General features: G+C 47.8%; 2 protein-coding genes across 2 annotated transcripts; one reads left to right on the plus strand and one right to left on the minus strand.

Annotated features, from left to right (window-relative positions):
- The first annotated feature begins 1,426 nt into the window (after positions 1-1,426).
- Positions 1,427-95,258, plus strand: LOC119445334 (urease accessory protein UreD-like). Its single transcript, XM_037709643.2, is given in 9 exon segments — positions 1,427-1,569; positions 27,420-27,564; positions 29,900-30,058; positions 32,074-32,294; positions 59,354-59,448; positions 59,451-59,552; positions 74,072-74,178; positions 90,932-91,017; positions 95,081-95,258. Coding segments are annotated over 8 exon segments (912 nt in total). The 5' UTR covers positions 1,427-1,564; the 3' UTR covers positions 91,010-91,017; positions 95,081-95,258.
- Positions 95,100-115,963, minus strand: LOC119445335 (uncharacterized). Its single transcript, XM_037709644.2, has 4 exons — positions 115,740-115,963; positions 111,962-112,330; positions 96,788-96,950; positions 95,100-95,225 (listed from the first exon to the last, which is right to left on the minus strand). The coding sequence occupies exons 1-3, from the start codon at positions 115,875-115,877 to the stop codon at positions 96,852-96,854; spliced, it is 606 nt and encodes a 201-aa protein (XP_037565572.1). The 5' UTR covers positions 115,878-115,963; the 3' UTR covers positions 95,100-95,225; positions 96,788-96,851.
- Positions 115,964-144,179: the final 28,216 nt, after the last annotated feature.

The raw sequence follows: 144,179 nt of genomic DNA on the forward strand, positions 1-144,179 counted from the left end.
CCACCATGGTTGCCCGTGATGATGTGATTTTTAACGAAACTCGCGCAATGACGTATTGGTGCAAGAGAATTTTTACTGTAATGGACAGCTCTAGGATATTATAATAATTACAATAAACACCTCAGTAGTATAATTTCGCGAGGAATATGCTTTCAATTTGGCACACCTTTCTCAAAATTTGGGGCTCCTAAAGCGCTTTTTCTGGCCAAAATTGCCTATAACGACAACTATATATTAAAGGCAACTCTTTCTAGGTTCAGTAGGCAAAGTTGTCAAGTTATGACTCTGTCAAATGACTTTTTTTTTCCATCTTCTCGGAAAACCATTTTTCACGTACTTGAGCAAACTTTAGAAGCACATCACCTGACAACGCAATTTTTTTTTTGTCATCAAAAGTACTCTGCTGGGAATTATCTTTGGGCAAGGTAGTAAATAGCTTTCATTCTTTATTTGAGGTGGCCAAGCAACACGTCTGTACATTTGGTGTGGGGTGACCTAGCTACGATAAATGAATGCACGCCATTCACTAAAGGTCTGTAGCGAAAACCCTCTGGAGCCCACGCGACGAAGCCAGCAGGTCGGTTCTTGCCAGTCCTCCTAAGAAAGATCTCCCGGGTGTATTGCGCCTATACAGGGTGTTTCACTTAACTTGGGCCAAACTTTGAAATTATGCTAATCCTACGTAGCTGGACCGAACAAAGGTAATGTTTTGCCGTCGCTTGGCGATACGCAGATTATTTTTTGCATTCCGCCTAGTTAGAAAATTAGTCCTAATTAATTAATCAACTTCTTGGTGATTACAATTAGGTGTAAACTGTCAATGAGAAAATTGTAGAGCAACATGAAACAGCCGTACACTCGGCCGCGCAACGCTTGAAACAGCGAGGCTGGGCGATCGTATACCAGCATTTTCCGGAAGTGCGCGCGAACTTTTCATCTTATTACTCATGATGATGATAATTTCTTTTCACGCGTCTCGGAATTACGGCCGTCACTACGAGTTGCATAGCGCAGCTCGCAATGCCGACAACGCGTTCCAGCAGACCGTCTCCGTGAATGCGTCTTTCTCTCCGTCTCTCTATATATTGTGATATATACTATGTTATATGATAGATATACTATGCGTGAAAAAAGGGTCAGTCGCAGTACAAACGACGCACATTCGACGCCGTTGGAGGCCGAATTCAGCACAAGCATCTCGCCTCCTACGTCACTGTTCAATTTACGCTCCCGCCTCGCCGTGCTGACAACCGCCGAGGGAACGTTCGGAAAGCGCGAGATGCTTGCCCGATCTCCCCCTGGAACCATTGTGCCTGAGCCCTCCGCCGGATTTTCGGCACTCCGAGCTGTCCAGGCGGCGGTTGGGCTTCGCTCGAGCTTGCCACCCGAGTTTACAAGAGCGCGGGAGTGCACCGCGCGCATAAAAGGGCTCTCTGTCGAGAGGCTATTGCAACTCTTATCTGCGCTTACGGACGCGCCTCGCCTGGCAGCCGCTATCAGCCTTTGACCGCGCGTCACCGGGAGCAGAGATTCTCGAAGCAAGCGCCCAGTGCAACCAACCTCCATGCTGTGAGTAGACATGCCTCGCACCGGTCCGTTCGACTCAATCGCGCCGCGCCGGGTGGTTTCGAAACTCCCGTGAGCCATTAGTCGGCATTTTCATCGAAAGTCGCAGCGGGAAAATTTCCGTACGATCCGTAGCCGGTGGAAAACTCGTTGCAGAGTGGAGCATTATGTGGTGAAAAAGAATAGGACATCCGCAGTTTAACATTACATTGATAAGCGTGGCAGGTGATGAGCTCTGTGGACAACGCAGCACAAGCATGCCAGATGCGGTGCTGTCATGGACGGCAGTATTGAGAGTTCGAGAGAACAGTGACAAGTGCCCTTCGAAAAGTGCGCAAGACAATGACCTCTTCAGATTCTCCCTCTCAGCGATCCAAGTCCACACTTTCATCTCCTGTCTTTGCGATTGCAAGGAAACTATTATCTTTGAAGCACAAAGAAAGGAGTGCGCACAGAACGGTTTTGTTCGACGAGCCTCCATTGAATTTATGAGCTGCCCCTGACTACGGAAATACAAGCTTTGTATATAATGAGGAGAAACACGAAAATGCACAGACGCGCGCGCGTGCGCGTGCGTAAAAGAGGAACAATTGAATTAAATTTTGGGCTTTTACGAGCCAAAACATCACATGAATATGAGGCACACTTTAGTGGGGGACTCCAAATTAAATTCGGCCAAGTGGGGTTCTTTAGCGTGTCACAATGCACGGTATACACGGGCCTTTTTGCATTTCGCCCCCATCTTAATGCGGCCGCCGTGGCCGAGATTTTAACCCGCGACTTCGGGCATAGCAGTACAACGCCAAAGTCAATACGCCACCACGGCGGGAGAGTAGGAGCGATGAGACACGGTGCTTTGGGAACGTACAGCCAGCATATAGGAACATCTAGGTGAAAGTATACGGGGTAAAAGCGCGAAGATATTAGCAGGCGCTTTCCAAGGATCACTTTTTTTCGTGCAATGTTCTTTGTATCCCGCGCATCTACGGTCGTAAGACGGACTATGACATTCACTGCACAGTAAGGACAGCTATAAAATCTGTTTTACGTGGTCACACTATCAGGAGCAGCTGAATGTTTCGAGCAACTTGTAAAAGCAAAATGAAAGTAATTTCTGTTTGGAAGCCTTAACTGCATTAAGCGCCCACGGGACCCCATATAGAGGGAAATATTTCCGCGATGACTTAATGAAGTAAATTTGGAACGCGTGTATAAGCTCCTGGAGAAGTGTTAACGAAAAGATAAAATACAATATCCAAAAGAGGACGCCCATCGCATACACTGAAATGAAATAGAATGTAAATTCTGACGTTCCAAGATCTATATATACGGGCGGCTTGATCGCATTGCATTGTTTTTTATGTTTTACTTGGTGAGTGCATTATAGTCTTACGTTTTATTTTAATGTAGCTTTTGAGGTGGAAGAGAGAGCAAAAAAGACCGCATATCGACGAAGTGAAAGATGATGAGTGGGCGAAGCACCGGGGGATCATTCGGGTAACCGTGTAGCCCCCGTACATTGCCCACTCGAACATGCAAATGAGTGACACTTGTGTTGCCAGTATGATATACAGTATACAGAATGTTGTTTTATTAGCAGTATATGGTATTGAGGTGCGGAGTTCGTTTTGCCTTCATTAAGACTGCCTTGTGATAAGTGCAGCAGCACGGCGACGCCGGCAAGCGGACCCAGAGGCGGCGAGAGCGCGGGAAGCGTCGGCAAGACGCCGGAAGCGTTCTCCGGAAGCTGTAGCTTCGCGTACTTATACTATCATATACTACACACACACACACACACACACACACACACACACACATATATATATATATATATATATATATATATATATATATATATATATATATAGGCTATATAAGGGCTATATAAGCGCTGTATATGCTGTACATATGTACCGTATATTATATATATATATATATATATATATATATATATATATATATATATATAACTGCACACTGTACGCTGTATATACTGCACACTGTACATGTGTGCAGTATATACAGCGCTTATATAGCTGGGTGGATGGATGGATGGATGAGGCTGAACCCTTTAAATCGGGCGGTGGCATGCGCCACCTAGACATGACTATGAACATATTTTGTACTTAGTGGTGGGTGAAATTTCACCCCTGCCTTGATTTTATCCACCAATCAGATAACCTCTGTTTGGTTATTTCTACCCGCTTAAAGTGTATTTTGCCTTCACTGTCCCTAAACCCCAATGCTTTGAAAAAGTCAGCCCCGTTGCTTTGCACTGTATGAGGTGTTCAGCCGTTTGCTCTTCTTCTCCACACGCACAGCACAACCTGTCTATACCTTGGTACTTGACTCGGTACATCTTAGTCCGCAATACTCCCGTCATGGCTTCAAACAACAAAGAGCTTTCCATTGAATTATTATAGATATTTTCTTTGGCAATTTCTTGCTTGAAAGTTCTGTATTTTCCCAGTGCTGATTTAGTCTGCATCCCTGTTTTTCACAGACCCCTCTCTGTTTCCTTAACCTTTTTCTTAACCGCTGTTTCCTGGTCTGCACCCCTCCTGCAGTCCAAATATTTGATTGACAGTTTTCTGGTCAGCTTCCTGCATTTTGTATCAACATTCCTCATGTACAAGTAACTGAAAACTCTCCTTGCCCACCGCTTTTCTGCCATTTCTCTCAATCGCTCCTCAAATTCTATCTTGCTGCTGGCTTCCCTGCCCTCGAATGACGTCCATCCCATGTCGCCCTGTACCCCCTGATTTGGTGTATTTCCGTGTGCTCTCAGAGCCAGTCTACTTACCCCTCGCTGCTTAACTTCTAACCTTGCTCGAACCTCTCATCTCATGCACAGGACCGCATTGCCGAAAGTCAAACTAGGGACCATCACCCCTTTCCAAATCCCTCTCACCACTTCGTACCTATTGTAAATCCACAGTGCCCTATTTTTCATCACAGCTGCATTTCTGCTACATTTAGCCGTTACATATTTTTCATGTTCCGTTAGGTACACAGCCCCATTGTTTATCCACACTCCAAGATGTTTGTACTTATCCACCACCTCCAGCGTAACCTCCTGTATCCTATGCTCGCTGCCCTGATTATCATTAAAAGTCATGACTGCCGATTTTTCTTTACTAAACTTCAAACCTAAGCTATCTATCTCCCTCTTTACCACAGATGTCCATTAATCTCTGCAAGTCTTCCTTGCTGTCAGCCATAAGTACAATGTCATCCGCATACATCAGTCCTGGTAATGACTGTTTAATCCATTCTCCTTGCTTGAAAAAGGAAAGTTGAAGCCAAGTCCGCTCCTCTCTAATTTTTTCTCTAATCCTTGTAAATACAGCATGAACAACAGAGGTGACAGAGGGCACCCCTGCCTACGCCCCTGCTGTATCTCTATAGGCCCAGATACCTTGTTTTCCCATTTTATAAGCACCTTGTTACTTTTATAGATATCTTTTAAAATATTTCTTACTCTATCTTCCACATCTAGAGCGCCCAGTATGTCCCACAAATCCTTTTGGATTACGCTGTCATAGGCTCCCTTGATATCCAGAAATGCAAGCCATAGGGGCCTGTGCTCCTTTTCTGCTATTTCAATACACTGTGTCAATGAGAACAGATTATCTTGTAACCTTATTTGTTTCCGGAACCCATTTTGTAGTTCCCCCAGCACCTCCTCGCTCTCCACCCATGCCTGCAGTCTGTCTTTTATAATCTTCATCACCACCCTGTAAACCACTGACGTCACTGTTATGGGATGGTAGTTGTTTATGTCGGCTTTGTCCCCCTTTCCATTATATATCATGCTCATCCTGCTCAGTCTCCACCCGTCGGGGGCTTTACCGTCCATTATCATTTTGCTCACTGCCTCTCTTAATGCTTTCTTAGATTTTGGGCCCAATGTCTTTATCAACATAATTGGGATGCCATCAGGACCTGTCGACGTGCTACTAGGAACCCTCTTCTCTGCCCTTTCCCACTCGCTTTGTGCCAGTGGAGCCACTGCACTAACTAGTCTATCCTCACCTGATTGAGGACATGCTATGTTTCGTTCTTTAAATTTTTCTTGTGCCCTTGTGCACCGCAGCGCCGCTAGCGGTCTCCATGCAAACCAGAGCTACGGACAACGGACGACGAGGGACAAGGCTCAGCCTTAAGGTGCTTCGCCCCTAAAGAACTCTCATTGGCCGTATGTTGTATGTGAGAGTCACGGTGGTGCGAGTGAAAGCGCGAGCGAGGGCGAGGGACGCGCGTTTTCACGGGGAGCGAACGCACGGCGGAGAGCAAACGCGACTTCCCAGTGGAAGGAGAGTGGTGGGCGAGGAGGGCATTGAGGCACTCTAGACTGTGCGTACCAAATCTGTGCCTAGACTGTGCGTACCAAGACTGTACCAAATCTTGACTGGGAGCTTACCACTGTCGTTGAAAAGAAAAGTGTACAATCATTGCATTCTACCGGTGCTAACATATGGGGCAGAAACTTGGAGGTTAACAAAGAAGCTCGAGAACAAGTTAAGGACCGCACAAAGAGCGATGGAACGAAAAATCTTAGGACTAACGTTAAGAGACAGGAAGAAAGCGGTGTGGATCAGAGAACAAACGGGGATAGCCGATATTCTAGTTGACATTAAGCGGAAGAAATGGAGCTGGGCAGGCCATGTAATGCGTAGGATGGATAACCGGTGGACCATTAGGGTTACAGAATGGATACCAAGAGACGGGAAGCGCAGTCAGTAGCGCACCCAGGATCTCTGCCAGGGGGGGGGGGGGGGGGGTTGACAGTTTGCCAATACCCTCCAAACAGCACTAATTTCAATTTCTTCACGGGAAATTCTCAAAAAATGCGCTTTTTGCGGGTGTGCAGACGATTGTGCGTCCTACATCTTAGTTGCAGTACTCAAATGCGCAAGGAAAGAAAAAGGGCTTAAACAAAAGGGGGGGGGGGGGTTAGGTCGGCCTCAGGGGGGGGTTACAACCCCCAAATCCCCCCCCCCCCCGTCGGTACGCCACTGAGCGCAGTCAACGTCGGCAGAAAACCAAATGGATCATGAAGTTAGGAAATTTGCAGGCGCAAGTTGGAATGCGCTAGCGCAAGACAGGGATAATTGGAGATCGCAGGGAGAGGCCTTCGTCTTGCAGTGGACATAAAATATATGATGATGATGATGATGATGATGATGATGATACTGTGCGTGTGCGTGCCCAGTCTCTCACTGCGGCGCATGCGCGCAGCCGTGCCGGCCTCTGCCGCCGACTCTCTCTGGGCTCTCGTCCACCTCTCCCCTAACAGTGTGGACAACGGCGTTTAGCCGTTCGTCACGTAGCCAGCGTTTTGACAGCGGTTGTGTGCGGTCACACAAACAGCGCGCACAACTGTTGTCGATGGCGGCGGTGTTTTGCCCGCGTTCGTACCGAACGCGCGCGGCGTTGGTGACGTGCTTATGAAGGACATGCCAACCTTTGCCGTACACCCTATGGCGGTGTATACCGTAGCGACCATAAGGCCATGGTCCCTGTGGTCACTAAATAAATTTTAAAGTGCCGAACCATATATATATATATATATCTCATTCTTTAATAGTTCAAATAACCAATTATAGCATCAGATCATAATAGTCATAATTGGAAATACATAATTCCCCCCAAAGTACAGCTTCGCTCGTCTTCCATCTCCACCCCAGTGGAAGGGCTGACAGTTCTTTATTAAAAATTGCGGTAAATTTGTGAAATTGATAAAATTGTTGAAAATAAAAATGTCGACAACAAAACTGTCACATTTACAATCTGGTATTTCAGCAAACCAAAAATGAACTCACAATATTGTAAAATGCAATAATATTACATCTAACGGCGACAAAATTCACGTACCATACATCTCTATGAAATATATCATTATTATGTGAGTAGGATTTTAGCAAAACTTTCGCAAACATTGTAACAAATTCACGGAAGTTGTAGCTTCATCAAATTTGTCTGCTTTAGATTCTCTAACAGATGCAGTTTAACGAACAACGATATCTGTTTTTGGAGAAGAATTACACATTTTTAAGCATAAGGCTTTCTTAGTGGCACGAGCACCGAGTTACACAAGATCTTGTTTATTGCGGACCAACTTCCTGTTAGCGACCGACTTCCGGTTTGGCACAGAGGTGGGACGAAATTAAAAATAAATAAAAGAATAGAAACAGGTACATATTGATGGTTCTACTTATGGTTGATGATATTTATTTATTTTATTTACAAAATACTGCAGGCCCATGCGGGCCCAAGCAGGAGGGGTAATATTATTAAAGTGACTATACCTTGGCGCTGCGTCGCTTCAACGCGAAAGACGTGGCGAGAACACAGCGCTCACGGAGCTCTCAGCACACGCCGCACTCTGCCTGTTTCGCAGATCGCTTTCAAGATATGGACCCTGCGCGCGTGTCTCTCTTCAACGCTAAGTGAACGGCGAAAACACAGCGTGCCAAGCTATCAGCAGTCGGCACTCTGTCGGCATCGCACATCGCTTTCAAGATACGGCCCGCGGCGCCAGACATATATTCGTCGCCGGATCATGGTTCATAATTGTTCGACACGGGTGGATAATGCGCTAAAGAGCGATATCGGCTTATAATGATCGGAACGTCATCAGCGCACCTGGCGCCGCCACTTGCAGTAGAACCAACCAACAAGAGGAGGAGGAATAAACGTTTAATTTCGAAATGGTATCCCGGGTGGGATACTCTAGGTGGGAGGTCCCCTCATTCCAGGAACCCTCTGGCCTTAACTACCTCCTTGGCCCTGGCGACGAGGCAGTCGTTGTTCCAGGTCCTCGGAGACGAGCTTGACCTCCCACGTTTCGATGAGGTCTTCGCTTTCTTGTCTGGCGTTACAGTCTTTCGGTGAGGGCGATGCGTCTATGTTTAGGTGCCATGGGCACTCAAGGATCAGGTGCGCCAAGGTGTCCGGTACGCCGCGAATTGGACAGAGATATCCTTGCAGTGTCGGGTAGATTCTATGCATGAGTATGCCGTGGATGTAAGTGTTACTTTGTAGTCTTCTGAATGTGGTGCTTTCTTCTTTGTTTAATCTTGGGTGAGGTGCTGGGTACACCCTGCGTTCCAGCCTGTGATGTTGAAGTACCGCTGAGTAGGTGATGGGTACTGTCTCTGCCCCTGCTGACGCTGGCCGGGCGTCTCGAGAGTAGGAAGGGTTGGCCCGGCAGGGCATGATCGCGGGCCGCGGCGTGTGCCGCTTCATTCCCCTCCAGCCCATCGTGCCCAGGAAACCATGTCACGCAGGTGTACGGGATCGGAGTGCTTCGGCGCTTCAACATCTTAGGAGTTAATCGGCATTCGAGGGTTTTCAGTCTGTCGGCAATGCAGCGTCACCTCTGGCGGCGGCTCTTCTGACAGTTTCTGAAGTTTCTGACAGCTGCTTGAGAGTGGGAAAAGACGACAGCTGCTTCCATGCACGTTGCAGTCGCTAGGGCGATCGCCACCTCTTCCGCAGTCTCAGGGTTTTGTGCCCGGGCTGTGGCAGATGCTATCTCTCTGCCCTGGGAATCTACTACGCTCAGGGCGTAAGCGTTTATTTGCGGGTATCTGGCTGCGTCGGGTGTATCTGGCGTCCGGATCTCGCCTGTGTCTTCGCCGTAGCGTATCCACTCTGGCTTGTCTTCTTTCCTTATGGTACGTGGGGTGCATGTTGCGTGGGATTGGTGCTATGCACAGGGGTTCACGGATGTTCGTCGGAATTCTTTTTTTTTTCGGTCCGTGGCGGCTATAAAGGTTTCGCCGTAGCTTAGCCGTTGGAGCACTGATCTTCCTGTGGGCGTGAGCTTGAGTCGTTCTAATTGACTGGCTTTGTGAGCTTCAGCTAGCTCTTGCCAGGTGTTGTGTACGCCCATGTTGAGAAGTCTCGTGGTCGATGCCGTGGATGGGAGCCCCACGGTGATTTTAATGGCTTTGCGTATTGGAATGTTAAGTTTTTCTACCTCTGCATTCCTCAGCGCGAGGTAGGGCGTGCCGTAGGTTATTCGACTGGTGAGGAGTGCCTGCATCACGCGCAGCATGTCTTGTTCTTTAAGGCCACTTCTATGGCTTGCAACTCTCCTGACGAGATGCGTGAGCTGTGACATCGTTCGCTGTAGTCGCGGGAGGGTGGCCGCCCCGGAACCGCCTTTGTGAATGTGTAGCCCTAGAACTCATAGGGTTTCCATTTTTGGGATGGGCGTTTCATTAAAGATGACGCTGGGATCAAGTTCACCATAGCAGGGTGGTCTGCCTCTCGTTCTTGACTTGAGTACGAGGTGCTCCGACTTTTCGGGAGCACAGCGGAGGCCACATTTTTGCACGCAGCTCTCGAAAGTATTTACTGCTTCCTTTAAGCGTGTCTCTTGCGTTTCGGTGTTGAAGCCCCGTGTCCATAACGTGATATCATCTGCATAAAAAGCGTGTCGTAGGTCTGGTATGGCGTCGAGGAGGCTGGGTAGTTTGATTACGGCGACGTTGAAGAGAAACGGCGATATGACAGACCCTTGCGGCGTGCCTTTGTTCGGTAGTCGGAAGCTGTTGCTGCGGAGGTTTATTCCCACTGTGGCCGTGCGGTCCATGAGGAAATTCTTGACATGTCCGCGACCCGCAGCCAAGGTCTTCAAGGTTGCAGAGGATAACTTCGTGACTGACGTTGTCAAAAGCTCCCTTTACGTCGATGGCTAGGATCGAGGATTTAATTCGAGTGCTCAGGTGGTCGATGAGGTATTCTTAGAGTAGAAGGAAGACGTCTTAGTTGACAGGTTCTGCCTGAATCCGAACATAGTGTTCGGAAAATATCCGTCGTTGTCGAGGTATGAGGTTAACCGGTTGTGTGTGATGTGCTCGAAAAGTTTTCCTACGCACGAGGTAAGGGAAATTGGGCTTAAGTTCTCGATGCTGAGGTGTTTGTTTGGTTTGGGGGTTATGGTGATCTCCGAGTGCTTCCAGGCAGCCGGTAGCTCTCCTTTCTCCCAACATGCATTGAAGTATTGAAGTAAGGCTGCGGTGGTCTGCTGTGGAAGGTTCTGGAGATGCTTGTTGATGATACGATCTTTGCCCGGGCTGGTGTTTCTTGTGAGCGTCGATAGGGCTGAAGAGAGTTCGGCCTGCGTACAGGGTTGGTCAAGTTCGGGGTTCGGTTTCCCACCGTAAACTTTGCCTTGTGCCGTCGTATTACTGGGTGGGTCGCCGTACAGCTTCTTCTGAATTTCTCGAAGGAGGTTCTCTTCCGATCTGGCGTGGTTGTGCACGAGCCTACAGAGGTGCTGTCGCTGCTGCGTCTTTGTATAGGACCATTGTCGAGAAGGGCGCGCAGGAGGTGCCACGTCGTCTTCGTGCTCAATGTTCCCTGGAGTTTGTCGCAGAATGCGTGCCAGTTCTGCGTTCCTTATTTCTCCGCGTATGCCTGCGCTTGCTCGGTGAGGAGGGCGACTTCGCTTCTTTAATTTCTTGTTTAGCTTCTGTCTCTTCCATCTCTTCAGGAGAGCTCTCTTGGCTTCCCAATGGTGGAGAAGGTGCGTATCGACAGCTGGCGCGACTTCATTCACTTGTATTCTCTTGGTGTGGTGATCCGCCGTGTCGAGGATTTTCTTCAGCCAGTCATCTATGTTCTCGAAGGTGGTCTCAACATTTAACCCGTCTCTGAATGACTTCCACTCCGTTACCTGGGCCACTCCAATCCTGGCGGGCTTGCGAGCGTGGGCCACGGTCAGTTGGAGGATGTAGTGGTCGCTGCCCAGGGTTTCTGGGAGTCGGCTACATTTTGCCGAGGGCACGTTTAGCGTGAATGTGAGGGCTGGGTTTGTGTCTCTGGAGACACTATCTGGAGTGGGTCGGTCCACATGGTGAGTTTGTGCTGTTGTGCAGTGTCGTGTACTCGGGCTCCTTTCTTCGTGGTGGTCTGGTGTCCCCGTGTGTGGGGGGCGTTGAAATCCCCCACTATAACGAGTTGATGACCATCGGTGCGTTTTTTAATTTCTCGGACGATGTGGTCGAAGTCTGAAAGGAGGTCTCTGGGAGGGCTGTACACACTTGCTACGAAGAAACTCTTGTGCGATTTCCTCTCCGGCATGACTTCTATTAAGGTGTGTTCGATCACACGGTGTGTTGACTGGTTCCGATTCCTGTACGGTGAGATTCTTTTTGGTGAGGATTGCTGTGTGTTTTGTTTGTACGTGGGCGTTGTACCCTTGTAGCCGACGTTTGCTATGTGCTATGAGGTCGGGTGGGTCTTGTTTGACAAATTCTTGTAAGGTAGCATGCCTTGGTCGGCAGAAACGACAGTTCCACTGCCTTATGCGGAGAGTCGAGAGCGCATTTGTCGTCGTATGATTAGGAACCGCCATCTTGGGTTAGTTCTGTTCCCTCCCGGCACTCGCGGATAGGTGAAACTGAGTGAGAGGTACTTCGGCCATTTGCTCGCGCCCGCTTTCTGTCTGGTCTGAATGTCATTTAGTGAGGTGTTGAGGTTCTCTTTGGCTACGTAAGTCTTCTTCACGTGGGCTATGAAATTGTTTTGCTGCGCTGCAAGTCCATCGACCTTGGCATCTAGTGTAGTAATCTTGTTTGCCATACTTGAGGCGAAATTTGCTATTGCTTCCTGAACGATTTTCTCAATTGTGGCATGGGTGCTTTTTATGAGAGTTTCTTAGGAGGACTTGGAATCTTGCGTCAATTCGGATTCCACATCTGCGCTTGGAAGGGATGGTCGCGGCTGTCCAATGTTCTCTTGAACTTTCGTACATTTCTGATGCAGCTTGTCAATGAGGTGCCTTTGCTCCCTGCACTTCCGTAGAAGCCTGTTTATGCTGTCTTGCTGTTTCTGTTGGCTTTGGATAAGCTTGTCGATGAGGGTCTGTTGGCTTTGTAGTTGACTGCGTTGAATTTTCACCCTATTTTCGAGAGCCTGGAAGGCCGCGGTTTCGGCCGACGACATTTTTGAGCTGCTCGTGGTTCTCGATCCACTCGATGCGCTTACCACATCCGAGTAGCTCACGCGTTTAGGCGAGTGCGAGCGTGATCGGGAGGGCGATTGGAGTATAGATGTAGATCTACTTCGTTTGGGGGTGCTGCCAGCACTACTGCTCAAGCTGGTGGTTAGACTTCCTAATACCGGAAATTATTCGCCGTCTGAGCTCCAGTGAGTGTCTCTTGCTTTGAGCCTGTCCATGAGTTGCTGTCGTATGTTGAATGGCGGTGGGTTGGGTTTCAGTCTTTTATTGCAATCTTTGCTTGCGGTTTCATGCCCTTCTCCACATAACTTACATACTAGTTTATATATTAATTGATTATGCGTATTATTAATTAATTAATTATTAATTTATTATGTGTGTATTATTTATAAATTTTAGTTAATTTATAGCAGAAGGCTGGCAGTGGTCTTGAACAGACATCCTGGTGGTGTCCCGTGTTGCCGCAGGTCCTGCAGCATTGCACCGACGTAATAAGGAACGTGCGGTCCTTGGAAAAAGATCACGGCCGCGGACGATTGCCCGAGCATACGGGCGTGGAGGACCGTGTACCTTGCTGGTGCGCGAAGACGTGCCTTGAGCTCCTCGTCACTCGTGCCGGGCAAACGTCCGCTTATACACCTCCGAATACATCGTCCGGGGCTCTCGTGTTGCCTTCTACAGTGAAGAAAGTGCCGCCAAGTTGTATTCTGCTGATATTTTCGAGTTTCTTGGCATCTTCCCAGCCGGCCATTCTTGCAATAATCAGGTTCTCGATTCTCTGCACTTGAACACACACTTTTTCGCCGAAGTCTTGCTGCGAGAAACCGCTGGCTCTTCCGGTGGCATGCATGATGGTGACATTGTTCCACTTTTCAAGGTCAAGGCCTGCTTGTGGGTGGTATACGACCTTGTAGTCGTCGACTGGTAGAGGCGGCATCTTGGGCTTTCGCTGTCGTGGTGGTGGTGGCATTCTGGTCGTTTGTTCCTTGGTTGGGTTGCTTTCTTGTGTTGTTTGATTCTCTGCGTCCTTCTTGCCTATTCTGCCCCTCGGGATCCAGATGCTCTCACGTTCAATTGTTCTTCCGCTGTTTGCGTCATATTTCCAGGTAGTTTCTGCGTTGTTTACTTCAGTCTGGTTCATCTGCATTGTGTTTGTATCTTCCGGCTGTTCTCTTGGCATTTCGATTGCATCTGCTGCTATTTGGCTCATCTCGAGAGCATAGAGACTCTCCGTTAGGGGGCCGTGGAGTACTGACGTGCCTCACATGGGCTCCTGCGTCTTGCGCTCATTTCTATACGGAATAGGCTGCTCACTCCCTTTTATTTCGCACCGAGAGATTCGGCAAGCTACAATGAATCGGCGAATACCACCTACTTTAAAAGTGAGTGCGTTTTTCGTCAAGATTTTGAGCTTGAACTTCACCGACCACCTCCCGTTTTGCTAAGCCTAACGCCGCTCGAGACCACACCGGCCTGCCGGGGAGAACCGCCTAGAGCACTGCACGGGCTCGGGCTTACCCGAAAGCCCGGGCCCGGCCCGGCCCGTGGGCCGGGCCGGGCCGGGTAGAGCAGTTTTTCCCGGGCTCGGGCCGGGCTCGGGCACGGCGTGTACTTTTTGACCCGGGCCCGGGCCGGGCTCGGGTTTTTTGACGCGGGCCCGGGCCGGGCTCGGGCTTTCTGTGAGTTATTCTCGGGCTTCTCAACTCTGAAAAACATGTATTTTTCGGTCTCGGGCCGGGTTCGGGCCGGTTTCGAGCCGGGCTCGGGCCGGGCTCGGGCTTGAGGTAAAGGGGTGGCGGGCCGGGCCGGGCGGGTAACGTAGATTATTTCCGGGCCCGGGCCGGGCCCGGGTCTCGCCATAAAAGTTTTGATCGGGCTCGGGCGGGCCGCCCAATGTAAAAACGGGCCCGGGCCGGGCCCGGGCCGCAAAAATCGGCCCGTGCAGTGCTCTAGAACCGCCGACGCACGTGCAACAGCCACACGGTGCGCGGGAGAGGAGGCCGACAGCGCTCGCCGCTGCACGCGCAACACTGCAGTAGGCGCCGTACGTGCACTGCACGCCGGGGAAAAGGCTCGGCGCTCGCCGGCGTTGCGGCTGATAGCCAATACTTGAGATGAGCCAAGAAACACCCGCAACGGACGCGACGCCAAGCGAACGACAAGAAGAAACGAGCGCAATGCAAACAGACTCATCGGAATTAGCCAACGTCACGCGATCTTGGACCTATGACAAGAACAGTGGCAGAACTATAGACCTCAATGACCAATGGCTGACATGGGAAAGGAAAAGCAACAAGGAAACCACGCGCATCAAAGCCCCCGCAGTCACCCAATCCACACAACAGCCAGCCACGCCGCCACCGCCGCGCAAACCTAGAATGCCGCCCCTACCTTTGGACGACATCAAGATCGTCTACCGCCCACAAGCTGGCCTTGAACTCGCCAAATGGTCACTTGTCGCAGTCACTCACGCAGTCGGAAGAGCCAGCGGTATAATGCAAAAGGAATTCCACGACAACGTCCGCGTACAAATGCAAAAAGAAGAAAACCTCATTATTGCAAGTACAGCCAACAAAACCTACGCTCAAAACTTGGCCAAGATCAGCAACATACAGCTTGGAGGCAGCATTTACAACGTGAAAGCCAACTTGCGTCTACCCGAAGATGTTAGCAAAGGCGTTATCTACAGCATCACGCCTGGGACCTGCAGTGCGGAGCTAATGGATGGAATCCGAGTGCCAGCGCGCTATACAGTCCTCAACGCCCGCATGCTTGGACAGTCTACAGCGGCGGTCATCTATTTTGAGGGCCCACACGTTCCCTACAGCATCATTTATCAGAGCGGTGACTACCGATGCAAGCCCTACCGCAAGTCAGTTCAATATTGCCGAACCTGTGGCAACCTCGGACATCGCCAAGACGTTTGCCCAAAACCAACCCCAAATTTCTGTTACAAACGTGGCCAAACAAACCAACCCTCAAAGCATGACTGCCAACCCACGTGCAAGATTTGTGGAGAAGGACATGAAACAGCCGGGAAAGACTGCAAAAAAAAAAAAAAAAGCTCAAGCCTAACCCACCACCTTACCAAGTAAGACAGCAATGGCAAAACAGGATCCATGAACGAGACAGTCGATGGAGCTCCAACCCCGACGACTTCCCTGAACTAAGCGCTGCCAATGGACACGCCTCCAACTCAAGCAACACCACCAGTAGCACCACAAGAAGTAGCAGATCCATGTCAAGATCACGATCGCGGTCGCGGTCGCTGTCGCGTTCCCGAAAACGCGTGAATTACGCCGAAGCGGTCGGCAGCTCTGGCAGCGCCAGCGTCGAATCGGCAGAAACGGTACCCCTAAGAGCCCACGAGAGCAAACTGCAAAATCAACAAAGCCTCATAGAAAGACTACTCCAAAGATGCAAAGACTACGAACATGGAAACAAGCAGCCATCTACAACGCTAACCACGGAGGCAGTTCATGCCGCGATTGAAGCTAGAGTTCAGAAGCACCTCCTGACTTTCGAGAATGTCTTTACAAAGAACATCCTCACCATGATCGAAAACATCACCAAGCCTATCATCGAGAAGATTGCAACCCTTACCACGCAAATCGCGTCCCTCGCAAATCAAGTAACCACTCTCACAAGCCAGGTGACCGGCCTAACAGCCCAGGTCAACAACTTCATAGCGCACGCGAAGAATAATTACGTCACCAAGTCCTACCTCTACAGCCTTCTCAACGCCACCGAGCAGGGCAGAAAGAAGGCTCGCGCGAACAGTCACAATGCATCCCGCTCGATCTCACCTAACCGTGACTCGCCCTGTGAAACTGAAGAGCCTAATGATGGCGACACCTAAAACCGCAACAAAGAGCCCGCAAAAACCCCTGCGCATCTCGCAATGGAACTGTCGGTCCTTCCGCCCCCGCTATGCAAACCTACAAGAATTCGTCAAACAGGAACAGCCCGATGTCATTGCGCTACAGGAAACCAACACCCGCAACATTCGACTTCAAGGATACACTGCTCATACACAAACCCAACGCACAGCCATCCTAACGAGGAAAACTCTCACAACGCAGGAACATGAAATAGAAGACATCCCCATCGAGCACACCCTAGTGGAGATCCTACCAGACAGAAAAACGCAGCAAAGCCTCTTTATCGTCAGCATATACAGTCCTCCTCGGGACCAACTTCCGGAATTCGACCACTTTATTCGTGAACTCAACGCCCCACACACAGCATGGGCGTATCCAAATACCACTAAGAAGGGAGCCCGCGTACACGATACTGCCCAACAACACAGGCTGGCCCTCTGGAACGACCCGCTACAGGCCACGAGAGTCAGAAACAGTGTCTCCAGGGACACAAACCCGGACCTAACCTTCACATCGAACGTCCTCTGGGCCGAGTGGAGCCGACTCTCGGAGACGCTTGGAAGCGACCACCACATTCTCCAACTTGACATCGCCCACAACCGGAAGCAAACCAAGACTGGAGTTGCCCGACAAACAGACTGGAAGTCTTTCAGAGACAACCTCAGCGGCAACACAACAATCGACGACATTGACCATTGGCTCAAGGGCCTTCTCATCACCGCAGAACACCACACCAAGAACATCCAACTAAGCACCAACAGCCCCGCAGTCGACCCGCATCTCCTTCATCTCTGGGAGGCCAAAAGAAGCCTCCTGAGGAGGTGGAAGAGACAGAAACTGAATAGAAAACTTAAGCAACGAATCGCCCTTCTCACCATACAGGCCCAAGATTACGCGGAGCAACTTATTAGTCAAAATTGGCACACCTTTTGTGACAGCCTACAAGGAACACTCAGCACCAAGAAAACCTGGCACCTCCTCCGCGCTCTCTTAGCTACCGACCGCACCAAAATGCAACAACGGCAAGATCTGCGCAGACTAATCTACAACCACGCTGGATCGGAGCATGGTATCCTTCGTGAACTTCAGCAGAAACTTAGCTGCGACAAGACCATTTCGTCGGTGAGCGGCAAGGCGTACGACGGCGCACCAAACCCAGACCTTGATCGACCATTCACGCAGGCAGAGCTCCACGCAGCCTTAGCCAAACTCACTAGAAACACTAGTCCCGGCAAGGACAGAATCACTAATAAGCTCCTACGCAACCTTCCGCAATCGACCGCAACAGCACTACTCCAGTACTACAACGACTGCTGGGAAAAGGGGGACCTACCAGCAGCCTGGAAGCATTCGGAGGTCACCATGATCCCCAAACCCAACAAACCCCTTCGCATCGAAAACCTCCGTCCCATCTCCCTCACGTCCTGCGTGGGCAAACTCCTCGAGCACATGGTGCACGACCGGTTAACCCCATACCTCGAGGACAACGGATACTTGCCGCACACCATGTTCGGATTCCGACAGCATTTGTCCACGCAGGATGTACTCCTGCTCCTCAAGGAAGACCTGCTCGACTACCTTGATCGCAGACGCAAATCATCAATACTGGCAGTCGACGTAAAGGGCGCATTTGACAACGTAAGCCACGAAGCCATCCTCCGCAATCTCGAAGATACAGGGTGTGGAGCCCGGATCTATAACTATATCAGCAGCTTTTTGACACACCGAACAGCAACAGTAGGCGTCTGCAATCTCCGCTGCGATAAATTTCGGCTACCCAACAAAGGAACTCCACAAGGATCAGTTATTGCACCACTCCTTTTCAACATCGCAATGATCAAGCTGCCAAAACAACTCAATGCCATCCCAAACCTATGTCATGCCCTTTACGCCGACGACATCACACTCTGGACCAAAGCACCTACTACTGGACAACAAGAACGCAGTCTACAAGAAGCCATCGACGACATCGAAAGCTACCTCCGAGACTGCGGTCTCCAATGCGCAGCTGAAAAGTCGGAGCTTCTCGTGCTCAGAGCACGGACGCGAGGACGACCGCCCAACTATATCGAACCCGATCCTAGCGTCTTCCTCAACGGAACCCAAATCCCTACAGTCGACTCCCTTCGCGTACTCGGTCTTCACATCCACAAAGACGGATCAGGAGCGGCCACTCTTCCGCGTCTCCAACGTACACTGTCACAAGTTACGCACCTTGTCAAGAGGATAACCAATCACAGAAGCGGACTTAAGGAGGAAGACACGCTAAGGATAATTCAAGCTCTCCTAACTAGCCGTATCACCTACGGCACTCCCTACCTGACACTGAAACCGGCTGAAATCAAGAAACTGAATGTCATCATTCGAAAGGCAAACAAAGTAGCCTTGACCCTTCCACCCACGGCATCAACGGAGAAACTCCTCAAGCTTGGCGTCCACAATACGTGGGAAGAGCTCTCCGAGGCTCATAAAATCAGCCAACTATAGAGCGGCTCAAGCTCACACCCACCGGACGCGAAGTTTTGCGCTACCTCAACTACAGTGAAAGCTACATTGCCGAAACAGGCCAGAAAGCAAGAATCCCACCCGCACTCCGTGAGTGTATCAGCGTTGCGCGCATACCGCGCAATATGCATCCGACTTACCATAAGGAGCGTCGGCAAAGCAGAATCCGCGCACTCAGCAAGAAATACGCGACAAACCCTGATAGGAGGTACACCGATGCTGCCTGGTATATTCAACGAAATGCCTTTGCCATAAGTGTCACGGATCCCCAAGGCAATGAACTCGCCGCTGTCACCATCCGGGCAAGAGCCGCCGAGACTGCAGAGGAAACGGCAATTGCTCTGGCGATAACAACTTGCCCTGAAGTAGCCGTAATACTCACTGATTCTCAAGCAGCAGCTCGCAACTATCAAAAAGGACGCATATCAGCAACCGCACTCAAGATACTTCAACATCACATCGCACGCGCCCCGCTCCCCGACACCCACATCAACTGGATTCCAGGCCATCAGGGCATGACAGGAAATGAGGTGGCACATGCCACTGCCCGCGAGCATACCAGCCGGGCTTTGCTGCCATTACACACTAGGCCGGCCACCAACGTTGATGAGATCGCTCTAAAGTTCTCGGAGATTCTCCAACACCACCGACTCAGCAGAAGAACGTATCCATCACCACACAAGAAGCTGAGCAAAGAGGAACAAGTCATCCTCCGCCGCCTACAGACAAACACCTATGTACACGGAATAATCATGCACAGACTATATCCTACACAGTACTCATACACATGCACCCACTGTGACGTCCCAGACACCCTGCAACACATGGTCCAGGATTGCCCACTGCGTGACACATCCCCAGACCCCAGCTCACAAGCTCAACAAGCCGACACAAGACACGAGGAGCAACCCAACTCAGCGCACTTCTCTACCACCACTGAAACGTGGGAGGCGAAGCTTTCCTCTGACGACCTGGATGATCAACGCAGTCTCGTCGCCCGGGCCAAGGAGGCAGCCCAAGCCAGAGGGTTCCTGGAATAAGAAATCCTCCCACCTAGGGTGAACCGGGTGCTGACTCGGATTACCGTTTCGGAAAATAAAAGTTTATTTCTCTCTCTCGAGACAGCTTAGTCGCCGCGTGGGCAGGCGCCCGTGCTGCGCTCACAGGTACGTTCGAGTGGCGTGAGGACGAGCCGCGCGCCACAGGTGCAATGGCGCGTTCCTGCGCGGGGTTGCGGCAGCTCATTCGGCGTTGGGCTTAGCCAGGCGGTTGTGTGGCCGTTGCAGAAATCAGGAAACGGAGCACTCACTTGGTGGTCGTTAGTGTCCGCCGATTCCTCTCGTCTTGCCGGTTAAGCAGTTAGCAAAGTTAGGTTGGTCGCTGGCCGTGATCCTGGTTGATAGGCACGTGAAGCGGGAGCCCATGTGAAGCACGTCTGCTCTCCACGGCCCCGTAGCGGGAATCTCCAACCAACAAAAGACAGTGCACATAAGAAATGTTGCATACATTTCATCAGTAGCGCACCTAGGATCTCTGCCAGGGGGGAGGGGGTTGACAGTTTGCCAGTACCATCTAAACAGCACTAATTTCGATTTCTTCACGGGAAATTGTCAAAAAATGCGCTTTTTGCGAGTGTGCAGACGATTGCGCGTCTTACATCTTAGTTGCAGTACTCAAATGCGTAAGGAAAGAAAAGGGGTTAAACAAAAGGGGGGGGGGGGTTAAGTCGGTTGTAGTAGTAGTAGTAGTAGTAGTAGTAGTAGTAGTATGCTTTACTTTTCACAAAACAAAAATACAGTATTGCGGAAGGAAAGTGGGGAAAAAGAACTGTTCGTGGTAACTTGACCAGCCCCAAATACCTGTAAAAGAAAAGGAGCAGCAAAGCAGAAATACAGCTTTTCTAATAATTCAAGTAATGTAACATAACATACATAAACATCACAGATGAGAAAAAACAACAATGCGTAACAAAAAGAGCAAGAAAAAAAACTCAATGCACGTTCAAAGCTTAGAGAATAACGTACAACTCAGATACGGGAGTAAAAAGCAATTATATCAGGAGGAGAACAAGAGGAGGAATAAGTTTATTGTAAGTCCTGCGAGTTGGCGGGACGGGCTTAAGGTCCCGCCTAGGTGACGGCCAGGAGTTCTTGAGCCCTGGCGGCATCCTTGACCCGCTGGAAAGCCCAGAGTTGATCCTCGAGGGCGGGGCTGAGCAACGCGGTCTCCCAGAGAGCCTTTCGCTAGAAGCTGCGTCCCCATTACCATTATTTATCCCTCGACATTCCCGTAACACATGTTCCAGAGTGGCTCTGGATTCGCAATTTTGGCTCAATGCACGTGCTGGTGTGGCTTCATGTGCGTGACGGTTTCCCGCCAGTTGTGCCTTAGCGCAGGTGTCAAAACGCATGATGGAGGCCCATCGTTATACCGCTCGCCATCGTCGATGCCTCTTTCACAGGTGTCGCGATACTTGGCGGTGGCACGTCCTACCAATTGACATAGAGATCGCGCTAGCGCTGTCATCAGCAGTTTCCCTCTGGACTCGCTATGGGACGGCCGCTCGCTTAACCTCATATTCCAGGATCCTGACGTCAGGATCCTGACGATGCCGTGCAGTGTGCCGCGGTTATGAACGCTGTGGCTGTGGTTATGAACGCTGTGGCGTTATAGTCTATGACGATGGGGCGGACTTGGCGTAGCAAACGTTACTGCTTGGCCATCGCTCTGGGCGAAAACAAGACACCGGTGTCCTTGCTCTTTGACGAACATGCCGAAGACGCTCCATATAGTCAATAAGGATAATATATAAATTCACTATAGCAGACCCGCCATAGTCACAGCTTCGCTGGCTTCCATCTTCACAGTAGTGGAAGGGCTCTGAATGTTTTTGTAACTCTAAAGATAATCAAAATATGATGCGAGAACAAGAATTCACACGTAGCAATTACGTATGAAGAATGTGCTAAGTTCATTCTGCATATTTTTGATAAAGATTCGACGGGTTTATAAAATTTTGATGTAAATTTACGGTGCGCGAAAGAATGCCTTTGCAGGCACCTGACCTATATATGGAGCCACCATACTGAGGGAGGCTTGGCGGATGTCGGTTAGTCGCGTTGATTGCGCGTTTCATCTGAACCGCATCTCGTCGTGTGCACCTGCCCGCCTACGCAGAGTAGCAACATGGCGGCACCCTTGCGGTTACCGATTTCAATGTATGCGTGGGCACTATGGGGAGCTTTTGCTCTAGAGTTGGTTATGTTAACTTTATGGGCGAATACGCGTGCTAGGCTATCCCCCCGCCCTTTGCGTGCGCTTTATCACGTGACATCCAGCATTGGATGCGCATCAAGCCACCATCCTTCTCGGCCCACCCTCACGCGCTTTCTCTCGCCCCCACAGCTTACGGCGCGGGGCAAGTTGGATGTTATCGCACTTCGAATTTATACGGAACATCACAGTGACGCCGACGATGCCGAGGAAAATTTGCCTGGAGTGTCCATATAATAGTCATTGCAATCAAATGTTCCTGATGCTTAGCCTTACGCTTTTGGTTTGTTCAGTGATCGGTGACTTTAAGGGGGGCGTTCTACTATGGCGGCGGGTGCTTATGGCGGGGCTGAGCGACACCGCACACTTATATCTGCTACCACCCAATTGAGTGTGATGACGAGTATGAAAAGTAAGGGTATTTCACCGTAGAGAAGCACAGCATATCTGACATAAAGCAGAGAAGTTCGCAGCGCAGCATAGTGTTACTGCCTCCCACAGCAGGAACGCCCAATAGAATTATGCATTAAAACTTCTCAATGCACTTTGAGATGACAAAACAGAGCGCCCCACAAAGATGAAAGCACGCGTCATCCTCGGCCAATCGGCCGCAAGAGCACGTTCCAATGCTTACCCGTACCAGCTCGAGCGGCGCAGAATTACGTTCGTCCTACTGTTACTCCTCTATCGTAGAAATTTTTTCTTACGTCGGCAGCTGTGATAGTTAAGTTTTGTCACCCACTTACGCTTACCATTATCGCAAGTACTGAAGTTCGCACCTGTGCTATCATAACATACACGCCTTTTGTCGACTTCAGCACTCGTCTTTGCAGCTGAGGGCATCACCAGCTTGCTGACATTTCGAACGGTTTTAGCTTTCTGCAGAATACGTTTTTTTTTTTAATAAAATGTTTTTTACGCCGAACTTTTTGTTTTTTCCCAGTTGATTTCAGCCCACAGAAAGCAGAAAGAAAACCATGAAATGTTCTACACGCAGTTATAGTTGCAATTTTGTGCTCTGTAACACACGATTCTAGAAGCGACGTTGACGACGACGTGAAAACGACACAAGTTTTAAGTGTCTTAATTATATGGTTTCATGCACTCTCGTTTTGAAAACGTATGTATAGCTTTCAAATGTAGCGGAACACAAGAGACACTGTGGGTTAAAATCCAGAGCTGTCGTCCGGGACTCCGCGAAGCACGTGGAACCATCAGCCTGGTGGCGAGGCCTTTCCAATTATCAGTCACTGACACCTACAGTTTCTAAGCTGCTGCAGATACCTTCATCATTTGCTAGTTGTGAAAGAAAGCGATCCTTCGTTTGGAAATGCTCATAACAAACTTCGCAACAGGCTCACAAGTAAACGTGCTCAAAAAGCTTGTCTACGTACAATCAAATTTGAATGAGCAAGCAGCCGCAATCGGTTCTAATACGAATGTGTCCAGTGACATGTTGTGACTCGAATACTGAGTAACCTTTTTCCTCAATGATTAGATCACATTCGCAGGAGAACACGGCGCTCATGCCATTGTGTTCGCGTTGTCTGCGCAATTATTAAGGATAAATATTCTTTATTGTTGGAAAAATAAATAGCCATTTTTACTGGAGTTTCCATTTTTCGCAAAGCTCCGAAATTTTCTGAAAAAAGGGAAAAATTTAGTTTATTACCACTGAAAATTTCCGGAAATTTTGCATCCGCAGCTCTGAGTGCTACTAGGAAACGGCGTGCGACTAAGTTTAGTCTACTATATGGGATAACGCTGACCCGTAGTGGTGGTTCATTGGGTACGCCGTTGCGTTGCTAAGCGCGAGGTCGCGGGCTCGATTTCCTGCCGCGGCTGCTGCATCTCGATGTGGGCAAAAAGTGATTTGGGTGTACGTTGAAGAACCCACTTGGGCACAATTAATCCGGACCCCCGCTACGGTGTGCCTCAAGTGATATCGTGGTTGTGGCACATGAAACCCCCTATTTCTTCAAACACGCTGTGCTCGAGTCCATCTCCGTTCCAATACCTTGTGCACTGCAAGCAATCGCCTCGTGGACACTGGGTGGAGTTCGCAGGGGGAACGTTGCCACGCAGCTAGGTGCGGCAGATTTGACTGCAAATAGGCCCACTAAGCTTCAACAAAGTAACTCCCTCACCAGAACAGGCCTCCCTGGTGCAGTATTCGGCCGCTACCTCTCTCATGACTCCGACAATTAACCCATGGGCCTCAGTCCCCAGCGTCTGTGGAGCACCTGACCAAGGCGGTGGTCAGACCTGCTATGCGGCAGAGGGTGCTCAGAATCTCTGGGTCCGGACAGGCCGCTAATGGACATTGAACCTGGCAACGTTCAACACGCGCACCCTCTCGATTGAGACTAGCTTAGCAGGACTATTTGAAGAATTATCAGACATTGCCTGAGATATTATTGGCCTCAGTGAGGTGAGAAGAACTGGTGAGGCTTATACAGTGCTGATTAACAACCACGTCCTCCGCTACAGAAGTCTTCCAGATAACAGAGAATTCAGAGTAGGATTTCTACTCCATAAGGACATAGCGGGCAACATTGATGATTTCTACGGCATTAATGAGAGGGTAGCAGTCGTCGTAATAAAGCTGAATAGCAGGTATAGAATGAAGGTTGTACAAGCCTACGTCCCAACCTCCAGTCACGAAGATGAAGAAATAGAACAGTTTTATGAAGATGTTGAGTTAGCAATGAGAAAGGTGCAAACTCAGTATACTGTAGTCATGGGCAACCTCAATGCAAAAGTGGGAAAAAGCAGGCTCGCGAGCAAGCAATTGGCAACTACGGCATCGATTCTAGGAACAATAGAGGAGAGATGTTGGTAGAATTCGCGGAAAGGAATCGGCTCCGAGTAATGGATACCTTCTTCAGGAAGCGCAGCAACAGGAAGTGGACCTGGAAAAGCCCTAATGGAAAAACAAAGAATGAAATAGATTTCATACTCTCTGCCGATCCAAGCATAGTGCAGGATGTAGAAGTGTTAGTTAGGGTAACATGCAGTGACCATAGGTTAGTGAGATCTAGGATTTCTCTCAATTGGAACAGAGAAAGACTAAAGTTAGTCACGAAGAAACAGGCCGACCTATACGCAGTAAGGGCAAAAGCAGACCAATTCAGGCTGGTGCTCGCAAACAAATATGCAGCTTTAGAACAGGCAGATGAAGAGGCAACATAGAAGTAATGAATGAAACCGTAACTTGGTTGATCTCAGAAGCAGCAATTGAGGTGGGAGGTAAGGCACCAAGGCAACCAGTAGGTAAGCTCTCCCAAGGAACAAAGGACCTAATAGAGAAACGGCAAAACATGAAAGTGTCAAACTCGAGAGGTCAGATAGAATTCGCTGATCTGTCGAAACTGATCAACAAGACGAAAGTAAGGGATATCCGAAGTTATAACGTGGAAAAGTTTGAGGAAGCAGTAAAATATGGACGCAGCATGAAATCAGTGAGAAGAAAACTATAGACATAGGACAAGGCAAAATGTATGCACTGAAAGATAGGCAGGGTAATATCATCAGCAATTTCGATGACATAGTAAAAGCAGCGGAAGAATTCTATACTGACCTGTACAGTTCCCAGAGCAGCCAAGCTATTTTCATTCGAAGTAATGATGAACAGGATACAGAGGCGCCTTCTATAACTAGCGATGAAGTTAGAACGGCCTTGAAAGACCTGACCAGGGGTAAACCGGATGGAGAAGATAGAATAACGGTCGATTTTATCAAGGATGGAGGAAATATCCTACTTGAAAAGCTTGCGGCCCTTTATACGCAATGCCCCACGACTTCAAGTGTACCAGAAAGCTGGAAGAACGCCAACATTATACTTATACATAAGAAGGGAGACGTTAAAGAATTGAAGAATTATAGACCCATTAGCTTGCTCTCAGTATGGTATCAAATATTCCCCAAGGTAATTTCAAATAGAATCAGGGCAACACTTGACTTCAGCCAACGAAGAGAACAGGCTGGCTTCAGGAAGGGATATTCTACGATGGATCACGATGGATACGATGGCTTTCATTGATTATGAAAAGGCATTTGATCCAGTAGACATACCAGCACTCATAGAGTCACTGCGTAATCAAGGAGTACAGGAGGCATACGTGAATATCTTGGAAAATACCTACAAAGATTGCACAGCAACCTTGGTTCTCCACAAGAAAAGTAGAAAGTTACCTGTCAAGAAAGGGGTCAGGCAAGGAGACACAATCTCTCTCCAATGCTATTGACTGCATGCTTAGAAGAAGTATTCAAGCTCTTAGACTGGGAAGGCTTAGGAGTGAGAATCATCGGCGAATATCTCGGCAACCTTTGGTTCACAGAAGACATTGTCCTATTCAGCAACAATGGAGACGAATTGCAGCACTTGACTGAGGACTTTAACCCAGAAAGTGTAAGAGTGGGGTTGAAGATTAATATCTAGAAGACAAAGATAATGTTCAATAGATTGGCAAGAGAACAAGAATTCAGGATCGCCAGCCAGCCTCTAGAGTCTGTAAAAGAGTACGTTTATCTAGGTTAATTACTCGCAGGGGACCCTGATCATGAGAAAGAAAGAAATTTATAGAAGAATAAATTGGGCTGGAGTGCATACGGCAGGCATTACCAAATCTTGACTCAGAGATTACCTCTGTCGTTGAAAAGTGTACGATCATTGCATTCTACCGGTGCTAACATATGGGGCAGAAACTTGGAGGTTAACAAAGAAGCTTGAGAACAATTTAAGGACCGCACAAAGAGCGATGGAACGAAAAATGTTAGGCCTAAGGTTAAGAGACGGGAAGAGAGCGGTGTGGGTCGGAGAACAAACGGGGATAGCCGATATTCTAGTGGACATTAAGCGGGAGAAATGGAGCTGGGCAGGTCATATATTGAGTAGGATGGATAACCGGTGGAGCATTAGAGTTACAGAATGGATACCAAGAGAAGGGAAGCGCAGTCGAGGACGACAGAAAACTAGGTGGAGTGATGAAGTTAGGAAATTCGCAGGCGGAAGTTGGAATCGGCTGGCGCAAGACAGGGGTAATTGGAGATCGCAAGGAGAGGCCTTCGTCCTGCATTGGACATAAATATAGGCTGATGATGATAATGATGAGCTCACCAGACAAATTTGGGGTTGTGAAGCTCCAACGTCTTCGTCTTGCAACACTCGGTAGCCATGCACAATGCGATTCACGCTACTTCCTTTTGTCTCGCAGACGACATGGACCTGGCCGGCTGGACCATGGGGAAGGCCGGATAGTCCTGGTCTTCGAGAGCACCGATGACTCTGAGCCGGGGAGAAGCGGCGACAAGGCCCCGTTCAGTTGGAGCGAGGCTACCAAGAGCTTCTGCTGCTATCCGGTGCGGTTGCCCATGAGCCTGGTTTAGCGAAAAAGGAAATCAGCCCGCAGGCTGTCAATTTATGTTGAACATTTTTGTATAGAACACAACGAAGGTTTTTGCCTGTAGTCGGGCGGGTTTCGATGCTGTGGTCGGTGGTAGCGGTTGGTTGGATTGTGGAGAGGAGTTTGCGAGTGGTGAGAAGGGGGCAGCGAGGAGAGAATAAAGGCAAGCGAGGAAGTAGTAACGTTCGCCGATTGGTTGGAGCACGCGATCACGTTTTACGGTTAGGGAGCGACGCTTAGGGTGTTTCGGCGAACACTTTAAAAAATATTTAGAGGTTGCCTGTGACAGATAGCACAATTCTAGTTCATGAACTGGTCGGCTCGAAGAGGCGGGCATTACTTGCACAAAAATTGAAATGCATAATTGACTAATTAACAGAAATTCACTAATTAAGTTTTTAACTATTTACCTTATTACTCTCTTAACAAAACGTCATTTTATGCCACGACGTACACAAGTAAATGGAACGCCAATGCATTCCTCCGCAAAGTTCGGGAAGTAATATGTCGAAACTGGTGTCATCCTGAGAATTCGTTCCAAGTGGATCCGCCTTGCGAACTCCACGGCTGGAATTTGTAAATTGCAATATGAACCATAAGGTAGTTAGTTAAACACTTAATTAGCAAATGTTTGTTAATTAGTCGATTGTGACTTTCAATTGTTCGTGCAAGTAACGTCCGCCTCTTCGAGTAGACCAGCTCACAAATTAGAATTGTGCTATTTGTCACCGGCAACCTTTAAATATTTTTGAACGTGTTCGCTGAAACTAGAGATGTGAGCGGTTGTAAAGAACATTGAAAATTTAGGAAATTTTTTTCTCGTTTTTTTTTCAACCCGGATAAAATTGAAAAATGAATAAATAAGCGTGTAACGTCGCAGAATACAGAACCTGAAAAATTGAAAAAAAAAGAGTAAATAAACGTGTAACGTCGCCGAATACAGAACCTGCCAGGGAATTTGGTTGAAAGAAGATTGGGAGTCTGCGAAGCACCTGGATTCATCCACGTGATGGCCAGGACTTTGCTTCAACCAACCCTTGAGACCCCTTGCCTGTTACGTACTGCAGATTCCCCCTTCTGGGGCATGTGAAAGAAACTAGTCTGAGTGTGGAAGTGTGCTCACCAAGCTACGCAACAGGCTCGCAGGTGCACTCGAACCTCAATGTCCGGAAGGCTTCGTCCACTGCACAGCGAAGCATTGACGCATCAAGCGGAAATGAATCGGACACAGATTGATATACAAATGTCGGTCTTGACGCTTCGATGCGAAATCCATGCCTTGACGTGAAATCGTGCCTTGACGTGCCTTGACGTGCTGGGATTCTTGTGATAATGCAAGAATTATACACGTATTCCTTTTAATGCTTAAAGAAATAAATGTGTCGAGTTTTTCATAGTTCTATGCGCAATCGTCTTTTTTTGTGAATTTTTCGTATTTTTTGGTGAAAAAAAGATACATGACAGAAACCTGTTTTTTCACGCCTCTCAAAATTTCATGAACTTTTACATCTCTAGCTGAAGCACCCGGTATGTTGGCGAGTGCGACGGCGTTGTGAAGCCTCAACGTTGTCATCCACTCAGCGAGTGAACACATCAGACAGCACGCACGCTCGGCGGGTGGTGCGGGGCGCAACTGGCTGGTGCAGGAATGGACGCGATGGCGTTGCATACAGCCATTGTCACAGTGCGCGGGAGCTGCATGACGTTTTTTTTTTCACTGTTCTTTTCGGTACCAGAATATAACGGGAAGCAGCGCAATTTCAATAGTCTCCGACGCCCCAGCCGACGACGCTTTCAAGCCTGGTTGACCCGCCGTGGGGACTTAGTGGGTATGACGTTGCACTGCAAAGCACGGCGTCACGGGTTCTATCCCCGGCTGCGGCGACCGCGTGTCGACGGGGGCGAAATGCGGGGAAGTTCGTTTACCGCGCATTAGGTGCACGTTAAAGAACGCCCGGTCTTCAAACTGAATCTCGAGTCTGCCTCGACGGCTTGTTTCATAATCAGATTGTGGTTATGCCTCGTAAAACTCCGGAATTTATATTTTTTTTGTCAAGCACGGTTAGCATCAGTTACACGATAAATACATTCCTCTATTTATGGTGAAGTTTCAGGCATATGCAGTAAACTGGTTTAGAGTGTCTCAACAACCCGAGATTGTGATGTGACCCGAAAACATGATTGAACAATCATGACGATCGCTTTGCATTCTTCGGATTAAAAGAGAGCCCATCGCTTTCCCCGCTGCATGAGGGGAGCAGCGTCCCTGACAAAGGGCACTCTCGCGACAGCTGAAGGTGTTCCTGCCGAGGGAAGCTGGCCGGCCGCGCTGCCGCTGGGTCTACCCGGTCGTGTTTGGTGGTGGCCTAGTGAGCGGAGACGCTGCCCACATTGACATCACTGCGACCGTCGGAACATGCGTACTGCTCACGAGCCAGTCGTATCCTAAGGTGAGATCGCCAAGCGTTCGTTACTGGGCCTCATACTGGGTGACTGAACTGGAAGGACATTGAAGGAATCGATCTTCATCACTCCCCAAGCTGGGGAGCGCAAGCATTGATGGTGCTTTAACTTTATTTGATGATGACATTATGAGGAATGTGCGGGAAAGCCTGACGCTGTACTTCGAGAACTGTACTATGCAGTTAGTGAAAGTGCTTTGTGATACAGCCTAATATACAGGGCAGCGCAGTCTGTAGTATACATCTCCATAGCTTTCACCTTGGGTGAAATGTGCTAATGATTCGTGTGTGAATTGTTCTCACCTGCCTCCATGGTGCAGCCAGTGTTGACATTTTCTATTCGTATGTGCCCTCTGTGTATCATTACTACCTGTGCGCCTGTTCTCTTCAAACCATGTCAGAAATATGCGTCTTCAGGTATTTGTGACGCGTTGTGCATTTACCGGGTGTTTGATAGGCTATACAGAATTTTCAAAACTCGCCTGTGGCAGGAGCATAGTTGTATCCTTGAGCTGGATTACTCAAACAGGCGGACATTACTTCCACGAGAAATTGAAATGCACAATTTGACTAATTAACAAAAAATCACTACTTCACTTTTTCATTAACTCCATTACGGCACGTGTGGCAATACGTATTCTAGCTGGTGAGTTCGCAAGACGGATCAACTTAGAGCGAATTTCAGGATGACACCATTTTCGAGATAATCATTCCCACATTTGCGCGACGAAATAAATGGACGTTCCAGTTACTATTATGCTTAAACGCATAAAAGTGCGTTTTGTGAAAAAAGTAGGTGTAACGACGGTGCCTTTTTACCGAAACTGTGATGGCTCACGTCTCGAAACCCGTGCTCACCGGCTACGATACCCGTAGATGGGCTCCTGCGCTTGTGCTCTTTGTGTGAACGGACACGTTCTGACGTGGTCGAAGGGGTTGGATTATGTACCTTTGTCTTGCTGCCCGAGCCTTCGCGTCATTTCTCTACCCTACACATATCGAACGCAAAGGTGCTATACCCGAGAAAGCATAGAACTACTGCAGAGGATTTGTAGGCCTCGTAGATCGTGATGAGCACCAGTATGGGTTTGATAAATTATATCAACTATGCCATTGTAAGCGCTCTCGAAACCGACCATTTCAGTTCGGATGAATACCTCCCTGAGCGCCAAGCGCGATGCTAAATTTAGCTCCGATGGCGCCATGCGTGGCGCAACAACGGCGCCATCTGTGCACGCGACACGTGACTTCTTGCCGCTACACAGCGATAACAAAGTAAGGTGCGTGGGTACTACGATTGCAACAATATAAACGATAAGTAGGTGATGTCGTACGATTAGTGAACATTGCCGGTCCAATAGGATAACATGTAGAACATGTGAATAAATAAATGGAAATACAGTCAGCATTTATTGAACATGATAGTAGCCTGCATTATCTAATCAGATTTATTTCTGATCGTTCTTTACCGCAAGCTCGTGATAAATATGCTTGACGGAACCAACGTAATCACCTGTTGTAGCAAATATTTTGTAAAAAGAGGGGTAAAACAAAAGAGCAAGCGCAGATTGTGTGTTAGGATTGTTCAGAAAGGTGCACAAAAGGCTAGAATTCACGCCCAACGTTTCAAATGAAGAAAAAAAAGTTTTAAAGATTTCAATTTAATGCTAGATGACAGCCACACGTGCTGGCCCTCAAGGCGCGAGGGCTACGAAATGCTGCGTTTTCGTCAGTCACATTGAATAAAACGAGGTATTGCTATGGCATGTGTCACCCAGGCAGTCAAAAGATCCTGCCAGCAAGCCGTAGCCGAAAGCGTAGAACAGAACATAAACAGGCTGAAAAATAGCGGATGCCCCAATAGCATGCAAGCACAGATATTTGGAAAACGACTGCAGGATAATATTGTTAAAACTATTAAACTATTGCTCTCACCATTTTGTATTTTGTCTGTTTTATCCGATGTCACGCGTTCCCGGCGTCACACACTCTATCGCCACCAGGTCTACCAGTCGAAGCCCGGGGAGTCATCGGTGCAGCACTGTACCTACACTGTGCAAGACGGCGCTTTGCTCTGTGTGCTGCCCGACATCACGGCGTGCTTTGCGGACGCCTGCTTTGACCAAACACAGACAGCGCACCTCTCGGCCGCGGCCAACATCGTCCTGCTCGACTGGTACCTCGCTGGACGCGTGGCCAACGGCGAACGGTGGGCGCTGACCAGGTACGTTCAGCCGCTTCGAAGTGGCCTACACGGCACGCGAAACGGATCGCTGCCATGATGCTTGCGACCCGTTGAAGTTGGGCGGTATTCGTACGGAACATTTGAGCCCAGCCCCATTTTTACTAGTTAATGCGTAAATGGAACTCCCTGTTCTGTTTGTTGTGTCGGGTGTGCCAGGCGTGTCACAGTCCAACTTTGTCTTATTTATTTATATACATATATCTATAAAACTTCATTTCATAGACGGGATTTTAGTAGGGTGAGATAGAGTCACAGATACATAGTATTCAGATAAAATTGGCTTACGAAATAAATTCATGCAACAAACGCACATTCTTTACATATTTGGTAAACACGAAGATAAATTAGGACAATGTTCGATTTGGCGACACTGGAAATACCCCTACTTTACAAATGCACAATTAAGAAACATTGAGCTATTGGAATAAGACAACAAAACAACATACACTTAGAACAAAATCATATCAGTAAATATGACATAAACATTGATAACGAAGACGCCTGTACATGCTCGTTTTTTAATTGTGTTCTATGTTAATAGTTCACATGGGATACAGCATCACGCTACTTTTTATTGGTGTACGGATTACAAGAGACAGAGCAACATGTTGGTTCTTTTTAATGGTTTACGGAAACAGAACGACGGTCCATCATGTGGTGTCCTAAATGTTAATGATTGTTGGCCTTTAAGTCTGACAGTTCCGTTTAAGGACTTCCCAAATTCCTATGCTTTGCGAAATAATGGGAGACGCTAAATTATTGCAGAAACATATGAGGATACGAAAACCAACAAAACTCGCGTGTTAATTGGATCGCTAGTTTTCTTAGCGGTCGTTCACAGAGCATTCATTTCAAATACACCAACTCTCCTGCTGCTGGCGCGTCTTCCGGCGTGTCGCAGGTCAGGGCCGTTACTCTTCTTGCTGTATATTTATGCCGCATGATTTGCCTGCTCACATAGCTGTCAATATACGTTTATATGAGGATATTGCGTAATTTATCATGATATGATATCACTAAATGATCATATTCTTCTTAATGCTTTTGATAAGTTTTGTAAATGGTGCAGAACCTGGCAAATGACCATAAATATTAGGAAGACCATATAGATCTAATTTCCTAGACGTTAGTTTCCATCCACGTTTCGCAATGCCCTGCGCACCGGGAAATGCGTCCGAATATAAATACATAGGTCTTTATTTTACTAGCAACGTGCCATGGTCTCATCATATGGCTGCGTGCTATTCGAAGATGCGGACACTTCGATGTAGTAGGACATACCCATAGGCGGTCTCTGGCTGATCTGAGAACGACGACCTGCCTTGTTTGATGTCGGCTGGCTTCCATATGTTGGTCAGTGCTCGCTACTCCTTGTAAAAACAACTTGTAAATAGTTTCCCTACTGCGCTTCCACGTAACAATATAAGTTATATTTCCAAGAAAGCACTGAGAAAGCTGGGTTACTTACTGCGTACTTTGCGCACAGCTCCCCAAAATGCTAAATTAGTTAGTTTCAAATCAGTTATCTGGGCACTTCTGGAGTATGCGTGCAATCCACATAAAAAATTCGACATTGAGAAGCTGGAAATGATTCAGGAAAAGCTAGCAGGGTCACAGCGTTGTTACGATAGCTATTTTTCCCTCTTCTAAACTTTCTGCGTTAAACCTGACTACTTTTAGCACCTGTCGCTGCATAGAATCCCTAAAGCTTTTGCACAACTTAATTGACCGAACTTTTCTTTTCATAGCACATACATAAAATTCGCGGTACCTACATCTTCTAGAAGGTATCACTGTCTTATATGTCTTAATATTGTACCATACTGGTCACGAACTGACGCGTTTAAATATACTTCTTTCTTTCTAACTATCGAATATTGGAGCTTGCTGCATGGAGCCATTCGTATCTTCCGTTGGGCAATTTCTTGCTCGAAGTGCTATTGATCGTTTTCGTTCGCTTTACAGCGATGTTATGGACTAGGTTTCAGGAGATCGCCTCCGTGAGTACACCGGAAAGTGGCAACAATTTTGTGGCGTCACGTTTTGTGGCGGCTCGTTCACTTGGTATATACCAAAATTGGCATAGAAGGGTACAGATGTATGGCTAACATGACTGATAGGTCATGACATCAAGAAAAGTTGCAGTGGCTTAGCTCGGCTATGCCAGGATATACGTAGCGTTAGCAAAGGTTCAGCTGATTATTCTTAGCTTTCCTGGTTGTCTCCTACGCTCAACCGCTAATTGCCAGGCAACTACTTCGGGATCCGATGAGTCAAGCTTCTCCGTTCAGAGAGGCCGCTAGGGGGCTAGAGTGTGCGGAAGCGGTTCGTATCGTCTCCGCCAATTTCTAGTTCCTGTGCCCAGCTAAGTCCTTCTTAGGACCCACCAAGGCGCTCAACGGATCCAGGAAGGTACACGGACCCTAACCGCTACCATCTTTTGGATGTGCCCTGTGATCTCCGAGAACTATCCGGTGAAGACGTCTCTGGCCGCCACGCCGCTGCGCTAAGCCTCGCCTCGTCGAGGCGAGCCTCGCCGGCGCGCCGCGTTCCTCAGATTAGATTAGATTATGGGGTTTTACGTGCCAAAACCACTTTCTGATTATGAGGCACGCCGTAGTGGGGGACTCCGGAAATTTTGACCACCTGGGGTTCTTTAACGTGCACCTAAATCTAAGTACACGGGTGTTTTCGCATTTCACCCCCATCGAAATGCGGCCGCCGTGGCCGGGATTCGATCCCGCGACCTCGTGCTCAGCAGCCGAACACCATAGCCACTGAGCAACCACGGCGGGTTCCTCACTCCCCAACAACCATGAAGGACCTAGTGGAAGGAGAGACCATTTCCCCGCAGGACTATCACCCTGGTGAGTGGCAAACTGTGCTCCGCGCTTATCGAAATCGGCCCCCGGCTTCGAATTCGTCCACCAAACCCAACTCAACGGTCTCGGTTCAAGCTAAGCCAAACGCCAGCAACGCAGGTGCGCCGACCGACGCTGCGTCTGTTGACATTCCAGCCGCGTTCAAGGAGACGCCTAACGCCAGCAACGCCGGTGCGCCGACCGACGCTGCGTCTGTTACCATTCCAGCCGCGTTCAAGGAGACGCCACAGCTGCTACGCACGACGCGTGCGGTCGTACAAAAAAGTAAACAACTCGCGGCGTTGCCGGTGGGAACGATCCGAGTTGTTTTTCGCCCGCGAGGTGGGCTCTCCCTGGACAAGCTTCCAGCTCCAAGTCTCCTGCAGGCATTGCGTACCTCACCCAGCTGCTCAGTGATGGGTGAACTGTACATCAGAGTCCATCCCACAAACAATACGTTCACGGTGGCGACGGTAGCGGAGGCAACAGCTCTCGCTTTAGTGAAAATACAGGAAATCACTATAGATGGGAAGAAATACCCGGTAGCCGCGTACATCGCGCCCCCTCCAGCGGCAGTAAAAGGCGTGATTTCCCGAGCATACTGGAATGAAACACCAGAACAAATCCTAAATGAATTGCGGCATCGTAACCCGGAGGCCGACATCATAGTGGCCCGTCGCATGGGGAAAACTGCATCCATTCTAATAACCTTTGCATCTGGTCCCGTACCCCACACCATTAAATATATGTGTGTGGTACACCGCTGCACTAAGTACAAGGGCAGCCCTGATGCCTGTACGAACTGCCGGAAACCTGGTCACAGGTACGATGTATGCCCTCTTCCAAAAACTGGGCTCTGCCCGCGGTGTGGCGAGAAGCACGAAACGCAAGAGGACCCTTGCAAGCCAAAATGCATTCTTTGTGGTGGGGACCACCTCACCGGTACAGGCTCATGTAAGGCTAGGACCCCCCAGCCTCGAAGACAGACAGTGAGGAAACCCAAGACAGCAGTGCCCACGGCGAAGGACTTTCCACCCCTAGCGCCTCATCAAGATCGTCAGCGAGCCTGGACTAAACCCACCAGTACACCCCCAACTTCACTGCGGGAGGAAGAAATAGCACACCTGCGGGAAGAGGTAAGGCACCTCAGGGCAGCCGTTAACTCTATCCCTTCCACTCTCCCACCCCCTTCATTACCAACACCCCAACTCTCCATACCCCCTCCCCAAGAGAAACGCCGGCAAGACGACACTCCAGACATAGATTCCAAATTAAAAGACTTTGTCCAACAGTTAGAAGCCAATATTCTGGCTAAAACTCAAAATTACATTGAAGCCACCATCACTAAGCTTACAGAAACGATTATTAGTCAGGTAACCACCGCCATTCTTCAACAAATACCACAAATAATTGCTGGAATGTCTTCACATACGCCAGCCGGTAACCCCATAGCACCTCCCATCCTTCGCCCGCCCACCCTCCAGCATGGCCATGCTGACGGGAAATAATCTCCCATTACGCATTCTACAATGGAACTGTAGGGGGTTTCGCTTCAAAAGAGACCCCCTGCAGCAGCTACTCTCTGCTTCCTCCACACCCCCTGATATAGTAGCACTCCAGGATGCTGGCACAAACGTATCGCTGCCAGGATATGCTCTGGTACCCTCTGACATCACTCCAAACCCCAGGGTTACCACTTATGTCCAAAATTTTGTACCATACACTTGTCATGTACTGAATTCTCCGGTGGCTCACACATTTCTAGAATTAATCCCGTCCACTCACAAATCCCATCCCCTCTTCATCCTTAACTGTTACCTCCTTCCGAGGCAACCGGCCTCGGAATGTATCACTCTCATTAAAGCCGCCTCCGTCATTGCAAAGAAGGACCCTCTCATTATCTTAGGGGACTTTAACTGCGCGCATGTAGACTGGGGGTACATGCGTACCAACAAGAGAGGAGCGGATTTATACAACACCCTTCAGATGCAGGGCCTTTCTGTATATAATGATTTCAGCACACCTACGAGAATCGGTAACAGTGTCACCACCGACACTAGCCCAGATCTCACCTTTGGCCGCAATATTCCCACGCCAGTATGGCGGAACTCCAATGAGGCCCTGGGTAGTGATCATTATATCCTAACTATAGAGTTTCACATTGCCAAAAAAGCTAAAAATTACCGTGTCCGAATGACTAGCTGGGATAATCTTCGTAAGCAGAGAGAGGCCAAAATATTAGAGTCCCCCTTTAACCTTCACACATGGATGACAGAACTCAGGCAGGACGTGCAAGCTTTTACGCAAACGTTCGACGCCGCCCCTGAAACTCCCATTGCAGATAGTAGGTTAGCGCACCTACTCCAAGCACAAAACAGTATTCTCACGCGCTGGAAAACCCAGAAACAGAATCGAAAACTTAAGCTCAAACTGGCACAGCTTCAAAAACAAATAGAAGAGCACAGCGCCGCCCTTAGTAAATCCAATTGGCACCAAATATGTGACGGACTACGAAGTAATCTTTCAAACTCCAGGGCCTGGAATCTTCTTCGACATATGATAGACCCCACTCAAACTAAAAAGCAAACCCGACTTACACTCAAAAGGCTTACGCATCAAAATCGTTGTAATCAGCAAGCACTCTTAAGCGAACTTCAATCAACTTATACCACTGTGGGCAAAGCTGTATCATATCCCGACTACATAGGCCCCGATCAACCCTCCCTCGACGCCCCTATTATGGAGGTTGAAGTCAGAACAGCCCTTATTAAGCTCCGAAACTCAACTCCTGGAGATGACCAAATCACCAATGTAATGCTCAGAAACCTAGATGACCGTTCTGTTTGCCTTCTCACCGAGTACTTCAATGAATGCTGGGAAAAGGGGGAGCTACCTGCTGAATGGAAGCATGGAAAAATAATTTTCATCCCCAAACCCAATAAGCCCATTAATGCCCAAAATCTCCGTCCTATCTCTCTGACTTCGTGCCTGGGCAAACTCTTTGAGCATGTCATCCTCACCCGTCTCACGCAACACATGGAATCCAATGGACTATATCCCCATAGCATGCTAGGATTTCGACCTCATCTCTCGGCACATGTAGGACGCCCTGCTACAGATTTCACATGCCATCCTCAATGATATGTTACACCACACCAGAGCAATCCTGGCAGTAGATCTCACTAAAGCATTTGACAAGGTTAAGCACAGTGCCATCCTGCAGAACATCCAAGAGCTGCAGTTAGGACCTAAGACCTATAACTATATTCGGGCCTTCCTAAACGGGCGCACCGCCTCCCTGCATATAGATAATATACAGACGCCCTCATTCACCCTTGGAAACATTGGCACCCCGCAAGGAGCGGTGTTATCCCCATTCCTGTTCAATATTACCCTCATTCCCCTGGCAAAGGCTCTCAGCCGCATCCCACACTTGGGACACACACTTTATGCGGATGATATCACGGTTTGGACCACATACGGCTCGGATGGCGACATAGAATCAACACTTTAAGAAGCAGCCACAGCTATAGCTACCCACGCGGCCAACATTGGCCTTGAATGCTCACCCACAAAGTCAGCACTCTTCATACTGCGGCCGCGCCGTGTCCCCATCGCCCCCATTGTGATTTATCTGCATGACGCTCCCATACCACAAACACCCACACTCCGCCTTCTTGGCCTGTACTTACAGGACACGGGAATAAACAATCTTGCCCTGAAATCACTAAAACAATCCACTTACTCCGTCATCCATCTTCTTAGAAGGATTTCAAACTCGCGAGCCGGTTTAGACGAAGCAGACAATCTCAAGGTGCTGCATGCCTTTGTGCTTAGTCGCATTCTTTACGCATCTCCTTACCTGAACCTCTCCACTGCGGACAAAGATAAAATCAACGCTTTAATCCGCATGGCTACCAAAGCAGCGCTCAACCTACCAAAGAACACTAGCACGGACAGGCTCTTAAAATTAGGAATGCACAACACTATACAAGAACTTATTGAGGCACATCGACAAACACAATACTTTCGCCTGGCTGGCACAGAAACAGGACGGCATATACTGGACTCTCTCGAAATTCGCATACCCGCACATGTTGTAGATTTAGTATCTCTCCCTCGCGCCATGCGCGCCGCGCTTATCATCAAACCCCTCCCTAAGAACGTCCACCCAGAGCACCATAAATCCCGCCGCGTCGCGCGAGCCAAAGCTCTCCATAACGCATATGGCACTTTAGAGGATGTGCGATGGGTGGATGCCGCGTGTGGTCCAGACCGTTCTGTAGCTGTGGCTTATCATCCAGCAGCCCCCCCACTCACCCACTTCATAGATTCCCACTGTACCCCGGAAGAAGCAGAGGAAGCTGCTATTGCCTTAGCAATCGCTCAAACCAATGTGGCTTACATAGTTAGCGACTCTAAAACAGCCATTCTTAACTTTGCCCGCGGACGCGTCCATGCCCCAGCGTGGCAAATATTGAGAATGTGGGTCCAAAATTCTGATAGACGTATTGAGCTCGTGTGGGTGCCGGCTCACTCTGGCAATCCCGGAAATGAGGCCGCCGATAACATAGCCCGAGGACTTGTAAGCCGGGCAAATGGCGACCCCAGCCGGGATTTCTCGAGGGAGCGGGCGCACACGTTCTCCGAAATTACCCAACAAGCACGCCTTGCCCGTCGACTCTACCTTCCTCCCCACCCCCGACTATCCCACTCCCAACAAATCCTCTGGAGGCGACTCCAGACCCGAACTGTTCCCACCCCTCAGCTCCTATCCCACTTTCGCCCCGTTTCGCCAGAGTGCACTCTCTGTGGAGAGTCGCACGCCACCTTAGACCACATCCTCTTTGGCTGCCCTGCCGATCCTCCCCCGCAGGGACAGCCCGCCATCGGAACATGGGAGGAATGGGAGGCCCTCCTTGCGTCGCAGGACCTGGACATCCAACTTCGCTGCGTGAACCGGGGTGCCAGTGCTATGGCCCTACGTGGCCTGGACACATGCGCGTAAAGTGAGGGCTGTGCGGTGGCCCTGGGCCCTTGAAGGGTCCAAACTCGCTCGCTTAATAAAGTTTTTCCATCCATCCATCCGTTCTTCTGCGCTGTTGAGCAGCATTTGCGCTCTCCTTCTCCATGGCTATACCACACTGGCAAACGCCAGTCGGAAGCGCAGCGGCTCCAGCGCAGTGTCAGACGGCGACTGCACAGCGAGCGCGCGCCGGCGCCAGTGCGTCTACCACGGCTACGACGTCAAGGCTGTTTCACATGGTGCGATTTTGCACTGCGATTTTCGCAGCTGCGATTTTCGCAGATGCGAAATTCGCAACGGCCATTTCACATGGTGCGATGTCAACAATGCGATTATGCGACGCCCAGAGTTGCTTGCTGCCAGATTTTGTCGCACACGCCGCATAAATTCGTTTAATGTAATGAAAAAGACGTGCGCGTTATAATATAATTGACCTCTCTTTATTAGGACCAAATAATACGTGCGTTTTGTAATTTAAAAACGCTTGAAAGTTTAGTTTGTTTTGGAGTGCGCAACAGCGGTTTGTGAAGTTCAATACGAGGAGAAATGGCGGACGTAAACAGCTGTTCGCTGGTTGTCGTTCAGCGTTGTGTGCTGTCTCGTGTGTGTTTTATGCCTGTGTCGTTCTACCTGCGGTTAAACAAATTACAAGAGGACCTATCAACAAGCCCCTATCGCTGTTGTCATCGCATATGCAGTATTCGGAATTCGGCTGCAGCGGAGTCGTCATGTCAACGCAGAGACCCTCGCGCTACCCGTGATTAACGTCAGCTTCTGAAAAACGGATGTGTGTGTGTGGATCTGTGCTCGTGATTGCGCATTAGCGGTTCCTGCTCCTAGCAATATTCTTGCACCAAACTTAGCAGCAAGCACCAACCCAAACGCTCACGTTTGCCCCTGAACAAAGCCGCAAATGATCTGTGTGTAATTACTGAACGTGCAATAGAATTTGTGTTGTGAACGTTTATCTTAGCGCCAGCCTAGCTCGTCCGTCTCGGCGCCTGTGCTGTAATTATTAATACAAGTGCTCTCTGAATATTTCGAAAGGCGTAAAAGCCGACACCACATTTTTTATATTTTTTTATTTTTTTTTAGGAGCTGCAGTCACTAGTGTACGTAGTATCGTATCATTCTGGCAGACATGGGCGTCGTCTATTTTCTCGTCCTGTTTCTTGCGCTATTAGTGTGCTGTGAATCTGTATCAAGAAGCTTAAAATATGCTGCAGTACGTAGCGCAGCCGCGTAGCCACACGGCTAACATTAAAATACCTTGTTAGGAGTACGTTTGTTTGTTTAATAACAAAATCGAACGCTAAAATTTTGTATTCTTGGTGGCAAGTGTAAGGTAAGAAGCTATCGAAACTATCCGCTAATGGCATGCGTGTGCTTCTACCTGCTTGAGCACATTATCTTAAAACAGGCTGAAAACCCCAGATAACCAAAAACATATGCAACTGGAACAGGCACTATGGTTCCTTTCCTGGAAATGAAAGCCAGCATCCCAGTCTGTTAAGCTAGTCATGTACTTAACCTATATTAGACCAATGTTAGAGCATGCTAACTGGAGCCATTTCAAACTGGGTTATTTGACCAAAATAAGAAAGTGCAAGGAAAGTGTCAAGGTACAGTCTAATCTGGTATTCCCGAACCGATTGTATTGGCAAAACTTTATGCCTCCCTGAATTGCCTGCATTAACCCAATGCTGAAAACAGGGGAAGCTGATTCCCTTTCTTGCTGCTGAAAAGCTGCTAGAATCTCAATAACAGACCACTTATGTTCTGAGAGAAAGTGAGGAGCACTGACAATATCTCTAATCTTTTGTATGAGCCTTCACCTTGAACGTAAATGGAATAAAAATATTTACCTTTGCAAGCCTCAGAATCCAAACATCCTCAAATTTTTGAGGAGCCACATTAAATTTTTGAGATACAGACAATAAAAAGTGTGCCTAAGTACAAGTGCACACTGAACACACTTGAGTGGTTGAGTGGCCAGCTGCGAATGCAAAAGCGTCCATAGCTGCTACCTGAAGGTAACTGCTAGGTTGCACTTGTGTTTCTCCTATAGCCCATGTACCTGGCAAGGGGAATGGTTATACGTAGTCCTGTGCTTTTTCTTTTTTTTTTTCAATAGGTGGTGGCTATCTGATTCCATCTGTTTATGTATTTATCATTTGTGTCCATCTTATGTGCATGTGTTTGTGTCATGTTCTGATTGTTATACGTGCAGTGATGCAAGCATCGTTTTTTTTTAATATGTTGCACTACAGTCATTTATTAAACTTTGTGTTGAAATGTACAAAATGTGGCCGCCCAGTAATGACTAGGACAGCCAGCAGGATTGGCAAAAGATATGATGCAGATCCAATGCACTTACTTGAATCGACATAGGCGAAGCTTTCACGCAACGGTCAGTTGAACTCTAGAAAACTAACTGCAGTGTTTACAGTTGTCCTTATTTCACCCGATGCAACACGTACTCATAGACAATGTTTGCTTATTCACCGCACAGGTCACATAATGTAATGTATGCATAGCACGGTGAACTCACTCAAACGTTGGCTCACTAAGACTTCGAACTAACCGTGAGTCTGAGTTCGTTTGAGCCTGACTGAGTAGAATTTTGGTGAATACGAGTAAGAGCAAGCTCAGTTGAGTAAACTTTTAGTGAATATTGTCATTTGGTAGTCAGGGAAAGCTGATCCAAGTATAATTTTAGTGAATATGAGTCAAAGCAAGCTCGGCAAGTAGATTTTTGGTGAATATGACTCAGTGCAAGCTCACCTGAGTAGAATTTTGATGAATATGTCGGAGCAAGCTTGGCTAAGTAGATATTGGGTGAATATGACTCGGTGCAAGCTTGCCTGAGTAGAATCTTTGTGAATATTAGTCAGATCAAGCTTGGCCAAGTACAATTTTGGTGAATATTAGTCAGAGCAAGCTCGTATAAGTAGAATTTTGGTGAATATGACTGAGCAAGCTCGATTGAGTAATGATGGGATATGGTTATACGAGTTTATGCAGTAATACATGTAAGTGCAGACTCATTAGCAGCATTGCCTCCATCTTGATGGGCTATACCTACGCCTCGTGATGAGTCTGCACACTTTATGAGCTGTGGACATGCAAGACCCACCCACACTTGAAAAGATCCTATCATTCACAGGAAGGAATGCAACCGGCTGACTTCACTGCACAATTTTGATCTGCTTTTCTTTAATGTGTTATCTACTACTTATAAAAACCAGATGTCTGCCTGCTTTTCGCATTATTGCATGTGTTTTACAGGAAGTAGAGACAGAGAAGCAAGAAAAGGCAAGGATGTTTATGGCTAAGTAGTTTCTTAGAGTACTGCGATATGTTACAACCAGCATAAACAAAAGTAATTCGATGCACTGAAGTAAGCGAAATGTGCAATTACCTTTTAATGTGAGGGTTAACACAGATGCAGTACGGATACAAAGTCTGCAACACACTGAAGGTTTATTGGTTTTTTTATTCAGGAGAAAAATGATGCATCAGAAAAATGAGAAAAGAACTGTTTAAATATTGCTTCGAAAATAAATTGGCAATACTGCTTATTCCCAGTCAAAGCGCGAAATATGCTATTGTAGAACATTCATTACGATATCCAGTTTGCACGTTCGCTTTGCGTCTCGCAGCGGAAGTAACAGAACCTTGAAATGAGATAATTCATTGGGGAAAATGCGCATGAAAGCCCTAACCAACTGACTGCAACTAAATGGTCGCGCGTATAGCGTGACCTATTGACCACAGCATTTGTCCGTAGTTGCATATTCTTTAAATTGTTCCGTCCGTAAAAGCATACCGCGATAAAACTGTGGCGTTTTCGTATATCGCGAGTTGTCTCCAGAACCAGAAAATTGGGACGACATCCGAAGGCCATGCCTTCCCGTGAGGGACACCTCGTAGTATTTACCAACTCGCAGTGCGTGTGAATAGCGGAAAATCACGCAAAAGTACGTACTATCAGCACCCGAAGCCAACCTAAAAAACAGCGTCGCCAGATTAGCAACGTAGCGTGTCAACAAACTCGTAGAAATCACAGAACCGAATCTGACCTACGAGTTTTTATCTGCATCGGTGCTGATGGTACGTACCGATTGCGCAATCCAAGGCTCCACTCAATTAGTTGCACTGTTCGAGGCTCGTTGATCCAATATTTATAGACAAAAAAGTATCTATAAACGTTGCGTTGAGCGACCGCCGCCATTTTCCAAAACAGACCGCGAAATACCTCTCGGCGCAATTTCGACGGGAAAATCGCAGCGATTGCTGCGACGTTGCGACGCTGCGACCAACCGGTTGGTCGCAGCCGAAAATCGCAGAATCGGCCCTGCGACTGCGATTTTCGTCGCATGCGACGGAAATCGCACTTCCGGTGCGATAATCGCAGTGCAAAATCGCACCATGTGAAACGGCCTTCACTCCTCTGGAATGCGCAGACCGGCGGCGGCGGAGTGCGCAAGAGGTGCCGGCTCCGGTGGCTCCGGTGCGCAAGCCGTGTGACATCACTGATCCTTGCGCATGCGCAGCACGGCTCTTGATGTGCCGCGCGAAACGGGCTTGGCTAGGCCAGTGTAGTTAACGCTACAAAATATGTTGCAGTTTCATCCGAAAGGCGAAGCATCAATTGCGATAGCAAATTAGTAGAGAGCTATGCGGAGTAAGGATAGTAGTTTTATCAGCTGTATAAACTTGGACATGCAGCAGCACCAGCAACGCGCAGAACTGTTGTCGACGCCATCGGCGTTTTGCCCGCGTTCGCACCGAACGCGCGCGGCGTTGGTGACTGTTGCCGGTGCCTCTGGCGGCGGCTCGGAGGTTTTCGACGAGATTAGAACGGGACACTCGACAAGCAGCGTCGGAAGTTTTAGGGGCGAAGCTCCTTATGGCGGCACCCGTTCCGTCCCCGTCGTAGTAGTAGTAGTAGTGTGTAACCAGTCTGAGAAAAATGAGAAAAAAATGTGGTTGATCCCTCTTATATAGGAATCGGTATAGAACACGAAAGTGAAACGTGTCTTCACAGAAGTAGTGTAATGTTTATTGCACATTGATATATAATGTCTATTGGTGTTTTGTGGCTAAAGCGCCCTTAGGCGTTGATGCACCCACGCTGACGCCTGGTGGCACGTCTCCTCCATCACGACTACCAACGTCGATGACCATGAGCAACCGTCGTGCATATGGAAGCTGCACTACGCTGCACACGCTAGCACAACGCGAAAGACGAAGCACGTAACTGACACACTAATACAACGCGCAAGACAAAGCACGTAACTGAATCGTCACCGAGTCAAATCAGCGCGTACAGCGCGTCGTAATTGCAGCCTCCGCGATCAACTTCAGAAACATTTTCAGAGCTAATTGCGGAGGCCACGCTCCGCTGTGCTGAGTACGGTGAACGCCACCTAGTAGTGAACGCCACGTTGGTAGTGCTTCTTGATGCCAGCGTCCCTTCGAATGCTGGCATCGAGGCGTCGTAGTGCTATAGTGCCTAGAATATACTTACTAGTGTGCCGACCGCGGGCTTTCCGGTGGCACGGAGAATGATGCCTTCCGCCGGCGGCCACCAGACGGCGATAGCCGTACGGACCGTGCTGTACGATAACACAATCTGTACGATAACACAAAGGGCAGTGCCTTGCTATTTGAGGCTCGAGCCGGTTGCCTAAGGACGAAAACATATCGGAACAAATATTCGGAATTAGATGAGACATGTGTATGCTGCAGTAAAGATCCAGAGACCACTCAGCACATCCTAATGGAATGCGACGGGATCCACCCAGCGAGAACCGTAGGTAACGTGCAACTCCCAGAAGCGCTTGGGTTTAAAGTGGAAGGAAACATAAACAGATCAGCCGTAGAGATCAGCAAGAGACGATTAGAGTACTGGTGGAAAAAAAGTAGGGAAAAGATGGATGCGACCTGATCTCTTAAAATCATAGGCAGCGGTACAAGGTAAATTTTTGAAAAAGAAAAATAATGATAGGTATACAAAAATGCAAGATGAAGAACATGTATAGTATACCTGATTAAATCAAGCAGGCTAGGTGACTATTTGTCGCCGCCCCGTTTCAAAGGGGATGCCAATAAATCATCATCATCATCATCGTGCTATGCCGAGCGGCGTCTCTAGCCAACGCGCGCGTGTGCGACAGACGCCAATGGGCTGTCCCAGCCCGTTTCGTTCTGCGGAGCGTTGGTTGAGGTGCAAAGCGTAATCGAAAGAATATGATTTGGTTGCACTTACAAACGATCGTAGGCACAGTTATCATTATAACGCTACACGATACGGGGTTTTTCTGCGAAAAATACCAATAAATAAATACGTGGTTTCCGAAGAAGTGTAGCTTTTTTCGACAGTAAACTATTATATGCGAGACATGTCCACAAATGCTAAATTCGCACCAAGTTGTATCTAATTGCCATAAATTAAATTAATTAACATAAATGACGGTAATTAAACAGGGCACATTTTCATGGGTGACACGCTGTCGACTAATTTTGAAGGAGCGCTCAATGTAGCAATTATTAAAGTGTTTCTCACAAGCGACAGCCGCCAGAGTTAGCCTTCGATCAGCCCTCTTATATTCTTCTCCCACTCGGCAAAACGTTCTGGCCAGTCAACAGGCGCGCTGAATAATTATTGAGACTTGCTCGTTGTTTGAGCGGTATCCAGTTGTACAATATGGGACAAAACAGGTGCTGTGTTTACGCCTCGTTTTCTGCGACGACATCTCGGTTCCGTCCGTGAACAGACACAAGTGCGAACCACGCGCACAGAAAGAAACCCAGCAATGACATGCGGAGGCACCACATGCTACTTGCTCGAAAGCTACAACGCGCCGCAACCGACTGCGCTTACGAACGCGCATCCGAAGTGCACCCGAAGCGCAAGTGACGCGTGATGCGCCGCTCGGTTAGCACGGTCCCAAACAGTGTCGCCGTCTGGGGGCCTCCGGTGGAAGGCATCACCGGCGGTGCCAGCGTCTCCCATTGGAAACGCCCGGCGGTCGGCACACTAGTAAGTATATTCTAGGCACTATAGTAGTGCTGAGACCACCGAAGCGTTCACTGTCGGTGCGCGTTAGTGTCATAATGCAGTACTTCTCTTTTCTGCTCGTAGGCGGCGGCACCGCCCCGAGCAAGAGCGCGGGTACACGGAGGAGTGTTAGATATATAAGGCGCGTCTGTGTAGCTCTCTGCAAATGCGTTTGTGGCGCAATGGCAGGGGTCGAAGGCCACTCTCCATGCCAAAACCCCAGGCACTTTCCCCAATTGACAGGACTTCCGTATGTAATTTGTTCGTTATCAGTAAGATTTGGTACACAATGCAGGTGTTATACTGTTCTCGGCTAAACATTCAGAAATTTCACCGCATATTTGCCGTGTTTGTGTGGGCCTCGAGTTGGGAGAGGTGTAGTCGGACGAACCTATTCAGGCGCGTCAAAGATGGGGGAGTAGGTCTGGGACACCTCTTTTTGCGTCAGCTCGTAAACAGATTTATATTTTTTCGAGACGTCAGGGACCCTTTCTTGCGCACTGTGTGTCAGATGAGAATAAGCAAAGCGCTACCAGATTTTATTGTTGCCACAAGCAGTATTCCCGGAACGCTTAAGGGTTTTTTTAAGGAGGTTGTCTCCACTGTGCGCTTCCTAAGTGTACGTTTTTCAAAGGATTACCTGAGTTCTGTCCAAAGAAAAAAGCTGTACAGGGATCTATGCGACACTGAATTTCCGGTTCCTTTATATAGATCCCTTTACAGAGGTAGCCAGGGCCAAAATTTACTAAAAAGGGTAAAGCGTATGCAAATTCCACCAGGGGTTAAAACCTTTTTTTTCAAGGTTCATACAGGAACGCTTTCAGTAAAGACAGTTTTGAAGGAAAAGGGTTTTTTTGTACCGTGGGGAACACATTGCTTAATCTGTAATCAACCCGAGACAATTGACCATGTTTTTCTACATTGTTGGGAGGGAGTGTTCTTGTGGGATGTTTTACAAAGGACAGTCAAAAAAGAATTCCCTCTAGATCCCTACGGTATCAGATATCTAGCGATTGAAAACGACGATGGGCTTCCTTTAGATCTGGTAATGCTCGTTGGCCTTCACAGTATCTGGCGCGCTAGAATGGCGGGCTATTACTGTGACCCAGACGCACGACCTGCGCGAATGTACTTCCGAGAGAGTATAAATGCCTTTCTGGAGGTGCAGAAGGCGCATGAATGCGCCCCGGAGTGGTTGTCAAGGTTAGAACCTTTGGCAACATTAAGAGAATTTTGATGTGATTGCAATAATGCTGGTTGGTAAATGTTACATATGATTTTCACGTGCTACTTCGTTGAACTGGGCTGTTGATAATTGAGTGAATTTTGCACATGAGACAATAAAGAAAAAAAAAGCGTTAAAAAAAAAGTTTGTGGCGCAATGGGTTAAACGCTCGGCGATCTATCGTCGCGGACCGAGAGGTCGTGGGTTCGATTTCCAAATTTTGCATGTTTGTGGAACTTTTTCTTCTGGTTTCTTTCTTTGTATTATGTTCTATGACGTATTTCCGTGACGGAAATACGTCAGTGAAGTCTTGGTGGACCCCGGCATAAAACACTTTCGTGTTAAAAATTCCGAAGTTGTGTCCGTAGCGCGGAATCGAACCAGGGACCCCTCGCTTCCGAGCGCGCGGCGTTAGCCCACTACGCCACGAAGCTTTTTTTTCTTTTTCTTTATTGCCGAAATAACACGTTACAGGGAACAAAACGTGGCAGCCAGACTTTGGCTACCGCGGCATTAAAATCTTTTCATACAAGCCAACACATCAAATACAGGGATCCAGTCTGGTGGATCGGCTAGAGCACGATACACATCTCGCACACGCACAACACTTTCGATAAAATGTTCGCGAACAGGGCGTACATTTTCATCAGCATGCCACTACGCCACGAAGCGGACATGGACACACGCACCACGATGGCAATAAATACCCAACATTAACGAAAGGCCGCGTTTCTAGCGCGTTTCTAACGCGTTTGTGCTAGCGCGTTACGGCCCGTGTAAGAAGCTGGTGTAAGACGCTGTGGCCTCTCCGCCTTACCTTCAACGCGTTTCGAACGCGCTGCCCAAAGCGGTGGCAAGTCAAGTTCAAGTCGAGGAGCGTTTATGAATACGGGGGGTATACTCTCTCAGCAGTCATGTGATGGCGTCGGCAAACGCGGTGCACGTTCCGGCATGTGTAAATGGCTGCGTAAGACGCTGTGGCCGCTCCCCCTTACTAGAGAGTACTGCACGTTTCTAACGTGTTTGTGCTAGCGTCCCCTTAAGCGGGAGATCCGATGATTCCCTCCGGAGCTTCGCCCACTCATCATCATTCACCTCGTGGATCTGCTGTCATTTTTTTCCTTTTTAACACGAAAGTGTTTTATGCCGGGGTCCACCAAGACTTCACTGACGTATTTCCGTCACGGAAATACGTCATAGAACATAATACAAAGAAAGAAACCAGAAGAAAAAGCTCCACAAACATGCAAAATTTGGAAATCGAACCCACGACCTCTCGGTCCGCGACGATAGATCGCCGAGCGTTTAACCCATTGCGCCACAAACGCATTTGCAGAGAGCTACACAGACGCGCCTTATATATCTAACACTCCTCCGTGTACCCGCGCTCTTGCTCGGGGCGGTGCCGCCGCCTACGAGCAGAAAAGAGAAGTACTGCATTATGACACTAACGCGCACCGACAGTGAACGCTTCGGTGGTCTCAGCACTACGACGCCTCGATGCCAGCATTCGAAGGGACGCTGGCATCAAGAAGCACTACCAAAGCCACCTAGGTGGCGTTCACCGTACTCAGCACAGCGGAGCGTGGCCTCCGCAATTAGCTCTGAAAATGTTTCTGAAGTTTTCGCGGAGGCTGCAATTACGACGCGCTGTACGCGCTGATTTGACTCGGTGACGATTCAGTTACGTGCTTTGTCTTGCGCGTTGTATTAGTGTGTCAGTTACGTGCTTCGTCTTTCGCGTTGTGCTAGCGTGTGCAGCGTAGTGCAGCTTCCATATGCACGACGGTTGCTCATGGTCATCGACGTTGGTAGTCGTGATGGAGGAGACGTGCCACCAGGCGTCAGCGTGGGTGCATCAACGCCTAAGGGCGCTTTAGCCACAAAACACCAATAGACATTATATATCAATGTGCAATAAACATTACACTACTTCTGTGAAGACACGTTTCACTTTCGTGTTCAATACCGATTCCTATATAAGAGGGATCAACCACATTTTTACCACCTTCTCGCCTCGCAACGTTTTATTGCGATAGCAATTATATGGACACTCAAAGCGGATTTCTGCCGTCGGCGTCGCCGTCGCCGTCAGGTTCCGTATGACGTCAACAGCGATGAAATCGTCGCCGCGCGCCGTATGCTGTATGTGCGAGTGAAAGAGCGCGAGGGACGCGCGCTTTCACGGGGAGCGAACGCATGGCGGAGAGCTAACGCGCGTTCTGCGCCGTGATCCCTGAAGGGCTGCAGAATTAAGCGTCTCTTTCCTCCTTTACAATCACCATAATGTTACGCGCGAAGGAGACCGTTTATCACCCTTACGGATGAAGGGGGCCGTTTATTGTAGGTCGTGAAGGTGAGCGCAAGAGTGGCCAGCTGGTTGATCAACTCAGTGTCGTCCTCCTCTTCTTTTCCAACCCGGGACCGCAAGCACGTTCACCAGTCATCGTTCTTCTCACTCGCGCGTGCGTGCAACATTCCTCTCGTCGCAGACGAATCCCGCCGGGCGAGTCAATCCAGTTGTCTTGACGTGAACAATTTCAATCGGGCGACATGGACCATGCACTTGGGTCTTGGCAGCTCTTACCACTCGCTGTGAGGCGAGCTATGGTGTAAGTGACCTCTGTGAGTCTGTTAAGAATAACAAACGGTCCATCGTAGGTGACCAAAAGCTTTTGGCATAACCCGCGTTTCCGCACAGGAGTTCACAGCCGCACTAAATCACCAGGGCGATAGGTCACCGGACTGTGGCGAATGTCGTAGCGTGCTTTTGATCTGTCCTGCGATGCCAAAGTGCGTAAACGAGCAATACGACGCGCCTCTTCGGCAAGGCAGAGGGTCTCGGCGACAGTGGGTTTTTGGGGTTTACAGAAAGGTAAAATAGTGTCGATCGTGTACCGGGGTGGCCGTGCGTACAGCCGGAAGAAAGGGCTATAGGCGCTAGTCTCGTGCTTGGTGGTGCTGAACGCGTACGTGATAAAAGGCAGTCAGCCATCTCATTTCTTGTGGTTGGGTGAAACATACATAGATAGCATGTTTATAATTGTTCGGTTGGTGCGCTCCGTAAGGCCATTCGCTTGTGGATGGTATGGTGTCGAGTGACGCAAGTGGGTTTCACACAAAAGAAGGAGCTCCTCCACGACATCTGCTGTGAATTGCCGTCCACGGTCGCTGATGATCACGCGAGGCGGACCATGTCGCAGGATGACACATTGCAGCAGGAACGTTACAACGTCAGTGGCAGTTGCTGAGGGCACGGCCGCCGTCTCGCAGTAGCGTGTGAGGTAGTCGACGCAAACAATTATCCACCGATTTCCCTTGGCTGATTTTGGAAAAGGGCCCACGAAGTCAATGTCCACTTGTTGGAAAGGCGTGTTTGGAGGCGGGATCGGCTGCAGGAGACCAGCTGGAGTAGTAGATAGATGTTTGTGGCACTGACACTGCATGCAGCTGGCCACATACGTCTCAACAGACTGTCGCATTCCAGGCCAAAAAAAAAAGCGTTCCTGAATACGTTAGAGCGTCCTCGCCGACCCTAAATGGCCAGATGTAGGGTCGTCGTCGTCAGAATCGCTATGCGAAGACTGCCCGGCACCACTAGAAGAAAACGTGCGCCAGTGCTGGAAAAGTTCTTCTTATATACCAGTCCATCACGTACACAGAAATGGTTTGCTGTAGTAGAGGTGGTCGTAGTGGTGAAGAGCGGTGTTAATTTAGCGGCATTTTGCTGTTCGCCTTTGAAACAGTCGAGGTCTGGAAACCTCAGCGACACAGAAGCCACAAGGTGATCGAAGTCGTCGGCGTCACAGTCTGTAGTGCTAAGTGGCGTACGCGAGAGGCAGTCCGCGTCAGCGTGTCGTCGACCACTCTTATAAGAGACGCTGAAGCTGCATTCTTGTAGTCGGAGCACCCAGCGTGCAAGGCGGCCACAAGGGTCACGAAGATTTACAAGCCAACACAATAAGTGGTGGTCGGTGACAACTCTGAAGGGGCGTCCATACAGGTAAGAACGAAACCGTTGAACCGGGAATATTACCGCGAGGCATTCTTGTTCCGTGACAGTGTAATTCGGGTCGGGCCTACTTAATGAGCAACTTAGCGACTTGCATATGCGATCACGTGTTCGCGGTCACCCTGGCGTTGAACTAGGACGGCACCAATACCTGTGCCACTGGCATCCGCATGGAATTCTATCGGAGCTGAAGGACTGAAGTGTTGAAGAACAGGTCGTGATGTCAGCAGAAACTTCAACTGACGAAAAGAAGAGTCGCACTCCGGAGTCCACTCAAAGGGGATGTCCTTTCGTAGCAGACATGTCAACGGAAATATATATAGACATGTCAGCAACAATATATATGGATAAAACGCAACTTCTTCCGTCGCGCGAAAGGCCGTGGGGGGACGGGAGGGAGGGAGGGGAGGCGACATTTAGCTGCGGCACCAAATGCGTAATTATATAAAAACGTTGCGAGGCGAGAAGGTGGTAAAGACTTCCGACGCTGCTCGACGAGTGTCCCGTTGTGATCTCGTCGAAAACCTCCAAGCCGCCCCCAGAGGCACCGGCAACAGTCACCAACGCCGCGCGCGTTCGGTGCGAACGCGAGCAAAACGCCGATGGCATCGACAACAGTTCTGCGCGTTGCTGGTGCTGCGGCATGTCCTATTTTATAGAGCTGATAAAACTACTATCCTTACTCCGTATAGCTCTCTACTAATTTGCTTTCGCAATTGATGCTTCGCCTTTCGGGTGAAACTGCGCCATTTTTTATATGAACACGCATTTGGTGCCGCAGCTAAACGTCGCCTCCCCTGCCTCCCTCCCCTTCCCCCCCCCCCCCCCGGCCTTTCGCGCGACGGAAGAAGTCGCGTTTGCTCTCCGCCGTGCGTTCGCTCCCCGTGAAAGCGCGCATCCTTCGCGCGCTTTCACTCGCACATACAGCATACGGCGCGTGGCGACGATTTCATTGCCGTTGGACTCTATACGGAACCTCACGGCGACGGCGAAGACGACGCCGACGGCAGAAATTCGCTTGGAGTGTCCATAAAATTGATATCGCCATAATAACATCACATACTCGTCAGTTACGTCATGATTAACGACAATAAAATCACGTGTGGCGCATACCTGCATTGGATATGCGGATATGAGCCAGGGATGTGCGGGTATGAGCCAGGGACAAGAAAAAAGAAAGAAAGAAGGAAGGAAGGAAAGTAATAGAGAAAGAAAGAAAGAAAGAAAGAAGGAAGGTACGAAAGAAATCACGCGTGGCTCATACCCGCGTTGTATATGTGGGTATGAGCCGCCTAGAACAGCAGCAGGAGAGATCTCGTCGGCGTCGCGCCAACGCCTATGGTGATGATGGGGGGGGGGGGGGACTTTCTGCAGCAAACGTACTACTTGGCCATCACGGCGAGCGAAAACCAGACGCCGGCGTCCTTGCTCCTTCTTTGGCGAACATACCGAAGACGCTTAATATAATCACTAATGACAATATATAAATTCACTATAGCAATATTCACTACAGCAGACCCAGCATAGCCACAGCTTTGATGGCTTCCATCTTCACAATGGTGGAAAGGCTCTGAATTTTTCTCTGTAGTGCTCTATATAGTTTTATTTGTTGTAGGATGCAGAATTGCATAATTCCCTATACTCCTACCATAGCCCTAACTACGGCTGCAGTATGTAAAAATGAATGAATGCATGAATGAATGAATAATAAATAAATAAATAAATAAATAAATAAATAAATAAATAAATAAATAAATAAATAAATAAATAAATGAAAGATGTCGCAGTTTCGCCCGAAAGGCGAAGCATCGATTGCGATAGCAAATTAGTAGAGAGCTATATACGAAGCAAGGATAGTAGTTTAATTGATCATATAAAGTTGTAGGATAGGATAGGAATAAACTTTATTTGTCCAACGGTTATGGCTGTTAGTGCCCGGGGCTAGGCTGCCAGGGGCACCGGCAACAGTTGTAAACATTCGCTAACTAAATAGACAAGCATGGCGTCACGCCTGCACAGGAAAACATCAACACATCTCCCTCGATGATCGCGGAAAGTCGCTGTGAAAACGCCGGAGTGAGAAAGCGCGCCAGCAGCAGCGGGCAAATTGACCTTCGCGCTGCCTCTAGTCTCGCTTCAATGCGAATGAAACGGCGAAAGCACAGCGCATACGAAGCTACCGGCACTCGGCGCATGCACTTTTGTCCCCATCGCAGATCGCTTCGAAAATGAGGCCGGCGCGGGCGCGCACTTCGCCCGCATCGCAGATCGCTTTCAAGATACGGCGCAGCCGCGCTGTGAGCAGCAGCTGACGGAGCAGAACGTCCCCTCCCCCCTCTGTCCGTCGCCTCGCCCCGTGCCTCGCGCGCACGACAGACGACCGCGCGCTTCGGGCCTGCTTTAGTCACTCGCGTTCGCTACATTGAGCCGCGATAGCCGGCTCCCCTCGTACGCTTTCACTCGCACACACTGCCTATACGGCGGGCGACAACGATTTTATCGCCCTTCGACTCTATACGGAACCTCACGGCGACGGCAACGGCAAAATTGCGCTTCGAGTGTAAATATACTTGCTATCGCAATAAATAAATAAATAAATAAATAAATAAACAAATAAATAAATAAATAATAAATAAATAAATATTCCTGTGTATATTTAGTTTATTCTGTCTCACGAAGAAAAAAAGAAAGAACAGCTGCAACCATTAAGATATTCATGTACTATCGACCAAAAACTTTAAGGGCCATGTTACTATATGGAGTGTCGGTAGTAGTGACGGAGAGCTTGAGGCTAGGTTGCAGGATGTGGTAACACTTACGGAAGAGTATTTGACTCCTATAGGGCTCAAGTGCTCCACTAAAAAGTTGGTGTTGTTGATATTCAAATCTAAGAAGCTGGGTCGTAGGCTGAAGGATCGGATACCGGAAGTTGAGACTTGCGGTATCCATCCATACTAGGGATGAGTAGTTGAACTCAAAGTTGAGGCTATTAGGGTCCTGGGTTTGGTAGTGGAATCAAATGGATCGAATAACAGAACCATTCAGTATATTACCAAGTAGACGGAGGCGGCCATAAGGCTTATCAGAAGGATCTCAAATAGGCATAGGAGTTTAGGAGAAGAGGGTGCGATGCAGCTGGTTCACGCATTTATTCTGCTTCATTTCTCGTACCTGGCAGCTATGCTAAATTGGAATATGGGGGGAGAAAGATAAGCTGGAAGATTTAATTAGAAAAGCCGTTAAGGCGTCGCTGGGTCTGCCTGTGAGTAGGACAAACGATATGTTGTTGCGACTGGGTTTGCATAATACTTTAGATGAAATTGCCGAGGCTCAGCGTACGGCACAGAGAGAGCGGTTGCTAGGTACACCAGCGGATAGGTATATCTTAGAGTCAATTGGAGAATTGGTGGCTGTGTCGTGCGATGGGGCGTGATCACACGAGTTGAACGTGAACCTTAGGACCAATATCATGGTTCGTCCGTTTGCGTGGAATGTGCACCCTGTGCACATGCATTGTAGGGAGGCGGATGGCGAGAGCTAGGACTTTGTTGCGAGAAGCAAAGGATCAGGAGGAGGAGTCTGCGTTTGTTGACGTGGCATGGATTAATGGGAAGGATGTTTATTCGGTGGTAGTGGTAGATGGAAAAGGGAGCGTTCGGAATGATGCTTTCATTTATACAAAGGATCCGGGGGTTGCTGAGCAGGTGGCTATTGCTTTAGCACTACTTGATTCAGAAATAATTTTGGTGTTTAGTGACTCGCGATCTGCGATTGAAGCCTTCTCGAGGGGACTTGTTGCGGAACCGGCTTACAGACTGCTGCAGGGTAGGGATATCACTCCGCATACAGCTACTTGGTTCCCGGCGCACATGGGGTCAGTGGAACCTCAACGAGGTAGCGCACAGGGAGGCGCGAGGATTAGTGAGGCGTGCCCTCCCTGATGGGGCTGGATCTCCTGCTCCTGAGTTCAGGGACCACATGTTAACCTACAACGAGATCACCAAGCACTATTACTTAGGGCGCAGCGCATTCCCCTCTGCCACATTTTAAATTAAATAGGCCGCAGGCGGTTACATTAAGGTTTCTGCAGACACGGACGTACCCTAACCCGTCGTCACGAATAAAATGAATCCGGACTGCGGGGATTCAGTCTAACGTAGTAAGTGTGGGGGTTTGCTCGATTTAGAACACATGCAAGTTGGCACTGCTCGGCGTTGGCCGGTGATGGTTCTCAAGGTAAACGGTGGTGGCAGCGGATGCTGCACAGTGAAGTGCTGGCGGACCAACTTAGGGCTGTCCAGAGGGCCCGTGTGGCGGCAGAGGGGCTCGGCCTCTCTGTCCCGACGTGGAAGCGGCCCGCATCAGTCCCAGACTGATTCCTCAGGACCCGAATAAAGTTCTTCATGCCACGCGGGATCTCAGAAAACGCTAAATATCCGAACAGCATTCAAAAGTAGCCAGTCAAACCGTACATCACAATGTTGTTCGCATATACCAGTCGAGGCTGGAAATGGGAATACTAGGCTGCGTTTTGAGGCTGCGGAGATATTCAGCTTTGTGTCAGATCCCTTGGTCTGTAAGCTTTCTTGGTCGATAGTACATTTGAACTAACTAGAAATTGGCAGATTCCACGTGCTGTGGAAATCGGTTTAAGCGAAGCTTTCATTGGTGCTTACGAACCTTGTTTAACGATTGTTTGTCAACTATAGAACACACGGCCAGGTTTGACAGATTTTCAGCGAGAAACGCCTTGCTTGTGGCGCCCGAACATGCGGACACCACTCATGACGACTAAAGAATTTGGACGACTGCATGAAGACGAAGGTGTGACGACGATGGCAGGACGGCACTGTAATGACTGCGACAAAATGACGACGATGGCAAGACGAAGAACAAAGAATGTGGGGCTTGACGCGCCAAAACAACGATATGATAAATGATGCACACTGCAGTGGAGGACTCCGTAAATGTTGACCACCTGAGAGCCTTGAACATGCAGCCAACGTACGGCACACGAGTGTTTTCGCATATAGCCCCATCGAAATGCGGCCGCCGTGGCCAGGATTTGATCCCGCGACCGGGTACTCAGCTGCACAACAACATAGCCGCTAAGCCATCACGGCGGGTGAAATGACGAAGAACGAATGACAACGATGAAATGAAGACGACTGTATGACGACTACGGCAAGAAAACAACGGAATGACGATGGTGGGACGACGGTGACGGTGTGCTGCCGATGTTATGACAATAGGATTATGATTTTAGCAGCGGCGCTGCTTAAGCCGACCGCAAGTCCGTGACGCGTTAACAGAAAATGTGGGCCGATCCTGGCGGTAGTGCAGAAAGGGTGCAAGCGCAATGGCACATACCCCAGTGAACTAGCGAAGCTGAGCCTGGCTAAGCATGATTGGAACTACTTAAGCTTAGTCAATCGATAGCCAATCAATAGCTAATCTACAATAGATCAATAATCAATAAATTCCGGAATATGCTGTGGATTACTTGGTAGTGCTTAGCCTAGCCCAAAAAGCCAGGACTAGCTATGTGCCCATCAGCTCCGCTGTCTCTTTAGCATTGCGCCTCCAGTGCAAGCTACGCAAATTTTTTGTAGGATTACAACCATCTGACGATGACGTTGGGACGATATGTAGTGATGAAAATGAGATGACGATGCTGGAATAACGACTACTGTATGACGACAAAGGCGTGCCGATGACCGCATGACGTTTATGGTATGACGAAGATGGAACGATGACGGTAAGACCGCGATTGGATGACGACGGCGGCATGATTACGGTGGCGTAGCGCGACGAGTAAAATTATGAAGCTGGAATGATGTAACGACCACAGCGGCATCGCGACGAAGGCATAACCCCGGATAGGACAACGATGGCCTGACTACGACGGCTCGATTACGGCGGCGTAATGACGACAGTAAGTGAATATCGGGATGATGACGACAGCATCACTACGACTTCGTGAAGACGACGGAATGACGATTACGAAATGACGACGACGAGTGATAGTATAGTGATGGAAATGGAGTGTAAACGGTGGAAGGATGATGATGAGATAGCAACGAAGGAACGATCAGATCGAATGAAGGCGATGACATGATGACCATGACGTACGACATGACAATACCGCCGTGGTTGTGTTGTAGCTCACGTCCGCTCTCACGTTACACCTCGGTTTCCTCGGTTTCCACTTATATCCTCTGATTGTCTGCTATATATTAGGTACCAGTCGACCGTGCGAGATGGACACCTTCGAATATGTATTTAGAATTGTACCCGCCGAGATACTGGCCGACCCATCAGCAGCCAGCAGCCCCAAGAAACATGGGAGGGGAGGCGAGGAAGGCTTCGCTTTAATATTAACACGATGCCATTACGTCTCGCGCACCAGAAAGACAGACGGTATAAGACATCCCGTTTCTTCCGAAACGCTTCCCGAGATTTTGGCACTGCGGTCGCTCCGTGTTATGCGTCTCCTCATGCGGTGCCTCACTACCTAGTTACGATCGCATACATTCGTAGATATCAGTTCGGCGTTAGCCCCCAGATATCCCAAATAAACACCGCTGCTCAAGGAGGAAAACGACGGCGGCAGCAAACAAGCGACGCCAATGGCCTTGGGGGCATTGCCGAGTACCTCGCATAAGCTAACAATGATTTCAATGTACTATATGACATTGAATGAAATTTGTTGAGTCTCACGAACTTTTTGCAGGACTTCGATTATACCAGAGCCCTCGCTACAGTAGGTAGTTTAGTTCTGGTGGACTGGTTTGCTCTATTTGAAGCTTCCGTACTGTGATGTCTAAGCTTGCTGTTGCTTTGCAAAGGCTGGCGTCGACAATCAATGTTCACGTGGAAAGCGAGCTGGTTCTCCGTGAAGCCGTCGACATGGCTGCCATCGCGGGCTTGTCTCTCCAGCAGTCCATGGCGCGTACGATGTCACTGGCGTCTGCGTGCTGCTCGGTCCCTACGTGGCACCACTGGCGGCTAGCATCTGCAGCCAGCTGGAGAGACGCGAGCCGTACGGTGAGAAAACACCACGCACTCGTCGCGGTTAATGTCGTGTGTGGAATACTGTATTTTATAGAGGTTAATGGTGAGTTCGAGGCAGATAGGATCCGATGCGATGAGTGCTATACATGGTTACTTCAGCCTCGTCATTTTTTAAGCGAAGCTTCTTTTGCCTCTCCCTTCGACTTTCCCACTGTTGCTGCTGTCCCTGTCTTGCACGCCGCGTCGGGAGGCAGTTCAGAGCGTGTATATACATGGAACAAGCGTGGCAGACAGGAAAGACGACGCGAGAAACTCGTTTTGACCTTTCCATCGTGTCGCCCCTCGACTGCTATAATTATCCGTGACCCCCAGCAAAATCATTTAAGAAACTGCACCTTTGTATTAACGTGCAACAGATCAGAGGGGAAGTAGATAGAATGGCAAAAAGGAGGTAGCGAGAGGAGGCAGAAAATAGGTAGAACCGACGCAGTCACGAAACGGGGGAATTCGCATAATTTTTCGTGTGTTTAACTTGCGTGCGCTACGCTTACTTTCTTCAAAAATGAGCTGAATAGCTATAATGCATGTACTGATAAGTAAGTCACAAGTCGTTTCATTTCGTCGAGCGTTACTTAAAGACTGAGGCATTAGGCAAAATGCCTATGTTTTTCCCCTTACCTCTCTATCGTGCTTATTTAAGAAATGAACACGAACTACGAGCGTATGTTGTAAAATAAAGGATCCGAGACTGATCAACTGTTTACTGATTTCATTCGATCCTCTTCTTCTTCTTCTCTCTCTTCACTTTCTCTTCTTCTTTTGACCAGGACGTTACATTCTCCGGGTCTCTTATTGCCATCCTTCCGCGGATGGTAAGGCACTAGGTTACCTACAGTTGTAACTTCTGTCTTGCCTGCTGGTCCTTCAAAGTGCACAGACTTCAGTATACCTTGCTGCTTTACCATTTTGAGGACGACATAAGGGCCCGTGAAAGCAGTCTTCGAACGATCAAGACCTTTTCGTACTAGCACCATGTCTCCAGGTTGTACGTTGGGCACATGCGTTGCAGGGCGTGAGTCGTAATATTTTTTCATGGTACGTTTATACATATGGTATTCTGACGTCTTCTTGCGTTCTGGAATATGGATCGTCCCTACTATGCCAAGTTCGTGATTTGCTGGTAACCACGTTGTCTTCTGAAAGGCAGCAAACTGAGGGCTACAGCCAAGTCCAGCTGTGTGGGATTGATTGTGATGCCTAACCGCTGCCTCAAGAGCACACGTCCATCCTCCACGAAATTCTGCGTATATAGAAATGAAGGTCTTCAAGTCACGTATGAGACGTTCTGCTAGAGCATTTCCTTCCGGGTGATATGGTGCTGAAAATCTCAAAGTGATACCCTTTTCTGCTGCCCACTGACGGAGCCTCTCGCTGCGGAATGCAGGTCCATTATCAGACACAATCACCTTGGTGTGTCTAAATGCCTCTCTTTCCATCAGTGCAATCACACTGTTTGCATCTTATTTTCCGGGCTTGGCCGCCGCCATACGTGTGCACTGGTCAACAGCCACTATAAAAAACTGAGTCCGGCGCACACCCTCCTCTTTCTTTTTGATTTCAGCGAAATCGAGATGGACGACTTCGAAGGGGACATCTGAATACAAAGGAATGACCATTTGGTTTCCTTTTGGGCGGAACTTGGCTTTGATAGTCTGACATTGATGACAGGTCTTGACATAATTCTCTACATCGGCTTTCATGTTCTTCCACGTAAAACGTTTCTGAATCTTCCAGTAAGTCCGCCAAAAGCCATCATGCCCCCCTGAGTGTGGACTGTCATGATAGAGCCGCAATATTTTGGATATGCAGCTTTGAGGTACAACAAACTTTCCGTCGATTAATTTTAGTTCTTCAGTATCTTCCCATACACTTGCGACGTCTGCCCCTTGGTCGTTGTTTATTGGTGGTATGTGCAACCTTGATAACGCGTCCGCGTCAGGTAGCTTTTCACCAGGTCTGTGGCTAACATCAAACGTGAACTGCTGAATTTCGCTAATCCATCTTGCCACTCTTCTCTTCGGTTGTGTAAGGCTCAGAAGGTACGTCAAAGCCTGATTGTCCGTGAAAAGCTTGAACCGACGGCCCTCCAAATAACTCCTGAAAAATCGTAACGCTAGCACTACTGCTAGGGCCTCCTTTTCCGTGGTGGTGTAATTTACTTCCCCTTTTGAAAAGGTGCAGGAGTAATAGCCAATGACCTTTAACTGGTGGCTTCTGTCTTGGCTGGAATCTCGTTGGTATAACACTGCTCCTGTGGCATAATTGGACGCGTCAGTGCAGAGTTCGAAGGGTTTGGCGAAATCAGGTACCATCTTCTTTGGGAACAATAGTTATAGGAGACGCAAAAGGTGACGTTGAGGGCTTTATTATTCCAGCGTTCAGCATTTGTTGCAGCTCTTGTTTCAGCCATACTTTCTTTTCATGAGAAATCCTGTAGGCTCTCTTCCGTACAATAGTCGTGTCGCGGAGTTCAAAAGGCACTTCGGGTACAGAAGCTGCAGGTGGATATGTATCGAGGCATATAAGTTCGGGAAAAATTGTCCGTATGTCATTAGCGCATTTGGCAGTCCTCATCTGTGGCGGTGTCTGGACATTTGAAACCAGCGAGTCTAAAGTCACTTCATCTTTCCAAGAAATGTTCATTCGTAGCTTCTTCATGTCGGGTCTTGACAGTATAAACAAGAATTCGACATCACGCATAACCAGCGCTTCTACTGTGAAGTCCTCCCAAGCCAAATGTATACTGACTCTTGTCCAAGTGTGCAGTGTTCGAGATGATCCATCGTAGCTCTTAACCGTTACCACTTTACCTTGTCGCATGTCATCTGCCTTTACCATGGTTTGATTAATCAGACTTACTGAAGCTCCTGTGTCGACTAGGGCACTTACTTCTTTTCCGTTAATAAGCAGTGCCGTTTGTAAAACGTTTGATCGAATCAAGTAGAGAGCCTCATTTTTGTTACACGGGTGGGGCTGTGCACCCACGTTTATTCGTTTTTTGTCTCCTTGACGTCTCGGTTGCTATAGGGAAATAGTCAGAAGCTGCGCTTCTGGTGAATGCTGCCATTGCTGTCGCAGTATTATCCGGATGAACTCTGGCTGTATGGATCCAATTGTGCTGTGCAATGGGCCCAGGGGCTTCATGGTAAACGTCCTTAAGACACCCCAGTAGGTCTTCAACTGTCTTAGGCGACCTTATTTGCACTTGCCTTTGGCATTCCTTTGTCATACCGTGGATGACTAACGGTACAATAGACGACTCAGGCAAAGTAGAATCTGCTAACAGCAACAGCCGTCTCTTCTCGTATAAATAGTCAATTAGTGAACTTGAGCGTTGTTTGAAAAATATAGCTTTGTCCCATCGGTCGACCGGGTTCTGATCAAAAGCCGAGATAAAACTTGCTCTCCACCCTTACGAAAATGAGTTTAGACTGTCTGTAGAATGTCTATAGACTACTTGTAGACGATTTTGTCTTTTTATAGATTTCTTCTTTTGTTGATAAATATTCTATAGACTGTCTATAGACAAAAGTTGATATGATTTTATTTATTTTGTCTACTCACATTCTATAGACAGTCTATAGAAAAAAAGTCGATAAGATGTTTGTTTTTTCTTGTCTACTTCCTCTCTACAGACTATCTATAGAAAAAAGTTGATACAGTCTTTATTATTCTTGCCCATTCAATGTCTATAGATTGTCTATAGACAAAAATTGATAAGATGTTTATTTCTTTTTGTATACTCACTTTCTATAGATAGTCTATAGAAAAAAGTCGATAAGGTGTTTGTTTCTTTTTGTCTACTTCCTCTCTATAGACTATCTATAGAAAAAAAGTCGATACAGTCTCTATTTATTTTGTACATCCATTGTCTATAGACTGTCTATAGACAAAAGTTAGTAAGATTTTTATTTCTTTTTGTCTACTCCCATTCTATAGTCGGTCTACAGAATAAAGTTGATAAGTTGTCTGTTTATTTTTGTCTACTTCCTATCTATAGACTATTTATAGAAAAAAGTTTATATAGTCTCTATTTATTCTTGTCTATTCATTGTCTATAGACTGTCCATAGACAAAGGTTAAGATTTTTGTTTCTTTTTTTCTACTCCCATTCTATAGTCTGTCTAGCGAAAAAAGTCGATAAGATGTTTGTTTATTTTGTCTGCTTCCTCTCTATAGACAACCTATAGAAAAAATTCGATACGGTCTCTATTTATTCTTGTCCATTAATTGTCTATAGACAAAAATTAATAAGGTTTTTTATTTCTTTTTGTCTACTTCCATTCTATAGTCGGTCTACAGAAAGACGTCGATAATTTGTTTGTTTCTTATTGTGATCTTCCGCTCTATAGACTATGTATAGACCAAAGTCGATACCGTGTCTATTATTCTTGTTCATTCTGTGTTTAAGGACTGTCTATAGGCGACAGTCGATAAGGTGTTGATTATTTTTGTATACGCCTGGTTTACAGATTTTCTATAGGCGAAAGTTGATAAGGTGTCTACTTCTTTTATCTATTCCCCGTCTATAAATTTAGTCTTGACAAAAGTCGTTAAATTGTGTTTTTTGTCTATATTAGCGGTCTATATTAGAGCACTGCACGGGCTCGGGCTTACCCGAAAGCCCGAGCCCGGCCCGGCCCGTGGCCCGGGCCGGGCCGGGTAGAACAGTTTTTTCACGGGCTCGGGCACGGCGGGTGCTTTTTGACCCGGGCCCGGGCCGGGCTCGGGTTTTTTGACGCGGGCCCGGGCCGGGCTCGGGCTTTCTGGTAGTGTGCATGTAACGTGCAGCGAGTTATTCTCGGGTGTCTCAACTCTGAAAACATTATTTTTCGGTCTCGGGCCGGGTTCGGGCCGGTTTCGAGTCGGGCTCGGGCCGGGCTCGGGCCTAAGGTAAAGGGGTGGCGGGCCGGGCCGGGCAGGTAACGTAGATTATTTCCGGGCCCAACGTAAAAACGTAAAAACGTGCCCAACGTAAAAACGGGCCCGGGCCGGGCCCGGGCTGAAAAAATCGGCCCGTGCAGTGCTCTATTCTATATACACCGTTTATACGCAAAAGTTTTTCTGTTTGCTATTTCCTTAGCCGATTGCCAGTTTATAGAATGTCTACAGAGAAAAGCAATAAAGGTCACCATGGCATCTCTGTCATTGAATTACGCAGTTCTTAATTATTATTTTTCCAGATAATTAGGTGTTTAAGAGTCTGCTCGCCGAGTTTCATCCAGTATTGCACTGGTTTTTAACATGTAACCTCTGGGCCCGGCACCCTAGTTAGTCCGGAATGCATCCCCGACGATAATTTTTCCTTGTGAACCACACGGAGACAGAATATATACTTCTATGTGATTGAAATTATTCTTTAATGGTTTCCTATATCCCCCCCCCCCCCCCCCCGATGACGCTATAGGGTGGGACATCACCAAAGATCATGTTAACTCGAGCGAACAGACCGTATACCGATTGCGGTAAGCTGTGAGATGAACTAAAGGACAGCCGATATTGTAAACGTCTTATTGCTTGAGATTTATTTGCCGTCTATAGACAAAAGTCGTTAAACTCGGCCCAACCCGTGTACGCTGTAACCAAGTGGGGGTACAGGCGGATAATACGGAGCAACGTTTGATATAAGCCATTGGGATTGTATATACTGCTGACATTTCTTTAAAGCCTTTTTGTAGAGTTTATTATAGATATGGTGTATATACTTCCGCATTTGTTCACCACATTATATGACCTCCGTAGTCGCTCTCGGCAACCCCAAGACTGTCTTTACAGTTGTTTTTCATAGCATTACGTTTGCGGCAGTAAAATAAAGAAAACAAACTGCCGATCCAATCATGTAAATAGATGTTATGAATGCCAGTTTTAGCAAGAAGCGGATTACAAACAGGCATCAAGCTAACAGCACAGAGACTTGTAATGTGTATAGCTGACAACGCAGAATTTGCTAGTGTGCGATGAACCGATGTCGCGCATGAGGTGTGCGCCTTATGTGTCGTCTGATTCTCAGATACTCTTTAGGTTCTCCCCATATCTAGGCTGCATCACTAATATCGCGTGGTTTTTCGCAGACTGATATCCCGCGCTATAAATTCATTAAAGCTTCTCGTTCACTTACAATGTGCGCCAGATACTCTGAGCCCACCCAGTCCTTTCCAGGCGCTATATGCCTGTGCGGCCGAGCATATGCGTGCGTCATTAGTGTATTGATTGCTTTGACATATCACCGGAACAGACAAATGTGCACTAACATGAGCGCAGGTATCTTATTTGGCAGTACGTTGGAAGCTATGCTAGAAATGCACTGCAGTACTCATCGTCGTTAGCCATAATGCTAGCGCGCCTGACTTGCGTGCTAACGGTTTTTACAAACACTGCGTTCATCCAAGTGTGCGCTCTTGCTCCATGCGATAGCCCACAGCGTTTGTAATACAGCGCACTAAGGCATTTCCTTCTTCCATGGAAAGAACTGAAAAATGGAAGGTGAAAGCAACCGGTTTCACGCGCATGGAACGCAGAGAGAGAGCGAGAGCGAGAGAGAGAGCGACCATAAAAAGGCGCTCGGGTTTCTCCGAGCACGTACGCCGTCGGCGGCCTCAGCGTTTGCGCATGCGCAGCGGCAGCAACGGCGGCGCGCCATCTCTCCGCGTCGATTCGAATTCTCAACGGCTGCGCCAGGCAAGTCAACGCTTGTTGCTGCTGGTGAGCTGCCTGCACCTTTGTGTCTGTGTATTCGTCTCGACTTTGTGGCATCACACGTCAACTACACTCAACGGTAAGTTTTAACGAAGATATTTTCCGTCACTAGCTCATGACTAGGTGAGCGTATTTCGTAGCGCGAACCGGCTGCATGTAATGTAGGCGACTCGGGCGTACTGTCGATTTGTCGTTTGGTTTGTAAACGCGCTCGGGTTCTCGATTCTACTATAGGGAATGTTTAACGGCAAGCGATCGCTCGCGCTTGTTCATTTTACCATCATTGTCAATGTCCGTGAAAAAGGAAATACACCATGTTTAACGTGGATACTGAGCAGAAATAAGCGCGGATTGTGTGTGTTAAGCGGCGTACTGTGGGCAGGTCTCGCTTTGTGGCGCTCGATCGGCGGCCATAAACGCTGTGCTGCCTGTCTAATAGAACTCATCTAAAGCGCTTTATGTATATACCTCGAAATTGTGCTAGAGTGACGAATTGTCTAAAAGAGACGTACAGTTGAATAAATGCTAGCGTACTCAGATGAAAGGCCGTGTTTGCGGGTCATGCATCAGCAGCGTGTGCTGCCGTTTTCGTAAGTCAAAAGTAGGAGTATTTATGGGGCTCCTGGCAACCAGTATAAATATATATAACCGCAAAAGCTTTCAGAGCACGAAACTCGCGATAAGCCCAGTCAATCGCAGCTTCGCAACTTAACCGAAAGAATTGGAGAACAATAAATTAGTGGTTCGGGGAAGCACTCTTTACACGTTTGAAACTGAAGCCATTGGTTTGAGGAGAGTTTGAGGATTTTCTGTGCTGTGCTCGTGTTGCCATGAATTACAAACTTGGCCAAGCCCTTGTCAGCTTTATTAAACAAGTGCTTCAATTCAGCTGAATCTAATAGTGCATTTCAAGTGACTGACGTGTTATTCGTTATAATTATAATTATGTACTGGCAGTAATTTGGCAAGCATTAAACCACAATATTTTTTATTGCCCCTAAACTGCGGGTGTCATAGAGTGCCAGGGAATTTTCATGAAAACACCCAGGGAAAGCTTGGAAAAACACCAGGGAAATTGAAAATGTCAACATAGGTATGCTGTCTTGTTATTTCCATACAATGTTTCTAGAGAATCGCTGTCTTAAACATATTTTTGAAGCATTTAACCTCCCAAAAAATTACAAATAGGTACGATTTTCTGAAAAAGAAATGAAAGTGAAGCATGCTGACATGGGGGCATTTCTTAGTCAATCTTTTTGCATTACGTAAGTGTCCTGAACCTCGAAACTCTAGAAAGAATACTTATGTTATAGAGCGCCTTCAATTATTTACTGTGATAGCATTCATTGTAATGACAGTTTCAGTTTTGTTTCCCAGAAGGTGCATATGTGTCGTGCCAAAACACAGAAAGTGCTCACGGGGTATTTCTTGTGCTCATGTGGTATACCTAACTTGCAACCGTGTCAGCATTCCAGAAAGATATGATTATCTATAGGAAACTAAGTGACCCTATCGACACAATCAATCCATCTGCCTTGTATTGAAGTTATGGCCAATGACGTATCAGTTAAGAGTACGAGAAAGACATTTAAATGTGTATTAAGGAAAATAAATTACAATCTTTGGCATGATACGTTCAATACTCCAGTCACTCTTCTGAGCATATCATTCCGCGCGGGTATATTTAATTACCAGCCAAAAATGTAAGCAGTCCAACTGGGTAGCCTAGTTTGAGCAATTAATATAGAGGTCATTTGGGTTAATTAAGTACATTATGTGTCATATGGCCTTGTCATAAAATGTAACATACTGTTGCTGGCACCAGCAGCAAGTATAACAGTTTAATTTTTTACCATACGGTAGAGTGAAACATTAGGCGATGGTACTGTTTTGTATTGATCACAAGCAGCCATTAGGCATAGTTAAACCGTGTTAAGGATTGACTTAAGTGGTTTGAGTGAATATATTAGGCTGCTTAATGAACGTACAAAAAATACACATTTGTTATTTTTGCCTCACATTGTTGTATCTACATATTTGCAGCATGCACCTGCAGCACCTTCGGAACGGCTGACACGAAGGTCAAGGCCAGCCTGGCAACCATGCTCGCCAAGGGGAAGCAGCTGTAAATATGTAAATATTCTCTTTTGATGATAGCATAAGACATGCATTTTAATAAATTTATGTATTATATCGTTCAATAAAAACAGTTAATTCAATATCGGTGCACTTGTTTTCTTTTTTGCACTACATGAGTCTGCACTAGTGGAATTGCTTGAAATATTTCTTTCTGCTACATATGAGAGTACAGCTGGTTCAGGATCATTATTAATCTATTAACATGAATGCATAAATGCAGATGGGAAGCAACAGGTGCACATGCATAATATACGTTCAAAATTTTGTTGCTGCCATATGTAAACAAAAACTTTAACTAACTTGCAGATAGTAGATTTCATTCAAGCGAATGCATTGCATGCAACTAAACTTTCTTCAATGTGCAATTACACAAATGCTCATGCAGCTTTACATAATGATTCACGGCTGCATACATTTTAGATTTTTGACTGCTTCCATCTGCATGCATGCTTTCCTATGTACAGTTCCCTATGTATGTTCCCATATGCATACTGGGCACAATACATTTTTGTAGACATTTCAATGAACTGCTTATTAGCAAACCCCAGCAGCGAGTGTTTATAGAATAACATTGCCTGCCGAAACATAGTTGGCAAAATGTGGTGTATTATCTAGTATATATGGTGTCCCAGTAATTTTAGCCAAGCTGGTCAATGAAAATGAAAGGTTAAAAAACAACACGGTGCAAGATATATGATCATAAAAAGACCTACAGGTCAGACCTCTGAATTCACGGCCGAATGCATGCCATAGGTCTTAAAATCGGATCTTATTGCAGCGTCTTTTCTTAATATTATTTTTCATTGAACAGCTTCACTAAATTTAAGTTAGCTGGGACACCCTGTAAAATTGTAAGGCTGAAGTCTATAGATTAGCTATAGACTGATCTACAGGAACTCTCTGTAGGCAGACTGTACCACATTCTACAAAAAGTGTAAGGCCATAAGTCCATAGACAGACTATATACTGGTCTATAGGAATAGTTTATAGTCTGTAGGCATTTCATAGACATGTCTACAAAAGTAAAACTATATAGGCCTATAGACTTTTGTCTATAGACACTCTGCAGACATTTGTCTGCAAAAGTGAATTTTCACTGATCTATAGACCGTCTATAGTCAATCTATAGAATCAGACATTTTGTAGACTAGTCTACAAAATGTGTACGGCCATAAGTCCATAGATTGTCCATAGACTGGTCTATAGGAATAGTCTATAGATACTCTATAGACGTTTGTAGATAGTTTATAGACTTATGTATACAAAAGTAAAACTTAATAAGCCTATAGACTTTTGTCTATAGACATTCTGCAGACATTTGTCTACAAAAGTGAATTTTCATTGATTTATAGACCGTCTATAGTCAGTCTATAAACTCGGACATTTTGTAGACTAGTCTACAAATAGTGTATGGCCATAAGTCCATAGACTGTCTATGGACTGGTCTATAGGAATAGTCTATAGATAATCTACAGCCATCTGTCCATAGACATTTTATAGACTTATTTCTACAAAAGCAGAACTATATAAGCCTATAGACAATTGTCTATAGACATTCTATAGACATTTGTCTACAAAAGTGAAATTTTATTGATCTATAGACAGTCTATAGTCAGTCTATACACTCAGACATTTTGTAGACTAGTCTACAATTAGTGTATGGCCATAAGTCCATAGACTGTCTGTAGACTAGTCTAAAGAAATGTCTACAAAAAGTCTGTTGACGTCGTAGACAAATGTCTACACACTTTATATAGACTTTCTACAAAAATTTTTGTAAGGGCAGTGATCCCAGGCGTCATCCGGATGGTCTGTTATGCGGAGCTCATACCATTTCTTGGCATTGTGTACAAGAAATAGTCTCATATTTTGCACTTTATCCTGTGACGTCAACCAGCAGTTCTTTTCACAAGCATATTCAAAGAACTTCAACCAAGTGGTTGCCGACGCCGTCGTCCCATCGAATATGTCCGGCTTCACTAATTCAGCTTTGGGACCATTGTTAGCGCGCAGAGTCTCTGTTAGCATAGCAAGCAATTGTCCATGTTGCTCAATTTGAGACGCCTGCACTTTCAACATCCGCTCCATAAGCATAGCAATGTCCTGGCTATTATCATTTTGATAGGGCTTGCAACTTGATAACTGTCTGAAGTGCTTTTCATAGTCGGACATTTTGATATTAATCTTCCACGTACCTCGGCTGACGAGATCCGCCTCGGTGACTTTAGCCTTACTTGCGATGAACTGGAGCAGGCTCGGTGACGTCGCTGTCTCTTGGACTTCGACTTGTTCTTCATATTCGGCTTGGTATGACGTGACGTACGGTTGTCCCGCTGTAGTAGTACCAACTCGTACTTCTATCCACATCCTGTCGGGCTGCGCCAAATGTAAAATAAAGGATCCGAGACTGATCAACTGTTTACTGATTTCATTCGATCCTCTTCTTCTTCTTCTCTCTCTTCATTTTCTCTTCTTATTTTGACCAGGACGTTACATATGTGTCTAGAAACATTTTAGGGGTGCTTTTATTCTGCCTGATGTTGCAGCATATATTAGATTTTTGAAGCATAGAAATCTCTTTTCTTGTGTTTTGACCAAGCCTTACTTTGTTTAGGATGTATACGGGGTAATAATTTTTAAGTTTTCCGGAATTTGTAAAACTTGCCTGTGGAAGATAGCATAATTTTTGTCTTAAGCTGGATTATTCAAAGAGGCGGACGTAATATATATGAACACGAGAAATCGAAACACAAATTCCACTAATTAACCAAAATCACTACTTAACTTCCTAATTAATAACCTTATGGCACATATGCAATTTATGAATTGTATCCGGTGAGTTTGCAAGACGCATACAATTGAAATGAATCTACACGTTGACACCAGTTTTTAAATAATATTTCCCAAAATGTGGCACGAAGTAGATGGGCGTTCCAGTTACTTTCGTGCTTCAATGCATGAAAGAGTGTTTTGCATCGAAGCTGTATATGGCTACCCCGGCAAATTTTTCTGCGTCCGCGCGTGTACACCGTTGAATCGACAAAGAAAAATTTTCGTTTGCAGAGCTAGTGTAATTTTGGTTTTCGTGTAACAGAATTATGTTTTCTCGGATGTTCAAATTAAAATGCGATGCTATCATGTCGGCAGATCGTGTGTAAGCCGTACTTTAAAATTTTGTGACGTACTTTACTTTGAGAAATTGAATTAGTTCAATACTGCATTTGCGCCAGGCGGAGGGCCTACCAGAATGAGGATATGCGTATACTGCACTTCCACACACGTGCATGTGCGCGTAACGAACGTGTGCACACGATGTATCTGTCCTTGATGAGTAGGAGCTCTGTCCGTTGCATCGGTCGCGCAGAGTGTGCTGCAACCATAATCGACATCAGGGCAAGACTTAAAAATTACAGCGACGTCGTGAACGCGGGTTACGCGCAAGCGTGTGGACGCCGCGAGAGGGAGAGAGATAATGAACTTTATTATGAAGGCCTGGGCACCCCTTACGGGGGCCGGCCCGGTGGCTCCACCCATGTGGGGACTGGGAGTCGGAGCTCGCCAGCCATCTGTTGGGCCTTCTGGACGGCCTGGTGTTGAAGGGCCCTGTCGGAGCTCCTGAGGTGGTTGATCCAGTCGTCCTCGGTGGCAGGAGATCCGAAGCAAGCGTTTAGCGCGGGACACTGCCACAGCATGTGATCTAAGTCGCACTTTGGATTTTGGCATTTAGGGCATTCTGGCCTTATATCTGGGAGGTATTTGCTGCATATATAGGGGTTGGGGTAACTGTGCGTTTGCAGCAATCTAAGCGTTAATTGTTGGGCTTTATTTAGTGTTGGGTGAGGTGAGGGGAATTCCTTTCTCGATAACTTATAGTGCGAGCAAATCTCGTGATAGGAGAGGAGTGGCTCCGGGTGCGTGTTGGGGCTCCCGGTTGGTGAGCCGGCCCGCGCGGCGCGCAATATCTCGCGCGAGGTTATGGGCCAGCTCATTACCGTTGGTTACCCCTGGTTGAACGTTGACGCCTTCATGCCCCGGGAACCAGTGGATGTGATTGTCTTCGTTTATTTGAGCGGATGCTAGCATGCTTAAGGCCGCCTGGCATAGTGTACCGCGGCGGTATGCCAGTACAGCGGGTTTGGAGCCGGTAAATATTGTGTCGCGCTGAGGGAGGGCTAGAGCAAGGGCAATGGCCACTTGTTCGGCCTCGCAGGCTTTCTTTGTTTGTATGGTAAGAGCATTGAGGGCTGTCCCGTCTGGGGCGACCGCCGCAGCCGCAAAGTAGGGTTTGTCTGCGTATTTAGCGGCATCTACGAAAGCCACGTCTGTCGCGTGTAGGGTGGCCGCTTTTAGTAAGGCTTGAGCGCGTGCCCTTCTTCGAGTATGATTATGCACCGGGTGCATTATCCTGGGGAAGGGTAGTACTGTGATTTTAGCGCGAAGGTGTTGCGGTAATGGTGTTGGATCATTGACTTGAGTTGGAATACGCGAACCTGCACAGAGGCGTCGAAGCACCAACGGAAAGGGCGCGAACGAAGTCGTGGACGCTACATTGATCTCGACGGCGCGACGCCTTGAGGTGTAACGTCGGCAACAGCTTCGCTTTACATCCACTTTCACAGGGTGGAATGGAGGTGGAATTTTTTGTTAAAAAAGTGGAACAGTGCGTTTATACGGCGAGTGAGATGGCGCATGTCTCCAAAGTTGAGTCAATCTGGAAATTCATTTCAAGTGGATACGTCTTGCAAACTCACCGGCGACAATTAGTAAATTTCAAAATGGGCCGTAAATTATTCAATTAAGAAGTTAATTAGATGTTTTTAATTAGTCGGATATGTGTTTCGATTTCCCGTGGAATTAATGTCCGCCTCTCTGAAAATCTAGCTCAAGGAATGGAATTACGTTATCTGCACCAGGCAATATTTCGACCACCTGAGATTGTTGTGAACCGAATGCACGGTACACGGGCCGTGGAACCATGGAATGCGTTATTGTAACGTAGATTACATACTTGGACTTATTGTGTGACACTTTGTCAGTTAAACCACGTGGAAACACGGCCCTGTGTGCTGCAGACTTTGCTTATTTCGTTGTGACAGGTTAGCGTCGTTGATGCGATGGTACCTGGTGAGCTGCAGGACACTCATTGCTATTCACATGTTTCACGTGTTCTGCAGTTTGTGTTTTTTTTTTCAGAAGCAGGAAATAAAAAAAAGTTAAGGAGCCACTTAAGCCTGCGTTCCACAAAGAACAGTCTTGGAGCACAATGTTGTATTTAACGTGCTCGCGTAAGAAAAAGTCTTAACATGTCACTTCTATCCCGTAACTCTCGGTTGCCTTTTGAAATAATGTATGGCAAGGGTTGCAGAATCGTAAAAAAGAATGAAACCGTGGGTGCACAGTTTTCTTTCAAACTACGGTTATGCTGACGCGTAAATTCTGATCTATGCTATGGACATATATTATGTAGCTTTCTCCTGCGACGTGTAGTATTGTTGCCCCTTTTTATGTTCGGGACTGGAGCTTTGTCACGAATTATCAATTAAAATTTCGGTGTTCCCTTTTATATCAGTCGTGGTTTGCGTATTCATGTGGCTATACGATTCTCAAAGCACGGCGCCGCACTAATCTCGGGCTGCATCACTTTGGGCACTTCGCAGGCGTGCAGCCGAGCCGCTCCTTTGTCGCAGCCTGCAGCCCGCTCCGCTCCGATGATGGGAAGCTGAGGGGATGCGTGATGAGGATTCTGTGCTTGTCGTCGCAACAGGTAACGTGCCAGCTTCTCCCATTGGCCCATGCTGTTTCGCGAGGAAGTGCGGCGAACGCTTAGATGCATACAGCTGGGCGACTTGAGAGCCTACGTAGTATTCTGAAGAAAATGGATTCTCACCAATACGTATGTATCATATTGAGAAACTCAGAACAAGTGTACCAAAGAACAACTATTATTTTCACAGACTAGTCAATGTCATCTTCACCAGCTTTTGCATTCTGCTTTCTTCACAGCTGTAGGTGACAAAAATTGTACTCCACCATAGAAACCGGATGTTCCTAAACTCACTGAATAAAGTGTTTAATTCTGAAGGCTTTTTATCAGTTTTCTCATTCGTATTTATTATTATTTATACATGCACATTCCTAAGTGTTGCTTACGACTGTCTCCTTGAGTGCAAAATGCTGCTCTGCGGAGACGTTGAGCGAAATCCAGGTCCCAGCAATGCAGAAATGCTACAAGCAATTCTTAAGGGCTGAAGTGAAATAAGCACTGAATTAATAGCACTTAAATATCATTTCAGTGAGAATGTCCAACTCCTGCTGGATTTTTATTCACGGTTGCGTTCGATCGAACAACTTTTAAATGAACTTAACGGTAAATCACCGCTATTAACGTCACTTGAAGGCTCGACCAACCTCGAGGATCGCAGTCCACGATTGAACGTAATCAATGCTGGCACCATTAAACAACCGAACGAAGATAAAAATACGCTAAAGCTGAAGGTTGTTGCTGAGGTGTTAAAAAAAAAAAAACAGGACTAGGTAGGAAATGCAAATTGGTCTCTCGTTTTCATCATCTTGGCCGACAGGGAAACTGCCATGCTGTAACGCAGTACTTTGAAAACTTCACTGAAAAACAAGTTATAATGCGAAATTCCAACAAACTGAAAGGCTTAAGCATACATGTGCAAAATGATTACAGCCAGTCCACACTACGCAAGCACAAGCTTCTTTGGGAGAGTGTCAGGGCTGACCGAGAGAGCAAAATGCACGTGCCTTTCTTTCGTGATAGGATGAATATTAAGAGAATCGCCTACATTTTGGATGATGCTAAAAATGAGCGCGTTGTTTCGGCTTCTTGAACTGGAAGCGGCAGACTGACACGATACATTCGCTACACACAAGGAATTGCGCATTTTAAATCTAAATGCGCAAATTATTATAAACGAAAGTGACTGTTTTATGTGTCACTCGATTCTGTTGTAATACCACCCTCACACCAAAAATTCCGGTGAGAAGGACGCACTTGGTGCGGTGGTGTAGCTGTGGTACTAAAATACCCGGTAAACAACTTTGTTTTAAACTAAATATCGGATGACGAAAGTCTGGTTGTAAAAGTAAATTCTTGGGGTCAATTCTTCACCGTATGCGCTGTTCATAGACTACGACTGCCTCCGCCTGAATATATAGAAAAATTATATGGCCATTTTTACTTATATGACGACGACCATATTATTGTTGCAGAACATTTTCATCTTCGCGTTGTTGACTGGAGTGATCTTGATTGCGTGTATGATGGTAACGTAAATTCACTCCTTGTGCTATGCTAATGTGTGACCTGGTGCGAACTGTCAGTGAGCTTACGAGAGAAGTCAGCAATGCCCGTTCTGTATTAGATCTCATCTTTATTAATTCAAGTATTGCTGAGCACACAGCTATAAACAGCTATTGACAAATGCAGCTCAGACCATAATACTGTATGCTTGTACGTTGTTTTTGTTAATTGGAAACGCCTCTCTAAACAAACCACCAAAATTATAAAAGACTACTCTCAGGCCAATGCTGAAAAAGGTGTGGAGGATGATTATATGGGCACATTGAACTGTTTAACTGTTTATTATAATAGGTATACATGACTACGTGGCAGAAGCCGCGCGAGGGCGTCTGTTCCTCTTGGAAAACGTCTGGTCTGCTCTCCGCGTCCGCCCGTAACATGATCAAATGTTTATTTTACCCGCGCCCTCGGGTGGCATACCGGAGCCGCTCGTGGTTTCCAGACGTTGAATGCGAAACCGAAACTGTGTGCTACCATAAAAGTTTAGATCGCTTTTGGTTTCCGTGGGATGAGCTAGCGGATGATGCTGCTTCTCTCTGGAAGAAGTTTAAGTTCATTACCTTTTTAATAGTTATGTATCCAACAAGCACATTCGAACTAAAAAAAAAGTAATTCATGGATGCCTAGAGATATCATTCACCTCCATTGCAGGTTAAAACGTGAAAAAAAAACCAAAAAAAAAAAGAGAAACCGTAAGGTCTTCATGGTACTCTAGTGGCTTAAAAAATGAGGTAGCGTCAAAATTGTCCGATGATAAAGCTGCCGATTTTTCACGCTCTCTTTCAAACATTGTAAAACCTTGAGAAATTCTGACACTATCTAAAGGACTCTGGCGAGAAAGTTGACCAGATTTTGGTTAATGGCGGCGTAATAACGGACGGAGCCGAGATTGCAAAGCGGTTTAATCTATACTTTCACACCGTCTTTTCACCAAATCAGTATACGGTCACATTCAGATCTTGTATACTAACTCACTTGGAAAACTTTATAAGGTATGAAGGAGTACTTAATATGATACTTAACCTGAAAATAAATAGTCCGGTTGGTCCAGATGAAATTCGCAAATGCATTTCTGCGCCGCTATGCCGAATCAGTAGGGCATCAGTAGGGCAAAACCTAACCAACTTGTTGAGATTATCTTTTACTGAAGGCTTCGTCCCAAATGATTGGCTTCTATCTTGTGTACTCCCCGTGTTTAAGAAAGGCGATCGACTGTATGCTACTAACTACCGACCAATTTTATAACATCCTCTGTCTCCAAGCTGATGGAACATTTCATTTCCGATTACACTGTATAATTTCTAGATAAAAAAAATGTCGCAGTTTCGCCCGAAAGGCGAAGCATCGATTGCGATAGCAAATTAGTAGAGCGCTATTCGGAGTAGGGATAGTAGTTTTATCGGCTGCATAAACTTGGACACATTGGCTTACTAACTGAATTAACAATCGTGGTGTCAGCGCGCACAAGCAAACATGAATAGATCACACTGAATGACCGCAGCCAACGACTGTCAAAACGCTGGCAGCAAGCGCAAGTTCGCGCGGTCTATCGCTTCAACGGAAACTGAGCGGCAAATGCACAGCCCATACAAAGGTCAGAGCCGTGTGGAGATAAGAGACGGTGCGGGCGACCGCCGGGCAGAGAAGTTGTTGGCAGAGGAGAAGCTGCCCCCCCCCCCCCCCTCCCTCCCTCTTCCCGTTTCTTGCTTTCGCGTGGGAGATTGACAGGTAAGATACGCCTTTGGCGCCAGGAGCACAGCGCCGCCCCGCCTCCCTCCCTCCCATACCCCAACTAGTACACTCTACCCCAACGGCCTTTCGCGGGACGGTCGCGTTTGCTTTCCGCCGTGCGTTCGCCCTCCGTGATAGCGCGCGTCCCCCGCGCGCTTTCGCTCGCGCATACGGCGCGCGGCGACGATTTTATCGCCCTTGGAATCTATACGGAACCTCACGGCGACGGCGACGCCGACGGCAGAAATCCGGTTGAAGTGTCCATATAATTGCTATCGCAATAAAATCACCGCCCCTTCCACTCCGTGAAGATGGTCGCACAGCGAAGCTGTGTTAGTTACACCGAGTGTTACACCGTGCAAGTCAAACTTCGCAAGCAGTCTATATTGGAAATGCTTTGTTTGACCATTCTTGGACTGCCTGCTAGGGGGCTAAGCAGTGCTGATGCACTTCGCATAGGCTTCTGCATTTTGCGGAAATTTTCCGGATACCTGCTTTTATTCATCGAAACTGTGGCATCGACGGAATCGGCAAGAGAAGTGGAACCGGAGGATATCAAGTTTATGAGCGGTACGTGGAATTACCGTCATTTTTTACCGTTTAAAGGTTTCACCCTACAAGAGTAAGCGGCCAGCCGAACGCGCGTGACCCGTGACCCGCAGAGCGTGACCCGTGGCTCGTAAGACACGGGTCACTGAGCCGCCGTTCGCTATCTTCGAGATCGACTCGGCGCTGGCGCTGAGTATCAACGACTGACGCATCCGACACAGCAAGAAATGCACGAGAAATGAACCAGGAAAACAACAGCATTGAAATGCAAGTGGAGACGCTACGGGAGCAGCAATAACTGGAAGTGGAGTGGACGTATAACGAGAGCAGCGGAAAGGCGATAAACATACAGGAAAAAAGTCGCAGTTTTGCTCGAAAGGCGAAGCATCGATTGCGATAATAAATTAGTAGAAAGCTATCTGAAGCACCTAGCTTAATGGGCCGTATAAAGTTGTAAACATTCGCTTACGAACTAAATCGACAAGCACGGTGTCTAGCGCGCACAAATAAACATGAACACATCTTGCTCGATGACCCCTAAACTTGGTATGAAAACGCCGGAATTAGAAAGTGGGCCAGCAGCAGCGGGCAAATTGACCTTCGGGCTGTCTCTCGTCTCACTTCAACGCGAACTAGACGTCGAAAGCACAGCGCATACCTGCACTCGGCGCATGCAATTTGTCCCTATCGCAGATCGCTTTGAAGATGAGGCCCGCGCGTGCGCGCACTTCGCCCAAAGCGCAGATTTCTTTGAAGATACGGTGCCCACGCGGCCGCGCTGTGAGCAGCAGCCGACGGAGCAAAACGCACCCCCCTCGCCTTGCTTCTCCGTCGCCTCGCCCCGGTGCCTCGCGCGAGAAAGAACGCGCGCTTCCGGCCTGCCTTCCTCCTTCGCGTGCGCTACATTGAGCCGGATTGCCGGCTCAATGTAGCTCAAATTCAGAAGCCACCACTATCAAGATGAAAACATCTCACTTGACAACGTCAACGGCAGCAGAACTGGCAGCGCTTCGAGTCGCACTACATTTTATTAATGATGAACCAGCACACAAATGGTCCGTTTTCTGCGACTCGAAGACGGCACTGCAGAGTTTACTGTCAGCCTTACGGCGCGGTCCACAGGAACAACTGGTTTTCGAAATCACAGAGGCCATACATCACCTGACTGAAAAAGGACACGAAATAATCTTTCAGTGGCTGCCAAGTCACTGTGGAATTATTGGCAATGAACGTGCCGATCAAGCTGCTCGTTTAGCTCATGAACAAGACAACCGCCTATCGATCCCGCTGTCTAGGACAGATGCTGCAAGGATGCTCCGCCTGCTTGCACGCCAATGCACTTCATCAGACTGGAATAAACCACATTTTATGCACGCCCGATTATACACCTTGGATCCAACCTTAAGCCTTAGACTTCCAACAAGACTTCCCCGCTCATGTAGCTCAAATTCAGACTCCGACTTCCCGGCACTATCCGAATCAAGCATTACGTCACTACACAGTACACGAATATCCAGAAGTGACTCCAAATCAACAGGCGTTCAAGCAAACGAAGGATCCCGGTCAAGATACCGGGATCCTTCGATACCGGATACCGTACCCGCAACCCCCAAAAGCGAGTCACGTATGCAGACGCTGCCGGCGGAAACACCCGACCACAAGAACCCACGGAAACCTAATGAGATCTGCGAGCACAACTCCAAAATCAGCAAGCCCTCACTGACAAACTCATACGAAGGTGCAAAGAACAAGACACCGCCATTCAAGCCTCGAAACCTCAAGGAATGCCAAACATCCCACCGTCCCTTACGGAAGAACGAATCAAGGAAATTGTAACGATGGAGGTGCGAAAGCAGATACAGGAGGCCATCACCACTGTTGCAAAGGAGATAACACAACAGCTCCAGCAACGCGTCACCGCTCAACTGGACCCTATCCATGCTACCCCCAAGACCTCAGCCAGTTCATGTCCTATGCCAAGCAGAGCCACGTAAGGAAAGTCACAGTAGAAAAGCTACTCAACAACACCGACGCGGCTCGCAAGAAAGCACGTAAGGACCTCCACAACGCAGCCAGACCGGAATCCATGACCCGGGCTTAAAACAACGATATCGAACAAGATGGCGAGTAAAACCAAGAAAATATTCTCAGAACTCCCAATGAGGCTGTGGCTATGGTACTGTCGCTCTATCCTAACCAAAAGAACAAACCTCGAGGAACTGACCAAACAGCAAGAATGAGATATCATCGTTATCCAAGAAACTTATCACACCAATCTGTGCATACAGGGATACGATACACACACCGGATCACCATGTAAGATCACACAATCCTGGGAACAACCGTACAACACACCCTAGTGGAAGTGCAACCTGAGAAGAAGACACACCAAAGTCTACTCTATACGTCCTGTGCTTATATAGTCCACCCAGGGATCCGTTATTTGACTTTGCAAACGTAATCACGGAAGCCAGAAGACTCTCTAAAGGCCATAAACTCGTAATGATGGGGGATTCATCGGGTTACCAGCGCACGACGAAGAAAGGAGCGCGAGTGCAGGATTCGGTGCAACAGAATCACCTCGCCCTCTGGAATGATCCTTAACTAACGACTCGAATAGGCAACAATGTATCCAGGGATACAAATTACGACTTCACATTTACAACAGGAATCTCCAAGGCCGAATGGACACGACTTGAAGAAAATCTCGGTAACGATCACCACATCCTTCAGCTTGAAATCCACCACCATAACGAGCCAAGCAGAACCGGAACGCCTAGGCTGATGGGCTGGAAGGCCTTCCGAGAATATGACATACAAGAAAACATCGAAAATATTGAAGAGTGGCTCACCGAAGTGGTCAAGACGGCGGAGAAGCACAGTAAAGACATCCAACTCACAATGGACAAGCTGGCAGTAAACTCTCATCTCCTACATTTTTGGGATGCTAGAAGAGGACTACTGAGGCGGTGGGAAACGATGATAACAAAGCAAGTAGAAGAATACGGAGATCAACTCAGTAGTCAGAACAAGGCACACTCAGCACAAAGAAAACCTGACATATACTGCGAGCCTTGCTGGCTACCATCAAAACCAATACCCATCAGAGACATAAACTAAAAAAAATTATTGACTTCCATCCAGGAACTCCTTCCAAAGTTTGGAAGAAATCAAGCATAAACTTCTCGAAGACGATGCCCGCAAGGTCACCGATCCCCGACCGTACAAAGGCGAACCAAACCTCACCCTCGACGGCCCTTTCACGCTTCCTGAACTCCATGCCGCCCTTGCCAAATTGACCCGTAACACATTGCTACGAAATGACAAGGTGACCAGCAGGATCCTACGAAACCGCCCAGACAAGGCCCTAAATGGACTCCTCGACTGCATGAATAACTGCTGGGAGAAAGGCGAGCTCCCGGCAGAATTGAAACGCGCAGAAGTCAGTAGGATCCCAACACCCAACAAGCCACTCCAAATCAGCAGCCCACGGCCCATCTCCCTTACTTCCTGCGCTGGAAAGCTCCTCGAACACATGGTTCATGGTCGCCTCACCACATACCTCGAAGACCCAGGACTCATGCTTGACACAATCTGTGACTTCCGACAGCTCCTCTCAGCACAAGATATACTCCTACAGGTCAAGGAAGACCTCTTGGAGTACCTAGAACGCCACAAAAAGTTCTCTATTTTAGCAATAGATGTAAAATGCGACTTAGATAATGTGAAGCATTAAGCAATCCTCCAGAAGGTACAAACTACGAAATCCGGACCTACCAATACGTACAGGACTTTGCCAAAGGTAGCACGGCTACGGTGGCTATTGGCAACATCGGAAAAGCCAAATTTGAAATGCACAACAAAGGTACTCCACAAGGGTCGGTAATTTCACCTTTGCTGTTCAATCTCGCCATGATTAAGTTCCCGCAACAACTCGATGACATCAAAGGCTTAAGCCATGCAATATAACGCCGGCGATATAACGTTATGGACAAAAGCATCCTCAACCGGCCAGCAGCAAACTACCCTCCAAGAGGCAATTGATCAGATCGAACAGTACCTCTGAAAATGCGGTCTCCAGTGCGCCCCCGAAAAATCAGAGCTACTTATACTCAAGGCAAGGACCCGGGGAAGACAACCAGCCCACGTCGCTCCAGATCCCAATGTCAAACTCAATGGGATCGATATCCCTCAAGTTGGCTCCCTCCACGTCCTTGGCCTCACAACACATGAAGACGGTTCTGGCGCAGCTACATTTCCGAAGCTTCAGAAGACCTTAACACAAGTAACTCATCTCACAAGGCGTATAACCACCCAAAGAAGAGCACTTGAAGAGCAAGAAACCATCCTAATAATTCAAGCACTCCTTATAATCCGGATCACATATGGCACCCCGTATCTGCTCCTCAAGAAAGCTGAGCTTGAAAAACTCAACATCGTCATGAGAAAAGCAATCAAGAGCGCTCTAGGACTTCCCAGTATACGACCTCAGCCATGACACTCCTTAAACTTGGCCTACATAACACCTAGGAAAAAAATGAGTGAAGCGCACAGGGCCAGCCAGCTGGAACGGCTTAACCTGACTCAAACAGGCAGAGCATTACTTCGCAAACTCGCATACAGCAAAAAATTCATAGCAGACTCAGACGCGAAAGCCCCATTACCGCCACTTCTCCGTGACTCTATTTTGGTCGCTCCAATATCTCGCAACATATATACAACACACCGCAAATATAGAAGACAAGCAAGAGTTCGAGCGCTAAGCAAGAAATACTCAGACACCCAACGCGAGATATACAGATGCGGCAAAATACCCAGGTGGAAGAGCATACGCAATTACCGTGACCAACAACCAACACTCTAAGAAAAATGCCGGGGAAAACGGAATTAACTGGACAGTTAGTCCAAAAACGGGCGCTTTCGTCCCTCAAGGGACTAACTGCAGGAGTGTGCGTGCCGTGTGCAAATTTCGGGGCGATAAGTGTTCAGTCTCTGAACCGAAAGACAGCAACGGGAGGACGAACGGCAACAGTTACTCCCCATGCACTCCGCTTTTTTCGTCCCTGTCGTGGAGTAATGTAGCGATAACGATATTGTCCATAAATCGAGAATATTTCGACGTTTGTGCTCAGTCTATTGAACTATATGCAAAACAGCACGTTGCCTCTTGGTAAGAAAACTGCGTGAAATATAAAAAAAATTACTCCATCTCCCGTTAAAGGGAACCATGTGTGGATGCGAAGCAGCGGGGATATGGTTAGCTTGAGCGGCAGATGGTTTCGCGGCAGCGGCCCGAGCGCTCATCGCGGCGCTGCACAGGAGAGAGAATGAGGCGCGCGCGCTCCGTCCTTTCCATACCGCGGAACTACCGTGGCGCCCCCAGCGGAGTATGCAGCTGTCGCATCGCTTGTCGTGCGCGCCGCTCCGGATTCCTAGAGGAGAGAAAGGGGGGAGCCTAGGAGAGGAGAGAGAGGGGGAGGGGACGTGCATGCGCTGTGGGTGTGTGGCACGCAGGTGCCGCTCCGTGCAGTAGAGGATTCCTAGAGGAGAGAAAGGAGACGGAGAGGAAAGTGACGGGGAGGGGACGCGCATGCGCTGTGAAGGTGTGGGACGCCGCGGGAGGGAGGGTAAAAGCCCCCGCCATAAGCTGCTTCGCATGTAAAAGTGGAATGTAAAGAGCCATGCACTTCGTGTGCTTGCACACCATAAGTGAACCATACACATTAAACGAGCATGTCATTGATGGACTGCCACGTTTTCTTGGCCAATATAGTACCTAAGTTCCTTCCGTTTCAAGCAGATTACAAACTTCACTGAAGCGACGTGTAGCTCAAACAGGGCACGCTAAGCGACAGAGAAATTGGCCTTCTCGGTCGTCTTGCATGCCCCGTTTGCGCTCGCTACACGTACATCACTGTAATGTCTCAGTTGAAATCAGCCCAAGAATTATCGGGCAGCTTTCTTTTTGCAGTCGCTTATGGTTGCAAGTACACGCAACGTTAGACTCTTCCCGCATAGCATACACAAAATGTCGAGTCTCTCTTGTATTGCCGCAACTGCGTTCAGACGCTTCACCTTGCCTCAGTATCCGGTCTCCTCAACCAAACTAATCGGAGCTGCAACATTTCGCGCAAAAGCGTATCATCAGTCTCTCGAAAAAAAAAAAAAAACAGGCGAGAATCAATTTGCCTGATGAAGAGATGGTCTAATCCTAGACCACCCCGTTCAAGGGGGAGGAACAGATTAGATAGTTTTAGAATAGGGGCCCCAAACGTTTTGAGGCCCCAAAGAAATAGCGTCGAAGCCACTGCGCATGTGCGAGGCGCAAACTACGTTTGGGTTTTGCGTCGGGCACGCTATTTCACTGATTTAGCGGGAGCCCCAAAAGCTGCCCCAAAAAGTTTGCGTCAACAAACATGGCGGCGCCCATCGAAGTGACGGCTCGAAACGAGCACCAAACTGGACTCGATTCATGGTAAGGCGTGAAGTTCGTAAGCTAGGAAAAGTTACTGCTGTTATCGCTTTCTCTTAACTAACGTGTGTAATGAAGATTGAGTCATTCGACGCTGCTGATTCCGAATTCGATTGTCGATTTCATGGCTCGTAGGCCTAACATGGATCAGCTTGGCTGGTGAAAGCACGTAAAGTTGGTTACTCAAAATTAAGCGCAACAAATCGCTTGCTGCTAATAGAATAACCTCTAAATTCCAATTAAACGCAAAAACACGAAAGTCAAAATTGCTCTTCTTATCATAAAATAGTATAATTTATTTTAAAATTTATGATAGTTTTTCTTTGACACCGTAGTGGCGCTGCAAGCGCAAGACGCTATTCGCAAACGCAAAGCCCTTTTCTAAAACTCTTCACCCTTGCATGCCCCAACGCTAACGCCCGCAAAGCTCTTTGGGGCGCTAAACTTTTGGGGCCCCTATTCTAAAACTCTCAATTATCGCGCCGCATCGATTCACCTCTCTCTCTCTCTCGCTATATATATATATATATATATATATATATATATATATATATATACACAAACCTGAAATGATTCAACGTAAAGCCGTTTGTTTCATCTATAACTCCTATCATCCCAAGGATTCACCGACTCCGCTCATGACTGAGAACACGATTTTTCTTTTAGATAAGAGGATAGCTTTGCTAGACTAATTTTTTTTGTTTCTATTGCTTTACAATCAGTTGAACATCAGGCCTAATTCATATTTACGCCCCAGTTTATCCCGACGGACATACCTTGCTCGCACCATACCTTGCTCATACAGACCATACAGACCATACAGCACCATACCTTGCTCGCACTGCGCTTTGTTAGCATTTTTCTTTCGCACTATCGCACAAAAGAACGCCTTGCCTTACCGTCTGCTAATGATTAATGATGCGAAAGTGCTTTAAGAAGAAGAAATAAACTTTATTGAAAGAGTCGGAAGTTTGGTTTTAGTGGCCTCAGGTGTCGGCTTCAAAGTGTTATTGAGCTCGTTTCCTTTATATTGATGTTGTATTTAACGTCTTTCCGAAATTGTCTTTTCGCTAGGGTTATATCATCCTTTTTACATGTCTTTGAATTTTGTTTGGCACTATGTTATTTTGTATTTTGTACGCCCACCTGCGTAGTCCTCGGACTGCAGGATATCTGAAATGAATAAATGAAAGAAAATAAATAATAAAAAAAAACAATTGTTAGTTTGCGGAATGTTTATAGAGGATAGGATCAGAGCAAATTTGTACTATCGTATAAGTGAGGTGACGAAAAACAATCTTTACGATTCGAGGTCCATTTAGGCGCTTCCGATGATAAGAAAAAAATGATAGGAAGTTCCTATTGTGCAGGTAAACTGCCTTCTTGAAAACAACAACAACGACAACATCTACTATAACTTTTTTATATAGCATCCGGTAAGGCATATATACCAACCCCAGCTTAAGGTACCAGCTTAGGATAGCAAACCGGATCTTCCCCTCTGGTTAACCTCCCTGCCTTTCCTCTTTTTTCTGCCTCGCTCTCTATACCAACACTGCGTTAATAAGCCAAAATAAAATATAGCTGTGTTCCCCGAAGAAAGAAACATAATTATGGGTGTTTTTGTTCACTTTTAAAAAGCTCCGATTCGTTTACCTTGCCAATTTTTTCTTGTGTAGAACAGAACATAATGAATAGCACGGATTAGCATTGAACATGTGAAACTATTATACCTTTACCATAGGAAGAAACAAGTTCTGGCAGCGAAACAAAGACGTAAAAAAATAAAAAATAAAACGCTTAACCTTGCATTCGGCCGCGCAACGCTTGAAACAGTGAAGCTGGGCGATCGTAGCCCAGCATTTTCCGGAAGTGAACGCGAAGTTTTCATTTTATTACTCATAATGATGACAATTTATTTCCGCTCGTCTCGGACTTACAGCCGTCACTGCGCGTTGCATAACGCAGCTTGCAACACCGACACCGCGCAGCAATGCCGACACCGCGTTCCAGCAGACCCGCTCCGTGAATGCGTCTCTCTCTCTCTCGCTCTCATTTTCTTTATCTGTCTCCCCAGCATAGCGCGCAAAACCTTTTTTACCTCGCCGAGCACGAGCATGCGAACGCGCCAGCTGTGGACGAAGACGACGACGGCTCGTACGCAATCATCATCATCATCATCATCATCAGCCTATATTTATGTCCACTGCAGGACGAAGGCCTCTCCCTGCGATCTCCAATAACCCCTGTCTTGCGCTAGCGTACCCCAACTTGTGCCTGCGAATTTTCCTAACTTCATCATCCCACCTGGTTTTCTGCCGTCCTCGACTGCGCTTCCCTTCTCTTGGTATCCATTCTGTAACCCTAATGATCCACCGGTTATCCATCCTACGCATTACATGGCCTGCCCAGTTCCATTTCATTTCAAACGCAATCATATGGTTCGCATAAATGCATGTTCTGCAAGCGTGGCTGTATAGCCTATAACATATAGGCGAACGTCGTAACCACTATAGTGGTTACGACGCTCGCCTTGAGACCATGGGTACGCTGGTTCGAATCGCGCCTCGGCTCTGCAAGAAAGTTTACCTTCTTTTATATCTTGATAGTTTCTTGATACGAACCACAAACAACAAATTACGGCTGGCTTTAAACAGCTTGGCTGTTAAAAAAAAGCCAGCAGATCCCACGCCCTGTGGGAATCGATGTTATGCGAAGCAGTGTGCGGGGGGAGCCTACCAAGTTAACGAAAGGACCATGAGAGCACCAAGACTGAGGCGGCTCTTTCATTACCTACATGACACGCATGTCATTACATTCATGTCATTGAGTCCTCAGGAGTCCCTTTAGCTACACCTAAGAGACCTTAGGGCGAAAGCCGTAGTCATACTCCTGACTATGACTTTTACCACCATCCTTTAGTGTTTTCTTCACTAAGTACCGACGTCCGAACCCATTTCAGTGGTTTTTGAGTGTCAATATTTTTTTTTTTGCTGAGTCATTGCCAATTTTGCTCAGTCGCGGTCATGACTATGACTTCGACCAACAACCTTAGTCTTTTCCTCTACCTAGCACCCTATCCGAACCCATTCCATTGGTTTTTGAGTGTTAGTTTTTTTTCGCTGAGTAAGTCATTTTTGCCGAGTTACTATGCTCATTACTATGAGTTCTACCATTATCCTTCAGTGTTTCCTTCACTTAGTGCCCACGTCCAAACCAATTCCAGTGGTTTTTGAGTGTTAATCTTTTTTCGCTGAGTCACTGTCATTTTTGCTGAGTCCATGCTTATGACTATGACTTCTACCACCATGCTTTAGTGTTTCCTTCACTTAGTACCCACGCCAGAAGCCATTTCAGTGGCCTTTGAGTGTTAATATATTTTTCGCTGATTCATTCTCCTTTTTGCTGAGTCACTGTCATGCCTATGACATTTACCATCATGCTTTAGTGTTTCCTTCACTTAGTAACCATGTCAGAACCCTTTTCAGTGGCTTTTGAGTGTTAATATTGTTCGCTGGGCCATTGTCATGACCTACATGACAAGATGTCATGACATTCATGTCATGACATATTATTGATGTTCGTCATATATTCTTGTCGTAGTATGCCAGTTTCGGTACATACCAAGTTGTCGAAACGACCATGAGAGCACAAAGTCGTAGGCGGCTAGATAGATAGATAGATACTGTCAAAGTAGCAAATGTTCGCCAAGAAATGCTTCGCATTTAACAAAAGCAAAATGAGCCATTTCACTCGGTTGAGGTGGATCACCAGCGGAGCTGTTTGACACACGTCGTAGAGCACACGACTTGCGTCGTCTTCCATGGCGAGCCGCTTGCGGCTGGCCTATCGGGACCGATATTTATCGCTGTTTGCCGCCCGCCGCCGCAGATTGCATTCTCGCATGTGCTCTCGCTGTCGCTATTCGTAGGCGCGCTGCTCCTTGGGAGTGCGCACAATACGCGACCTCCCTATTACGACGAGAGAAGTGCAATTCAGAATGGAGAACGGCAGCTTGTTTTCCTTCTTCCATGCGTACAACGCACCACGGTGCCCCCGCCCCGGGAGAGCGGAAGGAAACTAGGCACGCACGAGCTTGAAACGACGAAAAGAGAGGGCGGTGTGAACGTAGACATGGCCGACGCGGGCCGCACAGCCGTAAATCCTAGAGAAACGCTTATTACCTACCAGATATTCTACTGATCTTGAAAATGGTACCTACTGATAACTAACTTACCAGTGATGAGACGTACAAGGTTTTGCTTAGAGTGAAGCGATTTTGCATCAAATTCGGGAGCTGAGTTTTTGCACACGCAGATCTCTTGAATGACATGAAAAATGCATGAAAACCTAGCCATAGACAACCTCGCAGTAAACATTCACGCGGAAACTCCTCTGGGAGTTGTCTAAGTATGCGTAAGCAGTGTGCCACTTGCTCATCTCCACGCATGTCATTATCAGTGTTATGAAAGTTGATCCGGCCTCTACAAACGACAGCGCTGCGGCTACACAAACTCGTGCGGATGACGGTGCAAGGGGCATTGATAACGCAAGCAAAGTAAATAAATTATGGGGTTTTACGTGCCAAAACCAGTTCTGATTATGAGGCACGCCGTAGTACTGCAGGTGGCAGCGCCAGGTGTGCTCGTGATGTTCCGATCATTATAAGCCGTTATCCATCTTTAGCACCTTAAGCACTATGAACCGTGACCAAACGAACTCCGCCGCGGGTGCATATGGCACGGCTGCGCGGACCGTATCTTGAAAGCGATCCGCGATGCCGACAGAAAGTGTCGACTGCTCATAGCTTAGTGCGCCGTGTTCTCGCCGTTTATTTAACGTGGAAGACAGACGCGCGGGCCTGTATCTTGAAAGCGATCTGCGAAACGGGCAGAGTGTGGCGGGTGCAGCGCTGTGTACTCGCCGCTTCGTTCGCGTTGAAGCTACACGCAGCACCAAGGTAAAGTGCGCTCGCTGCTGCGGGCTCTATCTTGAAAGCGATCGTCTTACTTGACGGATGGACGGGCGGACAGTTTTCTCGTTTGGTAAGCACACAAATGCTACGCATTTAAAAGCAGCGTAACAAAGTAGATGACACCATCGCCAACCTAGAAAATACGTTAATTGAGAGCCTCGGTTTTTATAACATGACTTATGCATGTCAGTGACTATGTCAGAGTAAAAAAATACGGATTTTGTACATGAGGTATACTTGGATCGTTTTGTTCAACTTCTTCCACTTTCACCATCTTTCCGAAACTTGCAAAATGCGCCGAGGAAAGGTTGTAAGAACGCTTGTACATTGAAAAAGCAGCCTGCGCATTATGATATACATTACTGCTGCACAAACACAATAAGGGAATTGACAAAAAAGTTCTTCAGCGAATGTAAAAAAAAATGTCGCAGTTTCGCCCGAAAGGCGAAGCATCGATTGCGATAGCAAATTAGTAGAGTGCTATTCGGAGTATGGATAGTAGTTTTATCGGCTGCATAAACTTGGACACATTGGATTACTAACTGAATTAACAATCGTGGTGTCAGCGCGCACAAGCAAACATGAATAGATCACACTGAATGACCGCAGCCAACGACTGTCACAACGCTGGCAGCAAGCGCAAGTTCGCGCGGTCTATCGCTTCAACGGAAACTGAGCGGCAAATGCACAGCCCATACAAAGGTCAGAGCCGTGTGGAGATAAGAGACGGTGCGGGCGACCGCCGGGCAGAGAAGTTGTTGGCAGAGGAAAAGCTGCCCCCCCCCCCTCCCTCCCTCTTCCCGTTTCTTGCTTTCGCGTGGGAGATTGAGTGGTAAGATACGCCTTTGGCGCAGGAGCACAGCGCCGCCCCGCCTCCCTCCCTCCCATACCCCAACTAGTACACTCTACCCCAACGGCCTTTCGCGGGACGGTCGCGTTTGCTTTACGCCGTGCGTTCGCCCTCCGTGATAGCGCGCGTCCCCCGCGCGCTTTCGCTCGCGCATACGCCTCGCGGCGACGATTTTATCGCCCTTGGAATCTATACGGAACCTCACGGCGATGGCAGAAATCCGGTTGAAGTGTCCATATAATTGCTATCACAATAATAAGATCGGCCAGACAGCCGTGGCAAAAGCGGGTAAAGCAGGCGCTTCCGTAGTTGGAAAACAGCGCCGAGATCGGGGATCGAAGATGCCGCGCCGCTGCTTCGCGAACAACACTGCTGGTGGCGGCGGCCGCAAATTCCGGTCTGCGGCGCGCTCGCGGGTGCGCAGCGAGCGAGCGAGATAGGATGGACGCGCATGCGCGCTGCGACACTCTCTACAGCAGGCACTGAGGCGCCAGACGGCGCGTGCATGCACACGGCTCGCATGGTCTCCAGATTTATGAGTGTGACTGTACATTGTGCCATCTCCTCAAACCCGCGTGGCGAAAACACGCCCTCCTGCCTCTCTTATTTTCAGGCCTACTCAAAGCTTCAGGAGCTTCTTGAGCCGCTGTTCTTCGTGGTTGGCGGAAATCCCTTCGCACTCAAGCACTGAGACCATTGGTGAGCATTAGAGTTGCGGAGTGACAACTCCGGAGCTGGAATGATTCCAGAATAATTCCACATTTTTAAGCACGCGGAATGAAATGATTGGAATGAGGGCATCAGTCGGATAGGTGGAATGTGAATGGAATGGGAGCCCACGATTACATCTTTTCTTTCTGGGGTTTTACGTGCCAAAACCAGTTCTGATTATGAGGCACGCCGTAGTGGAGGGCTCCGGATTAATTTCGACCACCTGGGGTTCTTTAACATGCACTACAACGCAAGCAGACGGGCGTTCTTACATTTCGCCTCCATCGAAATGTGGCTGCCGCGGCCGGGATTCGATCCCGCGATCTCGTGCTCAGCAGCGCAACGCCTTAGCTGTCTGAACCACCGCGGCGGGTCCCACGATTACAGAACGGAGCTGAAATAGAATGGGCACATAGTCCTGGAATGCTAAATGCTGATTTTGAGCTAGACAATCGAACTTGTAAATTTACTATTTGGACTGAACTTGACTTGGCCAATATATTGTATTTCTCCTACCAGTTCTTTCAGTATCAACCTATAGGCGACTATGTCTGCCGGGGTAATCACAAACAACACGGTACTCTATGTGCCCGTTCTACATTTCTGAAGACCCGGAAAGCTTTCTTGGTTACGAGGTCGAAGTGCGTTTAAAGTGTGTAATACCTGTGCCACACGGGCAAAGTAAAGTGCACTTTGAGCGAGTACACTTCGCGGCTAGTGTCATTCGCAGGCTGCCACACGGGAACGCTTAGTGACGCTCACTGCAGAGTGCACTCGCCGGCGAGTGTGTTCGGCGAACACACTTCGCGGCGGCGAAGTGTGTAGCCTCGTTAGCAGTGCTTAGAAGATACATAAAGTGATATTGGAACAAGAGTCGGGAGTAATTTTTAATAACAGTGTTATAAATTGCTAACGTTACAAGATAATAAAGTGTGCTCCACCGCAAAAAAAAAAAATTAAAATAAAAAAAAATCAAGAACAGCAAAAAACTACTCTCGCTCTCGGGATGTTCACGACCAAGCCGGGTAATGACTGCGCAGTTGTTTGGCGGATCGAGTCGTTTTGACTGTGGCTGGTCAAGTTGCCGTTGTTGCCGGCACTTGTAGATGCGGATTGTAAATGTTGTTTCTAACAATAATAAACCATTTTCGTGCACACATTTTTATATTAACAAATATATGCTTTCCCGTCTGACTCCCGATGGCCATGGCCATCGATTTGAAAGAACAACTTTCTTTCTCGTGTAGCAGCGCGCCGTCAAAGTGACACTCAGCGCGCTGAAGTGCACTCGCTCAAAGTGCACTTTACTTGGCCCGTGTGGCCCGGGTATAACATCTAGTTGCCAAGAATTATTCGGTCTAGCTATAAGCACGCTTGACCTACGACTCGAGGGTGGAGTCCAAGAACGACGTCACAAATGGTGGCAGCCTGGGCGAGTGCATGGTAAATTGCAACGCACGCCATATTTTCCCGCACTATTTCAAATATTCAGGACGCACGATCGCAAGTCAGAGACTTGTCCTGGAAAAAATGGGGCCCGTATTTATACCACCAGACGTGAAACAAAAAGAATATGGGCCTGCAAACCATATCAATGTGCTTCGCTTTTGCGTTAATCATCAAAGTGACAGTATAATCTAGGGGGACGTCTGACATGCTCAACAGTGTAAGATTATTTTGTAGGTTAATTTACTCGTATAAGAATAGTATCAGAAGAAACAGTATCAAAAGCTTCGGTTTCTGGAAATTGTGGACTAGTTATTAGGCAAGCAGTGTTTAATTATATCACAGCGTGCGATAAGGCCGTGAATCGCCTAACACGTGTGCAGCTAAGGTGAAGCTAACTTATGCGGTCACGACTGGGCAGCTGTAGACTAGCATTTGGCCAACTAGTTCACCATAATGTTATACATTAGCGTTATGTCTGGCGCAATGCTAATTTAAGAAAACCCGCGTAAACATGGCGAAGCATAATTTCACTTCTGAAGGCCTCCATCATTACGAAATTCCGTCTATGACGTATTTAATACTTCAAAGATATGTTTTTGGTTAATACAGACAGGGAAGCGCAAGTCGTCTACAAATTTAGAGAGAGCGTTCATTTACTGTAAATGGATCACCGAACCCTTTACAACAGTGGGAATAGTCCAACTCTCACCATTCCGAGGAGTTAATAGGAGTGGAATTACTGGGGATGTCCACTCACTGGAATGGAACGGGAATGAAATGGAAGAAACCACACCACACCTCTGGTGAGCATTGCTATTCACGTTATCGTGGGTTAACATGGCTACAAAGGTAGCGTTAACAGTTCCAATAGCGTCCTTTACGATACAACGGTCTTCACGAAACTAAACCATCAGGGGAGCAAGAAAGGTGGGGGAGGGGCCGAAGGAGAATCGGCAAATTACAGCAAACAGATGCTGCTCAGCGCGCCAACCGATTCAGCCGCGTTTCTTCGCAGTCAGAGGTCGCTCCCCGCCGCGGTGGCCAAACGGCTATGGCGTCGCACTGCTGAGCTCGAGGTCGTGGGTTCGATGACGGTGGCCGCATTTTGATATGGGCGAAATGCATAAGTGCTCGTGTACTTCGGTCTAAGACCCCCAGGAGGTCAAAATCATTCCGATATACGTTACTACAGCGGGCCTCATATTTAGATATTAATCCCATTTCAGTAGTACTGCAACAGGTTTTTAAAACATGTGTGGTGGTCCAAAAATCAATACTTGAACAAACGCACTTTTACAGCGACAACAGTTAAGCGCTCGAAACTTGGTTCGCCGCCTTGCCCGTCCGTCTTTCCATTCTGTTGCGCTGACAACGACCGTTGTTGCCGTCGACAACACACAATGAGAATTTTCTTTCGTTGTCAGGCCACTCGTCATTTGCAGCTTCGCCACTGCGACAGCCCCCCAAAAATTATATTCTAGCGCAACAAAAAGAAATCATTGGCAATATGGGCTCTCTTAGAAGGGGTTTCGAATAAAGCACAAATTCCTTCAAATGTTGAATCAGCTTAACACAGTTTTGCCCCAAAATAATTGTCTCAGCGGACCGGACCGCCGGTGCCTCCTTAGAAATAGATACAATTATTACGCAATCTACTATTTAGAGAATACTGAGAAATTCAGCGATGTAAGACGGGAGAATAGGGACAATATTTGCTTTTCTTTGGACAGTGCGTGATTTTCTTTTATCTCTTATTATATATTTATTACGCGCAGAATGCTTCCTCGTAATAACAATGCGGTTATCTGCAGGAGCAAGTAAATGACTCCGCTGCCACGAAATGTATTTTCGATCTGTTAGGGGACGTCGTGAATTTATCGGAGTTAATCTTATGGTTTATTTTGTGTAATAGTTGTGCAGAGAAAAAGCGAGAAGGCAGATATGGTAATTAGAAAATTGTCTGGTGAGAAAGTGTTACCGGGATATAGACAGATGTAAGGGAAGATGCGTTCAATACGCTTACGCACGTGGACAGTGCCACACAGTCGAAGACGTTCGCTCAGGGCCGCGATTTTCAAAAAGCACGAATTGGTCTTTTATTGTTTACAGAATCGCTGAGCAGTTAAATCGATGCTCAAATATTATTTGAACGGGTAGACGACGATCTTCTACTCATCCCAGTCCATTGTGCAGGAATTTTCTCTGTAGGTCGAATCGAGGGCAGTAGCACAACCTCGCCAGGGTTCTCATCGCAGCCGCTGACACCCCACACCTCATTGTGAGTCAAGCCAATATGTTTTGAATTTGCTTTGGTGAAAGCCACATCAAGCCAGAGCCGACACAAAAGACGCGTTTGAGGCCTCTAGCGAATATTACCTGCGCAGCGAAGGACGCCGTAGAATGTGCACAAAAAGCGAAGCCAGCGTGCTATATATATAACTCGATTGAAATGCGGTCGACGTGGCCGCGTCTCGCACGCACTACCTCGCGCTTGGCAGCACGACGCAGCTGATGAGTCATCGCGGTAAGCGGCGAACAGAGTGAACGAGTCGGGTGGGATGGTGGCTGGAATGTTTTGGTTTAATAATGCTTCATGTCGCAGGGCAGCGCCGTACAACGCCGTGTTGAACGTCGGCCGCCGGGCTTCCATGCGGACAAGTTGGATGGGTGCAGGCGGTTGGTTGCCAAGCGCCGCCTCTCGGTGCAGGAACGAAGTGGAGCGGTACAAAAAGCGGTCGCAAGAATCGCTGAAAAGAGACAACAATTGCATGTATGGCGTTAGCAACGAAGAACGCTAAATAAATAAATAAACGCTGAGATGGGTCAAGTCTGCAAAGTAGACGGTTGAGGTCTATTTCTCTTGTCTCCTAAACTATGTAGGGCGATATCTTTTAAGTCCGAAAGTTCACCTGTGCCATGATTAAGTTCGACACTAAAGGCAGGTGCAAAATCATGCTTTAATCATGCATTCTTGAGGAACATTCCTTGAGTGACTAAAGACGAGGAGAAAAAATTGATTGAAAGACAAACGTCATACTCCGAATACCTTCAAGCCTGAGCTACACAACAGTTGGCCTTGTGCGACACCTTATGACAGTGAGCCGATTTTCTTCCTTCCGCTCCAGAAAGCTACATCGGAAGACAGCGAAAAATGCTTTTCACATACGTAATCGTGAGCTATCTTGCTGCCAGTGAGTGTTGCGTTCAAGGCGTTTACTCTTTAGAGGAAGAAAAAGACCACCAGGAAAAATCTCTATGAATTAATAGGCCTTGATATTCTACTTTGGCCGGAAAAGAAATAGAAATGAATTCAAAGCTATCCGACATCGGTCAATGCACCTAACTTGGTGGCTCGATATGCCCGAAACTTCGTCCGGCTTATGCGCCTGCTTTTTCACACACATTGGTTCTGGCCGCATATTTGGTGATATTTGTCATTTATGCTTTATAAAGAGTATCTTGGAAAGCGAAAATTCTGAGGTCATGAGTGTTTGGAATTGTACTTGTCCGTGTGACGTACATCATGATTACATAAATGTCTGTGCATTATGTCTGGCATGAAATCAAGTACAACGTTTCCCAAAGAAGCATTTAGAATTTCGAACAGCATAAGTTCAACAATAATTAAGGTATAACTTGACAGCCTCTGAAGAATTTTATATGGGATGGATGTTAAAAACTGCGCAGAGATCTGTAATTTCTCATTTTGTGGCGTACAGAACGAAAAAGTATTGAAAGTGGAAGTTTTTAAGCAGAGAAAAATATACGTCATCATCGACTAAAGTTTAATGATCTCAACATTGCCAGCTGTGAAAACGAGTTTTCGGAGATGACGACCCACGCTTCTTATGCACACATCCACTGATTCTTTCGTGAAAGCCAAACTATTCTGACGGTGATGAATCAGGTATTATATGAAAGAACGAGATCCTAATTATATATTTTCAATATTCTGAAGCGCATCCTGGCAGTCTGTGCGTGTCTGTGCGTGTTTTAAGAATTTGAACAATCTGCAGAACTATGGCACACCCTGCAGATGTCCTAATTTCACTCGTTGTAAACAGTATCTTCGCTCCTTTGCATTATTTGTTAGCTTTCTCTTGTTTGACTGACTATCTTCAATTCGGCTCGCCAATAAAGTTCAGCGCTTATTCACCGAGACAGCTCAGTGACTGCCTCTTCCTCTTTTCGCTTCCCGTCTTCAACGATTGCAAAGAATCCTCTCAAGATTTAGTGCGGGTTTGCAGGCCCTCTCTGCTGCCACCACTACTCTTGCGCCCTGGAAACAGCGTCGCCGGCGTCCACCCACCGGCGGAGGGTATGTACAGCCGAGGCGGCGGCCCCGCAGTGCCGCCCCGGCACTCTGCGGTGTCCTACGATGTGGCCACCTGGTCCGCAGGGGGTGCCCCCGTCGTCGTCGTTGTCCCTTCCGGTGCCGCTGTCGAGTTGCCTCCTGAGTTGGTCGTCGAGCCCTGCGAATCAATCAATCAATCAATCAATCAATCAATCAATCAATCAATCAATCAATCAATCAATCAATCAATCAATCAATCAATCAATAATCAACCAATCAATTTGATCTATTACGACCAATGAACTACAAGGCAAATTTTGCGTAAGAAGGATGAACGTAATAGAATTAACTTGACCGGAATGCTGCCCATGCCCGTGGGTGAAAGATACTAGACGAAAACCTCACCTAGAGCTTGTTTCAGCCCACCCGCTACTGGAACAGCCACCGCATGTCGATTCTGACAACTTACGGTTGAGATCCTTGATCCGACGCTCTGCAGATGAAGCACTGTACCACGCGTCTATCCAGATTAAAGCGAAACCGCTTGCTTTTCCACATCGTACTATTTCTTGTACCGGCTATTATTGACGCTTTCGAGATTTCCAAATGCATTTCCGTGACTCGAGCACTGCTCCTTTCCCTACACATTCCTTGCTTCATTGGTCTGCGACTTCTGTTCTTTTCCTGGGGCCCTGTTTACCCTCGCTCCCTCTTGACGAGCGCTTCCACTTATCTTGCGACCTGGACCGCCTGTCTTAGTATGAGCTCCTCCTCGTCCACATTCCTGCAGACTCCAGACACGCGTTGTGGTCCGGCCCCGTGTGTACGTCAACATAGAAATTACGCTCCTATGGCACCACAGGGGACCCTGATCATGAGAAAGAAATTTACAGAAGAATAAAATTGGGTTGGAGTGCATACGGCAGGCATTGCCAAATCCTGACTGGGAGCTTACCACTGTCGTTGAAAAGAAAAGTGTACAATCATTGCATTCTACCGGTGCTAAATATGGACAGAAACTTGGAGGTTAACAAAGAGGCTCGAGAACTAGTTAAGGACCGCACAAAGAGCAATAGAACGAAAAATCTGAGGAGTAACGTTAAGAGACAGGAAGAGAGTGGTGTGGATCAGAGAACAAACGGGGGTAGACGATATTCTAGTTGACATTAAGCGGAAGAAATGGAGCTGGGCAGGCCATGTAATGCGTAGGATGGATAACCGGTGGACAATTAGGGTTACAGAATGGATACCAAGAGAAAGGAAGCGCAGTCGAGGACGGCAGAAAGTCAGGTGGGATGATGAAGTTAGGAAATTCGCAGGCGCAAGTTGGAATTCTCTAGCGCAAGACAGGGGTAATTGGAGATCGCAGGGAGAGGCCTTCGTCCTGCAGTGGACATAAATATAGGCTGATGATGATGATGATGATGATGATGATGGCACCTATTCATAACGTGCATGTGGCATAACCAGAAATCTAACCTAAGCGGTAAATTGCGGGCCAAATCTAAGTAAATCGAGTTCAGTTTTATATCCGGTGGTTTCACTATTAATTTACATTCCTGATAGATTAACAAGTGCATACAGCGCCAACAGACAAGGACGGAGGCAAGCCTCTGACAGGACAGGTCTGGCTTTGGTTCTTTGGAGATGCTGTCGTTCCTATGTACTCTTGTTGTCACCGTAGAGAAAGCTGAAATTAAGAAGGGAATACTTAGATTTAAACGATACGCACAATAACCAAGCTTAACTTTAGAAGAAAAATTTTAAACAAGGACAACGCCTCCGTTCGAGAACGAAGACACGTGGTCTTTTTCTACTCAAAGCAAACACGTATGGGAATGTTAGCGTTAAGTTTTCTTGCCGCTGTTTGGGTAAGGCAGGAAAGAAAAATGATGTTTTGAAAATGAAGTGTAAAATTGTTTAGAGCTAATAATCGCAAATAATGTAAACAGCAGTCGGCCGTTGCCGGCCACGGGCGAGTGGCCTTTAATTTTGGCGATCGGTGGTACATCAGCTGCACCGCTACAGCATCGGAGATACAAGGGGGAAGTTAGGAAATGGTGTAGCGCTCTGCTCCTGCAAGCAAAAGTTGCGTTAGATAGCACCTGCAGAAAATTTACACGATCACTTTAAAGCTTTATTACATGTTCTTTCAACGCCACCCGTACTAAAGAGGACGCGTTATTTTAGTTTCTTTATTGAAATAAAAAAGTTGTCGCAGTTTCACCTGAAAGGCGAAGCATCAATTGCGATAGCAAATTTGAAGAGAGCTATACGGAGTAATGATAGCAGCTTTATCAGCTGTATAAACTTGGACATGCAGCAGCACCGGCAACACGCAGAACTGTTGTCGACGCCGTCGGCGTTTTGCCCGCGTTCGCTCAAAATGCGTGCGGCGTTGGTGACTGTTGCCGGAGCCTCTGATATAAATAGACACTTGGTGCCGCAGCTAAACGTCGCCTCCCTTCCCTCCCCCTCCCCCCTCCCCCCTCCCCCACGGCCTCTCGCGCATCGGAAGAAGGCGCGTTTGCTCTACATATATGGTGATTGTAAAGGAGGAAAGAGACGCCTACTTCTGCAGCCCTTAAGCGAGCACGGCGCAGAACGCGCGTTTGTTCTCCGCCGTGCGTTCACTCCCCGTGAAAGCGCGCGCCCCTCGCGCCCTTTCACTCGCACATACAGCGTTCGGCGCGCGGCGACGATTTTATCTCCATTGACGTCATACGAAACCTCACGGCGACGGCGACGGCGACGCCGACGGCAGAAATCTGCTTTTGAGTGTCCATATAATTGCTATCGCAATAAAATGTGAACCTGGGAACGGAGACTCAGTGGCAAGGCTCCAGGCTCAAACGTGGATAGAACACGAAAACTAAATAAAAAATAAAGAAGACCAATGAAATAAATTGGTTTAATGAGTGCCCGAACACAATGTGTACGAGGCATTGCACAGTAGCCGGCCTGATAATATCGTTACAACCCTCTGTATGACGACAAGGACGCATAGCTCAAGTGGGGCCTAGAAGCGTTGGAGGATCACCTGCTGTTCCTTTCGCCAGTACATCGCAAAGATCTACATGTTAATCTCTTTGTCGGGTGCAAGTTAAAGAACTACAGGTGGTCAAAATTAATCCGGAGTCTCCCACTACGGCGTCCCACATAATAAAATTGCGGTTTTGGCTCGAAAGACCCCACAATTAATTTCTCATTCTATGTTGTGAATAAGTCGGAAATAATTTTTACTGTTTGCATCCTTCATATTGAACGATATTTCTTGTACACAGGACGTATCAATGTGATCTGAGAAGAGCACGTCCATAGAAATTAGAGTGAATTCACGCACTCAGAGGTTTGACTGCACAACCGTCCAGGCCGTAGAGAGAGAGAGAGAGAGAGCAAGGAGAGGAAAGGCAGGGAGGTCAACCAGAAGAACGTCCGGTTTGCTACCCTGCATGGAGGAATAGAAAGAGTAAAATAGGGAGAGAATGAGTACTGAGTACACGTGGGACGATGTACCGTAGAGTTTCTTACAAAAGTTACTCGGGTAACTGTGGCGCCAGTGTGTACTGGAGCGGCAGACATGACTGTGACTGCTTGCTTGTTTGCTTCCTATATTATGGCGCGTCCCCACTGCGGGGGATTGGCCAAGACACCGGCGGTTAAACGGGTGGGGGAGAGAAAACACGAGAGCAAAAAGTAATTGTCAGGGTAAGGTTGATGTGTGGTATGCTTGGATTCGCCGTAACTTCGTAACTTCAAACGGACTTGTGACTTTAGAAATCGATCATTGTCAAAACATATTGACTTTTGAACGCAACAATTCACAATGATTATGAATGTACACAGGGTCTTATTGCCCTCTAGATATCGAACAACAGGATTGCTTCTAAATTTTGGCCAATAAAGGCAGATAAAGCGTAGTAAACAGAGCCACAAAACGTCTGAAGCCACAAGCACGAAAATCACACAAATGCCGCTAGCGCTAACCACCACTCGCAGCGCCAGAGTGGTTCCCTCTAGTAATTCGAGTAGGAAACTCTGCGCTCCAAGGCAAGCAGACCTGCCGAAGAAACCGTGTATTGCGAACGCTTTCGCTCCTCTGGAAGCATCGGGCGCGGGGGCAACACTGCTGTGTTCCCGCACTGCTCTCGCATTGAGAGCAGTAGTTACCCGGTTATCGTCCTGCTGAGGCACCGGTCGCGTACGACCGGTGCCTAAACGAACACGTATGCCTGGTCGTCAAGCTCGGAGCATTGACCCGAAATTGAGCTTAACTGTGCCGACCGGGTCGCTCGTTTTCTTCTTGCCGTGGTTACACCGATGAAGCGCGTTCCAGTTTGCTAATGGCGGCCGCGGGCGCGCGATGCCATTGTCTGCGGTTGCCGAATGCTGCGGTCTTAATGGTGCGCCCATGCGGCCATTCAATCCGCTCTTCTCTGGGCCAGTTTCAGTGCGTTGTGCGCATTACTGTGGCCGGCGTGACTCGACCGAGCAAGTTTCTGTTCGGTGGCTGCCGAGGCCGTTCACTCTTGGGTGCCGAGCAAGCGTGTTGAACTCCTGCGTGCGGCGAACTCGTTCAGGTGGGCAAGGGTTTTCCGGGGAGACGCGCACTTTGCGACACACGACGTTAAGCTTTTAATAAACGAGCAAATATTTATCCAGTCCTTTCAAAATTGTCCATAAACAGGAGCTCGTAAATAAAATCTGTGCCTCGATAACTTAGCTTCCATTGGACAGATCGTGAACGCTTCATTCGTTCAAACTATTTAAAGGGATGTCGAACAATTATGCTTTGCCTTTTGCAACACCCTGAGTTAATACAGATATTTCTGTTTCTGGTCGTTCTACATGCTTTGAGCTTATGGTGCCCATTGTTGGGCGTATACCGATTCGCGGATTTTCCGTCATTATGATTGTTGAAGTTGCCAGAGGGACAGAATTTCTGAAATCCACCTTTTTTATGTATTTTGCTTTTATTTAACTTATGCGAGGGGATCAGTTGGGAGAGCTGAACCAAAACTAAATCTGTGAAAGAAATATTCTTGTACCAATTCGGATGACTGTTAAAAGGCTAGTAGCTCCAAAGACAACTTGTTCTACCATTGGTTTGATGACGACTTTGTTGTTGCGCCACTTCTATTTTGAGCGTGCATAGAGCTGACGCAAACGCCAGTGTGAATCAGTACCAGATGCGTCTACTGAATTGAGGAAGAATGCTGAAACTAAGAGTTATTCATGTCAATGCGTATTCCGAAGGCATATCGTAAGCCGCAGCTATTATTTTGCTTGTAGGCAGCCCCTTGCAAACGTTACAGTGAAAGATGTAACTACTCGCGTTGCTCTGCTGTAATAGAAGCCATATTTCTGAGACACGGTGAGTATTCCTAGGCCAATGCATATAGTATTTTAAACGCCAAGATTTCGGCATTTATTCTGAGGTACCCGAATGGTTTCCCATTGTATCTTCGCTGTATACTCCACAGTGTCTCACAATTCTCTATTTAATAAAAATTTATCCACCTTGCGAATTTCAGCACCACTGATTTGCCATACTTGCTTCACTTGGTTTACTTGACACGAACTGATTTGCAAGTTCACTACATAATGTCGGAGTAAATCAGGGAATAATCACTGCTACTCTTAGTCCCTTAGTCATTCAGGCTCAGTAAAATATAATAATAATAAAAAACCCAGAAGATTTGAGGGACAGGTTTTCGACCAATTCTGTTGGCTCCTTCAACAGCGGCAGCAGTACTTCGGCACAATTTTGAGTGATGCGAGTATCGACTTCGTCGTATCGGTGTCTGATAAGCGAGGCCTTTGTGCCTTGTTACAATACCGCTGCTCAATGTCCCACTGAAACCACTGGTGATCACACGGATCGCACTTACAGGAGAGTGTTTTCTGGCTAACCTGCCGTAGGCAGTCCGCGTCCACTGCGCACGCTTGAAAATTTGCTCTTGAAATGTGCTCTTTTCTCGCATCGCCTCTAACGCTTGGCTGCAGCATGGCAGGAGATAAGAATTCGTAAATTTCAATGCCTCTTCTCTCTGCCTATCTTTCGTATGCGGGTGTGTGTGTGCTTCTGTTAGCGAATACCCATGGATATTCCCTAAAAATATAAATTCGGTAACAATATAGAAAGTGGACTCCCCCACCAGACAGTGCTCTTTCATTTACGAAAAGCCTGCTGGGGGGTTCACCCGCCAGCGACTCTATATCCGCGGGTCTCGCCCGCTTCCGCTTCGTGCCGCAAGCTCAGCGGGCCCTTGTGCCACCTTGAGTGGAAGCAATGCACACACGGTGGTCGCGGGGGTGTGCGCATCGCGAGTTCCGGCAGCATTCGGAGAATACCAGCCTTGCTTGTGCCTTAGCGTTTGTGTCTCAGAACGTGCCGCTGCCCCCTTTTCAACCTCGGAACTGATCCGTGCCCACCTCGTGCACCGCAGCGCGCACAGCAGTTGTTGCGCGAGTCACGGAGGACGTTTATACGAACCCTAAGGAAATGATCTGAGCAACCTCGTCGTGCTGAGGTTCGCCTGACGCGTTCACGTCAACGCTAGCCGGTCGGTGACCGAACGTGGAGCCGGGCTGCGTCAGCTTGACTGCACGGGACGTGTCACTCAACCCGGCCCACGTGCAACGCGCAGGTGAGCGCGGATGGGACAAAGCCAAGAGGGAAAGCCGACTCGCTGTGCCAACTGCGCGGTTGCAGGTGCGACTCAAAACAGTCACAGGCACGCCGCAATCTGGCGGCGTCATTCTCTGGCCACTTACTTCTGGCGCACGGTAAAAAAAAAAAAAAAAAAAAAAAAGCAACAACCAAAAATGTATCAAAGAGCACGGCAACAACGCCAGAGATGATTAGGAGGCCGGCATTGGGTGTCACTTAGTTGCTTTCACCGAAGCGATGTCCTGCAGAGTGGAGACAGGCCCGCGAGAAGGGGAGTGGGGGACGGGGGGGGGGTGCTGTCGTCGTGGTTCCCAGCGGTGATGCGTGCAACGCGGCGGAGCAGACGCACGGGCGACGCCTGTTTGTTTTTCCTGCTCGACACGGGGAACTGGTTTCCTATCGGGCACGCCGGCCCCTGCCATCGGCCGCCGCCGCTGCCAATCTCGGCTCGCTCGAAATAGGCCCAGGCCCGTTTTCCGCGTGCACCGCCTCGCCGACGTCGGCGGCTAAACGGGCCGCGCACACGCGGTCGAGGAAGACGGCGGGAGCCTTTGTGATGCGCGCCGATGCCTGTCGCGAACGCGCGCGGCAAGGCACGCGCCCGCTCTAGCGATGGGAGGCGAGCAGCACCCACGAGAGCGCCGCTGCTTCGCATATCGTTCTCTCTCGGTGGCGGACTCACGGGGAATCCCCGCAAGTGCTTGCTTTCTGCCCCTCCAGAGCTCCGATTGTGCGCTTCTTTGTTCGCGTTTGCACCGAAACCGATATTCGCTCGCAGGCGCTGAGAACGCCCAAGCCAAGCGACCACCGTGTCGTTGAACTGTTTTGACCCCCGAGACGGCTTCCTGGACATTCAAGGAATGCGCACAAACTGTTCTTTTTCTCGGTGCCTCTTGTGGAGGCCTGAGCTGAAGAACGATAGGAGAGACGGGTGCCATTCTCCGAACGCTGCACCTGTACAGCTGAAAGCTGTATGAAGGTAATCAGTTAAGACATAACTGAACTGGCACAGAGCATCTCGAAACTGTTTATTTTCGGGAAGTGGTGAACAAAATGAACTGGTTTAGTTAACATTTTATAGAATCCACCCTACACTGTCACTTTCGTGTGCAAAGGCAAGCTACTTTCTTACCAGGAAGGAGATATTAGTGCGAAATATTACCACGCTGGCGATCACATTCAAATTGCCGGTGACTGATTCTGCATTTCATCGCGTAGCATATAGCTAAGGAGGGGGGGGGGGGGGTGTATGCTGAACGGACTGCCTCGCTATGACTTTAGAGGCATAACGAAACTGGACGATGCCTGGACAGCACAGCCACACGTAAAAAAAAAATGCCGTTTTCGTTGATGCTCGATGCAATTGGCTTATATTACTGTTGGTAAACGGTGCAGTACTTCGGCGACGTAGTTCGGGGGTTCGCCGAAACTGTCGCCGAACCCCTATTTGAAACTTTGATGATGGCGATAATAATGATGATTTAATGGCATCCCCTTTGAAAAGGGGCGGTTGCAAATAGTCACCTAGCCGGCTTAATTTAATCAGGTATGTTATACATGTTTTTTATCTAGTATTTTTCAATACATTTCATTAACCTTTTTTTTCTCAATTTCTACCTTTTACCGCTACCTATAGGACTGTAAGTGATCAAATCAGGTCGTATCAATCTCTTCCCTGCTTCTTTTCCACCAATTCTCTGACCGTCTCTTGCTTGTATCGACTGTTGACCGGTTGATGCTTCCTTTCAATTTAAGCCCAAGCGCTTCTGGAAGGTGTACGTTACCTACTGTTCTCACTGGGTGAATACCTTCACGATCTATTAGGATGTGTTGAGTGGTCTCCGGATCTTTGCTGTAGCATACACATGCCTCATCTAGTTCCGAATATTTGCTCCGGTATGTTTTTGTCCTTAGAAAACCGCCTCGAGCCTCAAATAGCAAGGCACTGCCCTTTGTGCCATCGAACAGATTTTTCCTTCTAACTTCTTTCTTCTAATTCTTGTAAATATCCATGGTGCTTTTTTGTTTCAGCGCATAAGCGCGCCCTGGTGGGCAATCAGTGCATAGCGTCGCAGCTTTGATGCGATACTGCGCAACCCTTTGTCTGAGGTCTACGGCTTGCCTTATAATCAGAACTGGTTTTGGTACGTAAAACCCCAGAAAGAAGAAGAGGCTACGCAAAGGAACAGATTCACCGAGTCAAACAGCTAACGGCACCGAAATAAACTGCGGGCGGGACAGTACCATTAGCATAAATCAGATCGCCTGTCACACGTAATTACATCAAAGTGTGGCTTGCAATCACTCTGTAACCGGTTTATAAGCATGGACGTAGTCCCAAGTGTACGTCTTGGTGTGTGAATTAAGCCGCTGTTACAAAGGCCCGTGAGCCTGGAAAGGGAACAACGTATTGTAGTAGTCTCGGTGTTGTAAAGGCTTATTCACACTAGGCCGACAAGACACCGATCTTGGTCTGCCGACTGTTGGACACAGCGTTTTCCGTCCTGTAAACTGCTGGCGCCAACAGTGGGCAGACCAAAATCGGTGTCTTGTCGGCCTAGTGTGAATGAGCGTTTAGCGTTTATAGTTTTGCTGATATGACATAACCGAGATGATCTCTCCTCTTTAAAATTTCACCGCAGTTTCTCCAGAAGTCCTCATTCTAATATCCCATCCTCTCTGTCCTACACCTGGGAGGGCTTCTCAGTGCAAGATCACAGTGGCCACTACAGGCGGACCACATGAAGCAGGTTAACGGGTTCCATCAATTACACTGCGCAACGCATCCGGGGAGATTGCTGTACTCTGGCAGCCAGGACTGGGACTGGGTATTGCAAAAAATGAAAAAGAAAGCCTGTACGTTCGCGCGAAGTTACGGACAAATATGACAACTGTGGACATATTTACAAAGGCTCGAAGGTTATCTGTGTTCCTTGTGTAAAACATTTCTGTTTTTGCTGAAATCAAAACACATGTGTATAAATAATCAGAAACCTAAAATAGTCTCTGACTTTCAGCAGACCCCGCGTACAAACCAACAAAGCATAATAACAATAACCTAAGCACTTGACTAAATTGCACATTTACTGCATCCATTTATTGTCATTGCGAAAACTGGACGAATCGCAAGCGTCAAAGACGAGTTTCTGCCGCGTTTGTTGTCAGCCTTCAATCTGAGTTGGTTAGCGTATAAACTGTTGTTACTAGCATTTGCTGACGCATGAAGAAAACGTAAATAGAAATTGCCGCTTCACCCGAAGTGCGAAGCAGTTACAACTTTAGCTTCTGCAGTTCTAGAGACCCGTGACTTGTGAAAATAGCTGCTTCTTCTTCTTCTTGAAAAATAACGTTAATTCTGCTGTTTGACGGGCCAAAAACACGACATTATTGTGAGCCACGCTGTAGTGGAGCATTCCGGAATAGTTTAGACCCTCCAGGGTTCTTTATTGTGCACCGAGCGTTCTTGCACTTCGGCCTCATCAAAATGCGAGGCCGGAATCCAACCAATGAACTCGAGATTAGCAACGAAACGCCACTGTCACTAAGCTATACAGCGGCGAGTTTCTTCTTGGTTGGTGCGCGAATGTAGCTAGGTGGCAAATATACCTACGCTCGGGTATGGCTAGCATGCATAGGATATGGCTGACATTCAAATTAAACATAGACTCCGGACTTTATTAGTTATTAAACCGGTGTTCACGAATCTCGTGAACAGTGGTGGTTTTCCATTTCTGTGCACTTTCGCGAACTGTGTGTTCTGAACGACACCACTGACGATGATGACCGTAGAGAAATTCGAGGGATTCAAGAGCGCATGTCAGTCGATGCAACAGCTCCGCCGTGACATGCGACACGCTTGTACAAAGGCCTGCGACGGGTTTGCGCGCGTCAGTGCGGAGTGCCATGTTACGAGAAGCGCGGGTATTGTTTCTGGAGGGAAGAAAGGGTAGCAAGACGAGGACAGCAGCACAAGCGCAGTCCTCGCCTTGCTGCTCTTACCTTCAGAAACCGTGCAATGCCGAGTACATCACGTACTGCCGCGGTGAGGTTAACCTAAAGATGTGCCGCTTGTGCGGATGCTCGCCTGTGGGCCGCACAAAGTTCGCGGCTATAGAGTGTCCATTAAAGGCACTTCAGTTGATTGCCGAAGAACTTCAGGTAGTCCTTTCTTGCTGATGTTATTTGATGGCATTTGCTCAGCTTGGCGTCCTTGTCTTGCCCCCCACATTGTAGCACACGTAAACTGTATTCGTTTTTCTTACTTTTGTTATTCAGTTTCACCTGATAGAAGAAGCGCTTACACAATGGTGCCATGCTGTGGTTATAGGGGGCTTAAATTTATCGCAGCCTCTGCATTCGTTATATCATCATCATCATCAACCTATATTTATGTCCCCTGCAGGACGAAGGCCTCTCCCTGTGATCTCCAATTACCGCTGTCTCGCGCTAGTTGATTCCAACTTGCGCCTGCAAGTTTCCTGCCCAATCAAGGAGTATCGGAGGCATACCTGAATATCTTGGGAAATATCTAAAAAGATTACACAGCTACATTGTTTCTCTTCAAGAAAAGTAGAAAGTTACATATCAAGAATAAAAGTAGAAAGTTACCTAACAAAAAGCTTCAGGAGGGGATATTCTACAATGGATCACATCCATGACATCAAACAGGTAATCGAAAAATCTGTGAAGTACAATCAACCACTCTGTATGACTTTCATAGATTATGAAATGGTATCTGATTCAGTAGATCGAGATACCAGCATCATAGAGGCATTGCGTAATCAAGGAGTACAGGAGGCATACGTGAATATCTTGGCAAATATCTACAAGGATTGCACAGCAATCCACAATGTGGTTCTCCACAAGAAAAGTAGAAAGATACCTAACAAGAAAGGGGTCAGGCAAGGAGACACAATCTCTCCAATGCTATTCACTGCATGCTTAGAAGAAGTATTCAAGCTCTTAGACTAGAAAGGCTTAGGAGTGAGGATCAACGGCGAATATCTCAGCAACCTTCGGTTTGCAGATGATATTGTCCTATTCAGCAACAATGGGGACGAATTAAAACAAATGATTGAGGACCTTAACCGAGAAAGTGTAAGAGTGTGGTTGAAGATTCGTTATATCAAGCGTGTTTAAATGCAGAGTTACGCGGGGAAAACCGCGCGCAAGCGCGTTATGGTGAACGGTAAAAGAATGAGTCTCGGTTTAAGCCACTTTCACTGATGGCGACGCCCTGTTTGGTTGAACAAACGTTGTATATACTAGCACTGTAATCATCAAGGGGAGCTATTCGGCCATAAAGGAGTAGCGGTTCGCAGTACCACACTACGCTTTCTGCCCATGGTTCACTGACCTAAACAGTAGGCGAAAGGTTGTGTAGTATAAGGAGGAAAGAAACGTCTAGAAATTAGTCATTCATTTAGTACATATTGAAATAAAAGGAGCTACGTGTGAAGTTTTTCTTCGGCACGCGGCTTCATGTATTTCTTTTTAATTTTCGGTAAGCAATTTTCTGACACGACAGAGCGAGAGAGCAAGAAGGCTCTTTAATAAATAATGAGGCATCTGTTATTCCGTTCTTTTTATCACTGCAGTCGACCTTAGAGTGTTCTAGCAGTACGACGTTGTTGTTTTCCGACCATGTTCGTTTAAAAATATAGACCTAATTTGTTTTGGGGCCAAATTTTCTGAGATGTATGACGCTTCCATGAAAGTTCACTGATACAAGGTACGCTAAAACACTTCTGCAATAAATCCCTGCATGCTTCTTAGATTGTATTCGTTGTCCCTGGATAAATCTTTATAGGGCAATTTCACGCTTTATTTGGGCCTGTTGACATGGTCGTGCGAAAATTTCTGCATGGTCTGTTCATGAGTCTCGATCCACCATGTTTTCTCTCGTCATATTGTCTACTCAGCGTTAGCTTGTAAGAACTCTGCCAAGGTTTACGCTTTTTCGTGCCTGTTGCAGTGACAGGATGGTCTGGACGTTCACTGTGCGCTGTCGTGTTCTAGAGCACACTGATTTGCCGGCGTGATTGGTGATTAACATAGCACAGCAGACGGCCACGGCACACATAATTTCCTATAAATAAGATTGCGTAATCCACACGGCTGTTAACTTTTATTTTCTCTTTGAAAACACTTTATCACCTCTTCCTGCAATTCGTTTGTTGTTGAGAATAATCGCAGGTTGATGCACGGCCGAATCTTATCACTTGCCTGGCTCCCTGGTCGCATCATCTCGGCCTGTGGTATCCAGTTTTCAGCTAAGAGCTCGCCCTTCACGAAGAAAAAAAATCCTTGCATTGTGCCGACCTTGGAACATTTACATGCTTGAAGGTCATTAACGTCCTGAGTGACAGGAAACTCCGAGCGATGATTTAATATTAACTCCTCACGCAGACACGCTGAAAGGTATACGGCAGTCGTGCCAAGACTATTAGACACGAAGTCAGGCCAGCACTTCCGCATTAAACCGGTCTTTTGAAACTTCAAGGAACATCCGCGGAGAATGACGAACTTCGAGCTTGCAATGGAGGGCGAAAAAAAGAAGAAAGATTGCACGAGGGGTGCGTTGCTCTTGTCAGAACGAGAAAGCCGGAAGCGATGGAAGGCCTCGATATTTAGGAGTGCGAGTTAAGCAAATCGCCTCTAAGTGACGGCAGGTCGCGGGTGACCAAAACAACGGCGCGTGAGCGCCTCTTGTGCCCTAAAAATGCACCGGAAGTCTTCATCTTTTCCGAACTGTCCTGAAGGAGTCGCGGCGTTTATCGATGGAGCGCATATCGAGGCCGGCCGCGGCCGCCTCTTGCTCTGTGAGACACGGAATCTCGTGTCACGTGTTGCACTTGTGCTTGTTAATTTAGTTAGTAAGCGCATTCGCAAGTTTACACAGCCGATAAAACTAATATCCTTACTTAGTATAGCTGTCTATTAATTTGCTCCGCCTTTCGGGCGAAACTGCGACTTTATTTTTAAAGGAAAAGTTGCATCATAACAAATAACGTGAAAGGGTTTATAGGGTACAGTGTATGTAGTTTTATTTTACCGAATGCTGTCATTAAAGCGAAACACTCTTGCGGCCAAGGTCTCTTTCTTTAGGGTGTTTGGTTCTTCACGAATAGGACAAAACGCGAGTGGAACGGGTCTTCACAACGCTGGGTGCACTTCTCATGCGAATGCCTCTTGTGTAGGGCCCTGGCCGTATGCAAGAAAACGGTACTATGTCCAAAATGCTGTACAATCGCCAACAACAAATGTTTTACTGAACTACTGAATATGATAGAAAACTACAGTTGCCTCAGTTTACGCGTACGACATCACGTCTGCGAATAAACCAGGGAAGCTACAAGGATAAGGCTGTGAGGCGAACGTTTGGCGAGAAACCGAATATATAGGGTGTCCCAAGTAATGGTAGCTAAGCTGTTCAACGAAAAAATAAAAAAAAGGTTAAAAATATACTCGGCAGGATACGATCTTAGGACCTATGATGGTCGGTCGTCATACCGCTGGCGGTCGAACACCTTAGTTCTTGTATTTGTAGCTTGCACAGTATTTATTAAAAATTTCTTTTTTTTTCGTCGAACAGCTTGGCTAACGTTAGCTGAGATACAGGGTACACAAACAGAGCATATAAGAACATACAAGCTAAATGGCCATAGGACGACACTATCTTGAATTACACGAATTCGTGCAGTGCAGGCCACACGAGCGAGTGAATGTAAGGTCACCAAGGCGCTTCTGTCGTCGATGACGAAAGGGGCCGTTCACGACATGTTTCTTCAAAATCTGTACCGAAAAATGTATGAGCATGAACGATAGACTTCCGACGAATCACTGGAGATTTGGCGTTTTATGTGTGTTTGCATTTTACTCAGTGCATCCAATCGGGCCTATATGGAACCTTTGTAAAACTGGGCACGAGGCCGTAATCATTGCTGGACGATTTAGCGGAACTTCTTCGCTTTGAGAACCTCTGCGCGTCCATAAGTCGCAGCCCACAGCAGCCCATGGAACTTCGAAGCCCTGCACTTAACTCGTTGCTACACATCCAAGCCGTGTAAGAGCTCCGATGACAGAGACACCGGAGCGCATATTTATGACATAAATATCGTGTTTTTTGACCACATTGGCTACGGCGTCCGCAGTGTAAGACATTGTTGCTTAGTGCTGATAAACGAACATACTGGCGCAACGCAAACCGAGAAAAATAACGCAATCTGAGGCGTAAAGAAAGCGCAAGGCGTCTAGGAGAACTCGTTTTAGAAATAGATGCCCTCTCTTCAGCTTTTCACAATAAAAAAAAAGCAATAAAATAAAAAATAAAAAAGCAAGCAGAAAACATACGCTATTTGTATGAGTATTGCGCGTAAGACGGTGGCGAATTATATTACAGAGAGGAGAGAAAGTAGCGACTTCATTGCAGGGCACGCCCCTCTCAATCGTGCTATATTTATAGAATCACCGTGATGAGGCTGACCGCAGTTTGTTTCGGACCCCCTCCGGCTCACCTGCGTGCTGTCTTGGCTGCTGTCTGCGGGCACCACGTGCGAGTTGATGTAGTAGTACTCGGGCGCGCGGCGGCACGGCAGTGCTTCGTGAGCGTAGGCGCACGTCAGGCTCAGCTGGTTGAACACGGTGTCGTTGGGGCACAGGTAGGCGGCGTGCAGCACGAACTGGTTGTTCTCCGGGTCGGCGAACGGCTCGCAGTAGTGGAACAGCGAGCAGTTACCCGGGTCCCCGTAGTAGCCGAAAATGCGCCCCTCGCACGAGAAGCCCGTCTCGCCTCCTCCACTGCTGCCCGTGCTGTTAACTTCGGTGGTGATCACCGGAGTCGCCACTGCCGTCACGTTCACACTGTCCGTGGAGGCGGGCTCCGGCTGCGCGCAAGCACCAATCGTCAGTTCACAAAAAGACAATCACTCACGGCTGGCTCACTTGCTCAGCCATTTACTGCGCCAGTTATACGGACTCCCCCCCTTTTTTTTGTCAGGCCCCGTGGTGCGTGAATGAGGGAAAGATTTGCGCTCCGACTCAAAGGTGAGGGCCTGCGGCTACAACATGCTTGACAGAATCATCGCGTGTGAGAATTTCTACAGGCTTGTTTTGCGACTTCTGCGAATGCTTTTCCGTAAGTGGGTTGCCTTCTAGCTGGGCTTCACTCATTAAAGGTTAGTTAAACTTATTGGCAAACTAGACGCTGTGTCGGCGAAAATTTCTAGCGAAGGGTCGTACATGGCCGGAGTCCTGGCTAAGGAAAGCGCTGGCGGTGCTCTTGAACTTCGGTGGTGTAAGCTCTAGAGAATTCTAGACAGTGTTCTCCAATACATTTTGTGGCTGCTGTCAAGGCGATAGAAGCCCTGTGAGAGGGCGCGAAGGCCCTCTTTGTAACGTGCGATGTCAGCTAAAGTTATCGCTATGTGCAGTCCTAGCGAGCCATTGCAAAAAATTGCGAAGGCACGCGGCATTTAAACATGAATGCGAAGAGGTTATCAATCATTTCCTTCACATATACCTACCATCATCTGCGCAATTTGCACTTTTTGTGCGCAACATGTGTACGCGCGCACGTCACTGATAAATGTTGGTTACGTTTAAAATCATATGCAGCAGGTAAAGCTTTACATATTTTCGTCCCCACCTGCGATCCCAATCTGCGAACACCAAAGCATAGAACAATTATTCACCTGACGTGTGCACATGCACCTTAACAACGCACGTGAAACCAATCGCGGGTCAAGGCTCGCGCAGTACATTCACACACTGCTCGCTACATTTTGGTATTCTGAGCTCCTCCAATCTATATTTGTTCAACTATAAAGTAACCAGCAAGAAAATCGCTTTGCAGGTTTGCACGTTCAATGCTACACCTGCATTGCAACACTTTTGCAACCCTCCCCTGCTAGAATACAGCCGTACGTCATATTCGCCGTTCACGCCAAAGACTTCGCGCGGCGCAAATATTGTCGTAACCAAACATTGCCAATTCATTTCGAACAAGCCAGAACGATTTTGGATACACGGCCTTAACTAACCCATGCAGCACCATCACGTTGCCCTGCAATTGCCGGCGTGATAGAGAAATACAGGCAGACACGATAGCGAACAACGAAGAGCGCCTGTTCGAGCAGAAACACAGCGTTGCAGCGTTTGACGCACGACGTCGTAAATGTGCCATTTGTGGACAGGCGCTGAGCACAGCACAGTCTAGCGTGCTACCGCTACGCGTCAAACGGCAGTAATCGTCCTTTATATTTCGAACAGGAGTCGCAGGTTGAAGTATTGCAGTATCTATAAATATGACCTTCAATCATAGTTGAGAACAGGCTAAAATTACTGTGCCTTTCAGAGACTTATTCAAGAAGACAATTCAGAAGGGACCTCACCATACCAAATTTATGGTACAGTAGTAAATGTATATTGAATCTCTGGAAGGTTCTTTGCGTACATGCGCTGAATTTCACAGACTTCACTTTGCGTTCATTCATTAGTAACAGTACTTTTATTTTTGAGAAAGAGGAAAATTTTGACTTGACCGCGTGATTGGAAAAGTTGCCAGTTTTCGCTGTAAAAGAAGGTTACCGGCCGCTTGCTGTTTCTATCTTGTACACCTTCTGATCCGTAGGCTACGAGCTTTCAGAAGGTCAGTGACACGTACGAGTGTCAGCATGATTCGGTATATTTTGCGCAACAGCTCAGTAAAAATGTGAACTATAAACATTCCCGGATGAGAATGACGTCTGTCTCCTTTCCGGGTTCTCTATGCCGAACTAAGGCACCGAAACATTCACGGACCATAGTATTTTAATACTTGATTATGTCTGTAAGACTCTTCAATGAATTAAAGGCTGATGAAGCACTTTCCGGATTCCTGTTCACAAAGTAAAGCGCAAGAACGTGCTTGTCCCTTGTTCCGAAAAGCAGAATATTTACGAAGAAAGGCAAAGGTATGCTGCCATGGCCACAATGTAAACCCGGCCAAAAAAATAAATAAATGAATAAATAAAAAGAACAGTTGCCGAGATACGCAGTGGTCGTCAAAACGCAGTTGTCTTTCAGAGCGAACACATGAAAAGACTGTTGAAAGTGGCGAAGGTTTGATTTATGAATGAAAAACTATCCGATCTATCTGCGCTCGTGGCGTCGTGTGTGTTTTCTTTCTTGTGTCCTCGTTTTTTTCGCGCAGTTTATAAACGTCTAAAAGCTATGAACCAACTAGTCCCGCCAGAACGTCCTATCCGATTGCATCACAAAGCGAATTCTACTTTCAGGCACTTAATTTGACGGCATTCTTTGATAGTCTGGCCTGGCCTTCTCCGTGAGCGACGATGCTGCCGCACGAGTGGAGAAAAAGCTCCGTTTATTACTAATACCAGTTCTGTCCACCAAGCTTTACAACTCCTTAGAAATATCTGAGTTGTTTATATCTTCGACGTCATAATATAAAACAGCCTTCCAGTTACCTCGGATATAAAATGAAATTCTAAATATGTCTCTTCAAACAAATAAGAGAAACTGGCTACTCAAGGATAAAACCATGCGACTCGATCGTACATCATGACGGTATAAATAAACCCTTACGGTCCAGACAAGGCACGCTTTGCGAACACGCTGCCAAATTCTTCGTTGCTCCGTTCATCGATGCCATAACAATTACGCGGGAGGAAAGGAGCCCGCGCTGGAGACAACTCGGCGTGACGCGTCAATCACCCCGAAGGCTGCGACCCCAAAACACTCGAGTGACGGTGCACAGGAGAGGCGACCTGCGCGATCCTCGGCGTGCTCCGTTCCGAGCGGCCCTCTCTTCTGGACACCCATCGATCAGCGCTCATTGTTTCCGGGCCGGGCCTTTGGGCTGGGCGACAGATCATTCGAGAAAGTGTCGGGTGTGCCGAGTCCACTTTTTCCTGACGGCGAGAACAGGAGTCTTTAAATGCGGTCACCACGCACTATCGTCGGCGCAAATAGATGCAGGTAAATCCACGATAGACATGGCCAGATAAAAAGAAAAGAAGCAAATGAGGCCGTGGAGGCAGCGAAATCTGGCTCTTCAGTGGACCGCAGCGTAGGAGCACGCGGCCATTCTTGCTCGAGTCCAGAGTGCGCCCGGCGATGAAAGCTCCGGCAATACGTGTCGTGCTTGTTCACGAAGGCCGACGAGGGAGCGTTGGAGCCATTAGGTTCCCTCGAGCACGCACTCGACGTCTTCAGGCGCGCACTATGCGTTGGCTTTTACACACGGGGGAAGAGTTCGGGCCGTGGGCTAAGGGAACGTGGATGGGGACTTACCGTGGTCGGGGCTGCCCGTGCGGCAGAGACCATGAGCACGAGGAGGAGTATCGTGCAAGCCACCGAGGCGCACTGACCCCGATGGGTGCCAGTGACCCCGGCCGGCCGGCGGCTTCCCAGGAGGCTGGTGCTCGGCATGGCTGCCTCTCACGCGCGGTAGGAGCTGTTGCTGCTGCTGCTGCGGGTAGCGTGTCCGCCAGAGACGCGCGACCGCCCGCCGAGACAGGCTTCTTATAGCGCGCCGACCACGTGACCGAGGAGCCCTTTCTCCGAGCCGAGGCAGCACACTAACCTACTTCGGCCTCTAAGCAGGGAAGGGGACGCTGGCGGTCGGCGATCGCTGGACCCTGGAGTAGCCCCTGCGCCGGAGTCCGCGCCTTCTTCCGTCCGCACGCTATGGCCGGTGAGCGGGAAGCGGCCCTCGCCATTCCAACTTCCTCGCTGCCCTCTTCGGGCTTGTAGGTGACGCATGGGCAGAGCTCCGCGATACGGTTAATTGAAAAGGGATCCTCACGGACGCAGTGCCTTATTGAGACAGTGCTGAATATAACGATATGATATGCGCGTATATCTTTAGTGGTAGTGTGTGCCACCCCCCCCCCCCCCCCTTTTCTCCAATGGGGCCAAGGTCTTCATTTGTTTTCCCGATGCGCGTGCACTGCCGATAAGCAGAAGCCACATCGAGAAAGAAAGCGCCTACTTTAGTTGGAGATCAGTGGCACTGCCCCATATAAGATGTACGTCTGCTATGCGACGCAGGGGTTGGAGTACTTGTATAGCTCTCAGACGTGTTGCTATTGATGTTGCGTATGAGTAAAATAATGATTGGAAGCATTTGTTAGCTTTTAATTGCTTGTCAAGTGCTATGAGCGAGCTTCACAGGCATCGGTGGAGATGCTTGAGGGCAAGGCCACACCAAAAACGCAGGGCGCTCACATCTATTTTGGAGGCCGATAGGCCAAATCGTGTAATCTTGAAACACAAGCTTACTGCTCGTGCACTCATTTCCTTTCCTCTATGATAATTTCGAAGTGTTTTTACTATATGCCTTACCCACCCTCGTGAAAAGCAGTACGGCTGCATTTCGAGCTGCTAATCGTCTACCTGATTTAGCTACAAGTACAAAGACATTCGTCTGCCCTGGACAGCGGAGACCTAGCTACGGACCTTCGGGTTGTACGCAGTGCGCAGCGCTTTGTCACCAGTAATGCAGTTCGGAGAGCTCGGTTCGTTGGAATGGCTGCAAGAATGCTTGCTTTCGCTTACCTTACATGTAATACTAGTAAGAAAAATAAGGTGATGCTTGTACCACGTATTTCGACCTGATGGAGAACTGTGTCAATTTTCGTAAGCCCGCCGGCGATTAACACGAACTAGTCGAATAGAACATTTCGCGATGTTTTCCTCTCGACAAAACAAAGCCTAACCAGTAACCTGTGCTCCACCAATGTCATGCAGCCTTGGACAATGGTGGGCGTCTTGCATCGCGCTGGGGAAAAAGCTGCGTCATTTTTGTCGTTCCTCGCACGAAAACAATGAGAGACGCATGGCATATGTGCGGCAAGTTGGATGGCTTCGCAGAATTACACAGGTAAGGAAAACGGCGCGAAGAAGAACGGGAACTTAAAAAAAGAAAATGGATGTAGCAAGCGCTGACTTCAAACCAATGTTTAGTCAGAAGCACGCTAGTGATTTCCGCGTCTCAACCCAGCAATCAAAGAAACGTAAATCAAAACAAGGTATCAAGAAAGCTGCGAGAAAGCTGACATTGCAAACTAGACACTACGTTGCACATTTTAGACTTAGATAACAATGACGAGTAACACCGTCACCGTATAACAAATAAAACAGCCTCTTCCCCTTCCTTCGCCCCAGTAACAAAATTAAGAGAAAGTGTTATATCCGAAGAACTGATATTTCATCTAGTGCTTAGGTAGGCCATCTCATTCTGAATTAAGAGCAGTGAAGTCTGACTCATTCATGTGGCACCCTGCCTCTGCATATACGAAGTTTCAATTACTTCGCTAGATAACTAGTCCCTTTGACGAAACAGAATTGATGTGCATGGATGGAACTCCCGGACACCGGCTGAACCACAGCGGAAACTTGTTTAGAGGTGAGGATGGTAATAAACAAGAAGAGTTGCAAGCTACGCTCAGTAGTTTGAAAGGAATAGCAGGGTAAAAAGAAAAATGAAAAAGTTGCAGTGTCGGATTTGTGTAGCGCACATGCAAAAAGCTTTCTAACTGAGCAAGCAGCTTTTCCATTGACCGAAAGAGGAGTTAATCGAGCTGTAGCACTATGCTAACCAAAAGGCTTCTTATGTGCAGAAGACTAAGATTTCATGATGACGATCAAAGTGAATACAGTCTCCGGCTGCTTAGCGCCTAGTCTAACCGAAAGAAAGCATGAACGTGATTTTACTATCCATTGTGCTTCTTAAAAACACCTTGCTGTGAAGTTAGAACCGAAATGGTGATCAAAACAGCTTTCGGCGCTAAGTATCACCTCATACCCTATAATTTTATTCTCTGCGACTATCTTGTGACTTTCTGAATACAAATGAAGAAAGCCAACTATATGCTCTTAACTCAATCACGGCCTTTTTTATTTATATAAAATAACCGTGCATATGTCGCTGCTTGCTGTCGACTGCTGCCCCTATTCAATTGGTTAATGGCATAGGAAAAAAAAAGACAAGAAATTCTTGCATTAGGTGTTGTCTAAATAAAAAGAGTGGTAAAGCAGAGTAAAACTAAACTTGTCTTTCGAAAAATTGTGGTTTCGAGAAATTCGCAAAAAAATCCGCGAATGACTGGGGAGAGAGGATCAAAGAAAGCGAGAAGGCAGGGATGTTAACCAGAAACGCGTCTGGCTGCGTACACAAATTTCAGATGCAAGAATGAAACACACACACGACGCAGTAGAGTCCATATTCGTCGCAAAGAAAGCGTTCGAGTGATTTCATTGATTTCGTTGCAATACTTTTCATGGCCATTGGCCTAACATTTTGGCAAGTGACAGTTCGACGTGAATAAAATAAAAGGAGTTCATAGTTGATGTTCGAGGCACTGTCTATGCGCAATGTTTCTGAGGCAGTCGAGAAGTAGATCGTATACATCCTTGTGCGGCCATATTGTATAGGATACACGATTGATTCGAAATGGATGGTGCTTTGTGTAAAGGAACTTTGCTGCATCATGCGTTTACGTCGATGCGACAAAACCCCGATTTTGCTTGTGGCAGCAGCAATCATACATATGGGCAAGTAATCTCACTAGATGTTGCTAGTAAGTTTCGGGTGAGTGAAGGATAAGCGTGTTTTTTGGTTGGGTGGGCTCTCATAATAGTGAAACGGCGCGTGCGATAACGGCTAGAAGCTTTATGTGAAAGAAGCGCGGACGGTGTGGCGTCGAGCGTATACCAGAGGTATTTGGCATAGCCCTGTCAATTCGCTGTGCGCGGAGGCGTATCCTTTGGTTCCGCCCAGCAGCCACTAGGCCGCGCATGCACAAAGCATTCGGCTGGCAGCGGGCTAGCAGAGGGAACTCGGCTCTTAGGTCGTTCAGTTGCCACGGTAACTCCACTGCACTCGTACGCTTGCAAAACGAAAAACAAACGAATAAATAAATAATAAAAAATGCCCATTGAAAAAAAAAATCACAATCCACCCACTTCTCTGCGGGGCCGGGTGTCAACTGTGAGTGGAGCGCGCCGTGGAATACGTCAAGCAGCACTCCATTGTCGCCCGATTCTTTGGACGGGGTCGCAGGGAAAGGACAGAAAGAAGTTTTCAGCGCGTTGCATTGCAGCACTTTCTCGGCGCAGTCAGACAGCATATTTCTTTTCCCCTCGACTTTCGCTGAGACAGAGAACCGCTTTTAAATGAAGTTCATTTCTCTCTCTCTCTTCAGAAGGAAAAAGAAACGTTAAAGGAAACATGGCGAGACAGAAATAATTAGTGCTTTGTTGTGGCCATCTCCTATAGATGTCCGAATGAAAGATAAGCTAAAAGTTATCCCCATATGAAGAGAAGAAAGAAATGGGTGTGGTCCAGAAAAGCGTCTGGGATAGGCTACCCTACACTGGGAGCAGGGCACTAGCAAGGTCACAGAGAGAAGGGAAGGGAACATTTGAAAATGATATACAACATCTTTTTTTTGGTAATAGAACAGTTTTCTTAAAACTTGCTTGCGACAGATAGCGCTATTTCTCCTTTTCCTTTGAACTTATGAAAGTGCAGAAAATTATCTGCAAGATGAATCGCAATGTTCAGATAACTTATGGAAAATATTCACTCGCTAACTCCTCAATTATTCAGTTTAAAAGGTACATGCTGCAATTGTGAAATTGAAGCTGAACAATAGTGTTAAATTGTCAGCTTAGCACGAATCGTAATAATAACGCCACTATGGAGAATGCCCGCCCGAAAATCTGCTAAAATATTATTTGGAGTTGCAGTTAACGGCGTCGAGAACTGCTACAGGAAGGTTTCTGGAAAACAATTACCTGGAACGCTGACACATTACTTCTTCAGTGCTCGGCAGCCATCTCGCAATCGCTATACGTGCCCTAACGTGAATGATGGAAAACTTCGTGATCCTTCTCATTAGATTCCAGGACATTGCGGTTGGTCGGACAAGTAATGTCTGCCTCTAGAGGTAATCAGGTTGAATCGCGCCATTATTTATTTCATGTTTTATTTCTTATTTATGCTGAATCAATTGCGCAGCCTAACTGAAGAATCCATGTTTCTGTGCCATATATCTAAGGGGAGTAATGAGTGTGTTTGGTCCATGTGTCAGACTATCATCATTTGGTCTCTAAAGAACCTTGATAAATTTGGTCTTTCTCGGGAAGTTGAGTATCTATATTTGTAGAATGAAATCAGCAGAGCAGTTTTATCAGAATCAGTGTGAATGACACAAATTGTCATGGCTGGTTCTGTTTACTTGTCACTTTCACAGTTTCGTCTAAGGCCGGGAAATCGTGACCTTCGCTGACATGTGAGCTTCGCCTCCCCGACCGATATGCTATCTGGTCAGGAGGCATGCAGAACGGCTCAGATAGCCTGCTGATGCGCTGATGCCGAAATTTAAACAATTTGCGTAGAAGAGTACTCAGACAGAACCAAGTTCTGTGCATTACGCTACACTTAATGGGCTATCTCGAGTTAAAAACATGACATGTGCGACGCCAGGACGGCAGAAGGCCGAACTTGCGTCGTTGTTGTTTGGGGGGTAATCTGAGTTAGCTCGGTTAAAACCTTCTTTTTTTCTTTAACGGAGTTGAGTACGCTAGCTCGTATGCCATTGTCAACATTTGGTGCCAAAACTAATGGCTACGCCAGAGATCTACGTACGTCTATTGGCACGCTACAGAGGACGTTGCGACGAGCACAGAGCACAGTGATTATCTACGATACAATTGATGTGCTTGCCGAAGACGCGACGGCACGCCATCAGTCCAATTCCATCTCTGGTAAGGTGAAGACGAAAAAAATGTTAAGCTGGTGGCTGTACGACAAATATAAACAGTATATTCCACACGAACAGTTCCCGATGGATTATGACACCACCCTCGAGCGCTCGTTGAGGTTGCGAATAGAAAAGGTTGCCTTTTTTAGTGAACAATGTCCAGCTGTTAACCACTGCACTGAACGACCTGACAGATGCGAAAGTCCTTGAAGCTGGCAATAGCTCCCTTCTCAGGTGCAATACGCAAATGACCAGAGCAATGGGAGTAGTTTGTTTCGTGGTAGCGTGATTGAGACGCTTCTTCAACTCTCGGAGGGTATGTCTTCTGGTTAGGATGTACGCGGTTGTGCGTTCAGACAAACTAAATCCAGGCCGCCCAAGAGTCTTCTATATAGTCGGTGATAACCTAAGAATTACAAACAAGCTGAGTTCTCATGGCAGGTCTCCTGACAGCCCATCCTGCTCGAGGCGCCGTATGAACCTGCCTGGGACTGTGCACGTGGTGCGCATGAAACGTTATGTTTCTGAATGACATGGGTACTCTCTGGTTTGCTGATCACCGGGTGCTACCCGCCGAGCATCGGGTCGATGCTCCTTATCAAGGGGGCAAGTGCGGCGTCGCTATCTGTGCCCAACCACGCTGACGACAAAGACGACGACCTCGGGCTTGCAAGCGAGGTGCTAGAGAAGAAGTTTGAACTGGGCGCTTTGTCCTCATTGCCTCAATTAAATACCGCTCTTCGCTCTTGTCTCCAGTGAGCCGTGACAATATTCTCGAAATAAATATTGTACTTCAAGCTCGGCATATCGGGGAAGAATGCAAGAACGCCTGTGTCCCGTACATTGGGGGCACGTTAAAGGTCCCCTGGCTGTCAAAATTAATCCGGAGTTCTCACTACAGCGTGCCTTATAATCAAATCATGGTTTTGGAGCGCAAGAACACCAGAATTCAAGTTTGGCTTGTCTGTTGTTACTTGGGCAGGAAGACACTTTGCAAGCTTGTCTACCTGCTTTTGCGAGGTTCATGAGAGTGAAGCACGCTTTGAAGTCGACATTTGTTGACTGTTGTTGAGCAGTGCACGTGATTTCTTTCCGAACAGCGTAGTATTCTCCCAGACCCAGTACGCAGCGTGTGACGTTCATGTCATCTCCTTTTCCCGAGTCAACAACGAACAAATAAGTCGGCCTTCGCGAAATGGATTCTTGGGCATTGCAAAAGCGCTTTGGTGTTTTGGTAGTCTGTGTTTTTCAAGCTTTAAGTTGCGCGCCAAAGAATGTGTTGAGCGTAAGCAATAGATATGGTGTATGCGTGTGAATATATCGTGCTGGTGCTTGCCCATTGTGATATGCCTACTTGCTAGGTTCTGTAATGCGATCCAAGGAAAGACTGCTTCGGGACACTAAGCCGACAACTCGGCACTACCGAAAGATTGCACCGATACTGGTCGTAAGTCATGTTATCGAACGCGCTAGGAAATTCCTTTCGAAACCAAACGTTTTCTCTTTTAGTGGGGCTCTAGGTTGAGATTTTGCCTATTATCGTGCCGCCAACACTGCTTGACAGTGAACTTTTAGCAATTGTAGGAAGTAGAATTGTTCTAAATCTATATTTTAAATTTCGAAATTATATTTATTTTTATTTAAGAATGAAGGTAAAAATTTCTTTTTTTTTCGAGTTGCGTGTTAAACCTCATGTGCCAGAACGTCATTATGATGACACAAATTTCAAGGTATTTTTTTTTTCGTATTTGAACCACGTTGGTTCAGCAGACGTTCTCGAAACTTGCGATGTTCAAATTCTTGCTTCTTCAAGAGACAGTGTAGTCAATTTGTAGACCGTGAAATTCCATGCCATCACGGCGAGGTGATGAGGTAACTTCAAGGCATCGTCCCCACTCGTCTTTTCTTTTCGCGCTTTGTGGGGCTTACCAAGGCCCTTCTAGCGCTTACAGTGGCAGTTTAGGTATCGTGTAGGGAGGATGTAATCATACACGTATAATCATTCTTGTATTTATTGTCCCTTTAGTTTTGTTGGCTTTAGAAGTACCGACAGGTGCGGTTGACAATATTGCAATAACCTTATTTTTGACTTGGTTACAGAGTTGGAAGCATAATATTAGAGCTTTTTTTTTCAATTGCACAATTTTCAAGAACATTTTTGGAAGAAATTACGGCCTAAACAAAAATATGCTTCGTGAGTATTATTTAACTTCTTGTTTTGAAGTGCGAAACTAAATGAAAATCTCAGCAAACTTGGCGCAGGGGTATACTTCAGATGGCCCGTCTGTTGGGCTAGTTGGTCTAACATCGTTACTTTCAGATATAGCGCAAATAAGTACACATATATATATACACGAAGACACGACAGAAGCACTCGTCTGCGTCTGTCGTGTCTTCTTCGTGCGTATTTGTACTTTTTTATTATATGGTATTTAGGAGATTTTTAGATGTTGATGTTGGAGAATTGGCGCCGGGTACTCCTTTTCACGTAGATGTATGAAAAAAAAAGAATTAGCTTACACGCATTAGAATTAAATGTCAACTCCAAATCACAATAACACAAAGTCCAGTCACATAAGTACACTAATACCACACTAATACTGAAAGTCAACTCAGAAATACAGCAACACCAAGTTCAGTCGCAAAGGTGCATTAAGTTAAACAGAAAATCCAGTCACATAAGTACACTAATGCCACACTAAAACTGAAATTCAACTCAGAAAAACGGCACACAATGTTCAGTCACGTAACTGTACTAAAATCACGGCACATAAGATAGCATGGATTCAATTCAAATGAAGGTACATGAACCCAGGTGTTGAATTGACCATATAGTGAGTTTATCACAACACTCTTTTTAATAGTTTCCGAGAATATTGCTAGCTTCTAGAAATCTTTGGAGGGCCATTAGCGTTCGTCTTTGCAACGAATATGTTGGCCAAGGACCTAATATCTTCCTGAGGCTGAAGGGCCTGCGGTCTAATGTCTCTAAATCACGTGCTAAACGTAGTCTGTGTGTGCCGTGACGCGGACATTCTAACAGAAGATGCTGCACATTCCGGACTACAGCTACAGACTAAGTACATTCCGGACTATCAGCTCCTGAAATTTTTTGTAGAAAATGTTTTGTGTACGCGGTACCGAGCCGCAGACGGTGAATGATTGTTTCAAAGGCTCTAGTTGTATTCAATGTGGACGGGATGTTGAATTGAAGGGCAGGGTCAATGTGAAATAAATCTGAAGATTTCCAGTTCTGATCAAACCATGTCGCTTTGCAACCGCGGACTGAGATCTGTCTTAGTATGTGCCGCAATTCTCCTTGCGTTAGAGGGAGACCGTATGTGGTGGTATTATTATGCGCTTGTCTAGCAGCCATGTCTGCTGCAACATTCTCAGGGATATTTCAGTGGCCAGGTATCCATTGGAACATTATTGTGCGAGTTTTTTCACTTGCCTTTGTGAGCTCCTTTAGTGTGTCATAAACTAACGCCATGTTTTGGAAATTGCTGATGCCACCACGAAGTGACGACAAAGCTGCTTGTGAATCACAAAGGATGACCCATTGTTTCCCTTTTCGTGTTGAATTTATGTATCGTAACAAAGACAATATTGCAAAAAGCTCTGCTGTAGTTGATGATGTCGTGTGAGACAGTTTAAACGTCTGTATTCGGTTCCATTCTGGAATGACAAAGGCAGCTGTAGAAGAATTTGTTTGACAAGAAACGTCTGTATACGCTTGAATATATCCAGGGTACCGAAAGTATATCTGGTACAGTGCTAGTTGTTGGGCTGCTGGCATAAACATGTCTCGTTTGCGAATAATTCCGTGAACCAAAAGTCCAATTTTTTGGGTGACAAGTCGCTATGGAGGTTAGGAAATATCTGAGATCCAAAATTCGTTGTGCGGTAGTAGATTTTTTGCACCTGAATCACAGTATTGATGTTCGCCCTGTCTCTCTCAATAAGTGTAATTGCTAGTGCACGGGTGCCTTTTGTGCTGCACTGAAACGCGAAAGTAGTGTCGACAGGTTTCAACCGTCCTCATAATAGGCAATGTATTTGTACTTATTTGCGCTATATCTAAAAGTAACGATGTTAGACGCAGTGGATGCCGAGGAAAATTATTTTTATGTTACCATGTATTCAGACCTCCCGAGCTAATGCTTCCTCCGGAGCGTATACGACAAGTAGCCACGAAGAACACATTGCGAATATAATTCCAGAAAATTATCGCTCGAATTATGCTAGTAAATTTTACAAAAAAAAAGGATTGTAACATGTGATACCCAACAGAAATCAGATGATAGTTTAGCATACAATTTCAGCGAAGTGCTATTAAAGCCGTCAAAAACATTCCACCTTCGTATACTTTCTGCCGTCTGCTTTAATAAGTCGTCAGAATAAAATATGTGTTTTGTTTTTACTCTTTCCATTTATGGGTTTCATCCTTTTCTCACATGTCACACACACTCTGATGCTGATCTATTCTTAGACCATGAAATAAAAAGCGTCTGTAGTGCTCGTCTGTAGTGTCGTGTCGTGCGGTGGCGAACGGCCAGTTTCTACTCCAGACCTGGGGTCGGCCTTCAGCGCCCTGGTGTCGATTGCGGTGGAGGAGAGAAAACGCGCCGATAGAACAGGTCGTAAAAGCGCTAGCGTTGTACCGCGGCCGTGGACGAACCTAAACTCGTGTTCAATACGTGGAAAAATACGCAGCGTAGATTTAAATGTTACTCTTTTTTAGTAACTAGGATGATGACAGAAGTCATGAAAGAAAGTAAGCCGGGCTATCTTGGGCCGTTTTCCGACGTGCCCAGGTCAAGGGACCTTGAAATCATAGACCTGCTCGTATATATGGAATAATGCTCTGAAATCAAACGAGCTACTTTATTTTTCAAGGGTCCATATTCGTTGGTAAGAAACAGTTGATCTGGGCTGCATATAAATGAGGTTCCAGTAAGACACATGACAAAGTGGAATAGCAGAATGATTACACAAATTCAACAAAATGTTGCGGCAGTGAAAATGTTTTTTGTACTAAATCAAGCTGGCAAAATATTGTCTATTGAAGTGACTCCAGTGACCCGCACACATTTCATGACGTGCAATGAGGGCGCACGGCAAATGAAAGAAGGGCCTGCCCACCGAACGCACTACATTCTGAGGGGTCAAAAAGAGACCACAATGGAAATGATGCGAGGCAAGTCACAGGACCATTTCCTCGTATGTCACCATGCGTGCTTCGGCAGTGAACGGATCTCACGATTGTCCTCAGCCGCGCAGTCACGCGCTCGAGAGTCCCGGGCGTCCCGACACACACGAACATCACGAGCGCCTGTGCAGCAGCACATGCGCACTTAATACCTGTAGTCGATTTGGGTGGATGTGGTCTCGTGACCCATCTGGATTGCACACGTCGCACTTTCAGATCCGCTTCTTGGTCCGTTACCTGTTTGTCTATATGAAAGAATGAGTGTTGCGCTTCTTTCTAACATTTTTATTCTACGCTTTGTATGAATTATCTCGTGGTTAATTCACGAGTGAGTATTCTTGCTTATTTTTAATTATCTGTGGAGGAACACAGCTTTCAATGCAGTATTCAATGACCGCACGAAACAGCTGCCAAGATGCGTCAACACTCTCAATGCCTGCGTCAATATGACTCTCTAAGTTATCAATAATTGCCACGTCATCAGCCCGTCAAAATCTCTAAAAAGAGTTGGTTTGACTGCCTTGAATTGACCACAATGAGCAGCGATGCACAAAAGCGATATCACTTTCATGATTTAAAATTCCGAGTTGCATTGCATTAATAGACATTACTATGGTTGAAAACAAAACCATCACAAGTTGGTTCTCATTCAATTTGTTTTAGATTGGGGGGGAGCATAATATCCAAGATGTTGTCACAAGAAGCTGACGCACGCAGCCGTGGCGGTGTAGCAGTGTGTGCATGCTTGACTCTTCCGTCTCGGCTTCACAGGTTCGTGCACATTTTCCCTGCCTGTATATTGTTATTCATTTAGTTTATAATTTATTGCCACTACTACTGCTGCTGCTGCTTCCGGTGTTGTCTTTCAACCATGCTAACTGTCGCTGAACTGTCCAAACGCGTGGAACAGCTGGAAAATACTTTCAAAGACAAACTTGACAACCTGCTTGACAAGATAACAACTGTAGTATCTAAGATAGATTCCCAGCCTTCCTTGATCATTAAAGGTCTAAAAGACGAGATAGAGGGACTAACAAGCAGTCTTGATTTCATGAACAGGACTGTTGAATCCCTCAAAACAGAAAAGGAAGAACTAACTGCAATGAACAAATTCCTAATCGCGCATAACGAATCAATGTACATGGATGGCATGTCGGCCAATGTTCTGTTCAGGCTCTCTGTTAAGCCGTTAGTCTGGGGATGATAGGCTGTGGTCCTTCGGTGGTCAGTATGCGTCAGCGTGACGACTTGTTGCAACAACTCCGCTGTAAACGCGGCACCGCGATCAGTAATGAGCACAGCGGGTGCACCGTGACGAAGCACGATGTTGTGGACGAAGAAGCTGGCGACTTCAGCAGCAGTTCCCCGCGGCACAGCTTTTGTCTCCGCATAGCGAGTTAAATAATCGGTTGCCCCGATTATCCACTTGTTTTGCAAGGAAGACGTGGGGAACGGACCAAGAAGGTCCATTCCCACTTGCTGGAACGGCGCCGGAGGCGGATCCAAAGGCTGAAGGAGGCCGGCAGGCTTGACGGGTGGGACTTTACGCCTCTGACAGTCACGGCACGTTCGCACATAGCGCTGAACCGACGAAAATAGGTGTGGCCAATAGTATTTCTGCCGTATGCGCGCTAATGTCCTCGCGAAGCCTAAGTGGCCGGCACAGGGATCGTCATGACACGCCTGTAAAACTTCCTCGCGCAGCGCCGTCGGAACGACGAGAAGGAACGTTCCGGACATCGTTCCGGACATGGTTCCGGACATGGTTCCGCAGGCAGTACGATGTCAATCCTCGTGAAAGTGGGCGTGGGACAACAACGTCAGCTCCCTCGAGATATCGGATGACTGGAAGCAGTTCAGAGTCTGCACGTTGGTAGTCAGCCATGCGCACCACGTCGACGACACCAAGTGTAACGTTTGACTGATAGACGAAACGACGATCAACATTTGGCTGGGCCTTGCCAAGACGAAAGACCCCCGGCCGTTTATTTGCCGCGGTTAAGTAGCCGTGTTCCCAGCGGGGAAGGGCGAACGAAAGCCAGGAGGAAGGTAAAGCAAACGGAAGGGGGGAGAGGAGGACAAGGCGATATCGCCGAGGACGAATGCAGACAGCAGATAGTCCGGTCTGTTACACCAAGAAACGGCAAATCTAGCTCCAAGTCGGAGGACGTCAAGGGAATAGAAGAACGTGACAAGCAGTCAGCGTCGCTATGCTTACGGCCCAATCTGTAGACAACAGTCATGTCGTATTCCTGGAGGCGGAGGCTCCAACGAGCGAGGCGACCTGACGGGTCTCGTAGATTGGCAAGCCAGCAGAGCGAATGGTGGTCACTGATCGCTCGAAATGGCCAGCCGTATAAGTAAGGTCGGAACTTGCTGATGGCCCACACGACTGCTAAACATTCTTTTTCGGTGGTTGAATAATTAGCTTCTGCATTTGTGAGACTACGGCTCGCGTACGCAATTACACGTTCTGCTCCGTCTTGCCATTGAACCAGAATAGCCCCGAGTCCTACGTTGCTTGCGTCTGTGTGAATTTCAGTTGCCGCGGTGTCATCAAAATGCGCCAGCACTGGAGCGGATTGAAGGCGTTTGCGCAATTCGGTGAAGGCCTGCTCTTGGTCTTCCGTCCAGGCAAAGGGCACATCTTGTCGCGTCAGTCTCGTGAGAGGTTCAGCAATCCTCGAGAAGCCTTCAACGAAACGGCGGTAGTAAGCGCAGAGGCCCAGGAACCGCTGAACAGCCTTCTTGTCTTTAGGCTGAGCAAACTCGGCAACGGCAGCGAGCCTTTCTGGGTCTGGTCGTACTCCTTGGGAGCTGACCACGTGGCCTAAAAACTTGAGTTCCCGGAAGCCAAAGTAACATTTTCAGGCTTGATGGTGAGGTTTGCTTTGCGTATTGCGGTAAGGGCACTTCGTAGTCGGGTGAGATGTTCATCGAACGTGCTGGAAAACACAACAACGTCGTCTAGGTACACTAGACACGTCTGCCACTTTAGTCCGACGAGTACAGTGTCCATCATTCGTTGAAACGTAGCAGGAGCGGAACAGAGACCGAAAGGCAGGACTTTAAACTCGTATAGCCCGTCGGGAGTCACGAAGGTGGTTTTTTCACGGTCACGCTCATCCACTTCGATTTGCCAGTACCCTGACTTTAGGTCTAACGAAGCAAAGAACTCAGCATGACGCAGACGGTCCAAAGCGTCATCGATCCGTGGCAGGGGGTAAACGTCGCGTTTGGTGACTCGGTTAAGCCGTCTGTAGTCAACGCAGAAGCGGAGCGTGTTGTCTTTCTTTTTTACTAGTACGACAGGCGACGCCCACGGACTTGTCGACGGCTGGATGACGTCATCATTGAGCATTTCTTCAACTTGACGATTAATCGCTTCCCGCTCCATAGGTGACACGCGGTACGGGTGCTGACGAACAGGCCGCGCCGACTCCTCTCTAACTATCCGGTGTTGCGTAATGGAGGTGCGCTGGACTTTAGATTCTGTGGAAAAACAGCCAGAGAATTCTGTCAGTAGGCATCTGCTAAGTCAGCATTAATGTGGACGCGGGTACTCAGGCTGGCGTGAGTTGTTGCATCCGGTGAAGTCACTTGTAACGTGCCGACGTCGGAGAAGTAAGCAATGTCGTTCAGAAAGGCCACAGCTGTACCTTGAGGGACGTGCTGATACTCACGGCTGAAGTTTGTCAACAAAACTTGCGAGCACTTATTCTGTATTCGAACAAGGCCCCGGGCGACGCAGATGTGTCTTTCGAGCAACAGCGGGATATTTGCCTCGGCAAAACCCTCATAGTCGTCGAATGCGTCGCAGGTTACGAGGGTCAATACGCTGCTCCTTGGCGGCACCGTGATGTTCTCGTCGACAATCCTCAAGGCGTTGACATACGGGTCGTCAGTGCTGCTCCCTGCTAAGGCCTGCGCCGTTGAAAACGTTACCAGCGACTTTTGTAAGTTTATCACGGCTCTATTAGCCTACAGAAAGTCCATTCCCAGAATTAGGTCCCTCGAACAGCTTGGGAGGATAACGAAATCTCCGAGGTACGTAAATCCACAATGCTCACTCGCGCTGTGCATCTTCCTACAGGGGTTAGCAGATGGCCTCCTGCAGTGCGAATCTGCGACCCAGACCACTCGGTAGAAACTTTCTTCAGCTTGCAGGCAAGGTCCATGCTCATAACTGAGGTATCCGCTCCAGTGTCGATTAACGCTGCTATTTCTTCGTCGTCTACGGTGACGGGAATGTTCGACGTTATTACCTCTCGTACGGTGTTTGACTGCGTCTGTACGTCTGCGTCGTTCTGTTTTCGTCGTTGTCGTCGTAGTGGAGGATCTTGCGCACAGTCAACGTCAGCGGCCTCACCTCCGGATGTCGCTGCAGTCAGTTTTCCCGAGCCGCCGGGCTAGGCGAGCGGCGTCTGAGAGCGCCGCGAGAGAAGGCTTGGCTTGGTGATGGTGACCTGTAACGAGCAGGAGACGACGAACGGGGCTTATGCCATCGTTGATCACCATTGCGACGATTCGCGACGAAATTCTCTATTTCCGGCGGCCGCTCACCAGGTCGTGGACGAGGTGCATTTGGGGCGAATCCTCGGAGCCCCACATGACGATAAGGACAGATTCTGTAAATGTGTCCGGCTTCGCCACAATGGTAACAAAGGGGCTTGGAGACTGCGGTGCGCCAGACGTCTCTCTTCCTAGTTCTTGCTTCGGCCATGTGCGGTGTGCTGCGAGGCCTGAAGCTAACGTCCAATTGCTGAGCGGGGTGCACCATGCTATACGCACTTGAGGGTGGTGGACGGCGTACTGCTTCTGCGTAACTCATTTCAGGACGCGGTCTCTGCTGTGGTGCCTCGTACTGTTCAGGAACATGGACGGCCTGTCGGACCTCGGCGCGCACCATTTCCGCAATGGAAAGTTGTCCCACAGAGGCAGCGGTCGTCTGCATCTTCTGCAGTTCCTCCTTGATGACAGCCCTGATGAGTTCTCGCAAGGCGCCGACGTCGTTGCCGAGGGTAACGGCAGAGAGCTTCCTTGAAATCACGGCGTCGCGGTTGTATTGCCTGGCCCGCTGTTGAAGGGCCTTTTCCATGGTGGTGGCTTCGTCGTGGAACTCTGCCACTGTCGTCGGCGGATTTCGAATGAGGCCAGCAAAGATGTCCTCTTTGACGCGGCGCATTAGGTGGCGCACCTTCTTTGCTTCAGTCAGAGGGGTCCGCACGTCTGAAGAGCCGATTCATGTCTTCTACGTACGCCGTCACTCGCTCATTCGGGCCTTGAATTCTCGACTCCATTGCTAACTCCGCCCTCTCCTTCCTGTCCGCCCTGGCGAAGGCATTGAGGAACTGCCGACGAAATTCTTCCCATGACGTCTCGCCTCGTGGTTCTCAAACCATATTTTAGCGGAATCTTCAAGAGCGAAGTACACGTAGCGAAGCTTACGCTCGTGTGTCCAGTCGTTGACGTTGGCGACCTGGTCAAAATGGTCAAGCCAGTCGTCGGCGTCCTCTGACGCACTCCTGTGGAAATGATTCGGCGCCCAGATCTGATTGACGACCACGTGCGATGCTGCAGTAGCGGCAGGAGGTGGTTGGTTCGTCATTCTACTTCGTTCGGGTAGCAGACCGTGCTGTGGCTGGAGTACTTGGAGACGTCGGCTGGTAGGTACGTGCACAGGGGTAAGCTCGGCCGAACTACTCGCCGGGCTTAGGTCTAGGGTACGCTCCGGAGATCTTAACATCGACCGTACCCAGCACTTCCACCCGAAATGTCACCCAGCTAGTACAGCTAGAATAGTTGACCAGCAACAGATAGGCAAAAAACACGTCAGCCTTTAATAATGGCTGGACCTCGGAGAGCGCGCGGGCAACCACGAACTTCGTCGTTCTCGCCTCAAGGGGCCAGTTTCACCACGTGCCAACTTATTTCACGTGAATATACAATGACATTATCCGAATTGTACAGGGCAGATGCCCCAACACTGCCAAATACACTTCCGCCCATTTGAAGTACACATGTTTGAAGAAATCTGTTTGGAGAGCACGCGGAACTAAGAATCACGGTCGGCGAATTCGATTGCGAGAACAGGAGCAGGGCGCAGCGCAGTGCGGAGTCGGGTGGCAGCGTAGTGAGAGCAGGGACACTCGACACGCCACTGGAATACGGCGTGCATTCTGAGAGAAGGTGGGAGGGCGACGTGTGAGGCGAAATGTACCATGTGACTAAAGAAATCGACGTCCCACCATTCTCTGCAGGAGAGCGGCAAAACACACGTGATCATCTTGTGATCTGTCGGGCGTAACGCTGTCACCGTTTGCGGCCACGTACTACATACTTTTGTGCAGCGCCGACGCATCCCACAACGTTTCCACCTGTGAAGATCATCTGAAACTGCAACTTGAATCTGAAGTTCAGCTCCGGCAGCTTTCGCTGCTGTCACCGTCGAGCGTCTCAAGCACTTCAGCAAGGCGAAGGTGCTTTGCTGCCGCTGTCCCCGCGCATCCGACGAGAATCTAGGCGGACGAGAAATGCCAGGGTCTGTCGCTAAATCGCTGCGAAGCTCGCTCGTATTGACACGTATACATGTTTATCTTTCACCGGTGGCCACTTTCCACCGGCTAACAAATGTTAAACGTTATCGCTCGGCGCAGGACGCGCCTGTATCGGAAGTTTCTAGAACGTTATCGATGCTTCTTTTCGTTGCCTGTTTTCACCGACGCTTATGTTATCTGATTGTGTGACCGACGCGAATTGTCTAGAACTTTCTGGAAGACACGCGGGCATCAGGGATTAATCTGGACCCTTCGATGACTCAGGTATAAAAGCTGACGCGTCTCGCCGCTGATCAGATTTTCGACGATCGCCGACTGTGTTCGCCGCTATCGTTGTGCTTTGAGTGTAGCTTGCTTTTGTGGGCACAGGTTCGCCCAATAAACAACCAGTTTCGTCATACACAGTTTTGCGACTGTTTTATTTACCGTCACTACTGCGTGACATCTGGTGGAGGTGCTAGTTCGTTCATGCACCGAACGCCCCCGCAAAGCCGCGACCCAAGCCCGAAACCGGAGGACGAGACCAACGTCGCCAAGGACCAGCGAGCTAGCCGTCGGCAGCAAGGACTTCTGCCGGAGTACGCACTTCTTCCCGAGAAGACCACAGCGACCAAGAGGACAAAAGTCATGACCTCGGCAGCAGCTACCATGACAGCCCCTGCGCCAACATCTGCAATCGTGATGCAACAACCAAGGGAGCCGCCGACTTTCCGCGGATCGCCATGTGAAGACCCCGAAAGCTGGCTGGAGGCATACGACCGGGTCGCTACGTTCAACAAGTGGGACTGCGACGACAAGCTGCGCCATGTTTACTTCTCACTTGAAGACGGCGCCAGAACCTGGTTCGAGAATAGGGAGCGTGCACTAACAACCTGGGACCTGTTCCGAGCCGCATTCCTGGACACCTTCACGAGCGTCGTCCGTAAAGTAAGAGCTGCAGCCTTCTTGGAAAACCGTGTACAGCTCCCGAATGAGAGCATCGGTATGTACACTCAAGAAATGACTCGATTATTCCGGCACGCCGACCCCGCTATGTCAGAAGACAAGAAAGTTTGCTTGCTCATGCGGAGAGTTAAGCAGGAGCTATTCGCCGGACTGGTGAGGAATCCACCAACGATAGTCCAAGACTTCCTCACGGAGGCTACGACGATCGAGAAAGCACTGGACATGCGCAACCGGCAATACAATCGCCGTTCGACGCCACAGTACGACGAAGTCCAAGGACTCTCCCACGACCTACGAGACACCATCAGGGCGATAGTACGCGAAGAGCTGCAGAAGTTGCTACCGTCATCGCAGCCTCAAGTTGCTTCCATCGCCGATATCGTGCGGGAGGAAATCCAGCAATCGTTAGGACTTCCCGAATCGCCGCAACCCGAGCCGGAAGCGATGACCCACGCCGCCGTCGCCCGTCGTCAAGGCCCCCCTCCGCGCTCGCGCCAGGGCCCCGTAACGCCGCAGTTCCGTCGTCCACCGCCAGCACGCCCGCCAGTCGCCCAGCGCAGTTATCAAAGGAAGACGGACATTTGGCGCGTCCCCGACCACCGCCCGCTCTGCTATCACTGCGGGGAAGCCGGCCATGTCTACCGCCGATGCCCATACCGCGAGATGGGCCTACGAGGGTTCGCCATCAACGCGCCACGTCCACAGCTTGGAGAGCGACCACGCGACATCGCTGACTACCTCGCAAGAACCCAGTGGCAACCACGACGACCATCACGCTCGCCGTCACCAGGACGTTACCTGTCGCCGCAGCGCCGACCATACACTGGCCCAGCCCGGGGCCGGTCCGTGAGCCCCTATCCGGGAAACTAAAGGCAGCAACAGATGGAGGTGCGGTTGCTGTACGACGCAATGCCGAAGATCCTCCGCCGCCGACGACGACGACGATTCGCGAATCATCACGACGAGATATCAGCACGCCGCCTAGCAACAGCCTTGACAGCACTTCGCCGCCACAAGAAGACCGGCCGACGCGACGTAGCAGCAGCGGAGCAAGCCGACGCAGCTGTGATCCGATGCCACGACTTAACCGTAATGCTAGACGACGGTCTACCGACTTAGACGTGCTCATCGATGGTCATAACGTCACCGCTCTCGTCGACACTGGCGCCGACTATTCCGTCTTCAGTGGCGCGTTCGCCGCCAAGTTAAAGAAGGTGAAGACGGCCTGGCCAGGACCCGATATCCGGACAGCGGGAGGCCACCTAATAACGCCGGCTGGAATCTGCACAGCGCGAGTCACGGTAAACAACCGCACTTACCCGGCGAGCTTCGTAATCCTGCAGCACTGCTCCAGGGATGTCATCCTAGGCATGGACTTTCTAAATCAACACGGTGCAGTCATCGACTTAAGGTCCAAGTCGATAACGCTTTCAACGCACAACGCGATACGACCGGATACAAGCATAAATTACCATGCCTTGAATGTGCTTGAAGAACAAGTCACCGTTCCGCCTCGCTCCAGCGTAATTATTTCCGTCGGTACCGAAGTGCCTGCAGACACGGAGGGCATCATCGAGGGCGATCATCACTTATTGCTCGACCGTGAAATTTGCGTCGCTAGAGGCATAGCTGAGCTGCGTGCAGGGAAAGCGAGGGTGATGCTCACGAACTTCAGCCCCGAATACAAGCACATTAGCAAAGGCACCACAGTCGCCTACATCGACGAAATAGTACAAGCCAGCAGTGCTTTCGCCTTCACGGATTCCAGTGCACCTGCAACGACGACTGTAATACCTGAACCAACTTTCGACGTCAATGAGAATCTTCCCAGGCATAAGAAAGAACAACTAAAAGCTCTGCTCCTGAAATACAAGGACTGCTTCTCGTCGTCGTCAAAAGTTCGACAAACCCCTGTCGCCAAGCACCGCATCATAACCGAGGAAAATGTCCGCCCACTCCGTCAGAGCCCGTACCGAGTTTCGGCGCGCGAACGCGAAGCCATAAGGCAACAAGTCGACGAAATGCTACGCGACGACATCATCCAGCCGTCCAAGAGTCCGTGGGCGTCCCCCGTGGTATTAGTGAAGAAGAAGGATGGAACCCTACGTTTCTGCGTCGATTATCGTCCTCTCAACAAGATCACGAAGAAGGACGTATACCCCCTCCCACGGATTGACGACGCCTTGGATCGACTCTACAACGCAAAGTATTTTTCGTCGATGGACCTCAAAACCGGCTACTGGCAAATCGAAGTCGACGAGAGGGACCGGGAGAAGACTGCCTTTATAACACCAGACGGACTGTTCGAGTTCAAGGTCATGCCGTTTGGTCTTTGCTCGGCACCTGCGACTTTCCAACGCGCCATGGATACAGTACTGGCAGGCTTGAAGTGGCACACTTGCCTCGTCTACTTGGACGACGTCGTTGTGTTTGCCTCAAGCTTCGAAGAACACCTGCGGCGCCTTGAAACAGTTCTTCAAGCAATCAAAACCTCCGGACTCACGTTAAAGCCAGAAAAGTGCCGCTTCGCATATGAGGAGCTCTTGTTCTTGGGCCACGTCATAAACAAGTCTGGAGTGTGCCCCGACCCTCAGAAAACTGCAGCCATCTCCAACTTTCCTCCGCCCGCCGACAAGAAGGCGGTGCGTAGATTTCTTGGACTGTGCGCCTATTACAGGCGCTTCGTCAAGGACTTTTCGCGGATCGCTGAGCCACTGACGTACCTCACGAAGGCCGACGTCGAGTTCAAGTGGGAGACGCCGCAAGTCGAAGCATTTGAATAACTGAAGCGACGCCTGCAATCGCCGCCAATACTTGCGCATTTCGACGAAAACGCCGATACCGAAGTCCACACCGACGCAAGCAGCGTAGGACTCGGCGCCGTTCTTGTGCAGAGGACTGATGGACTAGAAAGGGTTGTAAGTTACGCTAGCCGGTAGCTATCTAAGGCGGAAGCAAATTATTCCACAACAGAAAAGGAGTGCCTCGCCATCTTCTGGGCTACATCAAAGTTTCGTCCCTACCTCTATGGCAGGCCCTTTAAAGTTGTGAGCGACCACCACGCCTTGTGTTGGCTAGCTAACTTGAAGGATCTTTCAGGTCGCCTCGCACGATGGAGTCTAAGACTTCAAGCATTCGACATCACCATCGTTTACAAGTCCGGGCGAAAGCATTCTGACGCCGACTGCTTGTCTCGCGCCCCCCGTCGAACCGCCGCCACAAGACGACCAGGATGACGACACTTTCTTGGGACCCATCAGTGCCGACGAATTCGCCGAACAACAGCGAGCCGACCCGGAACTAAGGAGCCTTGTAGACTACCTGGAAGGCAAGACCGTCAATGTGCCGAAGGTGTTCAGGCGAGGATTGGCGTCGTTTTTCTTGCAAAACGACATTCTCCTAAAGAAGAACTTCTCGCCTCTCCGAGCCAACTACCTCCTCGTGGTACCCGCAGCGTTGCGTCCAGAGGTTCTGCAAGCTCTCCATGACGACCCAACGGCTGGACACCTCGGTTTTTCCCGCACGCTCGCAAGGATACAAGAAAAATACTACTGGCCTCGCCTCTCTGCCGACGTCGCCCATTACGTAAGGACATGCCGAGACTGTCAGCGACGCAAAACACCGCCGACAAGGCCAGCCGGACATCTGCAGCCGATCGAGCCACCTCGCAGACCGTTCCAGCAGATCGGGATGGACTTACTGGGGCCTTTTCCGACGTCGACGTCCGGGAATAAATGGATCGTCGTAGCTACGGACTACCTCACCCGCTACGCCGAAACAAAAGCCTTGCCCAAAGGCAGTGCCGCCGAGGTAGCCCGATTCTTCGTTGAGAACATCCTCCTGCGTCGTGGTGCCCCAGACGTCCTTATCACCGACAGAGGTACGGCCTTCACGGCTGAACTAACTCAAGCCATCCTGCGCTACAGCCAGACAAGCCATCGCCGGACCACCGCCTACCACCCGCAGACGAATGGCCTCACCGAGCGCCTAAATAAGACCATCGCCGACATGCTGGCAATGTACGTCGACGTCGAACACAAGACGTGGGATGCCATCCTTCCGTACGTGACCTTCGCATACAACACGGCCGTGCAAGAAACGACGCACATGGCACCGTTCAACTTGGTCTACGGAAGGAACCCGGCAACGACGCTTGACGCCATGCTACCAGACGTCGCTGACGAAGAAAATCTTGACGTTGCCACTTATTTGCAGCGTGCCGAAGATGGTCGACAGCTCGCCCGCCTGCGCATCAAGAACCAGCAGAGGACCGACAGCCGACACTACAATCTACGACGACGCTACGTCGAGTACCAGCCCGGCGACCGTGTTTGGGTCTGGACTCCGATACGCCGACGAGGACTTAGAAACTGTTGCGTCGCTATTTCGCACCATATAAGATCATCCGACGTATTGGCGCACTGGACTATGAGGTCGTGCCAGACGGCATTTCGCAATCACAGCGGCGCCGGGCACGACCTGAAGTCATCCACGTGGTGCGTCTTAAGCCTTTCTACGCCCGCTGACGAGCTTATAGGTACTTTGTTACTTTGTTATTTTCTTTCTTTATTACGCGCCCTTTTGTTTTCGCTTTCGCGTTTGTAGCATCGGGACGATGCTTTTTAAGGGGAGGGTATTGACACGTATACATGTTTATCTTTCGCCGCTGGCCGCTTTCCACCGGCTAACGAATGTTAAACGTTATCGCTCGGCGCAGGACGCGCCTGTATCGGAAGTTTCTAGAACGTTATCGATGCTTCTTTTCGTTGCCTGTTTTCACCGACGCTTATGTTATCTGATTGTGTGACCGACGCGAATTGTCTAGAACTTTCTGGAAGACACGCGAGCATCAGGATTAATCTGGAACCTTCGATGACTCAGGTATAAAAGCTGACGCGTCTCGCCGCTGATCAGATTTTCGACGATCGCCGACTGTGTTCGCCGCTATCGTTGTGCTTTGAGTGTAGCTTGCTTTTGTGGGCACAGGTTCGCCCAATAAACAACCAGTTTCGTCATACACAGTTTTGCGACTGTTTTATTTACCGTCACTACTACGTGACAGTATCATCGACGTCAAAATCAGCGGTGCCAAAACATCAACTACGCTTGGCTGCCGCCATCTTTTCTTTTCTTGTAGTTTTAAATTATTATTACTCATTCAATATGACTACCCCGATTTTGTTTTAAAATATAATTCTATGTCATTCAACGCCAATTCCACTGATATTCGGAAATTTATGCCTCATATTAAATTGGAATATTCCACCCATTTCTTGGCCCGTCCTACATTGTGGGTAGGAGCCACAGACGTGATAGGCAACAACAACAAGCACGTTCGTGGCTGGTATTATTCTGCCATCTTGGCTGTGACTTCTTTGTATATATTTTGCAAATATAATTTTCCCTACTCTCTATCTTCGTCGCACTTTGGTTCAAGTGCGGGGTAAGAACTCGTTACGATGGATCTTCCCAGCGGCCTTCGCTTGGATTTTTCCACAATAGCAGAAGCGGCGGCCTCTTCCTCGGCGGCGGCAACACCAACGGTTTTCCTTGCTCAGCAGAGATATCCAGGCACGTTTTCCGGAACCGATGACGTCCATATTGAAGACTAGTTGACCATATACGAGCGTGTGAGTAAAAACAACTGATGGAACGATACGGTCATGCTGGCGAATGCTATATTGTAGTTACAAGGAACAGTAAAGGTCTGGTTCACGAATCATGAAGCTCAAAGTGGAATTTGGCATTACTGCAAGTAATAGAAACGTGATCTGTTTGGAAAGGCCATTGGTCATAAGGCAGCGGAGAAGAAGGCGCTGGCGTCACGTGCCCAAACATCTGCTGAGTCCTACCTCTCTTACATACAGGACGTGCTGGCCCTTTGTCGCAAAGCGGTAGACGACATGACGGAGTCAGACAGAAGACAGAAATGGGACATGTTTTAAAAGAGATTGCAGATGATGCATTCAATCTGCTCATTTCCAGGGACGGCAACACGGTCGACTCCATCAAACGGGAGTGAAAGCGTTTTGAGAACGCCGAAAGCCAACGCATCGACATTCAGTCTGTGCGACTGCCCAACACGACAGCAACATCGTCGTGTGAAGACGTACCTGTACTGTACCACAGGTACCGCTCACCGCGGAGCACGTGACAAAGATTACCCGACGTGAAATTGAGGCAATGTCTCCTGCTTCTACGTGCTCTCACGCCTTTGAGTCTACATCCCCGACGATAACACTTGTCCAAGCCACCATTTGTCAGGAGCTGTCCAGTGTTCGCCTGGACTCTGTGTGCCATCGCTTCCTAACGCCCGACTGACCGCCTCCAAGTCTCCTATGCTCAAGACCCGAGGCCCCCGCTATGCCATCGTAATTTGACCGAATGGAGGACTGCCGATGCTTTAACTGCATCGCTTCACTTTTTCTGTGGGCACGGCGGATCCAAAGCTGCCATGTCGCTAAATGGAACGCTTCTCTGCTTGGTGCAGGTTTTTCTTGGCCTCGCTGCTTCTGAATGCGCACGCCCACTTGATGCGTCCTGCGACGACAAGAACCAGCTCATGAGCAAAGGCCCTTCGCTCCCAACGCTGTCGTCATCTGATGACGCAATTCTGCTGGCCTTTCCTTTCAAGCATCTCGGTGTGACGTCATCGCTTGGCGCCGCTATAAAGGAGGACCGACATGATTTCGTCTTCTGTGGGCACGGCGGATCGAAAGCTGCCATGTCGCTAAATGGAACGCTTCTCTGCTTGGTGCAGGTTTTTCTTGGCCTCGCTGCTTCTGAATGCGCACGCCCACTTGATGCGTCCTGCGACGACAAGAACCAGCTCATGAGCAAAGGCCCTTCGCTCCCAACGCTGTCGTCATCTGATGACGCAATTCTGCTGGCCTTTCCTTTCAAGCATCTCGGTGTGACGTCATCGCTTGGCGCCGCTATAAAGGAGGACCGACATGATTTCGTCTTCTGTGGGCACGGCGGATCCAAAGCTGCCATGTCGCTAAATGGAACGCTTCTCTGCTTGGTGCAGGTTTTTCTTGGCCTCGCTGCTTCTGAATGCGCACGCCCACTTGATGCGTCCTGCGACGACAAGAACCAGCTCATGAGCAAAGGCCCTTCGCTCCCAACGCTGTCGTCATCTGATGACGCAATTCTGCTGGCCTTTCCTTTCAAGCATCTCGGTGTGACGTCATCGCTTGGCGCCGCTATAAAGGAGGACCGACATGATTTCGTCTTCTGTGGGCACGGCGGATCCAAAGCTGCCATGTCGCTAAATGGAACGCTTCTCTGCTTGGTGCAGGTTTTTCTTGGCCTCGCTGCTTCTGAATGCGCACGCCCACTTGATGCGTCCTGCGACGACAAGAACCAGCTCATGAGCAAAGGCCCTTCGCTCCCAACGCTGTCGTCATCTGATGACGCAATTCTGCTGGCCTTTCCTTTCAAGCATCTCGGTGTGACGTCATCGCTTGGCGCCGCTATAAAGGAGGACCGACATGATTTCGTCTTCTGTGGGCACGGCGGATCGAAAGCTGCCATGTCGCTAAATGGAACGCTTCTCTGCTTGGTGCAGGTTAGTACCCATTGTAGTTCGATACGTAGTGATTGTCGAGGCTTAGTGGTCCTGCCGTGCCCACGGCGTTGTTTTATAATAGCGTATGACTGTTTTGATGTTTGCAAACTACTAATTTGCGGCGATGTCGAGGAAAACCCAGGACCTACCCAGAAGGAACTATACGAGCAACTACTTGAAGGTCAGACAGAAATTCGTAAGGAACTACTAGAAATAAAAACTGAATTCGCTGAACTGAAAGAACAGATGCACGACCTCAGGCGTACTGTGGAAAATATGGCATCCGTGCGCTCAGCACAGCATGAAAACACAGATCAACTACAGGCCACACTGAAATCGTTTGAACACGTCATGTCTTTTCAAACTAAAAAGCTAACAGATCTTGAAGACCATAGTAGATGGTCTAATCTAATTATCCATGGTATACCTGAGACCTCAGTAGAGTCAGATGAGGAACTAAAGAACAAGGTTGTGAAGGGTATTTTTCAAGATAAACTCGAAGTTAAATGTGAATCTGTAGGGCGTATCCATCGACTTGGTAAGCAAGCGGGGAAGCGGCCTGTAATAGTGTACCTGCAAGACTTTACGGAAAAAAAAACAAATATTGAAAAACGCAACCAAACTGAAGGGCTCGAATATCTTTATTAAGAATGATTATTCCAAATCGACGATAAGAAAACGCAGCCTGCTCTGGAACAGCGCAAAGGCCGAGATGGAACAAGGCAAAAGAATCAACCTCATACACGATAAACTAAAGATCGACAGAGATATGTACTTTTGGGACGATGCACAAAACAGGCGGGTGAAAATGACCAACTACAAAAACACCAGTCCTCAACAGCCTAAAAACTGACGTGACGTGCATGTGCACGACAAGCAACTTCGTCTCCTTAATTTGAATGCCCGCAGTGTTATGAATAAAACCGAACCCCTCGAAATTCTACTGCTGCAGTACGATCCTCACATTACCGTAATAACTGAAACTTGGTTACATGAACGTGTGAATGATGACGACATTTTTCCGCCTTCCTATACGGCTTTTCGTAAGGACAGGCAATCAAGGGGAGGTGGTGTGGCCGTTCTGATCAAAAACAAATTTGACGCTGTCTTGCTAGAGGATGTACCGGAACTTGAATGTATCTGCATTAAACTAACACTGTGGGGCCACTCGTTCATCTTATACGCATTATATAGACCGCCTGACTCAACTCTTGACTACTTACTAAAACTAAAGGCACATATGTCTAAATATCAGGACAACAAAGTTCTTTTGGTTGGCGATTTTAATATGCCTGGAGTAGACTGGGAACGTTTTGAGACTTTTTCAACCAATACATGTCATGCAAATGCAGTGTTTGACATAATGCTCACACACAATTTGACACAATTAGTTCATGAACCAACGCATTACCAAGGTGCCTCTAAATCTGTTTTAGATTTGGTGTTCATTCCGCGTGATTTTCGCACATCCACCGTTGTAATTGATCAAGGGCTGTCTGATCACTACCTTGTCTCAGTTTCTATTCCCCTGGTGCCACTTTCACAGACTATGAACCCGTCCTTTCATCATGTGAAAGACTATACACGTGCCCATGATGTACGCATTATTGACCACCTAGAAAATAGTCTTGTAGATTTTGTTGATACGGATGTTTGCCGTTTGTGGGACCAGTTTAAACGCATATGCTTCTATTGCATCGAAAACTTTATACCGTCTAAACGTAAAAAGGTGCATAAACATACGCCCTGGATGACGAGAGGTATCATTCATCTTAAGCGTAAAGCGAAAAGATTAAAGAAAAAGCATGCTGACCCCAAACTTATATCTGACACTCTAAATAACCTTGCAGATGCGGTGCATAGCTCGAAAGAATACTACTTCAACACGTCACTCGCAAACTTCATAAAAAATGATCCAAAGAAATTTTGGAACTATATCAGCGAAAAAAAGAAACCCATATCACAAGTTTTGGTCGATGGTTCAATGGTATCTGATCAGACCGCCATTGCTCAACACTTCAATGACTATTTCCATAATGTATTTTCTGCCCCTAGTGCTTCTCTACCCACCAAAACAGTGGACCATGCTGTAAATGTTAACTTCATTTCTTATCCTGGTGTCGTTGCTATGTTGCTTAACTCGAAGACTAAAACTTCTTGCGGGCCCGACAATATCCCTAACATATTTCTTCGTCGTTTTGCCGAGTCTGTTGCAAAATACTTAGTTATTATTTTTCGTGTCTCTTTGTTATCAGCGGAATTACCAGATGACTGGAAGTCAGCCCGTGTTGTGCCGATATTCAAGAAAGACGACCGTCTATTATTGCAAAATTATCGCCCGATCTCCTTAACATCATCGTGTTGTAAACTTATCGAACACATAATAGCTAACAAATTAAACGAATTCCTAGAAGAACACTCTGTCTTATCAAATCATCAACATGGATTTCGAAAAGGATTTTCTACTACAACACAATTGGTTAGTATAGTGCACACCTTTGCAGCTTGTCTTGACACTAACAGTCAAATTGATGTAATATTTCTAGATTATAGTAAAGCATTCGACACTGTTCCTCACGATAAACTAATTATAAAGCTTCGGTTAATTGGTATACCAGAATTGTTTATTTCCTGGATTTTAGCATACCTGAATAACCGTAATCAATACGTTCAGGTGGG

The sequence above is a fragment of the Dermacentor silvarum genome, chromosome 3 (genome assembly GCF_013339745.2).
Source record: "Dermacentor silvarum isolate Dsil-2018 chromosome 3, BIME_Dsil_1.4, whole genome shotgun sequence".
NCBI lineage: Eukaryota > Metazoa > Arthropoda > Arachnida > Ixodida > Ixodidae > Dermacentor > Dermacentor silvarum.

What these genes read in the sequence shown, in the direction of transcription:
- LOC119445335 (XM_037709644.2), bottom strand. Translation starts at nt 115,877, where the DNA reads ATGCCGAGCACCAGCCTCCTGGGAAGCCGCCGGCCGGCCGGGGTCACT. An exon ending in CACGGGCAGCCCCGACCACG is followed by an intron (nt 112,331 to 115,739) that starts GTAAGTCCCCAT and finishes GCTTGCGCGCAG; the next exon opens with CCGGAGCCCGCCTCCACGGA. An exon ending in GCAGCCAAGACAGCACGCAG is followed by an intron (nt 96,951 to 111,961) that starts GTGAGCCGGAGG and finishes ATTGATTCGCAG; the next exon opens with GGCTCGACGACCAACTCAGG.